This window comes from Trachypithecus francoisi, unplaced genomic scaffold (assembly GCF_009764315.1).
Source record: "Trachypithecus francoisi isolate TF-2019V2 unplaced genomic scaffold, Tfra_2.0 Lachesis_group19, whole genome shotgun sequence".
NCBI classification, from domain to species: Eukaryota; Metazoa; Chordata; class Mammalia; order Primates; family Cercopithecidae; genus Trachypithecus; species Trachypithecus francoisi.
In genome coordinates, this window is record NW_022681464.1 from 24,892,473 (window position 1) to 25,036,651 (window position 144,179).

Genomic DNA, 144,179 nt, shown 5'->3' on the forward strand with positions numbered 1-144,179 from the left:
ACCATTTTAATAGCCTCTATCCATTAATGTGAAGAGGAAAATAAATATCTAAGATGAATTCTGGTCAAATTGCGCTTCCACCCTTTCCTGGAATGAGGAAAAACATGAGCTGCCCTTAAGGCATCAGAGGTTAAAGAGTAGGCAAGAGTTTGGAAATGTCCTGTAGTCAAAGCCTATGATGATAGTCTGAGTAGAACTCCAGAACCTGAAACTAGCTTTCTTTCTGTCCTCTGAAAAAGCTTCGTGCTAGAGATCATGATGTCATCATTAATAGGATGAGGTGTGCTTATGGTATCATTGATGGAAAACCATGAGTGTTAAAACATATGGAAATGGAAGGATGTCAACTATAGTCTCATGCCTCATGCTGATGAGGCTTATTTTACTAGCAAAGGGTCAATGATAATTTTATGGATATGGAGACAGAACAGCTGATTCGTGGCATTCATTAATAAAATAGAGCATGGGACAGACACACAGAATGTAAGGCATGTGCTGTTTGACATTAATTTTTAATTTAAATATACGCTCAGTATTGCAATAATTCTGGCTCGGCATATAATGGTATTAAGATGGTGAACGTTTTCAAGAATTGAAATGGTGTGAGTGTCACAGTTGGCTTTGCAAATAGGATTCTCAGGACATCCCTGAGGAAACTTAAACCAAACAAAAGGGAAGAGACAAGTTTCTCCTTTTGCGGTCAGGCTTACCTGGTTTAAGTCAGTAACTGAAAAGAGGTGCAGGAGGATGAGTCAGATGCCTTGTCATTGCTTTCTGAAGAGCCAAAAGAACACAGCATTTATATCTTAATCTTCCAGATTATGTTCTGCAATAATTCGTTTAGTTTAAGTGCACTTCAAATAAAAATGTAAATTATCCCATTCTTATTCATTTCTCACCATGAACTCTGGTTTTCATGGTAGTAAAGAAGGTGAGAACTCTCCACTAGATGTTCAGGAGTCCGGTACAGGAAATAAGTTATAACTTTATTTGTGATCAGGGATGTTCTTGGAGAAAATCAGTAACACAGGTGTAGCGCATGCCTAGGACCTCAATGGATGCATTTCCCATAGTAATTCGCCCTCGATTTTATTATTTTGCAGTCGCCTTGATTCCCTAACTTTACGTATGTATGTATGTATATATGTATTTTTGTCTCTAAATTATGGCGATTGTCTTGTATCATTGTCATACCAGTAAATTCCTAAAAACACAAGACCCCAAAGAATGGTGCCTCAGATTATGATGTCTGAACTGCTTGTGGGTGTGTGTAGGAAATTCACTCCAGTAGAGTGTGTAACAGTCTCCTTGGAGTCAACTTTCTATCAAGTGGGCCTCAGGCAGCTGTGACCTAAAACCCAGCCTCTGCGGCTCAGACCTCGCGCTGTAATTGACCCCAGGGCAGGGACCACGGCCCGCGCGAAGGGCAGCGGGCAGGGCGGAGCCGGGGCGGAGCGCGCGCTCAGGAGTGAGTCTTTGTGCAGTCAGGGCTTCTGCTGGGCAGGGCAGGCGGTTAATCTCGCCTGGCGGACACCGGGGCGTGGGGAGGGTTGGGGGATGGCCCTTATAGGTGGCGTCCGCTGGTGAGAAACACCTTGCGCAGGTAAAAGGGTGGCGGCGAGAGGGAGTTCCCACCCATGGCTTTCTTAGAGAAATGAAGTCTTAAGTCTTAAACAGACAACAAGGAGGGGCCGATCGGTGTCTTTTGGACGCGCCAGGAGCCCCACCCTCCGCCAAAGGAAAAGCCCCTTGAATGAGAGGCAGGCGCTTCAGAGAAGCTGAGAAAAGCGCCTCTCCGCGCGCGCCACTTGCTCCGCCTCGCGCTCCTCCTGAGCAGCGGGCCCAGGCTGTGCCCCGGCCGCGGTCCTCGCCCCGCGGAGCCCTCCTACCCCGGCCCGACGCTCGGCCGGCGTTCTGTCCCGAGCCCTCTCCATGGCGGCAGCCCGCTCCTCCGGCTCCTGGAGCCGAGCCCTCTGCCGGCTGCTCCTGCTGACCCTCGCGGTGAGTGCAGCAGCGGTCACCGCTCCGGGGAAGGGGGCGATCGCCTGGGGTACGGAGGAAAACCCGGGGAACGGGAATAGGTGGGGATGGCAGGGAAAAGCTGGGGTGAAGGGGCCTCTGGGTGGCTAGAAAATGGAGTTGGCGGGGATGGGGGAGGGCAGATAGGAAGAGGATCGCGACCTGGGAGTTGGATCCGCAAGGGGAGGGAAGGTGTCTCCAGTAGATGTAATCAGTGCACTCAGGCGGGAGCGGGCCGCCTTCGCCCAGGCAAAACCATGGCCCCTGGGTACGCGCCGGGGAGCTGGGTGCGCCGGGGAGCTGGGTGCGCCGGGGCGGGGGTGCGCCTGGGCGGGGGTGCGCCGGGGCCGAAGTGCGCCGGAGCGGTCCAGCTGTGCCTCTGGCACCTTCCCCGGGAATGTGCGGCCCCCTCTGCCTCAGCGCCTGCCCAGGCCACGGAAAGGGGAATCGCTGGGCGGCCGGGACGGAGCGCGAGTGTCCTTGGGTGAAAAAGGGAACTGCTTGCCTTTCTGGGAATTACTTACTCTGGGAGAAGGGCGGGGGGGAAGTGGCGGGTGGGGGAGGGGATCTTGACCCTCTTCTCCTGAAGACTGTGGACGGGCGGGTTGTAGGTGAACATTTGTACAGTTTCAGTGGTTTCTTAACGTGCGAGGCTTCAGTTCCCTAAATCTTTGGAGGAAGGAAGGGTCTTTCTGATTTCTTGTCCCCAGAGGCGACTCGATTTTTCTGCTCACCACTGGCTTCCCGCGCCACCACCCCTTGCCCCAGATTCTTTCCCTCTTTAAAGAGCACTACAGCAATGACCCTACCCCTTCCCAGAGCTGGGAGCCTAAGTGGTTGGCCTTATTTGGAGCCGGGCAGCCCCACTCCCAGCCTGGACAGATAGGATCTCCTTGGAGGCCTGAGGACACAGAAAGCCAATGCCGGGAGCAGCCTCTGGGGAATGTGGGATATAAAAAGTCTGATTGGACTTTTCCTGGCTTCCTGGAAGACGAAGCAATTCGACAGGTGTGAAAAAGTGCTCCTTGCCTTGAGCAAAAGGCATTGGGAGCCAATCAACCTTGAAGGACAAAGGGAGGAACCCGGAAGGCTAATTCCCTCTGGGAAAAGGGAACTGGGGGCTGAAATATTCGTATACTTTCCCCTTCTCTTCGGCTCTCATTTCGCAGTAGAGTTCCACATTTTAAAACCATGAATTGGTAATTGTTACGATGATTAGAATGTCTTTCTCGAGGAGCTGAATGGACTTCAAACCCTTAACTAAATTCCCAGGGCATATTAATAATATAGAAAAGGCCAAGTACACAGCAGTTAACATTTTACAGATGAGGAAACTAAGAATGGAATAAATAACGGTAAGAACATATGTTGATGAGTAAGGAATAAAGTTTCATTAGACTCCTAATAAAATTGCAATTTCTTTTAAAACCACTGGCCATTAGTCTTTAAAGGAAAAGGCATGCACAGACACTGGCAATGCGTAGTAGCATTGCTCTGCATATACCTGCAGATAGAGCTTTCTGTGTGTCATCTCAGATTCTGTTTAGGAGAAGGTGGGGTATCAGTGAGTGGGATAGGAAGTGTGCTGGCCCTGGCTGCACTCTCATTCTGCTGGTTTTTGCTCTGTGCACGTCTGTGCAAACCCCTGCCAACCTCAACGTGGCTGTTGTGGTTGTGAGTCTCAAGTGTGAGAAATGTGTAAATACTGAGTGTAAGAAATTATTAAGTAAGAATGATTTTAGCTGGGCATGGGGTGTGCACCTGTGGTCCAAGCCACTGGAGAGAGGCTAAGGTGGGAGGATCGCTTGAGCTTGGGAGGTCCAGGCTGCAGTGAGCCCTGGTCATGCCACTGCATCCCAGCCTTGGTGACAGAGTGAAGTCCTGTCTCAAAAACTGGGGAGAAATGACTTTGGGAGGGGAGGAGGATCCTTTACATTACCTCCTTCCCATATACCCAAGTAATCCTTCACCATTCTACAAATCAGCTTCCCCTCACTTCCTAATGTTTCTTCAAACCACACCTGGCTTAGCCACTTGAACTGTGTCTTTTGCTAAACACATAATAAAGCTTCTCTCTGCCTCTGAGATCACTGGCTCTCCTGTGCTAAATCCGAACGACTCATTCTTTATATGGTTCCACCTTGTAGCTTTTGCCCTTATTCTTGACACTCACTCTCTTTTTCTTTAATCTTTCTGACCACTCAGGGTCTGACTCTCTACCTAGTGTCTTGTCTTTTTCTTCTTTTTGTCTTGTCTATTTTTTTTTCTTTTTTTGGTTTGGTAAAAATGATATAACATGAGATCTACCCTCCTAACACATTTCTTTTTTTTTTTTTTTTTAGACGGAGTCTCGCTCTGTCGCCCGGGCTGGAGTGCAGGGGCCGGATCTCGGCTCACTGCAAGCTCCGCCTCCCGGGTTCAGGCCATTCTCCTGCCTCAGCCTCCCGAGTAGCTGGGACTACAGGCGCCCGCCACCTTGCCCGGCTAGTTTTTTGTATTTTTTAGTGGAGACGGGGTTTCACCGTGTTCGCCAGGATGGTCTCGATCTCCTGACCTCGTGATCCGCCCGTCCCGGCCTCCCAAAGTGCTGGGATTACAGGCTTGAGCCACCGCGCCCAGCCCCTCCTAACACATTTCTAAGTGTATTGTATTGTTAAGTATAAGCACAATGTCACATAGCAGATCTCTAGAACTTTTTCATTTTCCATAACCAAACTTTTATATCCATTGAACAGCAAATCCCTGTTTCCCCTACCCTACATCACCTGGCAACCACCATTCTGTTTTCTGCTTCTATGAATTTGACTGCTTTTTCCTCCACTCTTAAATGATGGTGTCTCTTGATGCTCTGTTCTAGGTCTTGTCCTTTGGAATCTACCCTGTTTCCCTAGGGCATTTAATCCACTTTTATAGCTTAAAATATCACACAGTTGCCAACATACACTAAATTAATATTGCTAGTTCAGATGTCTTCATTGAACAATAGTCCTTTGTGTCACTCTACTGACTGTGATGTGTGACACAACATTTATTATCTTCCCAAACAATGTTGTTTTTCTTTGAGTGTCCTGTATTTCAATATGTGTCAGTACCATATGCCTGTTCCTCAAGTAGGAAGTCTGAAAGCTGTTTGTTTTTTCTTTCTCACTGCTCCCCTTTCTTAATCCATCGAGTTCCATTAAATCTACATTCAAAGACAACTCATGGGTCTCTTCACTTGTATCTGTCACTTCTGCTATTACAAATAATGTCACAATGAATAAACTTGAATGTATGTCATTTCATATATGGGCAGGTGTATCAGTAGGACAGATTACCAATAATGGGATTTACAAATAAAAGTGTAAATTAGGCCAGGTGCAGTGGCTCACGTCTGTAAATCTCAGCACTTTGGGAGCCTGAGGTGGGAGGATCACTTGAGCTCAGGAGTTCAAGACCAGACTGGGCAACATGGCAAAAACCCCTCTCTACAAAAAATACAAAAATTAGCCAGGCATGGTGGTGCATGCCTATAATCCCATCTACTTGGGAGGCTGAGGTGGGAGGATCACTTGAACCCAGGAGGTGGAGGTTTCAGTGAGATCACACCACTGCACTCTGTCCAAAAAAAAAGTGCCTAATTTTGTTAGATTTTGTTCTTCCCTCCATAAATATTGTATATTACTAGACAGAAAACTATTTTATGATAGATATCACATGATCGAGGATATATATATATATATATATGTAGGTGTAAAGATGAATCTATGCTTCATTCAGAACACCACAGAAAATTCCAGAGATGAAAGATTTAAATGTAAAATATGATTCCCTACAGGTAATAGAGGAAAACATAATAAATTGTTATATAAATTTGGAGCCCACGAGGCCTAGTTATGACTTAGATTTCGAAAGCCAATTTATTACAATTGAGAAAATTATATGAGAGTACATATATACATACTTCTTCATGGTGAAAAAACAACTCTAACCAACCAAAAACACCACAAGCAAAGTCAAAAGGTGATTGATAAACTGGAAAAAATATTCACAAGTCATATTTAAAAGGTTAATCTAATACATAAAGAGCTCTTGTAACTCAAGAAGAAAAAGTGCAACATGGATGTAACAGTATCCATAAAGTAGTAAAATGGCTCTTAAGTTATAAAAATATGTCAACCTCACTCATAATAAACTATGAATAAAAATTACATTGAAATGCCATTTCACACTTGGCAAACACCCAAAAGTTCAACAACATGCTATGTAGGCAAGAATGTGGTTGACTCATAAATTATTGGTGGGTGTAATAAAAGGTTACAACTTTTCGGGACTTTATGCAGTCATACATAGTGCAAATACAAATTGTTTTACCTCTTTTCTAATACCTGTGCTTTAAATATCATTCTATTCATATGCCAGTACCATATTCATTTAATTGTTGAGATTTTATGATTTATAATATCTGCTAGGGTTGATAGCCTTTCATTGCTTTTCAAAAAATAATTTTCCTATCTTAATTTTTTATTTTTTCCTTATGGCTTTTTAAATCAGCTTGTTTAGTTCCAGAGAAAATTTTATTGAGGTTTTTATTGCTATCAAAAGTTTGTAATTTAACTTAGTAAGAATTGATATAGATATGCTATTGATTTTTGTCTTTCTTTTTTTGCAAGTGTACTTTTCTGCCCTGCAGAAATGTTTTCAGGTTTCCTTCAAATAGGCTTTACATGTTTCTTGTTAAATTTACTACTTGGCATTTCAACTTTTAATTGCTTTTGAAAATGATTTCTTTTTTTTTGAGACTGAGTCTTGCTCTGTTGCCCAGGCTAGAGTGCAGTGGCACGATCTCTGTTCACTGCAAGCTCCACCTTCCAGGTTCACACTGTTCTTCTGCTTCAGCCTCCCGAGTAGCTGGGACTACAGGTGCCCGCCACCATGCCTGGCTAATTTTTTTTTTTTTTTTGTATAGGGATTTTTAGTAGAGACAGGGTTTTACCATGTTAGCCAGGATGGTCTCTATCTCCTGACCTCGTGATCCTCCCACCTCGGCCTCCCAAAGTGGAAAATGATTTCTTATATTATCTGACTGGTTTTGTTTATAGGTATGAAGACTAATGATTGCCATATTTTCATGGTTATTTCTGCTTCCTTACTTAAGTCTCTTCTTGTTTTATAGTAATGTATTGGTTGATTTGCTTGGGTTTTCCAGGTAAACAGTCATATCAAATGCAGAGATTTTTTTTTTTTTTTTTTACATCTTCCTATCTAATATCCTTCTCTTGCAAATATACCTTTAATATAATGAAACTACATATGGTGACCTTGGAAAGCCTATGTTGTTTCTGAGTTTAATTGGATTGCTTCTAGTGCTTTCCCATTTGTATTGTGTTATAATTTATAAAGATCACATTGCAAAAGTACTTATCAATTCTTATTTTTTGAGACTAAAAAAATTAAAATGGTTATTGAATTTGGTCAAGTGCCTTTCTGCATCTATGATGGTGATCACATGTCAAGCCTTCTTTAAATTCACGGCTTGAAGTTTCTGGACCAAGCAAAAGATGTGAGTGTGGATCACAGATCCACGCAAGGGCCAGTTTACTTCTGGCTCAAATTTGTAATGAGGATTTAGCATTAGGGTCCCAGATTAATGTGGAGTGGATCCTCTTAGATCTTTGGTGGGCCCTGTGCTTTGATTTCATTCTCCTCTCCAGAGGCCAACAAAGCAGAGTCAAATCTTTGCAGATCAGAAGTTGTTCCTGAGTTCCTCTTACCACTTTGTGTTCCAGCTTCATCTTCAGTTTTGGCCTAGCAGTTGCTTGCTATTTTAGTAGCTCTTTGATGCTTTAGGATGTTCGAAAAATGCTATGCATCATTTTTAATTAGTTTTGGCATAGATTTTTCTTAATTACCTAACCTGTTATTGTTGGAAATGACAGTTATTTCCATTCTCCACATTGGACAGATCTATCACATTCAAATGTAAAGCTGCTTACTTAATTTGTTTGCTTAAAGTAAGTCTTTGTTTCTTATTATCATTGGGAAAAAAGATCCATGTGCTTTGCTAATGCCATTCAAAATTTGGCCCACACCCACTTCTTTGAGCCCATGTTAAACTTCTGCCCCCGCTCTGGTACACATATTAACCATTCCAGATTTCTTCTTCAGGTCTGTGCCATCTCTGGGCCTTCACATATGCCATTCTTTTGTTTGCAACATTTAAACTCTGTCTCCTCTTAGCCTGTCTCACTTGTAGCCACTCTTCAGGTGACCTCACCTGGCTTTTAGACATCACTATTCCCTCTGCTCTCCTGTAGCTCGCTGTACTTCCTTATCATTACATTCGTCTTACTTTGTTGAAATTGCAAATATGTCTTACTCTTAGACTGAGTGTTTCATGAGGACCATGTTTACTGCTCTGTATGTGGTACATAATACACATTCAATAAGCATTTGTTGAATTCATGCATGAATGGATGGATGTCCAAGATACTGTTATTCAAAGAATTGTCGTAATCCAACCATTTCTCATCTTCTCCATCATTATTACCTTAGCCCAAGTAATCATTACCCCAGTCTTAGATTCCTGCTGTAGTCTCCCCATCAGTCTCCTGGCTTCCACTCTTACTCTTCTATAACCTATTTTCCACATAACTAGTAGAGTTATTCTGTATAAATATCAGTTTACGCCACTCCACAGCTTCATCATGCTGTTGCCTCTCTTTGCACTCAGAACAAAATCTGTACTCCTTACCATGACCTTTTAGACCCTACATCATATGCCCTTGACTGTCCTTTTGTTTTCTTCTCCTATCACTCTTCCCTCACTGTGCTCTGCTACTGTGACCACCTTGTTCCTGCAATACACAAGTCTCCTTCCAGGATCTTTACTCTGGTTCTTGCCCCACCTGGAAGACTCTTTCCTAGTTCCTCACTTCATATACACTCAGGTATTCTTGTTGTCACCCTCTCTCCCTGCTTTATTTTTGTCATGACATTTATCTCTTGCTGCCTTGGCATTGTGTGACATTTGTGCATTTGTGTATTTCTTTTGCTTATTATCATGTAATCTTTGTGAGGCAAGGACTTGGCTTTGTTCACTGCTCTCGCCATTGAATGTGTTTAGCACTTAGTAAGCAACCAGTAAATGCTGGTTGAATGAATAAGTGAATGTATTCTTCCAATCACCTTTAGCTGGAATCTTCAGAATCATCTGATTCTACTCCTATTCTCTCTTGGCTATGCAGCCAGTGAAAATTCTTCATATCATTTAATTTCCAGTTCAAAATGAATGTCTTTACTGTGTCTATCCCAACACTTCAAATGAAACCCAACCTCTGCTTTATTCAATCCTTCAAGTGTAATTAAAACTGGATAATTAAAGGGTCTTTAATATATATTAAAAATAAACATTTCCATCCAAATTTTGATGATTTTAGTTAATGTTTATAAACTTTGTAAGTAACAGTGTAAATGCTAGTTAACTGTCTTGCTTTTGGTCAAAGATGTTTGTAAAACTAGAAAAAAAGAATGTGAATCTTTGAGAAACATCCATTGTAAAGTTTCAGCCAGAACAAAATTAAATTTCAGTGTGTTTATGTATATGTTGCATTGGACTTGGTTCACCATGAATCACTAAATCATTAAAAAAATTTAAGTAAATTATTTTGTAAAATGAACTTAACTTTTATTTATGAGAAGATACACCTTCAAAATAATTGTATATTTCAAAGTTATGTGCCTATCGTGTGGAGTAACACATAAATACTCTCCATGGCAATAAGTTAATGTTTGTCTTTAAAAGCATTGACTTTTTATTTGGTATATTATTGATTTGGTATTATATCTCATAGGCAATTAAAAATGTATTGAAACAGTTTGCTGCCTCAGTAAATTTGGTTTTCTCTTTCCTATGGATATACCTATGCTGCCTTCCTGATAGTTTTCAGCACTCTCTCACATAGGCTGTTGTTGGACCGTCACTGTATGCACTGAACTAATCAGTGAAGTTATTATGACATCCGTTTTACAGTATAGGAAACAAAGCTGAAGAGCATACATAACTGTTTGAGTTTACAAGCTTTTTGCAGGAGGAAGCTAGAACTCAGTATGTTGTTTTATTCTTCCCCTTGATATACTTTTGTCCTGAGTTCTTTCTCCAAAATGTTTTTATTTTGATAATTATATAAAATGATTGATAATTATATAAAGTGATTTATAATTATAGAAATCACATATAATTATAGAACTAGAAATACCATATGACCCAGCCATCCCATTACTGGGTATATACCCAAAGGATTATAAATCATGCTGCTATAAAGACACAGGCACACGTATGTTTATTGCAGCACTATTCACAATAGCAAGGACTTGGAATCAACCCAAATGTCCATCAGTGACAGACTGGATTAAGAAAATGTGGCACATATACACCATGGAATACTATGCAGCCATGAAAAGGGATGAGTTTGTGTCCTTTGTAGGGACATGGATGCAGCTGGAAACCATCATTCTCAGCAAACTATCGCAAGAACAGAAAACCAAACACCACATGTTCTCATTCATAGCTGGGAATTGAACAATGAGATCACTTGGACACGGGAAGGGGAACATCACACACCGGGGCCTATTGTGAGGAGGGGGGAGGGGGGAGGGATGGCATTAGGAGTTATACCTGATGTAAATGACGAGTGGATGGGTGCTGACAAGTTGATGGGTGCAGCACACCAACATGGCATATGTATACATATGTAACAAACCTGCACGTTGTGCACATGTACCCTAGAACTTAAAGTATAATGAAAAAAAGACCACAAAAAAAATAAATTCATGTATTTCTATTTAATTAATTAAATATTTTAAAATTAATATTTAGTGTAGTCAATCAATATGTAATGTAATTAATATTTATGTAAGTATTACATCCTTTTTATATGTATATAATATATAAATTTATAATTTATATAAATGATATACACATTAAAGGTTTCTTTTTATGCATAATATTTGATTTTTTTCATTTTTTAGATTTTAATATTTGCCAGTGATGCCTGCAAAAATGTGACATTATATGTTCCCTCCAAACTAGATGCTGAGAAACTTATTGGTAGAGGTAAGGAAGCCCTAAAATTTGTAATAAATCCTGACTTGCTCTGGTAAATATACACCATGGAATACTATGCAGCCATACAAAGGAACGAGATCTTGTCCTTTGCAGGGATGTGGATGGAGCTAGAAGCAATGATCCTCAGCAAACTAACACAGGATCAGAAAATCAAACACTGCATGTTCTCACTTATAAGTGGCAGCTGAGCAATGTGAACATGTAGACACAGGGTGGGGAAGAACACACACTGGGGCTTGTTTGGGGTTCTGGGAGAGTGAGAGCATCAGGAAAAATAGCTAATGCATGCTGGGTTTAATACCTAGATGATGGGTTCATAGGTGCAGCAAACCAACGTGGCACGTGTTTACCTATGTAACAAACCTGCACATCCTGCACATGTACCCTGGAACTCAAAATAAAATAAAAACACTCACACACAAAATAAATCCTGATTTGCTGTGATATTTTAAAATTAGTGTAATTTTTAGAATGATAACTCCGCTGGAACTAGTAGATAAAACTAACGTAGTATATTATCATTTGTAATACATGTGGTGTCATTCTAATGGAAGGAATATTGTTATTTTTGGAAAACATGATTATATGAAGTTGATAAAAATATTTCACTTGAGTAATAATTATTGACATTTACATTAGAGGAAAGATAAAGACATTTAACATGCCTCTAAAAAATTGGCAAATAGTATTGAAAGTATTTTTTTTAGTTTAAAGGTATTGTTTTTGGATTTTTATTCTTAAATATTTCACTCTGTATTGTACTTACTTCCACATATTATTTTTTATCAGTTAAATTATTTCACATAACTGTGAGAAAAGATCAAACCAATGATCAAACCAAATGTGATGACTGCTTAGCAATAGATGTAAAGAATTTAGTAATAGTTCTGTTTAGTAAATGCGATTTTAGGTTGCTAGATTCTGTGTAACTTCAGGTGTACTTAGGTATTACTCTATGGCTCATTTCTGTTGATAAAGAAAACACTTTTTTTGGTTTTGGTTTAAATATTCAAACACTGGACTTCACATATGTTTACTTCAGAGCAAATGTCTCTTCTTTAAGAGAATGTTAAGTAGAAGTGATGTAAACGTTTAAGCACAACTTAATACACCATACAGTTTTATGTGTCCTTGCAAAAATTTACAAGTGCCAGTATAATTAATTTTAAGTTTTTGGCCCTCCCCACATGCATACATTACTGTTAAAACTGTGTCCTATGTTTTACTTTAAAAATGATTGCTGTGCATGTTTTCTACAGTTAACCTGAAAGAGTGCTTTACAGCTGCAAATCTAATTCATTCAAGTGATCCTGACTTCCAAATTTTGGAAGATGGTTCAGTCTATACAACAAATACTGTTCTATTGTCCTCGGAGAAGAGAAGTTTTACCATATTACTTTCCAACACTGAGAACCAAGAAAAGAAGAAAATATTTGTCTTTTTGGAGCATCAAACAAAGGTATACAAGGCTACATAAATGAAGAAATGATGTCTTTTCTTCAGATATAATCGACATTACCGGGGAAGATATGAAATCAGAAAGGATATGGTATAGTTTGGCTTCAAAAAGAATGAAAACCATGAGGCAGCTTCACAGTGTTTAAAAGGAAAAGGGCTGTGCAACATGGTTCATTCGGGTTGTCATTCCTTTTCTTTTGGGACATAAAATGAGAAATTGGGATAAGGTACAGCATGGGAACATGAGATTAGACACAAAGCAGCATTTTTTTTAGCTTTACCATAGAATGGATTTCTAACAACAAGTTTTGAAACTCTGGATAAAGAAAGAAAAGGTTTTTGTTTTTTTTTTTTTTTTGCATTCATTTTAGCATAATCTGTGGTCTTAAAACATGATGATTATTTTAGGAGGAGTTTTGGACCACATGCATGCTATTGTGTTGTGACACCCAAGATCAAAAGAACTTTTATCCAACCATTAGCCATTCCTCACTGCAGCAGTTTGAGAGTTGTCACCGTGTTTCTCTCCTCATTCTGACACAGATCTCTCTGTTGGTTCCCTGGCTCTGCCTAGTTGCTGGTGAGTGGAAGTTGCTTGTGCTAAATTTAGAAGGGCACATACACACTTATATATTTTCTTTGCGTATCTCTCTCCCCTACTTTTGCATGGCAGTGTGGCAACAGTACTTTTTTTTCAGTTTTGCTTCTAGGCTTCCAGTTCCATCTCTCTTTCTTCCATATTTCCACCAAATCATTTTCCCAAGAGGATTGTTGTGATAACAGTTAGGACAGTTACTTCTTCATTATCTTTTCGCAGTGTTGATGTTTAGTTTGGTTTTCAAACACTCCCATGGTCTCACCCCTCCCCAGCTAATCCTCATGAGAGGAGAAAGATGTGTCATTGTTTAATGTTTGAGAATAAAGTAGTCATTGACTTTATTGTTTTTTCCTGTCTTATGAATTGAGGTCCTAAAGAAAAGACAAACTAAAGAAACAGTTCTAAGGCGCGCCAAGAGAAGATGGGCTCCCATTCCCTGTTCAATGCTAGAAAACTCCTTGGGTCCTTTTCCACTTTTCCTTCAACAGGTACAGTTTTCTTTCTTTCTGCTGTGGAAGTCTGTAGTTTCCATCTCTTACCATTATGACACTGAGTATGAAGTTATTTATAATAGTTGTGTATAAATATATGAGTGAATGAGTACATGTATAATATGTTTCCATATAAGGGTATAAATATATCTCTTTATACTTGCATATACTTTTGTTCAGCTTGCAAAGGCCATCATAAAACTGTAGCACTCAAACACATGGTTCCTTAATGAATTATCATATCAGCAAGGGTATCGCCAAGCCTAGGAATAGCCTAGAAAACCCAAAACTCTCTTTCATAACGAAGGAGAAAATTGGATGAAAGTCCAAATGCCACGAAGGAGGAAGACACATAGGCCCTTCTATCTTTCTATTTCTTGTTCTTGAATCTACATCTGAAATCACACTGGATCCACATTTCTTTCTTTCTCTCTCTCTCTTTTTTTTTTGTAGTGATGAGATCTCACTATATTGCTTAGGCTGGTTTTGAACTTCTAGGCTGAAATGATTTTCCTGTCTCAACCTCCCAAAATGCCAGGATTACAGGCATGAGCCAAACATGCCTGGCTCTTTTTCTCTGTCTTTTTAAAATTTTCAGTAGAAACTCCAGCAAGCCTTCTTGTCTTCTTCCACTACTAGTGGCTACTACATTCAGTCTATGACTTTGGTTTATTTTCCCTCAGTTCTTGACATAGCAAGGGAGAATCCTTTTTATACCCCACCAGCAAGTTTAATACAGCTGAGAGAAGAGCATATTAAAATTGAGAAATTGTTAGAAAACAGTTGTGTCTGTTATCCTGATATAAAGATAGTCAGGATGTTACTGAGTGGATGAACACAGCTTGGAGGAAATTTGCTTTTTGAATCAAAGATCAGAATATTACACATTCCAAAATATTATTTCATTTCTATTCTCACTCATATATATTTTTTTTCACTCAGTTCCTATAAGGAAGATGTTGGCAAAGAACAAAAAACTCATTAAGGAAGTTATTGTCCACATTTTTGCCCTGCAGACAGTACACTTTAAACTCTGTTCTTAAATGTTATGTTACATATAATAAAAACTCAGTTTTTTAAAACATTGGCAACAGAATAATTTTCCATGCTCAGAATACTTTGTTTTCTAAGACAGTAAAAGTCTCAAGTGTTTTTTCCATGTATAGACACCATCTATCCTGTCAAATATTCCCTTAGTTATTCTGGAGAACTAAGATGCACTACATTATTTTACTGATGCCTTGCTCTTAAAATTTCTCAACTGGACTTTCTTACTCTGTTTTTGTTTGTTTGTTTGTTTGTTTATACATAATAATAATAAGGGCAGTTATTTAAACTAATAAAATGGCAATGAGATTTCGTAAATATATAGATGAAAGTTCTTCTGAAGTAAAGATTTGTCTCATGTATATATTATCTACTTTCTAGGTTCAATCTGACACAGCCCAAAACTATACCATATACTACTCCATAAGAGGTCCTGGAGTTGACCAAGAACCTCGGAATTTATTTTATGTGGAGAGAGACACTGGAAACTTGTTTTGTACTCGTCCTGTAGATCGTGAGCAGTATGAATCTTTTGAGGTAAAGTCTAAAATGTGTGTACTGTATTTTTTTTTTTTTTTTTTTGAGACAGAGTCTTGCTCTGTCCCCTAGGCTGGAGTGCAGTGGCGCGATCTCGGCTCACTGCAAGCTCTGCCTCCTGGGTTCATGCCATTCTCCTGCCTCAGCCTCCCAAGTAGCTGGGACTACAGGTGCCTGCGTGTGTATTGTATTAGTAATGATGATGCTTGGCCATTTTGTCTCTCATTTGCAATTCATTTAACCTTTTCTGTTTTCTGAGTTTGTCACCAATGCTCTGGCTACTCCCTAATAGCACAGAATTGACTTGAAACAAAAAATATTTTCACAGAATAAATAATATTACATTCCATTAGATTGTTCCTGGTATTATGGTTTTACTGTTTATTTTTTCCCCCACAAAAGTACCACTTTGAAGGACTTTTTTTTTTTTTTTTTTTTTGAGACAGAGTCTGGTTTAGTCGCCCAGGCTGAAGTGCAGTAGTATAATCTCTGCTCACTGCAATCTCTGGCTCCTGGGTTCAAGTGATCCTCCCACCTTAGCCTCTTGAGTAGCTGGGATCACAGGCGTGCGCGATGATGCCCAGCTAACTGTTTGTATTTTTAGTAGAGATGGGGTTTCACCTTGTTGGCCAGGCTGGTCTCAAACTCTTGACCTCAGGTGATCTGCCCATGTCGGCCTCCCAAAATGCTGGGGTTACAGGCCTGAGCCACCGTGCCCAGCCAAGAACAGTTACTTAGTTGGCATACAAAGATCTGTGAACCTCTTTATAGTATGGTGATACCATAGGAGGTAAATGAGGTTCAGTCATTAAGTAAACCTCAGTACCTTGGCAAAGGGAGAACGTTAGTTTATGGGGAGCAGGTAGGGAGTGTGACAGTGCTTACCTAAGCTTATTCAGTCCTTTAATCATCTGGTTAACTTCCTTTGCTGGAAAGCAAGTTAATATGAAAGAATTTAACCTAATGCTGGTTTGATTTCCCAACAGGACTTGGTCATTTTGCTTAAGTCGGTTTTAATTATTTTATTTCTATTTTGGATGAATTAATTATTCATTAGAAGAACAAATTAATCAAATAAGATAGGCAAACTTTGAATAAAATATTTAGGTTTAGAATTGCCATGGCCTGGCCTTCTGAGTACCTAGGATGTTCTGGCCTTTTTATGATAGCTGTTATGAGAAAATTGGTATTGAAATTCATATTGTAAAAACAAAAAAATTAAACTGTATTCCACCACAATTTACCATCATTCATTTGCTTCATTTCTGATTCACACTTTTTAAATTAAAAATTCTTTTGAAAAGACTTACCCAAATGTAACCATTGATATGCCTAAAGTCCTCATTAGTAGAAAATAGGATAATATCCCAGTTAACTGTACCTGGAGAATTTGTAATCCTACAGGATCCCAAGTTCAGAAGGACCCAGAAAGCTGTATTTAAAATCCATGCACCTCAACCTTTCAAACAAAGCAAAACAAAAAAGTCTTCAAGGCTGTTTGGGAAAATAACAGTAAAAATTGTGACACTCATGAACAACAGCATAGTAATAATGAAGAAACTAAAATTATCTTTGATAAATTTAAACATAAAATGCTATATTAAATCATGAAATTAGGCACCTCTTTGGCATTAAAATTATATCCATATCCCAAAACAATAACAAATGGTGAGACTCACACTGTAATTCTGAACAGTTTCCAAATTAAAGCCAAAGTGAATTTGAAGCACACCTCATTTTAAAAGATTATTTTCATTTTTCTCCTTATTTTACTCTTTTCACAGATAATTGCTTTTGCAACAACTCCAGATGGGTATACTCCAGAACTTCCATTGCCCCTAATAATCAAAATAGAGGATGAAAATGATAACTACCCAATTTTTACAGAAGAAACTTATACTTTTACAATTTTTGAAAATTGCAGAGTGGGTGAGTATCTCCTTAAATGATATATGGCAAATTAACTGTGTTTCAATTCATACATTTAGTTTCACTATGTCCATTGGGAAGCAGCATATCCCAGTGGCAAGAATAATGGACTCTGGGTGGAATTTTACTCTGCGTTTCACTAGCTGTGTGACCCTGGGCAAATTTCCTAATCTTGGCAAGTCTAATTTCTTCATCTGTAAAATGGGTTATCAGTATGCCGGATTGTTATGAAGATTAAGTGAAGCTCAATACACAGCCAATGCCAAGCACAGTGTCTATCAAATAGGAGTTAATAAATGTTATGCTATTGTCCCGTGGAAGGATGGATGTAAGAGAACATAGCCCAAAAAGAATAAGTCTTTCACTAACTGGAGATGTAGTCTTAAAGATATGTATGGATGTTCTCTAGGATTAAATGATTGCCAGTGTTCTGGGCATGATTATTAAAGTCACTGAGAATAATACAAGCGTTTTCTCAGTCCTGTGAAAATGGTCCGTTTTAGCTAAAAGTCAGAATGCAGTTTTGGAGACCTTCTCTAGAAAGATCTAAGTGAACCATGCAGTTTTAAAGAAAACTGACTCCTATGATCAGGCTAAGCACAGGCTTACTAACAGAGAAAGGTTATAGAATAATCAGAATTGTTTAGTCTGAAAATACATGGAGGGATAGTATCAACATTTATAAAATCATACATTAAATACAGTAAATATGAATATGATCACCCAATTCAAAAATGCTAGTATGCCAGAATATTTGAAAGGAAGTGATACCGGATGGAGAGGTCTGCAAATTTATAAAAGCGACGACTTTGCTATGTAATAATGTGGTCCAGAGCTTTTTTGAGGTGGGTGAAGAGGAATGAAATAAAGGGATCATAGAACATGCGAATGTTTTGGAGATTAAAAAGGACTTTTCTTCTGTAGGCACTACTGTGGGACAAGTGTGTGCAACCGACAAAGATGAGCCTGACACGATGCACACACGCCTGAAGTACTCCATCATTGGGCAGGTGCCACCATCACCCACCCTATTTTCTATGCATCCAACTACAGGTGTGATCACCACAACATCATCTCAGCTAGACAGAGAGGTAACGTAAACATTAATAAAACCTGATTATGACGTGGCTATTCAATAGTACCTGTATAACTCCTGTAGATGTGTTTTTGAAAAGTATGTTGTGAATCTTGTTTTAGAAACATTATTATTTTATGTATGTTAATAGAGATCACTAAATAACCTTGGAGTATGCTGGTTTTGAACTGCTAATTCATTCTTTTCTGAATTATATGTTTCATACCATCAAATTTCCTAATATAAATGTATTTACAGTATTAAAACAAAATGTCAAATATGAAAAGTGAATCTTTTAAATATATGTAGAAATGTGTTATCATCTTTCAACAATCTCATCTACATTCTACCACTTACATAAATGAAAAGACAGTTTATGGCCCTCTAATCTCTGGTTTCCCATTTTCAATCAGCTGCTAGAAATCTTGATTTGGATGTCTGACAGGTACCTAAGATGTAATAAATCTAAAATTTAACCTGCCTTCTTTCTTCTAAACATATTTTCCTTTCTATGTTTTCTAGTTAAAAAGACATTTATATATTTTTTCTCTATGAATCATTTTCTATTGTCACCTTGGAGTCATGATCTCCAAATTGTATTTGATGTCTCTTGGCCCCCCTGACTCACATCACTTCCCAAAGCATGTTTTTACCTCCTAGATTGTTTTATATCTATATTCTGTCTCTTTCTACTGCAATACCCTAGTTTAGTAATTCATTCACTTAGTTATTCAACTATTACCTCCTCCATGAAGCATTATTCATCTAAATTCTTATAGTAATTTCTGTATCCTTATTTACTATATTTATAATCCTTAATCTTAAAATACAGTAATAGATGTTTATCAGGTATTTTATTTGATTCTTAAATCTTAAATCTTCAGATTAATTTTCTCTTCCTTCCTCTATCCCTCATGGATTAGAGTAGTGGTTCTCAAAAGCTTTGGTCTCCAGATCCCTTAACAATATTGAATATTGTTGAAAATCCCAAAGATCTTTTATTTATCTAGTTGTATTTATCTACATTACCTGATTAATGCTTAAAACTAAGGAAAGTCTAAATTATACATTAAGTTAAATATTAAAAATAGCAATAAATTAATTACATGTTAACAGTTAAAATTCTTATAACAGTAAAAATTGTTACAATTGTTTTTCTTTTTGCACCTACAAAATAAGTACATTTTCCAAAATAGTACAATTTAGTGGGAAGAGTGGTATTGTTATGCATTTTCCCAAATGTTTTTAATATTTTGCTGAAGACAGGTGGATTCTCATATCTCCTTCTGCATTTAGTCTGTTACAATATGTAGTTTTAGCTGAAGCATACATAAAGGCAATCTGACATGATATAAAATTAGAAAAGAGAGGAGTATTTTAATGGTAATTACAGATCATTGTGGACATTATTCTTTGATACTACATGAAAACTTGTCAAGGAGTAGCTAGTTTCCTAAATGTTTTTGGTAATGTGTACTCTGAAGCCTCACCAATGGCCTTTTGTACTTTATTACATTAAAATCCATTGCTCTATCTTACGCTGTGAGTGACCATTTTACCAATATATCATCCTATATTGTGCATGGGTCATTTGGAAAATATTGGTTCATTAAGTAATGCAGAGCTTCCAAATATTGACACATTCCATTAAATAATATGAAAAAGATTACCTCTTTACTTCCATTGATATCACATTGGTTGATAAAGGTTTTCCAAGGTTCTCGTTTTTGTTTGAAAACTCCAATTTATCATTGGCAACAAATAGTTGTTTTCCCTGAAGTGACAGATTAACTTTATGTTTCACAAAATGCCTTCATAAAACTATAGTCTGAATAGCCATAGATGTCTATGTGAAAACAGTGTTCTATGTGGGGAGCCGGGGAACAACTCAACAGCTTGTTCGGCTCCCAAACCAAACAACCACAGAAGTGCTTTTCTTTGAATAGATTCTTCTGAAAGAATCAGTTGCAAACACTTGTCCAGTGAAGGAGTTTACCCAGTGGTGCTCTCTGGTAACTTTTTGACCTCAGGATGCCGGTTTTCTTCAGTTGCCTACAACCTTTTAGTCCCTTTAAACATCAGAATTTCTCTTCCATCTGAAGATAGCACAAGTTAATACTTAGGGTATCAAGCTTCATTTCCTTGTTTCATTAGCCAGTTAATTATTTCCAATAAATTTTAGTTCACTAAAAACAAAATATGTATTCCTTCTTGAAAGTACAGTAGCATGATGTTTTAAAATTTTTCAGTTGAAATAAGGCCATTATTTTTCAAGTCTACACATGTGATTGGTTGTGAGGGAGGAGTAAATTTGGAAAATTATGTGTGTAAAAAGCAGGAAGATCAAGAGAAAATTTGGTTTTATTTTAGATAATGCCCGAGGAAAAGAAAGTTTCAGAGGTGATGGAATTAAGTGAAGAATCTTTGTAAGAGAAGGGTGAACATTCTAGGTAGGTGAGGATAGATTTTCACATACTATTTTGTCTTATGAAAAGAGATAAACTAGGTAGGAAAGGTAAGCATTACCATCTTATAGAAGAAGAAACCTAGACAAAGTGAATTTTCCATTTGCCCAAGATTGTGTCTCTTATTTTTGGAGTTGGAAATAGAACCCAGGTCTCCTAATGCTCAGTCCGGAAAGCATTATTACTGTATTGTTTTTAATCCTCTGATATCTCAATCACTTATGATAAATGAAAGTTATAAGGAGAAACACTTCAAAATATTTAAATGCTTTAGATGTTTAAAAATATTTTTTAAGGTAGTGATGAGTTTTCAACAATATCTGATAAATTGAAAGCCTTAAGAGCCAGACTCTATTTTCCACAGAAAGAAAAAAACTACATAGCCCTAGACCTTTATCTTCATATCAATTTAAATGATCTCTTAATAAATGTAGCATAAACCTGTAAAATCTACATTTTTTGCAGGAAGAAATTTCATTTTATTGTTTTATTAAAAGACATTATTATAAGAGTCATTGCTATCTATTTTTTTGAACATAAGGCTGTACTTTGGCTAGGAGATAAAGGTTTTGATTAATTACCAGGCAGTTTTAAATGCACTTATGGCAAAATAGCTCTTCTTTTTCTGTTGAATAAATACAGAACCAACTGATTCTATATTCTGTAAGTTAATAGCACTAGAAATTTGAGAAACTATTCAATTTTCTTAAGTTGATTAAAAATTCCTAGTGTAATTCTCCTGCCTCACTTGAACCCAGGAGGCAGAGGTTGCAGTGAGCCAAGATTGCACCACTGCACACCAGCCTGGGCAACAGAGTGAGACTTCGTCTCAGAAAAAAAAAAAAAAAAAAGAAAGAAAAGAAAAAGAAAAATTACTAGTGAGAGAAAATTCTTCTAATACATGAATGCTGTGAAATGTAATAATGTACTTCTTAAATTCTTAGTGCAAAAAAATTATGGAGTGTAAAGTAAGATTTCAATTATAATGTTAGTGCTTTCACCCAATAATTACATTCTTTTTTTGCTTTCAGTTAATTGACAAATACCAGTTGAAAATAAAAGTACAAGACATGGATGGTCAATATTTTGGTCTACAGACAACTTCAACTTGTATCATTAATATTGATGATGTAAATGACAACTTGCCAACATTTACTCGTACTTCTGTAAGTGTATGATATTAATTAAAGAAAAATATATAGACCAGTTTTAGTTGTTTAATATGCACATCTCTGGCCTGGCGCAGTGGCTCACGCTTGTAATCCCAGCACTTTGGGAGGCCAAGGCGGGTGGATCACCTGAGGTCAGGAATTTGAGACCAGCCTAGCCAACATGGTGAAATCCTCTCTCTACAGAAAATACAAAAATTAGCTGGGCATGGTGACAGGCACCTGTAATCCCAGCTACTCTGGAGGCTGAGGCTGGAGAATCGGCTGAATGCGAAAGGCGGAGGTTGCAGTGAACTGAGATTGAGCCATTGCACTCCGGCCTGGGCGACACAGTGAGGCTCCATCTCAAAAAAAAAAAAAAAGAAAAAGAAAAAGAAAAAAAATGCACATTGCCAACCAGCCCTCGTGATTTCAAGTGAAGTGCCCCAATGACATTAAAAGTTGTATAGTGCTAGGGTGTTAAATCATGTAAATATAGTACTTTGGAAATTAGAAGAATAGGATTTACTTCACATGGTGTTCTATTTTTGTGAGAGTTACTAATGAAATTTTTTGTTTGTTTTTATTATTTTAGTATGTGACATCAGTGGAAGAAAATACAGTTGATATGGAAATTTTACGAGTTACTGTTGAGGATAAGGACTTAGTGAATACTGCTAATTGGAGAGCTAATTATACCATTTTAAAGGGCAATGAAAATGGAAATTTTAAAATTGTAACAGATGCCAAAACCAATGAAGGAATTCTCTGTGTAGTTAAGGTAAGAATAAATTAGAACATTATTTGTAGTTTATAATATTATAGAATAACATGCTAGAATTTAATGGAAAGAAAGGAATTCTGACAAATGTAGGAATAAAATAGGTATATAAGTAAATGCAAATGCTCTGTTCTTCATATATAATGGAAAGAATATATTAGTTTTTGATAATCTTTTGTTCAGGCATGATTTTTTTTTAAAGTCCATATAATACAATATCTATTTTGTAACTAATATCTTTAAACAGTTCAAAAACTAGCACAGCTTTGCTGCCACTGGGACAGTTCTGGACTTTTCCTAGCCTGGTTTTTCTGTGTTTGGGCCAAGGAGGCTTCACTTACTGAATTTCCCAAACGAAGAGTTACTCTTGGTCAGCCCCATGGAGAGGTTATTCGTAGGTTTGTTCATCATGTTCAGTTTATATTACATCCTTAGCATACAGGTTCAGAATGAAAATCCTCAATCATTCAAAGATGAAAGCACTTCTAAAACTTCTTTCTAATACTATTCCAGGAGCCAGAGTTAGTGCATAAAGCAATCTGAGCTCCTTTGGCCTTGGACAAATTTATAAACTTATTTCTGCTGCATCTTCAACTAGAACATGGTTTTACAGTGGGTCTATGCCATTTTCCTTTTGTATATATTCACAAGAGGCATGGATTAAAAAATGATGAATCCATTTTCCTTACGATGATGAAAATCAGCTGATGTTTTTATTGTATTTTCTCTGTTTTAAAATAGCAAAGAAATTTCCTTTACATCTTGCCTCTTTCTTCACCTAACCCCTCCTCTAATCCTTGGTATTCTCAGAAGGAAATTTATCTGTGTGAAGTCCAAGACCTGAAAAAATTTCTGTCTTCTGGGACATGGTTACACTAATTCTCATTACAACTACGTATCAGGCAAGATAAAATAAAACCTTTTATTAAATGTGTTCCTGTCTTTAAGACAGGAACTGGAATGGAAGACACACATAAAAAAAGAAAATATGATGCCCATAAGCTTTGTATTTTCTTGCCTCTCTCCTCTTAAAAACATTTTTAAAAAATTTACCCATTTTTTTTCTCTTCCTCAAACCAGGTACAAATAATTTTATTCATCTTTGGAGGGTGGGACAAGCTGTCCTAAAATGTATGGTGTAGCAAATAACTATTGGTTATAGTATGAATCCCCTAAAGAAGTATCTCATGTATTAACATCCAGGAACCCTCATTAAATACTCTCTGAAATGCCAGGCGTGGTGGCTCATGCCTGTAATCCCAGCACTTTGGGAGGCCGAGGTGGGTGGATCACGAGGTCAGGAGATTGAGACCAGCTAACACGATGAAACCCTCTCTCTACTAAAGATACAAAAAATTAGCCGGGCATGGTGGTGGGCACCTGTAATCCCAGCTACTCAGGAGGCTGAGGCAGGAGAATGGCGTGAACCCGGGAGGCAGTGCTTGCAGTGAGCCGAGATGGCGCCACTGCACTCCAGCCTGGGAGACAGAGCTAGACTCCATCTCAAAAAAAAAAAAATACTCTCTGAAATCTTCATCAATACCTGTTATACTACTTATCTTAAATTTGCCATTGAAGAACAATATTCTGTCCTTTTTTTTTGCCAGCTTTACCCAAGTACTGAATCAGTGGGAGGACTCCTCTCTTTCCACCGCCACTGGATTTCTGGGTGTATTAGTCTGTTCTCACATTGTTATAAAGAACTACGTGAGACTGGATAGTTTATAAGGAAAACAGGTTTAATTGACTCACAATTCCACAGGCTGTATAGGAGGCATGGCTAGGTAGGCCTCAGGAAACTTATAGTCATGGCAGAAGGCAAAGGGGAAGCAAGCACATCTTCACATGGCAACAGGAGAGAGATAACAAAGGGGAATGTGCTACACACTTCTGAAAAACCAGATCGTGTGAGAACTCACTCACTATCATGAGAACAGCAATGGGGAAATCCACTCCCATGATCCAATCACCTTCCATCAGGTCCCTTCTCCAACACTGGGAATTACAATTCGACATGAGATGTGGGTGGGGACACAGAGCCAAACCATATCACTGGATATATGTTTCATATTCTTGTGGTTATTCCCAACACAGCACTTACATATTTCCAAATGTAACATTATATATACTTGTTAGCATTGCCAAATATTAAATGAGTTCATCTGATTTTTCAATACATTTGCTTTTGTAGCCATTGAATTATGAAGAAAAGCAACAGGTGATCCTGCAAATTGGTGTAGTTAATGAAGCTCCATTTTCCAGAGATGCTAGTTCAAGATCAGCCATGAGCACAGCAACAGTTACTGTTAATGTACAGGATCAGGATGAGGGCCCTGAGTGTAACCCTCCAATACAGACTATTCGCATGAATGAAAATGCAGCAGTGGGAACAACAAGCAATGGATATAAAGCATATGACCCAGACACAAGAAGTAGCAGTGGCATAAGGTACTTGCCATTCTATTTGAGTTTTAAAATTTATAGCTTATTTTGTTACATTGTTATAATTTAGCATATGATAAATTTTATTATTTTAATTCATCATTACCAACAGGTATAAGAAATTAACTGATCCAACAGGGTGGGTCACCGTTGATGAAAATACAGGATCAATCAAAGTTTTCAGAAGCCTGGATAGAGAGGCAGAGACCATCAGAAATGGCATATATAATATTACAGTCCTTGCATCAGACCAAGGTAAGAATTTATCTTTAAGCCAGCTACACACTTCCTCAGCTACAGACATCTTCAGTGTTTAAGCCAACAGTATACGTTTTAAAGCTGGGTACATGCACTCAATTTTCATATCTCTCAATGATAATATAAAGTAAGAAGTTTACTATAATTTGTTAACTCATGTCTGCTTTCTAATAGCCTTCTCAGTTTTAGATGTAATTATAAAATAATTTACTCATAGAAACACTTGAGACCATAATTTATTAAAGTTAAAATTATTAAAAATTGAGAAAATTATTTTAGTAAAACTTGGTTCTGCCGAGTGTGGTGGCTCACACCTGTAATCCCAGCACTTTGGGAGGCCAAGGCTGGGGATACTTGAGGTCAGGAGTTCGAGACCAGTCTGGCCAACATGGTGAAATTCCATCTCTACCAAAAATATTAAAAATTATCTGAGTATGGTTGCACACACCTGTAATCCCAGCTACTTGGGAGGCTGAGGCAGGAGAATCGCTTGAACCCGGGAGGTGGAGGTTGCAGTGAGCCGAGATCACGCTACTGCACTCTAGCCTGTATGACAGGGTGAGACTCTGTCTCAAAAAAAAAAAAATTGTTTCAATGTATCTACTTATTTTGCTTAAAGTGTTCACTTTGGTAGGAAAGTTCATTACAGGGAGAACATACTTACATAGTGCAGTCCTGGAAAATAGCTATAACTTTTTACAGGAAGTTGACAATTTACTTGGGGGTTAGAATTCTGATTAAAGACATTATATTAAAACAATTCATGATATATTTATGATGATGGTAAATAAATAGTATATTATAAAATTAGAGAGACAAACACTATGAATTCATATAATCATGTAAAATGTAAAATTATGTTCTGTGCATTCAATAAAATTGAGAGAAATATGAGTATGATGATTATATATGAGATGTGCTTGGTGCATAAAATATAATTTCTATAACATGAATTTGGACTTTGTGTCTTTGTAAAATAAATATGCGAACTATAACAAACATAAGTTATTATACTATAACTTGCAAAATTAGAATTTAGAAGTGATTTTGGAAGATGATTTACATATTCCAGTTCTCTGTAAATTAATGATAAATGACTCAGTTTGCTAAATTGCTAAAGTTGTAATCATTATTGATTTATCTTTAACTAATTAAAGACTGTCCTTTAAGGCCTCAGATTCTCATGTCTTTTTGCCAAGAAATACTTGTTGGTCAAAGGCAAATGAAAAGGAAAACAAAATAACATGAAACTCAAATCCATTTTTTTTTAACGGCACTTTGGAAATAGTTTATTGACAGTTGAGATAAAAATTGCTGTCTGAAATTAGAAATTTTGCCTATAATTTTATTCTACCTTCTCCTCTGTTGCAGAGGAGTTCAAATGATTGAGAAATCAAATATTTGTTAGGGAATGGAGATGGGGCACTGCTCATCATCACTGTGATCTAGAATAAATGTGTAATGAGGCCGTTGCTCTTCATTTCTTTTGAGGAGGGTGGGAGTCACTGTGTTACTGTCTGTGAGGGAATTGTGAATCAGTAATTCCACATCTTTTTACTTTGAGAATTGAATGAGCTGAGATCATACAAAAGTGTGTCATTTTTTGAAAAACCTTTTTCTAAAATCTATACTGGCTAATTTCCTTTGAGTTCTCCCTGCCACTCCCTAATGGAAACCTCTCCTCATGGATACTGCACTCTTGGGCTGGTGCTCACTTCCTGCCCACCTACATCTCCACAGCAATTGCTTCCTCTTTTTAAAACTCTCTCAAGGCTTCTATGTCTAAACTTGCCCAAACATTCCTGCATGCTTTCTGGTCTTAACTGCCTTCTCCTCTCCTAAACATATATATTTCTTAAGCTTTAAATTCAATTTATCTTTCCTTCTTAACTTCTTAATCTAAATTCTCTTGGCAGTTTCACCCAGGAATCACCTCTATCTAGTTGAGCTTGAGATTAATGTTTCTATTGTATTATTCCAGCTGTTAGAATGGGGTTACTTGCAACTGTTTTAAAACATTTGACCGAAGAGTGTCATGCACATAAAGTGTGAAACCATGGATAGTGCACCTCATGTGACTTCATATTTGGAATTAGCATTTGCCCATATAGAATTATGTTACTACTAGAAGATGAGCATTTTATGCTGACATTCCAACGAATAAAACAGTATGTAACTCATCAACAGATGAAAAACAGCTATGAAAAAAAAAAATTAAAAAAAAAAAAAGAAAAACAGCTATGAAACACAGTGGATTAGATATCTGAGGTCTTAAATGTTCTTCTACGTCAGTATTAATCACAATGTGCAAAAAAAAAAATGGAGTTTAATCAGTGAGCAGCTGTAAACATCTACTGGAAGGGAATTGAAGCATTTATCCCAGTTGTAGAAGAGCAAGCACTATAGAGTTCAATTTTTAAAGATAGCACAATTAACCAGATTCAGTAGGTAAGGCACGTGCTCTCGATTGTGTGTGTGGACTCAAAGGGAAAGAAATGTTCAAGACACCAGAAGTCCCAGTTTTCAGAGAGAGCAAGGTAGCACCACATAACGTGAGAACAGGAGAAGCTGAGAGACAGAAATTATTCTGCTCTAGTAAATAGAAACATATGCCAGATAGATGAACTATATATCTACCTGCTTCCTTTTTCTAATGTAAATACTCTTTTTCGAAGTTGTCCAAAAATGGAAGGTAGTTGCATTGTTTCCTGCTTCTCATTGTTTTCTCTCCTAGTTCTTTTTTCTTCTTGCTGAAGTACATCCTTTACTATTTTTTTTTTCAATTGTGGAATGTGAATTTTAAACGCTCTCAGTTTTGTTGTTCTGAAAAATATTTTAATGTTGGCCTCATACTTAAGTGATACTTTGACTTGGTTTAAGATTCTGAGTCAACAGCTTCTTTCCCGTGGCACTGTGCAGCTATTAACCCATTATCTTCTGGCATCTCTTCTTGCTGATGCTTCTTGTTCTGTCAATTAGCGATTGTCCTTTTGTAGGTAATATATTTAGGTAGCTCTTATAGTACTATAAGTTGAGTTCTACAGTGTTAGTACAAAGTGTATGCCATGGATTTATTTATATTTGTCTAGTTCTGCAGTCAGAAAATACTTTCACTCTGAAGAGCCATGTTTTTCGTTAATTTTGGAGTATTCTCAGCTATTCATCTCTTTAAATATTGCTTCTCTGCCATCCTGTCTATTCTCTTTTCTAGAATCCCTGGTAGGTGAATGTTGCTGTTTATTTTCTTCTGGAATTTGAGCTGTAATTTCATTCTTGTTTAATTGGTTACCCCTCTTTATGTCTTGGAAGAGTCTAAACATACCTGTTTCAGAGATGTCTTGCATAGAATGAATTAATCTTTTGACTGGTGCTTTTGTTGGCTTTCCTTCTTAGTGTTAGTCTTGATTATCTGGGAATTTTAGTTTGCAGACTTATATTAAATGAGAAGTGTTTGCTTTGCTTTCTGTTTTTATTTTTTCCCTCTCTCCCACTTTGCCCATATTAACTACTAGTCCTGTAGTTGCCTTCACCTGCTCTTTCTCTGTGGCCCATGGTTTAGAACCAATTCTTAACTTGGTGGCCTAGTGTTCCTGACCCGTGATGACGCTGGATGTATCATGAATCTAATTGCTGTGCTGCAGGTGCTCTGGCTGAGGTTGTGACTTCAGGGCTGTGCTCATATCTCCGAGCTTCTCGAGGTTAGCAGCTTCATATAAGACACAGCCCAGGCAGTGGGTGGCGCGGGGTTTTTAAATTCTCTTTTCCACCTGTAGTGTTGAAAGCCTTCTTTTGAAACAGAAAGAATGAGTGATTTAGAGACAGAACTCCTGGGCTTGTGTTCAGCTTCAGACTTCATAACTGCATTAATAATTAGTGGCATGGGTCCATGGCTCTTTCATCTTTGAATTCCCCAGATTTTCCAATGCAGTTCTTTATATAAAGTAGTTATCCTGTAAGTTTCTTTCTTTCCTTTCTCTTTTCTTTTCTTTTCTTTTTTGTTTTGAGATGGAGTTTCACTTTTGTTGCCCAGGCTGGAGTGCAATGTCATGATCTCTGCTCACTGCAAACTCCACCTCCCGGTTCAAGCGATTCTCCTGCCTCAACCTCCCGAGTAGCTGAGATTATAGGCATGTGCCACCATGCCTGGCTAATTTTGTATTTTTAGTAGAGATGGTGGTTTCTCCATGTTGGTCAGGCTGGTTTCGAACTCCCGACCTCAGGTGATCTGCCCGCCTCAGCTTCCCAAAGTGCTGGGATTACAGGCGTGAGCCACCACGCCCCACCTATCCTGTAAGTTTCTATTGAATATACAGATAGATGAATTACTTAGACTACACCCCACAGTGATTATTTCAGTTTTCAAGTAATTTTCTTCTCCTGGAGTCTTCCGCCCTTCGAATATTCCCATCTACTATTTTTGTTACAATCTTTCAAATATATAACTTTAATTTCTTTGCTCCAAAACCTCAGTGCTACCTATTTATCCAACAAACTCTAAGCTCCCTAGTCTGACTTTCAAAGACCCCTAGCTCCTGCTTCCGTGTCAGCTTTCACCTGTCTACCTTTCCTGTCATTGTCTCCAGATCATGGGTGTGTATAACGTGCGTTTCCATCTCCTTGAATTTCCTTGTGCTTTTAAATATGCCAGAAGTGTCCTCATTCATACTCTCTTCCTTCCTCTTCTCACAAATCAGCCAAAACTTGCCTCTAATAAAATGCAGTAATAATTTAGCGAATGAATAAACACATCTTAATAGCAGTCATTGTACAACCCATATGAAAGTAATAATATTTTTCTTTTAACATTCCCTGAGGACCTAGCTTGTGACTGCTTATCATTGTAACTTATACATCATAGGTGCTTAATAAATATTTTTCAATGTTTTCAGTGCATAATTTTGTGGTGAAAACTCAAAACATTAAAAAAGTATTTTTATTTTCATTTATCTAGCAGGGAGAACATGTACAGGGACACTGGGCATTATACTTCAAGACGTGAATGATAACGGCCCATTCATACCTAAGAAGACAGTGATCATCTGCAAACCCACCATGTCATCTGCGGAGATTGTTGCGGTTGATCCTGATGAGCCCATCAATGGCCCACCCTTTGACTTTAGTCTGGAGAGTTCTACTTCAGACGTACAGAGAATGTGGAGACTGAATGAAATTAATGGTATATATTTTTGAACATTGCTTTGTCCTTTTCAACATCAGGATGTCTGCAATACTTTTTTTTTTTTTTTGTATGAAATAGGAGAAAATTCACCATGTGGGAACCACCAATGAAAGTTTCTCAGTTTTTGTATGTTGGGAGTAGGTCTCTCTAGTGTGTCTCTAATCCTATGCCGAGATTCCCTTAGGTGTGTTGTGAATTCTCACTCCCACTCCAAACACACACAGATGCACACACATACTCACACTCTCTCTCTCTCTCTCAGACTGGGTCTAATGCAATCACTTCCTAACTCGTGTACCTCCCGTTGGCATAGGTTTCTTTATGGTTTCCTAGCTCATAAGGGAGTCCTCAGTTGTTACTGGTTGGCTCTCCAGAAAGCAGACCCTGAGACAGGGCATCTCAAGCAGAATGATGACTAAGGAATTTGCTTGGGATCAGTAGCTTTGAAAGGAGGAGAAGTAGGATTAGACAAAAAGAGAAGTCGAGCTGCAGCATAAGCCAAATGACAACCTCGGTGAACCCCAGGGGATGTCTGAGCTAAATGGGCCTTCAGAGTGGTGCTGAATCAGTCCCCTATTCTCTCTTATTGCTCCATCACTGTATGTGGGCTGCCCATGGCAAAAAGGCACAATCACGGAAGGTGCTGATGGCCTCCCAAGCAGCTGGGATGTAAGTCCTTCACTGAAAAGGGATCTGGTATACCCCACAGTGTCCACCACATTCTCTCTCCTCTTTGCCACTGTATTGACTTCTGACTATTTCGTGTCTATTGTATTCTCCTTGGGATTCTCCCCTAACTTGGTTCCCCATCTTGGTTCCCCATCTGTACTTTTGTCTTTAGCCCAGAAGGATCTACAGTGATAAGTATGGCAAAAATGAAGGCAACCTGTCTACATTATCACCACTGCCTCACTCCCTAGTCGGCCCGTAACTCTTCAGCATGCTCCCCGTCTCCCGCTCACACTGCCTATGGACCGTGGCGTCGTGGTCTACCAGCTTTCGTGACTCTAGAACCACTGAATGGGGCTTGCTTTTCAAATGCCCTTGAATGTTTTTCAGCCCCATGCTTTGAGTGAATATCCCTCAATTTCCTGTTATGACAAATTAGAAAAGAAAGGTTGTGAGGGAACGTAAAGGGAGAACAGGATGAGGAAAGAAAAATGAAGACTTATAGAAATAAGCTAAGCTACTATGTCTTGGATCCTGCTCTGTGAACTAACAAGATTTCAGCTTTTTAAACAATATTCTGGGGTGTATGTGTGTGTGTCTCAGGGGGTTATCAGTTTATTTTGGGGTTGGGAGGATGAATTAACTTTATTCTTGATTTTTTTTCTTTTCTACTTATTTGGTGTCATGATATTCATTTTTAAATAGTGTTGATAGAAGGTGGACATTTTTTTCCCAATAGTCTTACTTAGCAAAATAAAACTTTGGCAGCTGTATGTTTGTCAAAATCTTTCTTATTTTAAAGATTTACTTGTCTGGGTAATCATTTACAAGCTTGGGAAACACCCAACTTTTAAGAAGAACATACCCCAGAGAGGCCTTGAATTCAGATAAGCTTAGTGTCAAATGCTGGCTCTCCACTGTTTGTTAGTTATGTAAATCTGACCATGCTAACTCTGTCTATCTTTTGTCTTTGAGCATCAATTTACTCAAAAGGGATTATTTGGAGGAGTAAATGAGATAATGCATGTAATACATCATGACACATTAGGAATTATAAGTTTTGGTTTTGCTAGTCTCATTATAATTTCTTACATAATAGACTTAATGGGTTAACTGTGGCTTCTCTTAAAATTGACTTAATTCAATGTGCTTTTACCCAGGCACTCAAATTTGTATTTAGAGCTTCAAATACTATGCAGAAAATAAGAATGTCATGCTGGGAAGTTATGTGAGAGAGGTATTATTCTATGGCACCAGGTATCTGCATTTAGAGTAGTAGTATATCTAGTCTCCGAAACCAAGATTGTGTTGACTTCTAAATTTTTTTTTAGTTTTTTATTATTTTTTGCTTATTCTAAATTCATGTCATACAGCTAATGTACTGATGCTGTAATAAGGTTTGAGAGAGGTGCGTCTAACACATGAGCGTAAAAACCCTATCATCATGCTTATGCACCATAAAAGCCATAAAATAATCGGTATGAGCTTTTGGTTCTAGATATTTTCTAGCCTTTATCTAAGAAAACTACATCAAAACTAAGACATGTGCAGTTGGTCCCTTCATCCTTTAGGACCAGGAGATGCAGCTCCAGCTGTGTGACTCATGACCTGCTAATGTAGTCACTGTCAGGGGTGTTCTAAGTTGTCAGAATCAGTCTCTGACAGTAAGTCACAAGGATTTATGTTTATTTGGCACAATTTTTGAAAACAAAGTAAAGAATTCAGAATTTCAGATTATTACTTCAGTGAAGCATGTGTAAAAGAAAATGTACACTCACTGCTTTAATTAAATGTATTCAAGATATGGTAGAAACTATTAACAAGTCTATTAGTTACGAAAGGAAGGATTTGTTTACCGACAAATAAAATATATTATTACAAGAGCCAAAAGACTTTAAGAGGCAGCATAGACAAACTTTTATATGCAATATATTTGCAATGGGTATAGATTGGAACTACTCTATCCATTCACATTTAGCATATTCTAGTAGCTGTGCCATCCCATCAGGAATATCTGTTTCTAGGAAAATATGATAACTATCAGATAATGAGTTATTTATGCTCAGAAGAAATCAGTGACATTGTATAATGCTTGGTTTTATTTATTTATGTTTTCAGATACAGCAGCACGTCTTTCCTATCAGAATGACCCTGCATTTGGCTCATATGTAGTACCTATAACAGTGAGAGATAGACTTGGCATGTCTAGTGTCTCTTCATTGGATGTTATACTGTGTGACTGCATTACCGAAAATGACTGCACACCTCGTGCAGTTCCAAGGGTTGGTGGTGGAGGAGTACAACTTGGAAAGTGGGCCATCCTTGCAATATTGTTGGGCATAGCATTGCTCTTTTGTAAGTCTTAAGTCTTTTCTTAAATTCAAATAATACCCTTTAAAGTAACTTTGAAGACACTTTTTGTTTTTGGAAACAGAGTCCAGGCTGGAGTGCAGTGGTGTGATCTCGACTCACTGCACCCTCCGCCTCCGGATTCCAGTGATTCTCATGCCTCAGCTCCCTGAGTAGCTGGGATTACAGGTGTGCGCCACCATGCCCAGCTCATTTTTTCTACTTTTAGTAGAGATGGATTTCACTGTGTTGGCCAGGCCAGTTTCTAACTCCTGGCCTCAAGTGATCCGCCCACCTCGGCCTCTCAAAGTGCTGGGATTACAGGCTTGAACCAGCACGCCTGGCAACTTGCAAGACACATTCTAAGAATCAGTGCTATTTCCTATAGCTGATCATTTGCATGTAGCTGTATTTTTATTTAATATATAAATATATTTAATTTACATATTTTAAGTGCATCTATGTATAGTTCTAGTGTCTTCCCAGTTATCATAGACATAAAATTCAATGCAGAAACAGAACATGTAACATAATTATAGCATATCTGTTTAAAAGTTTAAATAGTATATCTATTTAAACTTTTCTATTGTATACTGCTTTGACATAAGCAATCCCAGGAAAGCTGTCTCCTTTTAATACGCACTTTTTAATTCATGATTTATCTGTGTATTAACCATTGTACATAACTTCACGTTATTTTATGATAAACTCAAGTATATTTCTTTCTTCCTTCAGGCATCCTGTTTACGCTAGTCTGTGGGGCTTCTGGGGTATCTAAACAAGCGAAAGTAATTCCTGATGATTTAGCCCAGCAGAACCTAATTGTATCCAACACAGAAGCTCCTGGAGATGACAAAGTGGTAAGTAATCTGGGTTTTTAAATAAATACAAAGGATGAATTTGCTTATAATGCGTATTCCTTCTAAACTCATCTTTTCTCAGAAAAGTTCTTTTGGTATCAGGCAATTTACCATAGAATGTCATGGGTCCCCTGAAACAGATAAAATGACTTTGATTTACATGGCCATATATGGTATTTAAATTTGACCATAGTGTGTTACTAAATGGTGAAAATGCTTTAATATGTCATTGTTATTTCTACTTCAAATGATTCATGGTTTCAACTTTAAGCCTTGTCTTTTGTATGTATTTCAACTGCTGTTTGTGCTGTAAAAATGCTGCTTCTAATTATTCGCGGTTTACCAACATGGTTTTACACTTTTTCTGGCAACAATAAAATCACTACAAGCTTTGATCATCGTGGGAAGAACTTTAATAGATTCTTTCTGGCTCTAATATGGGTTAGGAAAGAGCCTGGGGCCAAATATATGAAATAGCAATGCTAGCAAGTAGCCATTTCTCCAACTTTGCTTTCTAGCTCAATATGTGGAAGAGGAACAAGTAAATACCCTATAAGAAGTATAATTGATGACTAGGGCAAGAAATATTTAGAAAACAAAAGCATCACAGTATCCAGGAAGGTACTGAAAAACAAAAATTTAAATAATGTTAGAGTTTCCAAAAACGCAATGTAAATAACTAGTGGCCAAAGCTTTAGCGTTCTCGTTATTTTCCCTGCCTAGTTTATTCATATATATTTAGATGGCAAGGGTTTATTATTGCAGTCAAGATTTTTATGGCAATTATAGTTTTATTCTTTTTGATGTAGTTGAAGTGTAACTGAACTAGATACTAAATGGAAATATTGATCATCACTTCTGTTTCTGCTTTAGTCAGGTAAAAAGGAATTAATTTAAACTAAGCAGAGTAAGTATATGTGAGACAACAGTGTTTATTTTGAGGTGTGAGATGTAGAAGGATTGAAGAATTGAAGTTGTACAGTGTTCTAAGAGGCTTTTTTTTTGTTTTTTTGAGACAAGGTCTGATTCTGTCGCCAAGGCTGGAGTGCAGTGGCACAATCACAGCTCACTGCAAACTCTGCCTTCCAGGTTTGAGCGATTCTTGTGCCTTAGCGTCCCGAGTAGCTGGGATTACAGGTGCCTCCTGCCATGCCCAGCTGATTTTTGTATTTTTAGTAGAGACAGTGTTCCACCATGTTGGCGAGGCTGGTCTTGAATTCCTGATTTCAAGTGATCTACCTGCCTCGGCCTCCCAAAGTGCTGGAATTACAGGCATAAGCCAGCACACTGGGCAGGTATTCTAAGAGATTTTTAAAGAAGGAATATACATCAAGCTTCCTAATTTATCTCCAGGTACCAACCACTTGACAGTTTGCTTGTGTGGCTACTACATTAAATTATGGGATTTCCATAGTTGGCTACACAGGATTGACAAAATAGATTTAGTTCCTGCTCTCAGGGAGCTTATCTTCTAGCACACACACACAAAAATGGCATCATCCGCTTGATGTTGTTCTTTTTCATAATTTTTTGTTTCTCTCTGTAATTATTCCTAATGCAAATTGTTTTCATTTCAGTATTCTGCGAATGGCTTCACAACGCAAACTGTGGGTGCTTCTGCTCAGGGAGTTTGTGGCACCATGGGATCAGGAGTCAAAAATGGCGGTCAGGAGACCATCGAAATGGTGAAAGGAGGACATCAGACCTTGGAATCCTGCCGGGGGGCTGGGCACCATCACACCCTGGACTCCTGCAGGGGAGGACACACGGAGGTGGACAACTGCAGATACACGTACTCAGAGTGGCACAGTTTCACTCAGCCCCGTCTCGGCGAAGTGAGTTTTCCTAAGTGGCCTACAAATCTATTTTAATTTCCTTTAAACTTTATAAATAACTAACTGGATTCTGACCATAATTTTCAATTAATTATGCATCTACGAATTCTACTAATTGAAAGCTATTATTTTTCCTCAATTTTGATTTAGTTATGTTCAGATTTAAGTGGTTATTTACTTGCCCTAGTATTTTTTTAATTGAAAGAATTACTTAAATAGTGTGTGATGATATTAAATTACTGTCTCATGGCTTTGTCCTAATATTTCCCATCTGACAACTTGTGCCTTAGAAACCAAAAATGTGGTACCAGCAAGACCAGCATGTACCATCACTGTGTCTGTCTGGGAAGATCTGAGCCCACATCAATTTGTCTTCAGTTTAATGGATGCATGTCACTTTCAGCTAAAATGTTGAAAGGGAAAATAATGACTATGTAAAATGAACACCTGTATACTTGCTGCCACATGCGTGACTTTTAGAAACATGTTATACTGAATTTATAGTGTGATGTATGAAACAGACCAATCATGTGCATTTTTTATGTGTAGGAATCCGTTAGAGGACACACTCTGATTAAAAATTAAACAGTGAAAGGTAAATCAAAGCAATTACTTTTATGTTAGTAAGTTTTGGTGTTTAAAATAATAATAATAAAAACGTTGTGTTTTTCTCCTTGGCAGAAAGTGTATCTGTGTAATCAAGATGAAAATCACAAGCATGCCCAAGACTATGTCCTGACATACAACTATGAAGGAAGAGGATCGGTGGCTGGGTCTGTAGGGTGTTGCAGTGAACGACAAGAAGAAGATGGGCTTGAATTTTTGGATAATTTGGAGCCCAAATTTAGGACACTAGCAGAAGCATGCATGAAGAGATGAGTGTGTCCTAACAAGTCTATGAAAGCCAATGGCTTTATGACTTTTTAAAAAATTACAAACCAAGAATTTTTTAAAACGGAAGATGCTATTTGTGGGGTTTTTTCTCTCATTATTTGGATAGAATCTCTTTGGTCAAATGCACATTTACAGAGAGACACTATAAACAAGTACACAAATTTTTCAATTTTTACATATTTTTAAATTATTTTTTATCCAAGGAGATCTACAGATAAATTAAAGTCTGCCTTATTTGTTACATTTGGGTATAATGACAACAGCCAATTTATAGTGCAATAAAATGTAATTAGTTCAAGTCCATATTATAGACTATTTGAAGCACAACCTAATGGAAAATTGTAGAGACCTTGTTTTAACATTATCTCCGGTTAATTATGTGTTCATGCGGTGCTTGGAAACTGTTGTTTTCCTAAACATCTAAAGTGTGTAGACTGCATTCTTGCTATTATTTAATTCTTGTACTGTGGCCTTTTTCATAGTGCAAAGGGAGATTTCTAGCCAGGCATTGACTATTATTGCAATTTCATTTTGGTGGAGTTTAGTTTTAGGTTTTATTGTATATAAAATCCTGCACTGAATCTATGTCTCCTCGTTACCTACTTTTGCCAGTGAAATGTAAGTTTTAAAATGCTTTCAGAGTGTATTCTTACTACTGCAAGTTTTTGGTCTTTAAAATGTCAAGTAGCATCTCTCTCTTTCTCTCTTTCTGTTTCTCTCTCCTTTTTTTTTTTAACTTCCTTATGGGCTAAAGAATCCAAATATTTAAAAAATCTATCTGTCTTCTCTCATAAAGTGAATTATTCATTTTTTTTGTTGTTTTATGTAAGTGTATATATTCTTGGTTTTTCTTGAAATCATTGTAATGTTAACTTTGTTGTTTCAAATATCTTGGTGATGCTTCATTATCTCCTCAACAAAGAACGTTTAATTTTGCCATTGAAACTAGAACTACGTCATGCTTTTATTAGAAGCAGTGCTCTATGTTAACAGCAGGAATGGTGTAATTAGAATTGGGATGTGGATATTTACTGTTTGACAACACATTTACAGTTCTTTAATGCGAGGATGCAATTTAAAAATGCAAAGTAGTGATGGTTTTTGAAATAAGCTTTTAAAATACAGGGATCTTGAAAACTCCCTGGGGTAACTATTTTATAACTTAGATAAAATGGCTAGTCGTATCTATGTGTTTGAAAAGTTATTTTTTTAATGTTTTAAGATTACAATTTTAACAAACATAGAAATGAGCCAAACTGTTTAAATTTTAAAACAGTAAGACAAAATGAAACTTAATAGTCCACAAAATTCCAGTCCAGGTTTCATGACTGACTTTAGTCAATGAATTTTCTAGGTATGCTAAACATACGGACATTTTAAATGTGTTTCTAATATTTGTGATTATCTATAATGTGCCTGTCTTGAATTCACAAGATTGGGTTATAACAATTATTTGGAAGATTAACATTGGGTAATTATTTGATAACCAGCTTATCTTATCAGTAGTTGTATTGCTGATCAGGCAAAAATAGTTTCCCAAAGTTATTTTTAATAAACTATTTACAAAATTCTTATATATTGCTAGTCATGATAAAGTAAATTAAGCAGTTTTTAAAACTTAGTGTGAGTTTGTTAATCACAGGTCTGTAATGAGTTTAAGGGATTTTGCACTTTCTGATTTAAAGAAGTAAGACCCCTTCCTTAGATTTCTGTTATACATTTTTTAGAATGTAGAGTTTGTTTTGGAGACATTTTCAGTGCATTGTTATTGCCATATTTATATAATATGACTATTCTAAAGACTGTGATGCCATGGGGTATTGGTTAAGTTGCCTGCTTTCTCTTTGTCCATTTTCATCATTTTAAAATGGGGGATAATAGCGGAACTTGTTTCCTAGGGCCATTGTAAGTCACTTGAATAAAAAATAGTTTTGAAGCATGAGAGTCATACAGAGTGGTCCACCTAAAAGGCACTCCTGATAATAATAAATGATTTTAAACAAGTCACATGTACAACTCATTTCATGTTAACAAAAGGTCAATTAAGAAAATAAGATACGGCCGGGCGCGGTGGCTCAAGCCTGTAATCCCAGCACTTTGGGAGGCCGAGACGGGCGGATCACGAGGTCAGGAGATCGAGACCATCCTGGCTAACACGGTGAAACCCCGTCTCTACTAAAAAAATACAAAATTAGCCGGGCGAGATGGCGGGCGCCTGTAGTCCCAGCTACTCGGGAGGCTGAGGCGAGAGAATGGCGTAAACCCGGGAGGCGGAGCTTGCAGTGAGCTGAGATCTGGCCACTGCACTCCAGCCTGGGCGACAGAGCGAGACTCCGTCTCAAAAAAAAAAAAAAAAAAAAGAAAATAAGATACTGAAAAGATTTTTCTTTTCACAGTAGAACATGTCTCTTCATAATGATCGCCTGATGACTGGGTCTTTTATGTTCAGTTTTCCAGAATACGTAGTGCAAAGATTGCTGAGGCATTCGCATGGGATTGGCTAGTCTGAAACACTGTGAAACTATTAGGTGCAAATTGGATGAAAAGCAGAACATCTGCTTCTTAAAATGGGCACTGAGTCTAACACCCTATGAAAATTATGTGTATTTTAGAGTCTCCCTGTCAATCCCTTCCTCGGCTTCTTCCCTAGCTGTCCAGCTAAACATTAGCAGTCACTTGCCTGGGAGGTCATGGCTGTTTGGCAGTCGTCATAGTAACCCTAAGTGCTAAGACTTCCGAGTAAGCGTCTTGATGCAAATCCCAGCTCTATCGTTACCAGCTGTGGGATTTGAGAAGTCACTTAAGCTTTCTGTGCTTAGTTTCCTTACTTCTAGGACCTGTACTGAGGAGGGTAGAGGTGTCTACTTGACAGGGCTTGGTCAGAGTTAATTCATGAAAAGGATTGGCATAGAGTTAGCACTCAATCACGTACCTTAGCCACTGCTATTGTTCTATGAGAAGAGAATGCCTGAGTTGGGAATAATTGTAGCTTCAGTTTCCACTCTGCTTTACTGCTGACATCTTGCCACGATGCTCTTATTCATCTTTCCCAGAAGCCCGAGCAGTATTTCACTAGTGATGGCCTTTGGGAATTTCATGGCTCATCGTAGCTTCCGGGTCTCTCATTTGTGATATTCAGGAAGTTACATAGCCAGAAGTCAGTGTGATAAATCTTGGTGCTTAACTGAAAAGGCAGGTAAAATGCTCAAGGAGGCAAAATCATAAAGAGTTTCCCGAAGAAATGGCTGGTGCTTCTTCAGCACATGGAAAGCAACAAGATCTTCTGTTCCGTGCAGTGTGTGTTTGGGGGGTCCTGGTAATCACCACTTTTTCTCTCTTCCTATCTGAAGACTGTTTTTATCTTGGATCCCAATTCTGTTTTGCCAAATGTGACTTTGACTACAGGCTTCCCTTTTGTCTCCATCTCCATTCCTGGCCTCCAGATTGAAGTCTTGACCACTGACTTTGCTCTGGTCAGCCCCTTTATTACCTTCCCCAAATAAAATGCTTTCCCTTCTTTGTGCCTAGAATCATCATTTTTCTACCTCCTTGAATACTCAAAGCCCTAAGAAGTTACCTGATACCTATATAAACCTACAGCTCTTATATCAGCTCTCCTGCGAGCCCCTTGTTAACCTAGCACTTTAAACTCATGCAAAAAGACAAACACATACTACCAAATCAAATCAGGTTCTCCTGCGTTACTTAAACAATGGTGCCTTTCTTCTACTTACTTGGGCTTGAAACAGAGAATCTTTGATTTCTCTCTCTTCTTTGCATGGCATCCTCTATTTGTTTCCAAAAACTGCCATATTTTTGAGAATTGTAAACACAATTTCATTCATTAAATACTTTGTTTGTACTGTAGTCATTTGATGCCTTCCCAGTGCAGTCATATGTAGCCTTTTAAAACAGAGACTAGAAGGACTGTGCTTCTATGACAAAGTGCAAGATGAATCAGCTACTCTCCCCACCCACACCCTTGAATGCAAGTCAAGACACGGTGGACATAAGGAGTGGGCTAATGCCTATAAAACACATCACACGATGCTCGGCACATAGGAAATGCATAATGCATGTTTTTTTTTGTTTTTGTTTTTGTTTTTTTTGAGGCGAAGTCTTGCCCTGTCACCCAGGCTGGAGTGCAGTGGCGCGATCTCAGCTCACTGCAAGCCTCGCCTCCCGGGTTGTCCCGACCCGCAGGACAGTCGACCGGGCCCTGGAAGGCGGAGTGGGAATGGAGGAGACAAGAAAACACGAGAAATGGAGACAAGACAAATAGCCTGATCAAGTCTCGTTTATTGAATGCTGCATATCTTCCTGGGCGGGAAAATGTTTGCGCGCGCGCGGGAAAGGTTGGCGCGCGCGGGAACAGTTTAGGCGCGCCCGGGAAAAACGTAGGCGCGCGCGGGAAAAGCTTTGGGCGCGAGCGGGAACAGTTTTGGGCGCGGGAAGGGTTTATAATAAAGAACCCGGAAATGTGCTGTCTTGTCTCCGCTTTGCGGAGATCAAGCAACAGAGGTCGGCTAATTCCGGGCCTCATGGCTCCGGACACCGGGTTTACGCCATTCTCCTGCCTCAGCCTCCCGAGTAGCTGGGACTACAGGCGCTCGCCACCACGCCCGGCTAATTTTTTGTGTATTTTTAGTAGAGGCGGGGTTTCACCGTGTTAGTCAGGATGGTTTCAATCTCCTGACCTTGTAATCTTCCCGCCTCGGCCTCCCAAAGTGCTGGGATTACAGGCTTGAACCACCGTGCCCGGCCCATAATGCGTGTTTTTAAAAAGCTTCAGATGACGTGAAAGAACTGCAGGACACTGGTGAGTGTACTTCTGCTTCTGCTACTCCCAATCCAAGTGTTCATGAGGTTGAGATGTACCCTATGTCAGCTGTTCTCACTCTTCACTTCATCCCTGATCAATATTCCCCCCACCAGTACCCCAGATTAAATCTTCAGCATCACTCAGCTCCAGTGGTGTTTGTGCTTCCAATTTCTTCTCTCTTCTCTTTTTTCAAGGGCCACCAAAGAGCAGATGTGATCATGCCATTCTCCTGCCTAAGAGCTTTCTATGGTTTTAGAGGATAAATTCTAAACACAAAATCACATTTAAATACAGATGCTTCTTGACTTATGATGGGGTTACATCCTGATAAACCCATGGTAAATTGAAAATACTATAAATCAAAAGAACATTTTCCATTTGCTATATTTTCAACTTAAAATAAGCTTATTGGGATGTAATCTCATAAGTGTAGGAGCACACTGAATGCATATTTCTTTGACACCATCATAAAGTTGAAATATCGTAAATCAAACCATCTTAAGTTGGGGGCCTTCTGTACTAATTTCCCCAATCTCCTTGTATCCCTCATTTCTCAATTTGTGCCTTGCTCATGATTAGTTCTCTTTTTACGATGTCTTTACTCATTATCTCTTTCTTTGTAAAAATATGACTTTTTGAGGATCTAGTACAAATACTACCTCCTAGACATTTGTGTGTCTAGAGCGTATTGCTGTAAAGTTTTCATCTATAGGTTTATGTGTGTGTGTTTCTTTTCTGTCATGTAGGACAGTAAGGACCAAGAAAGGTATTCACAATTGCATGCCTATACAACTCTGGCCATTAATTTTTTTTTTTTTGAGATGGAATCTCACTCTGTCACCTAGGCTGGAGTGCAGTGGCACGATCAAGGCTCACTGCAACCTCTGCCTCCCAGGCTCAAGCGATTCTTCTGCCTCAGCCTCCTGAGTAGCTGGGATTACAGGCTCCTGGTTAACCACCATGCCTGGTTAATTTTTGTACTTTTAGCAGAGACAGGGTTTCACTATGTTGGCCAGGCTGGTCTTGAACTCCTGACCTCAAGTGATCTGTCTGCCTCCCAAAGTGCTGGGTTTACAGGCATAAGCCACTGTGCCCAGCCAAATTTTGATTCATCAAATTGTATTGCCCAGGTCATAAAGGAAAAAAGAAAGAATAAAAGTTAGGTTTTTTTAATTCTCAGTACATACTAGTTTTCTGTGGCATAAATTTTACATTATAGACATGATGTATGTTAGATTCTGCACTGAATTCTTTTTTTTCTCATGAGACATTGAGTGGCTAGAACATCAATCATTTGCATTCACAACTTAATACAGGAAAATGAAGTGTTGAGGTTTTGGAATCCCTTCTTCTCCCTTGGGATAGTGAGAGTGGCAGACAGAAGGGGTAGTGTCTGAGTATTGTGCTTCAGGCCAGCTCAAATCCCACCACCAATAATTGCATGAACCCACTTGTAGCGACCAATAATTGCCCCATATTGAAATGTAACCCCCAAGGGTTCTCATCTGTCTTCTTGACCACTGTGTGCCTAACATATAGAGTAGTAGACAATATATTTGGTGTGTGATGAATAAATGAATGAATGAATAAATGCACATGTGTATTAGATACCTGAATCAGATCAGACTGCATTGTTGCCTAAAGAATTCTTTTTTCTCAACTTGAAACTTTTCAACCAATGTGAAAATTATATTTGTGACTGTCACTTCATCACTGCCAAGTTCAAACACTGTAATGAATTTTTTTTTAACCAAAAGGCCCCTCTCTAACCACCTGAGGAAAAGCAATTAAAAACCACTTATGTTTAGAAATTCGAGAAATACTTCTTATGAGTTTGCTAAAATTCCCATTAGTTATTTATAAAATGTTATAAGTCAGGCCTTCCCTCAAAAAAATATCTTGAGAAACCACAAAGCAAAGAGAGTGGCACGCATCTACGAGCTTCTTCCATGTTAGGCTGGGAGAACGTTCTGTAACAGGAAACCATCGTGATCATGTGTGCCCTGAGAGAGAAGAAAATCTTCACACAAGAAGTAGAGAATAGGGAACGAAATGCATAGCAATGAACCTCAGAGGCAACACCTATATTTGCTGTGAGCTGATAATGTCACTTGGAAGGTAACACATAAGAGGTAGTTCCCAGCCCTGCTCGTCTCATGTAGGACATGTAGGACAAACCTGTGTGTTTTGCTTTCTGGGGAGAGGGTATCAGTTGTATGCCTCCCTTTATTATTTCCTCTTCACCAGTTCTGGTTTTCTAGGTTTGAGGACTGAAATCCTGAGAATTAAGCAAATAAATACATTATGAGGCTGCATTTTAAACTTTAGATTTTCAAATAAGACATGCAATATAGAGTCTTAAGGTAAAACAAAAGAGCATAATGCTAAAAAACAGGCAACAAAAAGGAAGCTAGAGCTTTGAACTTGCTAGTTAGGTAAACAGAGCACTTTGATCTTATTGAAAAAAAACACACATCCTAAATCTTGTTTTATAGAGGAATTTTACTGTATCATGGATTTGGAGCATATTCTTCACTTCTCAAGCCACTTGGTATATCCTAAATTCTAGATATTTGTGAGACTAAAGAAGAGATTACCCACTGATGTACCTCCATATGGAGTGACAGTTGGTGCATGGGAAATGACAAGGGCTGTTTTGTTTCATTCTCTATTCCCTTTGTGACTGTACCTTTGTATCCCTACAGAAAATCTGGGCATAGCTGAGAGGTTAGAATTGTGGAGTTTCTGCTAGCGACCTCTCTTCTGTTTACTTATTTTGTTAGGATTCAAGGGAGAGGACAGACTGGAACACTCAATGCTTTTCGGTTAACAAATATTAAGGCAAACTTGCTGACATATTTGCTTGTATAATTTTTAGAGTATGTTTCACTGACCATCAGCATCAGAATCACCCCTGATGTTGCTGAAAATAGAGATCCCCTCATGAATCAGAGTGACAGGAGTAACAGGCTAGTAGGGGAAAAGTATAGAAGCCTTCACTTTTTAATGCATTTCCTAGGTCATTTTTTCATACTCTAAAGTTTGACAATCATTGATAGGGTTTTAATAACTGGGTTTATTGATTATTTGGTGGTTTATGAAACTTAAGTATTTTAAGCTTGCTTTTTTATATAAAACATTAAGCAAAATGCTAGAAATGTACCAAAGAGTTGAAATACATTGATTAGTAAAACTCCACAATGTCTGTAAACTAAGCATTTCAGAAAGTACGTTGCTTCCTGTGGTTTCTATTTTCTAAATAGATGTGAACTAGAGAAATACTCTTAAGGTAGGAATGCAGGACCAAGCCACATAGAAAACATTTAATAAAAAGTAACAAATTTTGCCACATAAATGCTGCTAGTCAAGAAGATGTATGCAAAGTAAGTTGCATATATTTTTAAAAGTCAGAATTGTCAAATCTCCATGGATAAATAGAGCTAGAAAGGTCAACAGCAGGTGAAACAGGTGACTGTCCAGAAGGCAGCAACTGTTTGGCATCACTGTGCTGTTGTGTGGGACCTGTGTTGGGTTGGGTAACAGATAATGCTCACTGACTGTGGTGGCCAGGAGCTTCAGAGGGGCCTGTGAATCAGGGATGGGGGATGAGGGTAGAGATGACACTTTTCAGCTTAAGGAGTGTTCCCCTGGGAACAGGGCCAATTGGAAAACTCCTAGGCACCAAGGACATGAGATAACTCATAGGGAATGAGAGGCTCAGAAAGCCAGAGATGAAAGGAGTGGAGGGTGTCAATATACACAGATGTGATGCAGAGTTACCAATGAAATCAGGTAAAAGGGATTTATCCAAAAGAAGTAAGAGAACAGTATAAAGATTCTACTCACATGCAAGGATGTTTGTCTCAGTGGCATTAAATATGTGAATAATTGAAAATAAACTAAATGTCCCATGACAGGGATGTAATTAAATGATGTATGTTACATTACTGTGACACAATGTACCATAATTGAGGACAACGGAAACAACGCTCACACACAGACTTCGTAGTCAGAAAGACGTGGATCCAAATCTCAGCTTTGCTTTTGCTGTGTTACCTTGGGACATCACAGAAACCTCAAATTTCTAGCATATAAAATAAAGGCAAATTAGGAATAAATTATATAATTCACATAAAGATCTTAGCTTACTGCTTGACTCATCAGTATATCAGTAAGCAGCAGCTATCACTATTGTGATATAATGATGGAATATCATGCAATCATTTTATTTTGAACACTTTAATTAAATGGGAAAAGACATAAAATATAGTAGTATTTTAAAACTAGGATAGGTTTTCAAATTATTATAATCTCACATTTAATTAAATATGAGACTATCTGTAATACACTAAGATACTGAGTGATAAATCCTTGAAGGAAATATGTATTATTTGTGTGTTTCCAAGTTTTCATTTTACCACAAGTATTTGTTATTTATAAAACTGAGAGAAAAGTTCATATAAATGAAATACAGGGCAAGAAAAAACTCGTAGGCTTTAGGATTTGGGGAGCTTACAGACCTGTGAAGAAAAGACTTTTCATCTTAGCTTTAATAAGTAAAGTTTACACTGAACATATTATATTCGCAGTAAATGATTAAATTGAAAGCAAAAAGAAAATACTATATCATCTCACATTATCAAAATTGAGTACATTCATGTTCTTTTGGTCTTAAAATTTTACTTTAACACACTTAGGATTTGTCATCAGTAATTTGTTATGCACTGTCTACACTAAAAATAGGTATTAATTTATTAGAATTGTCAAATGAAATATTTCAAGCAAAGTTTGCTTAATGGAAACAACTTTAAGCCAATTAAATGTGTTCACTTTTTAGCAAGCTAAAGCTGCTCCCTATTTCTCCTGTAGTAGACACAATTAAAGTTAATCTTTGCACAGTGAATTGCATTCTCTATGCAATATAACATAGCAGTCTGGGATGGAACCTGAATTTTGGATCCCTTGGGGCCCAACAGGCAAGGTTCAGATCTGGGCTCTACCACAAACCATCTGTGTATCCCGAACTTCCCTAGTCTTCAGTTTTCTCATTTGCTTTACAAAATTGCTAGAACATAGTTTTATGTAAATGTTAGGTGTTAAAATTTATTTGGTATCTACTATTTGTTAGATACGGCCTCTGCTTTCAAAAATATGTAGTCCCAGAAATGATATAAAATGTTCCCAGAGATGTATTAATAAGTGCCACAAGAAATCTGTAATGGAATGTTCTTACAAATATTAAGTGTGCACACACACACACGTGTGTGTGTGTGTGTGTATGTGATCTTTTTTTAGCAAGAGAAGTCTCAGTCCTTTCACATTTTGATCACTACAGCATTCCTTTGGAATCAACAGCAAGTGTCCTCTTGCGGGGAGGCAGGTATACTGTGAGTTTCTCTCATCATTCAGGAGAGAAAGCTGTTAAAAGCTTACTCATTTTAAAATTTTAAACAGGTTAGTGCTAGACATTGGGAATTTACCTTATGATAATAAACACAATCCATTTCCTTTCTTGGTGAACATTGTTCTGGCAGGCAGTTTAAGTTATTTATTAAATAAATACATTGTGTCCTTTTGAGGCTTCTTAAGTTTTCTTAGGGCAGGTTTGGTGGAGACTTTGGAACTAACTTATGTCCTATGCTGAGGGGTGGCTCCACCAAGTGTCCAGAGTTTTCAGAGGAAAATCTTTCCTTTCCACTGCCTCAAACTTCAATAAGCTTGCTACCCGCTGAGATACCTTATGTGCATGGGACTTTCTGTGGAAAACAAGAAATGGAGGCTGTATTTCACACTTGGGGTGATGCAGTGTGCTACAGTGCTCTCTAGGAACACGTAGCAGAAAACTGAGCTAATCAAGAGCAAGGAAGAGATCAGAGTGGTGTGTAGGCAGAAAACTACAACAGGCTGTCTAGAATACCTAGACAGTCTCGGAGCACTCTAATATCCTTCCACACAAGGAATGGGACACAGCTTATTTCATTCGAATCTGAATTACAGGATTAACACAAGCGAGCACTTGGGAAAGGAACTTCAGGCCATACTTCTAGTAGTTAATAACCATCTTTACCATACTAGTAATACTGCAGCAGATGGAGTTAACATTTTAAAGGCAATAAGGTGTTTTTTTTTTTTTCACTATAACTCTCCCTTTCTGTAAAAATTTCGTATTAGAAGAGCTGATTCAGGTTTAGTGAATGAAGTTCAAAGTCCTACTCATTCCAGTTTGAAGGTCAATCTCAGTGTGGTGTGATATCTGAAAGAAATACAAACCTAAACCCAAAAGTTTTAAAAACACGATGCCGTTACCAGATGTCTTCTAGTAAGAAAACTAGCAGAAAAACACAGAGTTAATAATGTGTTTCTAGCAGGAAAACACAAAGTTAATACACTTATGTCATAGCAAAGCTTCTGAAAGGCAACAGAAGGCAAATTTGGTTATCTTGGGAGTGTGAGAGAATGTATTGGAAGGATATCAGAAGTTTACAGATTCGATAGGTGTACAGTGAAATAGGAAGCAGAAACAATAGATATTGTCTTATAATGAGGGCAATACAGATAATCTCCTATTTTAGTTGTCCTCATTATAGCGGTTGAAGTTTCTTTGCAAAAATGAAAGAAACAAAAATCCCAAATACCAGTCATTTTCAGTTATGTTAATGCAATTCTTATCTCACACAAAATTTTTATACAATCGTCAGTTAATTTAAATTCCTCTTTGTTGCCTAACACATAGAAATCTTATGAGGATATATATGATTATAAGAACACTTCTACATAATAAAAATAATCCTGAAACCCTCTATATGGTTGATGGATTCATAGTCTCACAAGGCTGTAAAAAATAAGGTCAAAGCAATGAAATAATTTGGATGCTTTCCTGGAGACCAGATACAACTTCATTTTCTACAATTATAATTAGATATGCTATTTCTTCCAAGAATAACATTAATAATTTAAACCCTCCCAATACATTCTAGGTTTAAGCAGAAAAGAAAAAGAAAAGGCAACACTTTCAGTTTTAATCATTTTTTAAATTAAAATATTAACATTTCTAAACATTTTATTTAAGAGAAAGGGATTGGGGATTAGGCATTTGTGCCCTCTGCATTGAAATATCTTTCATCTTGGAACAGCATATTTAAATAATGTTCTAAAGCTTGTGAAAAAGCAGACTGGAAAACTAGATTCATTATGTTGCACCTAATTGTCTTCTTAGCATTCTAAAACAATGCTAAGATAAAACTTAACACTATAGATGGACTTTCATATTTTCTTTTATTGAACAATGAAAAAGATGTTGCTCTAAAACTAAAAGTATGTTACTTTGGCTGAATAGCCAAGAAATAATAAGCAAAATTCAAGACTCAATGATAGCAATTAATGTATCTCAGTTGCCTTACTGATACCTTATTATTTTTATCTACTTCATGTTTTTAAATTTCCTAAACCTTCTTTTTCAAAAGTAGGCGGGGCATGAACATTGATTAAATACACAAAATGCTTGTCTACTCCCTTCTATTACGTTAATGTCAATGAGCAAAGACCAAGATCAGGGAGCACATATCTCCCATCACCACTTCACAGCTGCCTAAGAGACCAACCCCAAGAAAAGGGCTGGCATTAGAACACATTACTCTCAAACTTTCTAAGAGCTCTTCAGGATTACTCATGTCATGACTTGTACCACCAAAAATCTAAACTTCTCAGGTTATCCATTGTCTCTGAAATCCTTATTCTCTCAGGTATGGTAGTTACATAATTTAACTTCCAAGCAGAACACTTTTTAGAATGAAATAGGGTGCTATTAAGAAACAGATACCTTGGAATGACATTAATAAGCCACGACTGTGTAGGACAAACTGAAATTTATGATCTAATCTTTCATCCATTTCTGTGCCCTCATATGCTTCCTTCTGCCTTCTGAAATTAATAGTCTGAATCCAAAGAAGTCACCCTAGACCCTTAATCTCTTTTCTGACCATTTTCTTCGCCTTGTTACCGTTATTCTTGAGTGAAAAAACCTTCAGGCTACCCTCTGAGTATGACTTTTGCCAGAGACCTATCAAGTGTTGGCCAATTTTTCCTTCCCACATTCCTGGGACAGGTAGGTATCTTCCTCCCTCATCATTGTCACTGGCAATGAAGACCATTCCTCCTCCCTTCTCTCCAAAAAGGGAGTCACACATTCTTTGGTGTGAGTGCCACTAGACCACAACACCCATCACACCTTCTTGCAGACACCTATTGGTGTCTAGAAATTAATAGACATTTAGATACTCCTCCTCATTCATTAAATATTTCAGCACCTAGTGCACTATTTTTTTTATTTAATTCACCAATCTACTCTGTTTTCTTCAAAACATAACCATCCAAATTCTCTGGTAGCTCAACTACAAAGACCTTTTTGCACCATCTCCCTTCATTTATCTATTCTCATGCCTATATTTTTGATTTCCCAATAACCTCTAACTGTGCCACATCCAAAATTGAAATTTCAAGCATCATTATCTCTAAAAACTTCCTGTTAGCTTTCTAGTTCTCTTACTCTAGCACTTCTATTCCAAATATTTATCAAAACTGGAAAGCTCTATCACTTCATAGGCTCATTGGTCTCATTTTCTTCCTTTCTCAGCTTAAATTTACTTATTCATTGCTTTCATCCATTGCCCCATAACTCTCAATTCCCCCCCCTTTCTCCCCTCCTTTGTAATCACTTGGCAAGACCCCATTACTCGATAAACGCCATTTTCTACCTACTTTGTGATTTTTACTTGAGCCCTGGAACATGGGGCCCTGGAACTCTCATTCCTGACCCACAATTGTACCCTGTTACCTAAGTTCAGGGATTTTGCAAACAGTGAGACACAACCCAGTGGAGGGACATAAGATTAACTTCACAGGTGACAACATGCATTATCAATGAATTAGAAGACAAGAACAGAAATTGTCAGAGTATATTAGACATAGGAATGGTAAGTATTATTCACAAAACGTTTGTTCCAGATTGCATATCTGAATGGCAGAAGAGTTCACAATATTAGAAATATTTCTTATAATGGATTAGAGTCAACAATTCAAAACACTGACCTAGTCAATTTTCTATTTTACAACTACTCTTTTCTCAAATCTCTAACCTGCCTTCCTCACTTCACACCTGATTTCACATACAAAATAGGAGAAGGAAACTCCCTTAACTTTCCACCACCAACAATACTAGACTATCAACATCTGTACCATATACACTGACATATCCTTTTTGAATGAACTTCTCTTCCTATTTAAGGCAGCCACTCTTATTACTACATTGGTTCCTATGAACTTTTGCTTCCTCGAGACCTTTGTTCATGAAATGAAACCTCTGTCTCCTACATTGTTAATTATTCACTTTTGCCTGGATCATTCTCATTAACAAACAGAAATGTCTAATAAAGATGATAGGTATCATGTACATAGCAGTTATGATGCGCCACATCCTGTTGTAAAATTTTACACGTTACTTATTTTTATTCTCACTCAAATTAGGAATTCTTTTTCTTACTCTTTTATGGACTGAGGCACAGAGGGTTAGGTAACTAGCTCAGAGTGACAGTACTCTGATGTGACAGAATCAATATTTGAACTAGACAGTCTGGCTCCTGAGTCTGAATTCTTAACCGCTATGCAATTTGCTTCTTTCATATGAATAAAACTTCTTTACTAAGTTGCCCTTCCGCTATTTTTAAATTTTCTCCAGTTCCCTTTATGACACTGTCACAAATGCCTTTTGTGCAGCACACCACAACCCCTCTTCACCAGGTTGTGGCATAGCTGAGGCTGATGGTTCCTTTTATGCTGCCAGCATTCACCCACAGCACCTGTGAAGTGTCTCTTGGTCTGTGTGTAGGTACGGCCCTGGAGATCAGAAGAGTTATTGTTCCTCAGGCCCCATTCTCAAACAAAGGGGAACAAGGGTCAATGAATACATGTCCTAGGTTCCAGTTTGTTGAGCAGACCCCCCAGTGGTTTCCTGCTTTCTAGTATCCATGCTTTTGTGTAATTTTCTTTCCCTGGAACATGGGTACGACTTATGAGTTGCTTTTCATCAATAGAACATGGCAAAGGTAATAAGATGTCATTCCTGTGGCTGTGTTTTATAAGACTCTATTTTAGAAGACTAAAGAAGAAGTTTTCCTTGCTAGCTTGGAAGTAATAGCCATGTTAAGGAAGCCCATGTGATAAAATCCTCTAGAAACTCCAGGTGGCCTGTAGAGTTAAACAGTGGCCTCCAGCCAATAGCCAGCAGAAAGCAGGCCTTTGGTTATACAGCAAGAGGAAATCTGCCAAGAACATGACTGGGCTTGAAAGTGAGTCCTTCACCAGTTGAGCCTCTTGATGAAAACACAGCCAATGCCTGGTGAGATTCTCAAGCAGAAGACCCAGCTCCGCCATGCCTAGACTTCTGATACACAAAAACTGTGGACAATAAATATGTGCTGTTTGACACATAGAAGATTTTGGCAGCTTAGGGTTACTTAGTAAAAAATTTTTGTTTCAGAATATAACTCTGAGGTGCATTCTACATCATATCTTAGAGGGTATAACCCACAGGATTATACTGCATAAATCAGCTCAATAACACACCTTTTATTGATTTTTATATTTTCCCATTCTCTGCCTCTGCCTCTGGGTTTATATCCCAATAGAATAGCATCACTCACATTTGTGTTTCAGGTTCTGCTTTCAGGGGAACCAAGATGTGACAGGCATGAGGGAACAAGGATCTGAGAAACATCTGGCTCTGCCTTGTTTTCTTTGTTCTTTTACCTAGTCTATCTTTGGCTCTCCACAGTCATATTTTTCTCATCACCACTCCAGTAAAACTTAATTTCTTGTTATCACCGATGACTTTATTCATGTCAAATCAATAGTCAGTGTTTAGCCCTAATCTCACTTGACTCCTCAAAAGACGGTGCCAGAGTTAATTACTTCCTCTTTTTATTTTTATTTTTATTATTATTATACTTTAAGTTCTAGGGTACATGTGCATAACATGCAGGTTTGTTACATATGTATACTTGTGCCATGTTGGTGTGCTGCACCCATCAACTCGTCAGCACCCATCAACTCGTCATTTACATCAGGTATAACTGCCAATGTAATCCCACCCTCCTCCCCCCTCCCCATAATAGGTCCCGTGTGTGATGTTCCCCTTCCCGATTCCAAGTGATCTCATTGCTCAGTTCCCACCTATGAGTGAGAACATGCGGTGTTTGGTTTTCTGTTTATGCGATAGTTTGCTGAGAATGATGGTTTCCAGCTGCATCCATGTCCATACAAAGGCCATGAACTCATCCTTTTTTATGGCTGCATAGTATTCCATGGTGTATATGTGCCACATTTTCTTAATCCAATCTGTCACTGATGGACATTTGGGTTGATTCCAAGTCTTTGCTATTGTGAATAGTGCCGCAATGAACATACGTGTGCACGTGTCTTTATAGCAGCATGATTTATAATCCTTTGGGTATATACCCAGTAATGGGATGGCTGGGTCATATGGTACCTCTAGTTCTAGATCCTTGAGGAATCGCCATACTGTTTGCCACAATGGTTGAACTAGTTTACAATCCCACCAACAGTGTAAAAGTGTTCCTATTTCTCCATATCCTCTCCAGTACCTGTTGCTTCCTGACTTTTTATGATTGCCATTCTGACTGGTGTGAGATGGTATCTCATTGTGGTTTTGATTTGCATTTCTCTAATGGCCAGTGATGATGAGCATTTTTTCATGTGTCTGTTGGCTGTATGAATGTCTTCTTTTGAGAAATGTCTGTTCATATCCCTTGCCCACTTTTTGATAGGGTTGTTTGTTTTTTTCTCGTAAATTTGTTTGAGTTCTTTGTAGATTGTGGATATTAGCCCTTTGTCAGATGAACAGATTGCAAAAATTTTCTCCCATTCTGTAGGTTGCCTGTTCACTCTGATGGTAGTTTCTTTTGCTGTGCAGAAGCTCTTTAGTTTAATTATATCCCATTTGTCAATTTTGGCTTTTGTTGCCATTGCTTTTGGTGTTTTAGACATGAAGTCCTTGCCCATGCCTATGTCCTGAATGGTATTACCTAGATTTTCTTCTAACATTAGAAGAAAATATTAGGAAGTATTAGGAAGAAAATATTAGGAAATATTAGAAAGTATTAGGTCTAACATTTAAGTATCTAATCCATGTTGAATTAATTTTCATATAAGGAGTAAGGAAAGGATCCAGTTTCAGCTTTCTACGTATGGCTAGCCAATTTTCCCAGCATCATTTATTAAACAGGGAATCCTTTCCCCATTTCTTGTTTTTCTCAGGTTTGTCAAAGATCAGATGGCTGTAGATGTGTGGTATTATTTCTGAGGGCTCTGTTCTGTTCCATTGGTCTATATCTCTGTTTTGGTACCAGTACCATGCTGTTTTGGTTACTGTAGCCTTGTAGTATAGTTTGAAGTCAGTTAATTACTTCCTCTTGTTGACCAACTGTCCTCTGGCTTATGGGACACCACGTTCATAGGATGCTCCTCCTCAATCACTGGTTGCTCCTCCTTAGTCTAGATGGAGCTGGTTCCTCTTGCCCTCCTGACTCTAGGAGTTGGAGTACCCATGACCTCTATCTGCGTTCACTCCCTAGCTTTTCTCTTTTTCTCACAATGCATCTCCAATCTATAAGCCAGTCCTGTGAGGTCTAACTTCACGTTGTATTACAAATCCAAGTTTTACTTCATCTGCCATTTGTTGCCCTCTACAACCTGTGTTCTTGCAACAACCATAAGTGATTTTAGAAATGTATAAATCAGATCATACCACCCTCTGAATCCTTCAGTGGCTTTTAAGAACACATGAGATTAAAACAAAACCTAACCTCTTTAGGCCATTGAGTTGTTTTTTATCTTTCTTTTTTTTTCTTCTTCTTGTTCTAGTACCCCTCATTACCTCATTCTGCTCCAGCACCTGTGGGCTTCTCTGTGTTCTCTGAATGCACCCAGCTATTTGGACAGGGCTTTTACATTTGCAGTTCTTCTAGGCTAGAATACTTTTACTCCAGATCATCAATCTCTTCTATCATTCAAGTCTCCAACCAAAGTTCACATCTCAGTAAACCTTTCCCAGGAATCTTCTCTAAAATACCCATTTCTCAGGCTATTTAAACTAGCTCAGTTGTCAGGGCTGTTTGGACTTCCTAAAAGAGGTGTGTCAGAAAATTGTTGTTTCAGGCATTATGCGGTCATCATTGTTAATTACATGTGGCCTGAGAACATTATTAATGTTCCAGTTGAGAGTGTGAGCTAGAAAGACAAAAAAGTCATTAAAGCTTGAGCTAAAGAAATAAATGAGGACAAATCAAAACAAAAACAAAACCCCATAACCTCTAAGTAAACATGAATAGAACTATTTCAAAGAGAAGTAAGGTTTGATTTCAAGACTGGCATAAACCCTTTACTAATAAGGTATTGTATTGCCCCATTTAGTATGAAGACAGTCAAAACACCTATCTTTGTTCCATGTTTACTCAAGTCTTAGATAATCATTTTGGCTATCCAAGTAAGAAAAGAATACCAAAATAATGTGGGGATTTTTCTTCTTGCTAATGACTGTGGACATCAAAGTAAATTGTGAGAGTTTTGTCTACTGCAAGCAGAGGAAAATCTTAATGGCAAGTACAGTCTATCTGGAAGTCATATAAAACATCAAGATTCAGGGATTAGAATAAATACTCTTTTCCTTCACATGGGGAAGAGAACCATTAGAAGCTTTCTAGCCATAAATATTTCACTAAAGATAGAAAAAGATCTGGACATGGATGGTTATGTGGGAGAAATACTTTCTTGATATAGGCTTCTACTGAAACTTGCTTGAATCAAAGGAGAGATGTTGCAAGTAAGAATAATGGAGTACAGATAACAACAGTTCAGGCAGTACAAGGGGTAGAACTGCAGTACATTTTGTTATGCCTACCATGAAAGGACCTAATGAAATATGCAAAAGCAGATCTAAGCCTTTCTCGTTAAAACACAGATTAGACAGATTATATAAGTGCTGCAAAGAAGGCTAAGAAATGGTGAATGGAGATGTTACTTCTAAGTCAAAATAAAACAGGTTTCTTTAAAGGGTTATTTAAGAAACTGCCTCTTACAAAAACCCAGAGACCTGAATTCTTCCAAAATTGGTCTCATCATTTCATGGGTTTTATATCTCTGTCATCACATTTCAGAGTAAGTGAAGAACCTTCAGGTTCCCAGTGGTGCACATGCCAATGGTTATGAACCACATTTTGAGAATAATTTATCTAGAGCAAGAATTGCCTCCCTGACCTGTACATTAGAGTATCCAGGGAAGCTTTTAAATAATATAAAACATACAATATAGAGCCCCCATCCCCAAAGATTCTGAGGTGGATTCTGAGGTGGGGCCTGGTGGTTGGTGTTTATTAAAAGCTCTAGAGACACCAACATGCGGCCAGAGTTAAAAAATGTTCCTCTTGATGATAATGCTCCTAAACGTGTAGCTTCACTTGTGGACGTAACAGGCCTTAGTCAGTTCCCACGCAGGTGCAGCTGAAACTTCCCACACCTCTGAGTCATTTACAGAGCTGGGCCTTTGTCTTTCATGACAATAAATCTTATCTTGGCATCCACAACAAAACTTTAAAGGGTCTTTTGGTTTAAAAGTTTAGATAATAATGCTCTAGAGAAGATAATTTTGCCTTCTTCTTTCTACCTACATATTCACCCTGTGAAGCAAGAACTTTCAGACTTTCACAGTTCTTATGAAAAGGAGGAATAGAAATGAAAATTCAAGTTGTGTTTTTAACAAATAAAAGATAATTCCATTCAAAGCGCACAAAACTTAATTTTTTTTTTTTTTTTTTTGAGACAGAGTTTTGCTCTTGTTGCCCAGGCTGGAGTGCAATGGCTCATTCTCAACTCACTGCAACCTCTGTCCCCCCAGGTTCAAGTGATTCTCCTGCTTCAGCCTCCTAAGTAGCTGGGATTACAGGTGCCCACCACCACGCCCAGCTAATTTTTTTATTTTTAGTACAGATGGGGTTTCATCATGTTGGCCAGGCTGAAATTTCTTTTAATAAACATTTAAATAATGTATATATTATACATAAAAAATAAATTTTCATTAACATTTAGTAAACATTTTTGTTACAAAACAATAAAGAACAAACAATCCAATTGTACTTACAAATGGCAAATAAGCATAGGAAATATTACTCAACATCAATAGCCATCAGAGAAAATTCCAAACACAATGAAACATAATGTCACCAGGGAAATGCAAATTTAAACCACAATGAGATACCCACAATGGCTAAAATTATAAGACTGACAAAAATATGCTGGCAAGTATGCAGAACAACTGAAATTCACATATATTACTAAGGAAGAAGTGAGAAATTGGTCTGGTAGTTTCTAATAAAGTTGAGTACAGCATCTATCCTATGACTGGGTAATTCTACAAGTAGATATAAATATAAAAGAAATGAAAACTGATGTCTTACTAATATATTCAAACATATTGTATAAATTTAAAATACATTGAATGAAAGAAAGCAGACACAAAAGCATCGATACCATGTGGCATTCAGCCTTGAAGATGGGGTCCAATGATCTCTGCCTCCTGGATGTCATTTCCCTGTGTAATGCCCTTTCCTTAACTGTGGACTGTTCCTGGTGATTTACTTTTACCAATCGAATTCAGCAGAGGTGATAGGTATCATTTCTGATACTGAGTTACAAAAAGACTGTGACTTCCATTTTTGAAACTCTAGTTTTCTCACATGTTCTTAGGGAAGCCAGGTATCCATGTTGTTTGATCCCCTAGAGAGGCCCTTGTGACAAGCAACTGATGTCTCTGGTCAACAATCATCAAGAACTGGAGGTCTGCCAACTGCTACATGAGTGAGCTTAGAAACAGATTCTCTCTCATCCAGCCTTGAGATGAGTGCAGCCCCAGCTAACCACTTTGATTGCAGCCTGTATGACAGCCTTTGAGCCAGATATGATTCGCTAAGCCATGCCTGGATTCCACAGAAACTGTGAGATGAGTCCTTCCTCTAAGCCACTAAGTTTTGGAGTAATGCACAAGTGATGTCTAGTAGATAAAAACCGAGGCAGCAATAGGTAACTAATTCAATGTGTGATTCCATTTATGTGAAATTCTAGAGAAGTCCAAACTATTCTTTTGTGACAGAAAGCAGAACACTGCTTGCCCCAGGGTAGGGATGAATATGAACTGGGGTGAAAGAAATATTTTAACCCGAATGATGGTAACATAGGTATATATGTTTGTCAAAACTCATTGAACTGTACATTTATGGCCTATGGATTTTACTATATATAAATTGTTACTCAAGAAAGAAGGAAAGGTCAGGAATATTATTCTTTGGCCAACTGACTGGGAATAGGTGTATGGATCACCATAATTGGATGAAATGGAGAAGGAAAAATAATTTTCAAAATTATCCAGTTTTACAAGATTAAGAGGCCAGAGATTGGAAAAACATGTGGACCTACACCAAGGCAACTACATCAGATAAGTCAACAAATAATTCAAAACTTCAGTTAGTCTCTAAGCAGGAGATTTTATGGAACTTGTCAAGAACACTGTAATCTTACTAGGAGGGGGAACAAAATAGCTTTTTTGATACATGCCTACAAACCTACTCGAACTATTACTAGCTCCTCGGTTTTTAAATGTTCAGGCAGGACCTCTGTATTAGAGTTGTTTAGAGAAACAGAGATCTGGTAAAACCCGCCATAGATGTATGTAAGTCAAGACTAGTGTTTATCAGTTAGGGAGGGGTGTAGCTTATAACATTTGAAAGACAGATGCAGATATGAGCCTTGAAAGCAACGCAAGAAAAGAAGTGGTTATTGTCCTGGGATTGCGCCTACTCGGTGAACACTAAATAGCGAATTTGTAGAAAGCTACCCCTCATCTAGAGACAAAAGACTTGGGATACTCGGTAGGCTGAAAAGAAAAGACAAATCAAGATGAACAAATCTTGAGGTAAATAGCATTAATTAATATGTAATTATGAACTAACAAAATAATAAATAATTCTTGAGTTAAATAATTTGCTAGCCCATGGGGAGCTGGTGGCAAAAGCTGCCTCTCTGCTCCTGAGCTAGTTAATAGGCATCTAAACTGGGGAATACACTCCTTCTCTGGCCTGATGTTAAGGAATGATCATTCTGAACTTCTGAGAAAGAAGAAGGCTGATGGGGCAGTGAATCAGGGAATGACGCCGGGATCAATGACACATGAGGTCTGGCAGTCAGCCCACTCACACCTGTAACCTTCACTCTTGAGCAATGCCTTCTGAACAGCTAGATGCACACAATGAGTTCCTGGAGACATGTGAATGTGCAGGAGAAACTGCAGTCTCACCTAGTGGAGAGAGATTTTTGACTCTAGAGGAAATCAAAGTGAAGAATTATGTGATGATTCTTAGATGAGGTGGACAAAAAATTCACCCTGTATCAGGGCTTTGTTATATGGCTTTAGTTTAGTTGCTATAAGAAGTTATCTCTCACACAATAGGGTTTTGTCTTTTGTGTGGAAATTACCATTCCTTCCAGCCAGTGGGAAGTTACTGGAAGATTGCTCCTCCCTCCTTAAAAGGACTGGTTGAAGAAGAGGATATTTGTAAAGGAGTCTGAAGATTTTAGTGGAGGAAGAGTAACCCCATTGTAACAGATCTTGACTCATTAATTAACAAGGAGAGACTGGAAGGGAACCTTTCTGAGCTTGGCACGCCCTATCTGGATTAAACTATTGTAATAGTGTTACTTAGACTGGATAATGCTGAATTTGAGAAATGTACAAATGTCCGACTTTTGAATGATTGTTGCCAAGGTTATAGTGAAAGGTCACATTTCTGTGGACGGGAGTGAGCTTTCTCCTGAGAGGAAGGGATAGTCCTAGTGTCAATCATTCTGGGGAGATATGAATCCTAGGATGAGAAGTGAGGACATGAGACCCACAGCAGAATAGGGGGAAGGGGAAATGTCCCTGGAGGCCAAGGGTCATTTGGATCTAGAGTTGAGGTTCTCATTGCTGTGTGGAGTAGCATTCCCATGGGATTGAAATTAGCACCAAGTGCAAATTAGGTGCTTTCCATGGGTGAATAGGTGAGAAGGAGGCACACAGGGATTCTGGGATAGCTCTGCTAGTGGGCAGCAATGCATTATTTCGAATTGACTTTTGACTTAAACTTTCTATTATCCTCAAGGCCCCAGCAGTCTTTTGAAATGACCAAAAAGTCATGGTTGTTCTCACTAGTGCTCTGGGAAATCTGCAGAGTCTCTAGTCACACTGCGGCTATTGATCCTAAATAATATTCCAGACATGCTTCTGAGTTCATGTCCCATGGCAGAATTCATTTTTGTGCCACAAGATCTAAACAAATCTTTTACTTGTTTTTAATTCAAGCTTTTTTTTTTTCATAAATTCCTCTGCTTTTTCTTGTAAGTTTGTCTCAAACATCATACAGTTGACCTGGCAGTACTTTGTAGCTGTGTTTGAGGAAACCTACAGTTACCATGTCACCGTCCATGTAAGCCACCGAGATGAGTAGGTGTGTTAGACTAGCACCTGTTGGTGCTGAATTGTGCAAGGCAGCCTGGCTCAGGGGCCAGAGGTCAGGTCCCACCTCCTAAGATTAGTTAGCTCTTCCATAGCCAGAGATTTCTCACAGGTCCAGAGTGAAAATACTCTTCTTCATTATCTTGTTTGCTTTCTGCTGGATATGTTGCAATTCACCTGAATTCCTGAAGTTTTGTTCTTTAGTCTAAAGTCACGTCCCATTTTTGATCCTTTGTTATTGCTGCTCTTACCCTTCAAACTAAGAACATTAACAAGGGAAAATGATAAATTGTTTTCCCATTTTGGGTCATTATCGTTTTAGCAGTGACTTTCAGTTGACTTTGCAGTTTGAGGGATAGGGTATTAAGATAAAGACAGTTCAGAAAACTCTATGCTTTATGATACCTCGTGATGATTTAAAATTAATTTTATAATAGAAAGCATCCAGTTCTAACTATATCTAAACTGAAGCTCATATTTTTAAAAAAATCAATAAACTATTTTAAATCATAATTTATATGGGAAAAATATAAGCAAAAAATATAAGCAATTTAATTTATCCTCAAGTCATATTTATGTTGTAATCTGTAAAGATTCTTCTTTATATGATAAAAATGCATTGCTTTTTATTGGGACTTAGATTAATATGCTCATGATGGACAAACAGGAAATTTCAAAATCATTACTAATACTACCTTCAGTTACTAATGTTCATATTGCACCTAGAATATTGCAATACAAGTTAAAAATATCCATAATATGTTTTCTTCCAGTTTTTCTAAAGTAGATTCTTACAACTTTTATTTTGCAGAAGCTAAAAATGGAAGCTCACAGCAATTGTCATATTAGTCATTAGGCTTAACAATATCCTCTATTACACAGCACAGTCAAAACAACCAGAGGATAGCAATTTTAGAGTCTGAGTCTGTCAGAGGACAGTCCTAACCAGGCCAGACTCTCATAAATCTGAAGATAAAGTTGAAATCATAGAAAGACTGAGAATAGTTAGAATAAAGAAAAACACTTCAAAGTCTTTTATTCCCTAGGTGTTAAAGCCATATTACAGCACAAACGGGTTCATATGTGCAAATTCACCAAAAGTGACAATTCTGTAGCAGTAGTTACCCTTTTCACACATTGAATAGATAGTTCTCCACTTCTGTCAGGATGAAATTAAATTCCTCAGCATGGTTTGTCATGAGCCATCTTTCCAACCTAATTCCCAGCCACGGGAGTTCTTCATCTAACCAATCTGAACCAACCCCTTTCTGCTTTCTTAGCCTGGGGCACTCTCACAGGTCTCTCCAGAGCTTCTCATGTCCTGTTGATGTTGTGTTATCTTGAAGCATTCTCCTACCTTTTCCTTTTTCTTTGCTGGGCCTGTCTCAACATTTTGCTTCTTCAAAGCTTTCTCCAGCTAAGTTAGATCATCTCCTCTAAAATGCCTTAACACCTCAACCCTTCACTTTAACAGTGAATTCAAAGTGGTGAGGGAGGGAGATTGGTGCTAGGGTCTCCTTTACTCATCTAAGTTCAAGAAAACCATTCTGCTTGGATTTCTGAGGGCTAGCTGGGGCTGGGCTGGAAGCTTTCCCTGAGGTCGTGCTGGAGGCACATGGAGGATGGGAGGTGAAAACGCTGGAGTAGAGAGAAGTTTGGAGAACTTTCTCTGAGACTGGAAGGGCTCTTCCATACAGAGACCTCCACTGATGGCTGCCTGGGAGATTGGCACTGGGAAGCTCAACTTAGAGTGTCTGAGCCCTTAAAACTGAGCCTCATGAATTTCAGGGAAGCCCCAGACTTCAGGGAGTACATGGCTTAGACGATGAGGAGTCTATTAGACTTGAACCAGAGTGAGATGAATGAAGCTTATACCACCCTTTCATGATTACTTGGCTGTCTGAAATTCCTGACCTTGAAACTTTTGAACGGACTTCGAGGAGTAGCATCACATGTCTGAGAGAGATTTCCTCCTGAATTCAGTAGGTGAGAGCTCTGGGAACATAAAAGTAAGTTTAGAGAGAAATAAGAGAATATCCCTAGTGTTACAAACGACATCTCTATGAAAAAGTGTAGCCTAGTAGGCTAGGAATGATTGCCTTTCGTCCCTTTCTGATTTGGAATTGTTTCCGACAGGAACTGGATTTTATGCATTTCCTTTCTTCCAGTCCCTCACACAAAGCTTGGCCGACTTTGGGCCCTGATAAATAGTCGTTGCATGATGTAGAATCTGTAAGCCTCATTTTAGAAGGTTTTGTGTGGTAGATATTCCTTTGACCACCTGAAAAATTTCATTTTGGTACCAGTAAGTAGTAAACCAATAATTTACATCTAAGGACAAAGTCGTTTTTAGAAGGTTCATATAAGTCCCCCAAACTGTCAGTTAATAGAGCGCTGAGTGTAATCACTCGTATTTTGGTTGCGTAAAAATGGTTAGATTCGAATTTCTTATATTTGGTTTTAATTTCTGACATGCCAAAACCTGTTTATTCACGCCATTTGGCATAAATTCCTTCTGTCGTGTGTTTTGTCATGTTAGTCAAATCTGGAGAGAATACTGTACATATATTTTGCTTTAATCTGAAAACACTGCCAGAATTTGTTCAGACGTCGAAGGGCAGATCCGCTGATCCAATGACAAGGGTGTTCCTGGCATCCAGCAGGGCCCCTGTCGAGGCAGGGATCCCTGCGGGCGGATTGGGGTTCTGCATTGAGATGCACCGCGCAGCGCCGGCGATGGTGCCGCCCTGGGAAGATCTGGCCTGCCAGGGCCTCTCTGCGGGCCGGGCGGGGCGGCAGCGCCGCGGGGCAGACGAGGGGCGTGGGAGAGCTGGCAGAGGGTGCGCCAGAGACCGCTTTCCCGAGCGCAGACGCCCCGGTGGCTGCTGGGGAGCAGAGGGGCAGGCTCGGGCAGCTCCTCAGCTGTGCCGGCGATGATAAAACTTGAGAAATAACAAGGAGTGGCCTCACCGCGTCCTCTGGGTCCAATCTGGTTTCAGGAGTGAGGTTGCTCCCGGGCAGGCAAGCCTGAGAGAGGCCAAAGACACTTAAAGACAAGCAGCGGCGAGAAAAGCACCTCCCGCGCCCCACACCTCAGCAGATCTCGCTCTCGGCACCCTCCTGGCGCCCGCGTTCTCCTGGCCCTGCCCTGCATCCCAATGGCAGCCGCTGGGCCCCGGCGCTCCGTGCGCGGAGCTGCCTGCCGGCAGCTGCTGCTGACCCTCGTGGTGAGCCAGACCTCGCCGGATAGGGCTGGGATGGGGACCGGGGTGGATCCGCTCTGGACGCTGCGCGGAGCTGGGGACAAAGCGGGCCGAAACGTGACCACCGGGGCTCAGATCAATGCTGCGGGTCTGGTAGCAGCCCCAAGTTCGGGCCTGCAGGAGTGAGGAGAGAAAACGCGTGCTTGCCGGTCGACTCTGGACTCAGCTTTTTGTTTTGAGACACCGCGTTCGATTGTTGGAATTCTGAGTCGCGCTCAGGCTTTGCTGCGCTCTGGCGGGCGCCGTCGCGGGTTGGGCAGGGGGTTGGGATTCACGTTCCTCCCCAGGTGGTGGAGCTGCTGGTGGTGGTGGTTGGACGGCGCCTTTGGGTGGAGAGGGAGGAAGAGAGCTTGTTGGTCAGTATTTTAGGATCCCTGAGAGCTCAAAGCACAGACGTGAAATGGGATTTAGGGGCTGCCCCCTACCCCGCTCTGGGTCCCAGTTGACCTGGATGGGTTCGTTAGTGTGTGCACCTGGGGCTGTGTCCCTGGGTCCCTTTGTGGGGCTGCCTCTGAGAAGCGAGTTTCTCGGTATCTCCCCTAAAGGGTATTCAGAAGCTCACGCAAGCGGTCCACCCCTGCCAGCCTCCCAGCCGGGGGCGGGATGTGCCCGGGGCGCGAAGGTGTGGGAAGCCTGGGCCAGAATGGGGGTTGGGGTCGTGTTGTGTTTGGGGAATGCGGCCGAGGTGGGGAGACGGGTAGAGGGTGACAGTGGTGCGGGATGATGGATGCGGTGGGGTTGGGTCGTACTTGGAGGAGTGCGCGATCAGAGCACAGTCTGGGGTTTCGAGTCTCCGGGAACCTGCCGCCCAGGACGAAATCCTCTAGGAGAGGAAGTTAGAGACAATGCTCTGAGAACACGGGAGACTTGAAGTGTTCGGAACTCTGGCGGCGCGGTTGCACGCGAAGCTTCAGGCTTCAACAGAGTTTCATTCCGCACGCTCAGAAAGGATCCGCGGACCCGCGACTTCCCCGCCTCCACTGTTGTGCATGGGGTCCGATGGGAGCGAGGTGTATAGTATCCGCGTCGGCAGTGAGTCGAATCTGGTCTCGTGGATTCTTAGTGCTTCCCGGCCCTCCACCCTGGCAAGTGGGAGTGAGTCTAAGGGTTGTGCTCCCTTTAGGTCAGCGACATATGAATATGGGATTGGTAGTTATGATCTACGGTATGTTTATGCAGAAGGAATTGGACAAATAAGCGCATCTATTTGCCCGGGAACTGTTCCAACAAAGTATCTGAGCTTATGAAATGACTACAAATGCAAACTGCTTGCAAAATGTGTTCTTTTGTAACGTATTTAAAAGCTTTTTCAGCTTTTCAGTTTACAAGCATGCATTTGGGGTTTTGTGTTTCCTTTACGAGGGAATTGAGGATGGGGAACGAAATTGCGGGTGCTGCTCTCAGATTTTCTCGCATTCGCTCATGGCTTCTGGAGGCCATAGAAGACCAGGAGATGTCCTGGCAAGGCATGGGTGGGGGTGTCGGGCTGTGGCAAGGAAGAAGGTGCGCGTAAATCTAAATGGAGGAAGCTCCAGCTTTGATCTAGGACATACTGGTTTAAGATTTTTTTAAAAAAATAATTCCATTGAGTTTAGATTAAATATCTGGAAACTTAAATATCCGAAAGTGTACATAAAATGACAATTGCTTTCATCTGCAACTGTCAATTTACAAACACTTGCAATTTCGGACCGAATGGGTAAATTAACACTTCTCTTGACCATCTCATGTCTGTATTTCCTTCCTTTTGACTCATGCGACTCTCAACTTTTCACTATAATATTAATGACATAGCATTTTAGAAACACTTTTCATTTTATAGAGACTTTAATGGGTATCTTTAAACCATTATTTATCTTTAAAACATTGTTTGTTCTAAGGAGACAGCTTTTCAAAGCAAGTCTTTAACAAGAATCTGAGACTTGTTAAATTTTAGTCTTCCCAGTAAGCAGCCCAACAGGTTGAGGAATTTTCCCACTCTGCACTTTTCCTGTATCTCCTTCCCACCCTGTGCCCCACCACACTCTAAAGTGCAAATACAATTTCTAATAATCACACGCAGAAAGAAAAAAATGAGAGGGGAATACTTAAAAAAGAAGTATATCAGAGCATCTCACTATTGTTAAGTTTTTGATTGCCTCAGAAAGTGTATTTTCTTCTTAATGTAACCAGAATTGTTAGAGATGGTGGAAACTAATTTTCATGAGATCAGTTGTCTTCTGCCTGTTACAAATAATACGATTCTTTTAAAAACATGTGTTGATACTGTTACCAAATCCACTTTAAGAATTATGTTATCTATTATACATTATAAATGGCACATACTTGGACACAGCTAATCCATCATTTTGTTTAATGGGCTCCTTTCCTAAAGGAGCTAAAATAGTTGAAACATTTGAAATAACTCCCCTCAAATCTGTACTTTTCCTCTTTGGAGGATATGAACTCTGGCTGCAGCCTATGTTGATAAATAGGCATCCAAATTTTTATATTTTATAGGGTTAATGTGAATAATGTGAGTCTGTACCAGAAAAACTTGCGTGATTGTTTTGCTCTGATAATAGTTGCTATATTCATCATTTTAAAATAAAAGGTAGTATAGTAATTTCTAAAGACTTTTCCATTCATTAAAAGAAGATTATGGCAAATAGAGGAAGTAGATGAAAACTAGTTTTAAAACTGCAAGCTTAAAAAAGTCAAAATTGTAGTATACATATATTTAGATTGATGCATTATCAGCTACCTTATTAAAAGGAGATTGTTGATGTTCCTATTGAGACACAGCTAGATACGGAAGCACGTTCTGAATAAATAAATGTAAACTCATGCACATTCTTTGGTCCTGTTGTAATTCTCATGTGGCAGTCCTGCTCCATAGATGGTATCTGTGGTGACCTGCAGTTAATCATACTTTCCATTGAAAGTATGATAGCTGGAATTCCCATCTTACAATGAGTTTGGGTAGAAACAACTTTATTATACTCATCTAAGTACTGAGAATGCAGAGCAGTAAATCTTGCAATTTACTTTTGAAGTGGTAAGAATTGGAAAGGTAATATTTCCATTCTGAAGAAGATTTATGGCCACAGGAGAGATGAAGAGTTAAAATTCTGTAATTATTGTGTTCAATCCAGAAGATCCTCTTCACATTTAAGACATGCCATAAATTTCCATTCTTTTTCTTCTTTCTCTACTGAAGCAGGGTGTCATTTTAGAAAGCCTACTTTGTGTATTTACTGAAAAATTAAACACTAGCATAAAAGTGAAACAACTGTAGATAACACCTTTAATTTTCATTCTCTCTTTGGCATTAAATTTTTCAATCAGGATTTAGTGATTTGTCTGATAAGCTTTCTATCATGCAATTAATACAATTTGCTTAGTACTGTAAAATGCAGCAAACCAATTTATTTTGCTTAGGCTGCAGTAAGTAATACTTTACATTATCATTTTTAAGCTTAGTTTTTTATATTTTAATTTAAAATATGGGCACTCTTGTATACAGAAGTTATTTTTATTATAAAATAACTTTAAAGGTCATTAGTTCATCATCGTTAATATACTAGTGTCTTTACATTTTTTTACTTTATTTTATTTTCAATAATGCAGCCAAACCTCACAAAAACATAATCTCAATTGAATTCATAGTTTCAAGAAATATACTATAACTGAAGTCTATATTGAATATTATCCCTTTCAAAAGTTGTATTAATGAATTAACTGTACATTCTTTCTAATAATGTCCTATGTGGCAATGAAAATGAATGAACTACTGCTATGTAGTTAGGAACTTTGAAAATATTAGTGATGTTCCATTTCTTAACCTTGAATGTGAATACCCTAATGTTCATTTTATTATTTATTAAAACACACACGTACGCTATATGTAATCTTTGGTATTTATAATATATTTTAGGAAGAACATTTTTAAAAAAGGAAAGAAATGAGCAGTAGAGGGTATCAACTAAACCAAACCTCTTGAGTATAGAGAAACTCTGCTCAAATTGAGCAAGTAAAAACACAAAAGGCATAGATAAAACAATATTAGGAATGAAAAGGAAGTACAGTTTTGGAGAGAACAAATGTTAAAAAGTAAAATAATATTAATAGATAATTCCAATTAATTTGAAAATACAGACAAAACAGACAACTTCTTACAAAATACACATAACCAACATTGACTTGAGTAGGTATACAAAATCTAAATAGATCTGTAACCATTAAATAAACTGAATTAGAAGCCAGATAGCTCCACACACACTTCTTTAGATCCACCAGGCCGGGGCTTATGACAAGTTAATTCTTTCAAAATTATATGGAACAGAGAGTCTGTACTTTATGTAAATTATTTCAAACAACAGAAAAATACAATACTCTTCTTAAATCATTTTATGAGGATTGTATGATGTTGAAAAATAGTAGCCTGATCTTACAAATATGTGAAATGTTGAGATAAATTGAAAGCAAACCAATATATTTGTAAGCATAAATATATGATGTTCCTATAAGGCTTATCTCAGGAAAGGAAACATGGTTTCACATTAGAACATCTATTATTGTATTTTAACATAGTATCAACAGAGAAAATGTATCAACAGAGAAAAAGTAATTATTTCAGAAATAGTGGAAACAGTTCGTTTTAAAAGAATTCATATAATTCATAGTACACTCAGAATATAGAGAATGAGCTTTTTTTTCGTGAGATGGAGTATCACTCTGTCACCCAGGCTGGAGTGCAATGGCATGATCTTGACTCACTGCAACCTCTGCCTCCCAGGTTCAAGTGATTCTCCTGCCTCAGCTTCCTGAGTAGCTGGGATTACAGGCTCGCGCCACCACGCCCAGCTAATTTTTGTATTTTTAGTAGAGATGGGGTTTCACCATGTTAGTCAAGCTGGTCTCGAACTCCTGACCTCATGATCTGCCTGCCTCGGCCTTCCAGCATGCTGGGATTACAGGTGTGAGCCACTGCACCTGGCCAAGCGTGAACTCTCTTAATGTAATGAAACGTATCTAAGAAAAATGAATGAATGAATGAATGTTATAAGGAAAAAAGAAAAAGACTCATAATTAATGGCAAAATTATAAAAAATATTCTCTTTAAGTTAGAAACAAATCCATAATGGTCAGTATAGGTGTTTCTATTCAGCATTCCAGAAGAGGTCCTAACAAGCATATCAGATAAAAATTAGCAATAATGAAAGACTTGTAGGATTAAAAGAAAATAAACCTAATTGTCATTTTGCCAGCGACAGGATTAACTACATAGAAAATCCAACACTATCTATTGACAGATACTAGAACTAATAAAAGTAAGCAAGTTTCATGAATATAAGCTTAACATGTTTACATGATTGTATATATTATCAAGGGACAACTCAAAAATATGTTAAGAGGAATCCCATTCATACAACAACAAATCAATGTGTCTAAGATAAATGTAACAAAAAATGTGAAAGACCTTTATAGCAAAAATTACGAAGCTTTATTGAAAAGCAAACATAATTCGACTGAGTGCAGTGGCTCATGCCTGTAATCCCAGCACTTTGGGAGGCTAAGGCAGGCGGATCATGAGGTCAGGAGTTCGAGACCAGCCTGGCCAACATGATGAAACCCCATCTCTACTAAAAATGCAAAAATTAGCCGGGCATGGTGGTGCACGCCTGTAATCCCAACTACTCAGGAGGCTGAGGCAGGAGAACTGCTGGAACCCCGGGGCAGATATTGTAGTGAGCCGAGATCATGCCACTGCACTTCAGCCTGGGCGACAGAGTGAGACTCCGTCTCAAAGGGGGGGTGGGGAGGGAAACAGCAAAAAGGAAACATAATTCATAAGTAATTGAGAATGAATCATGTTGATGGATGGAAAGTCTCAAGAGCCCTAAATGTCAAATCCTCTTTAAATTAATATTTAAATGAAATGGAATGTCATCAACATCCTAAAAGAAATTTTTACAGAACTTGGGCAGCTGATCATAAAATTGTTTTGAAAGTCAAAGTCTAAAAAGAGCAAAAATACTACTTTAAAAAAGAAGATTGAGCAATGGGGACTTTGAAGTTTTTGAGTATCTGGTATACATAACATTTTAATAACGATGTGTCAAATAAAAAAACAAAATTGAAGCACTCTGTTTATCAAAAGATTTCATAATAAAAGGTAAAAAGCAAACTATGTAAAGCTATAAGAAAAAAATAAATTTAAAAAATGCAAACTTAAGTGATTAAAGGAGAAGAATAGACAATTTACAGAAAATAAATGGCAGATAAACACAAGAAAATACAGTCAATCTCACTAAAAATTAATAAAATGCAAATTAAAACAGCCGTTAGGTTGGCAACATGGAAGAAGTCATAAAATTATTTGTAAGGGAGGATATGGGAAATAGAGAGATTTAATATGCTGAGGGCATTAATAGAAATTGATATTAGTACTTTGGAGAGCAACTTGGCAATAGCTAATAAAATGGAAGATGTTCATGTATGGCACAGTAATTTCTGCTGTAGGCAGTGCTGCTCACATAGCATCATTTGTAATAGAAGAAATGAAAAACAACCTAAATAACCATCAACAGAAGAATGACTAATAATAAACTGTGGTACATTTATGGAAAAATCTCAAATATACCGTTGGGTGAAAAAAGCAAATGGCAAAGGGATGCATATAAACACATACTCCCCAATACCAGCTTATATTTTAGAGGCCCAAGCATATACTATATAATAAAAGTATAAAATCCTACTGAGGAAGTATAAATTCTAACTTCTGAAAAAAACTATTCCCTGGAGAAGAGTTGGAAATATAATAGAGCATAAGACTTTAGCCACATCTGTAAATTTTAATTAAAAAATGGAGCAAAAATGGCAAAATATTTAGTTTTTTTAAAGATCTAGATGGACACAGAGCATTTATTATGTTCTAATTGATTTAAATATTTCAGTTAGCTGAAATATTTTGAAAAGAGAAGTGAATAAGTGTATATTGGGGGTAACATTTTTTTGGGATTCCAAAATAGCGACTATAGAGTTACAATATATTTCAACCAATGGGTAGTTTCTTGAAGGAAACCATTTTTCATCCCAAGGTGGCAACTATATGCTTAAGGAAAATATTAAATTAAGCATATGTATGATTTTTTTTAAAGGGCAAACAACTTATTACTTCATTGTCCCAGTTTGCAATCTGGTTAGGATTTTCTGAAAATGACTTCTTGGCTTATTATATCTAAATTAAACAGCATTGTTACATGTTGGCCCTATTTGTCCATATTTTTGAGATATTTTATTTATTCTGACTAATTCAAGTGAGGGTAAGGTGAATCTTTGAGAAGTACAATAATTTTAGATCACATATTAGAATCATTTTGATAATGTATATATTTGTATATAGATATATTTACAGTTATGTTGTGTTACTATGAGTTAAAATCTTTTAATTTGTGCAGAAATCCGTTTTATATTTGATTATATCAGAAATAAAATACTTCTTTGTGGTTATTATTCCATTTTATTGTGCTGAAATTAATTCTGTGAATTTATAAATTTGACAAGGCCTTTCACTACCAATTTGTAGAAGTAACTGGAAAGAGTCATTTTTTGATCAACGTCAGTGCCCTTTTTTGTTTTAAACTGCATTGAGATATAATTTACATTTGTAAAATTCACCTTTGTTAAGTGTACAATTCAGCGAATTTTAGTAAATTTGAAGAATGTGCAATCATTACTACAATCTGATTTTAGAAGTTTTTCATCATTTTAAAAATAAGCCTCATGCCCATTTACAAGCACTTCCCATGGAAATTTACTTTGTTCCTGCATATTTACCTATTGTGGACATTTTATGCAAATGAAATCATACAGTATGTGTTGTTTTGTGTCTAGTTTCTTTGACTGAGTATGTTTTGTAGGTTTATCCTTGTTGTAGCATGCATAGTACTTAAAAAAGTAAATTTTGTTGTATGGATTGTTTTCACTTTTTGCCTGTTGTGAATAATGGTATGTACTGTGAATATTCATGACAAGTTTTTGTGTGGACATAGGTTTTTATTTCATTTAGGAAGAGTGGAATTGATGGATCATTTAAGTTTATGTTTAACTTTTTGAGAAATTGCAAAACTATTTTCCAAAGTGTCTGCATCACTTTACGTTTCCTCCAGCAACGTGTAGAGGTTTCAGTTTCTTGACATCCTCACCAATACTTGTTATTTTCTGTCTTATTTATTTTAGTTATCCTAGCAAGTAGGTATTGCATTGTAATTTAGATAACCATTTCCCTAAAACCTAATGATGTTGGGCATCTTTTCATCTACTTTTTGGCCATTTTAATATCTTTTTTGGGATAATACCTATTCCAATTCTTTGCCCATTTTTCTGTATTATTTGTCTTTTTATTATTGAGTTGCAGGAATTCTTTAAATATTTTTGATACCAGTCCTTTATTGGTTTGAAACTATTTTCTTCTATCCCATGAGTTATATTTTTCACTTTTGTAAAGAAAGTGGTATTTTTCTGGAGAGCAGAAGTTTTTACTTTGAATAAGTATTATTTAACAACTTTTCTTTATCACTGTGTTTTTAGTGTTGTATATAATAAATCATTTCCTAACCCAACATCATAAAGATTTGCTCTCAAGTTTACCTCTAAATAATTTATTTCTTACATTTGTGTCTGTGGTTCATTTTGAGCTAATTTTCATGTATGATATGAGGTAGGGGTTCAAATTCACTGTTTTTTTCAGGAAGAGATCAAATCATCCCAACACCATTTGTTGAAAAGACTATTTATTTCTCTTGAAATTTCTGGAAGCTAACCATAAATGTAAGGCCTTATTTCTGGCATTTAAGTTCTATTCCATTCATCTATATATTTATTGTATTGCCAGTACCACTCTGTTTTGATTATTGTAGCTTTGTAGCAAGTTTTGAAATTGGTAAATATGTCTTTCCATTTTTTTTTTGTTTTTCAGTTTTATTTGGGTACCTTGTATTTCTATAAAGACTAATTTTCAATGTATTCAAAAAAGTTATCTGGGATTTTTATAGAGATTGTACTGAATCTCTAAATTAATTTTGGGAATGTGTATTCTGATCCATGAAGATGGGCTATCTCTCTATTTATCTAGGTCTTTAAAAATTTCCTTCAGCAATGTTTTACGGTTTTCAGTGTGTACTGTTTTATTTCTTTGATGACATTTATTCCTAAGTATTTTATTCTTCTTAAAACTCTACAAATCAATTTTCTGGCTTAGTTTTCAAAATTTTCAATGCTAGTGTACAGGAATGCAGTCACATGTTCATCTTGTATCCAGTAGCCTTGCTGAACTCATTTATTTAGACAGGTTTTAGTGGATTCCTAGGATTTTCTGTCTACAAATTTATGTCATCTGTGAATAGAAACAATTTTACCTTTTCCTTTCCAATTTGGATGCCTTTGATTTTATTTTCTTGTATAATTTTCCTGGCTAGAAGCTCCAGTATAATGTTAAATAGAAGTATGGTGAAACCCCATCCCTACTAAAACTATAAAAATTAGCTGCTCATGGTGGTGGGCGCCTGTAATCCCAGCTACTTGGGAGGCTGAGGCAGGAGAATTGCTTGAAGCTGGGAGGTGGAGGGTGCCGTGAGCTGAGAGTATGCCGTTGCACTCCAGCCTAGGTGATAGAGCGAGACTCAGTCACAAAAATAAATAAACAAATAAATAAAAATAAAAAAAGAAGTAGTTAGAGCAGAGCAGTCATCATTGTCTTGTTCCTGATGCTAGAAGAAATAATTCAATCTTTCTCTTTTAAATATGAAGTTAGTTGTTGTTTGTCATAAATGAACTTTATCATATTGAGCAAGTTCCTTTCTATTCCTAGTTTGCTGGGGGTTTATTATAAATGGGTGTTGGACTTTGTCAGTTGCTTCTTTAATCACATCTATTTATATGATTATGTTTTTCTAATATTTATTTTCTACTGTATTAATGTGACCTTTTAAATTCTAGATCTTCAGTCTTGCTGGTGAAGCCTGCAAAAAGGTGATACTTAATGTACCTTCTAAACTAGAGGCAGACAAAATAATTGGCAGAGGTGAGAAATTTTAAAAGTCTGTTTAAAGCCGAAATTTAGTTTACATAGGCTGGAAAGAGCATGATATAATACCTTTGGCTTTTGGAGGTAGCCTGAATCTACTAACAAGGGATGTCCCTCCAGGGAGTAAACCAGAAGTTATCATTCTGCTAAAAATGTGAAGATGAGAGAAATATGTCATCAGCCCTAAATATGTTTATTTTATTTTTTTGCTAAATGTTTCCACCTGTGACAGATTTGAATTAATGTGAAAACATGACTCGTGGACTGAGCAAATGAATCCTTTGAGAGGTTGTTACTTATAGGAGTAGTAATTTATCCATTTGCTTTCTGTTAAGACAAATAGTTGAAGAATGGGATGAATGACATGTACATTTCAATGTTTATATGCATTTTATTACCCGTTACTAGAGGCCAGAAATCCCAGGGAAGAAAGACTTAATGTAGAGTTTCAGTGTGGGGCCTTGGAAAGCTTGGAACACACAGAGTATCGTGGGCCTGCAGGGGAAATTGTGTACAGAAAAGTGCCAGTGGGAAGAAAAATTCGGAGATCAGATTTTTCTTATGTGACTCTTTACCAAACTCATGCACTCCATCACTCATTGGCTCATGACTTCTCACTAAATATAGGTGTATCTTAAACCCTCAGATTGTATTGTTAGGGCAACTCTTCTATATGTTTATTCAGGTGTGTTGGGGGCATGTAGCTAAGTTTTGTCATGATTATAACATGCCCAAATCTTTAACTGGAAGACTTATTTTCATAAGTCTATTAGAAGCATATAAAGGTTTAAAACTTTATTTAATAAAAGGTTTACTTAATAGAAATATACACTCGATAATTATTTTTTAACTGAAAGAAAATGATTATTTTTTAAGTAATGTAAAAAACAGGTTTAGATATCTGGTAAATGCAAAGCGGTTGGCTGATTTCATCCCACTTCATGGTTTTAAAAAAGATTATATAAATTATTTCAACACATTTTTTCTTCTCATGTGTTTCTACCTTATAACTTGGAAATTTTTACTTGCAGTTAATTTGGAAGAGTGCTTCAGATCTGCAGACCTCATCCAGTCAAGTGATCCTGATTTCAGAGTTCTAAGTGATGGGTCAGTGTACACAGCCAGGGCTGTTGTACTGTCTGATGAGAAAAGATCATTTACCATATGGCTTTCTGACAAAAGGAAGCAGAAACAGAAAGAGGTTACCGTGCTGCTAGAACATCAGAGGAAGGTATTTAAAGTACATTAAATATTTTCAGGCATTTTTTTTCATTAAAATACTCATTAAAAATTGCAAAGAGAAACAAAGATAAATAGGGTATTTTCCCCTTTTGTTTTCATTTTGTTTCCTTTCTTTTCACTTTGCTTCCATTTTCTTACCCTTTTCCTTCCCTTCCACTTTTTTACCCTGTCCCTTTCATTCCTTCCCTTTTCCTTCTCCTTTCCTTCCCCTTCTCTTTCCCCTTCCCTTTCTTCCCTCCCTGTCACCTTTCCTCTCTCCCTTTTTCTATCTTTCTCTCTACCTCTCACTCTCTTTGTCTCTCCCTCTCTCTCTTTCTTAACACTTGTTGAACTCTGGTTTTGGTTTTACTTTATTCAACCTAAATTATTTCTCCTCTGTGAGGGCTTCTTCCACCTCTAAATTCTAACTATTGTCTTTTGTGCACTGGTGTCGGTTTGATTATCCCTCTATTATAGAATTCAGAATTTTTTTAATGCAAAGCCTTTACAGTGAGGAATGCCATTATGAAAGTAGTCACAAAATGATGAAAGGTTTAGACTGGTTTATTCCTAATCTGTGTTAACTGTATCAACACTAAAGCTAATTTAAGTTACAGCTTAGCACTTTGCTAAATGTTTAATGCAATTATTTATTCATTAATTTTCATGAAATAAAATATCTCCCTTGCTGCATCATGAAATGAGATGAACATCACTAAAAAGTCTAACAGAACTTTCTCCCGTGATAGAGACGCGCACTGTCCGCACTGTTTGATATGGTAGCTCAATATTAATGGCTACTCTGTACTTGGCATGTGGCTAGTGCAACTGAAGGATAGAGCTTCTTATGTTATTTAATGCCAGTTAATTTAAATTTAAATAATCACATGACTTATGGTGGCCAAGGGCTACCATGTCGGACAGTGTAGATAGAGCACTGTGGCAGTGAAGGACATACATTTTCTTTCTCTGACCTAAGGGCATGAGGTTTTAACTAAAAGAACAGGTAAGTGCTATCTGGAGACTGTTGTAGAGAGAATGTGTTCTATATCTCTATTTGGGACAAAGCAGGAAGACCTAAGAATATAATGGTGATTTTCCTAACATGAAAGTATAGTCAGTGTTAGAATGGTGTACAAAAAGAAATTCTGTTTCTTGAAACCTATAAAATCTGGATATATTCTTTCTTACCCTTCTAATGCAGAAAGACTTTACTAACTGGTTTAGCTTCAGCATGGAATTGCCTGACACTGAACCTCTAAAGAAGGATTAGCTTTATGAGCTGTCTACTATTTTACACAAAATAGACTGTGATGCTTTTGTTTATTTATGTATTTGTTTTTCTCTAAATTCAGGTATTGAAGACAAGACACACTAGAGAAACTGTTCTCAGGCGTGCCAAGAGGAGATGGGCACCTATTCCTTGCTCTATGCAAGAGAATTCCTTGGGCCCTTTCCCTTTGTTTCTTCAACAAGTAGGTTTACATCTTTTCTGGTTAGGATTGCTTTAATTCTAAGAGTCTGTTTCACTGAGATTTAATACCTCTTTAAACATATAAAAATAAACAGATCTGATTAAAGATGTTCATGAGGTGTAACAAAAGTAAAATGAGAAATAAAATCACTAAAAACCTAATAATAGGTTTCCACTGAGAAAGGCTCTAAAGCCGTTGAATGATCTTTGTTTGTTTATTCATTCATTTAGCAGAGAGTTACTGAGCACTTACTATATCCTGTGGGAGGTACTGCTCTAGGTCCTAAAGATAGAAGTAAATTTAGTCATGGCCCTTGCTCTCATGTGGTTTACTGGCCTCATGAAGGCGACAAAAGTAGGATAATAATTACAACTTTTAGTGATGAGTGCTATGATTCTAGTATAGAGCTGTTTGGTGATTTGGTAACAAATGAGATGAACATTAAACCCTGAGGTAAGGTGGTAAAAAACAAGAGAAGGCTTAGAGAAGGAGACAACTGAGTTGAGTCCTGAAGAATGGAAAATTTTTCTGCAGGTGAATAACTGTAGAAGAAGAGGGAAGTACAGAAGTGAGAGCTCCTTAGAGGAGCTCTGGGTGGCTTAGGCTTCCAAGTTGTGATGGAATTGAGCAGGTAGATGAGGCTGAAGAAGGAGGTAGGGGTCAAACCACTATGGACTATGTGCATTCTACTAGTAAGTTTAACTTTATCTTAATAACAAGGAGAAATTCTTAAGCAGATTACTGACATGGTCAGGTTTACTTTTCTCAGTAAGATCCAAATGGAACATGCACAACTGAAACCATTACTGAAGTAGGGCTATGGCCTTCTGCTTGCCTTTTTCCCCTTAAATTTCCAATAGTGTACTTGATATTTAATACTAATGGTGTAACCTCTGTACTAATTGTTATAGTTTTTAACTATCCTTCCACAGTCATTCACACTTACTTTTTATTCTACCCTAGTGCTAGACATTTGTTTATTCTCCATGAATATTATAACTTGAACACTGATGAAGCATATTAAGAAATGATTTCTAATTGCCAAAGCTGTGCCAATCATAGCTAGTTTTACCCTTTGCTTTGCAAAACCAGTCACCATCTTAGTCCTCATTTCCTTGACATATTTACATTTGACATAGCTGACCTTTCCCTTCTTTTGGAAATGTTTCTTTATTTGGCTCCTAAGACACCATTCATCTAGTTTTCCACTTACTTCGTTGATCACTCCTTAGTAGGTTTGGTTGGATCTTCCTCATCCATCCTCCCAGCCTGCTGTCTCAGTCTCTAAACTTTGGAGAGCTCCAGGGCTCAGTCAATGAATCTTATCTCTTGTTTCTTGATATTTACTCTCTCAGTGATCTCATCAGATCTCCTAACTCTAAGTAGTATTTATACACTGAATACTTAAAACTTTGCATTTCCAGTCCAAACTATCTAACTGATATTAACATTTGGAAGTTTAATAGGGTTTCAAACTAAACTTATGGAAATAAAATGCTTGTTATTTCTCCTAAAAACAGCCATCTCAATTAGCAGAGTTCAATCCTTCTAACTCTCTGGGCATTGGAGTCTGATTCATAAGATTTAAGCTGCAGAAAACATAGTTCTGTCTAAGTTCTTAACAGATAAGGATTTATTACCATTTATTAAAGAGTTTACAGAATTGTCCAGAGGGCTGAAGAAACAAACTTTAGGTTGAACTTTCAGGAACAAATCCTCAAGCTAGCTACACCACAGAATCTACAACCAAGGGACATATTGCCTTCTCCATGATAGAGAAGACATTATTTCAAGAACCAAAGGGCCACTGGCACAGTGAGGAAAACACCATAGCCATATTCCTCTTCATGCAACTTCAGAACAGTCTCTGAACTGTGCCAACCAGCATCAGTGAAAAGATTGATCTGTATCTTATTTTGTAACACAAAGTTGGTGAATATCTAGTAGTACATATGCTATTGCGGAAAAGGAAGGAAAGAAGGGAGGAAGGGAGGGAGTGAGGGAGGGAGGGATGGAGGAAAAGAGGGAGGAGGGAAGGAAGGAAAGAAGGAAGGAAGGAAAACAAACGCATCTGAACTGAGATGTTAGAAAAAAATAGCAGAAGTAGCAAAAATGAGACACCTGCCTACCTGAAAGAAGGAAAGAAAGAAAGAAAGAGAAAGAAAGAAAGAAAGAAAGGGCAATTGGGATGCCCTTCTTCATATGAGAATCCCTGTTTGCCTTACCCTTGCCAACAATGGTTATTATTGTTCTTTTCTACCTTTTCTATTGAAAGAAAGAAATATAAACTGTGATGCCAGCAAAAATAACAGAAGCAGCAAAAATGAGACACCTGCCTACCTCACTTTCGGCTTTCTAATCTTGTTCAAGCACATCTGACCATCCATGTTTAAATCCATAACTCTGGTTTCAAGAGATTCTGCAAAATTTGGGGATTTTGGTTTATTTTTGTTTGAACATTTCTAGCATCTGCACTATGAGAAGACACTGTAGAAGGAAGATGAAACAGATATTGAGCTTCAATTTAGCCTATAGGTCTATTCTTCTCATAGTTATTTGATTTCTGTATTGTACATTATTGGCATAGGTACATTTTACTGAGATCCCAAATAATAGTGGCTTAAGCAAGACAGAAGTGTATTCCTTTCTTGTAAAAGTGTGATCTGGTAAAAAGGCTCTAATTTGAGAAAACACCAAGGACCCAGGTTTTTTTTACTTTTTAGCTTGGCTGTCCCTGCAGATTCCAGATGACTCACCTCTGTGTCCAACAGGGAGAAGACACTCTCTCGCCTTCTAGAGCACAACTGGATTTTGCACATACCATTTTTGTTCGTATTCCCTTGACCCGACCTTTGCATGTGGCTCTAACTAATTGCAAGGGTGACTGAGAAATCCTTTCTTCTGGGCAACCCTGTGATCACTACAAATTCAAATACTAAGGAAGATGGGAAGAACAGATATTAAGAGATACTAGCACCCTCTGACATAGCGTCCTTAAATTCCATCTTTATACCACACATCCAACCCATCAGCAAATTCTGATGGCTGTACCTTTAAATTATGTCCAGAATCTAACCACTTCTCACCACCCCTATGGCTATCATGTTAGTCTAACTAACTACAGTCTCTTCTCTGGGTTTTTGCAGTAACTTCCTCAGTGGTCTACCTGCTTTTTCCCTTACCCATCCAACCACATCTAGTCATGCTTGACAAAACAGCAGGTATTACCTGTAAGGATATAAATCAGATGATGTTACTCTTGTCTAAATTCTCCAGTGGTTTTCCATTTGACTCCAAGGATAAGCCAGCATCCTCGAATTCTCCAATGTGATGTGGCCCCTATTACCTCACTACTTCTTTATCTGCTACTTCTTTTTTCCATGCTCTTTCTATTCCAATCACAGTGACTTTCTTGCTACTCCTTGAGCATGCTAGGCAAAACCCCGGCCTGTTCCCTTGCACTTCCTATTTTCTCTGCCAGAAAGATCCTTCCCTGTTTATCTTCGTAGCTTATTCTTTTAATTTTTGTCAGTTTTCTTCCTAAGGTACATTCCAATTGGGATGCCCTTCTTCATATGAGAATCCCTGTTTGCCTTACCCTTGCCAACAATGGTTATTATTGTTCTTTTCTACCTTTTCTATTGAAATTATCTCTTTAAAATGAAAAGATAAATCAGCTGCATTTAAAAAAATTGTAACTGAATTTAGTTTTAATTGTTTTCATACTTTTTTTCCACTTTTAGGTTGAATCTGATGCAGCACAGAACTATACTGTCTTCTACTCAATAAGTGGACGTGGAGTTGATCAAGAACCTTTAAATTTGTTTTATATAGAAAGAGACACTGGAAATCTATTTTGCACTCAGCCTGTGGATCGTGAAGAATATGATGTTTTTGATGTAGGACTTTTATTGATATGCCTGACTTTAAATTATTAAACTATGTTTCTTCTGATGCTTACTCCAGCTACTCTTTCCTGTCTCCTTGCACTCCCTTCTTAGAGGGTATCTTAGAATCAAGGGGAAATAGAATGTGCAACATTTTGGAATACTTGGTCAGCTCTTTGTCTCAACTGCTGTTAGGTAAGCCTGAAATGAAGCAAAGAGGGTCAATACTGGAACGTAAATTTCAATGTATTTAGATGCAAATGTTAGTAAATTTCCAAACAGTTGATTTTGCTTATGAGATAATCTCTCTCTCTTTCTCGCTGGTTACTGGCACCTTTTCCTCACTTCAAGGCATGTCTACAATACTGCTCTTACTTCCATTTTTGTCTTTCTTCCACACAGATGATTATTTGATCACATCTGAGAACTACATAAGAAAGTGAAAGTGGGAGACCAAACTCAAATAAGGATTAATAAGCCATTATTCTGATATAGATGAGCTTATAGTCAATGGGAAATAACTCAGATAATTTTCAGTATAATATAGTATGTGCTGGGAGGTCATGTGTCATTCCTGTGATTCTGATGGAATGATTATTAGAAAGACAGATTCTGTTCCTACAAAAAAGAGAAGAGATGCTGTGTAAACAAACATGACTGATGTCCCCCACGTGACATGCTTTGCATTTGCTTAGAAAACTTCAATTCAGTGTTGTAATCACATGTTGAGTAGAAATATATTCTATTTGACATTACATTGCCTTTAATCAGCAATGGGGAAATTAGTACATGTATTTCGTCAGAAAACTTCTTACAAATATGTGGTCTATTGGGTAAAATAATAACAGCTCAGTAGTTACAAATTGGGCATTGCTGCTTTATTTAGATAATGTAGTAGGAATTTTTCCCATTGCAGTGAGTTTAATTGTTCTCTCCAGCATAATTTTCTGATTATAGAGAGAATTTATATTCACATTTAATTCCTCAGTCTAATGGACAGAGTCAGCCCCGACTTCACTGTACTCTGACCTCGGTTTTATTTGCAGTAGCCATTTCCACCACATACTGGATGATCTTTGCAGTAGAGTGTTTCTCCATTTGGTGCTTTGATAATTAAAAACATAGTGAATACAAAAACTTCAAAGTAGTTTATTATTGAAAAGATTTGCAAAGCAGGTAGTAGAGAAACCATCTTATTCTGTCTTGCCAGAATCTGATATTAATGGAACTTTCTTCTTGCTATTTTGCAGTTGATTGCTTATGCGTCAACTGCAGATGGATATTCAGCAGATCTGCCTCTCCCACTACCCATCAGAGTAGAGGATGAAAATGACAACCACCCTGTTTTCACAGAAGCAATTTATAATTTTGAAGTTTCAGAAAGTAGTAGACTTGGTAAGTCTGCTTTTAAGAATAAAAAGAATCATTTTAAACATGTCTGTATATATTTTAAAAGACATTGAGCTTTTTATACTCAAGGCCAGATCAGCCTGAGATAACGTTGAACTAGTATCTACTTACCAGAAAACACTTAATCCCATCACTTTCAATCAATATGTGCCTTACCCAGATAGTACAGAAGTTTTTGTCATTGTCAATATGATACTAATTAACTGTAAAGGCAGCTAACAGTTATTCAAGCTTTGTATGATACTTAGTTTATATATTTTATTTCATTTCCTCATTATGTGAGTTTTTCACTATTCTTAACTCCAAGAGAGGACATGCAGGGTGGAATGAACAATAAAACTAAAATCGGTATGGTTTTTTTTGGGGGGGGGAGCTTTTATTTAGGAAGGTGTTAAATGGTTTCCACTGAGGGTACAATTATTTTTATGTTCTTATTCATATTCTCTTCTTTTAAAACTACTACCTCACTACTTCCAATTGAGAATGAATACCAGAATAACTTCAGAGAAACTTACATCAAATGTTCCCCATTCTAAACACTTGCTCTTACCTGTGGAAAACTGAAGTATTTTAGTTTACCTGGCCCTTAAAATGTGGCACTTATGATGGTTTCTAAGACTTGTAATATGGAGAATAACTACTCACAATAAAGTTAAAAGAAGGAGGATTCAGTTATAAAGGATGACTTTGCCAATTTGCTTTTTAAAGTTTCCAGTAGTTGCTTAGATCTTCACTGCAATATTATATCTGCTTTTTCCCTCCATGTTTTCCTTTGTTAACTTAATGTCATAGATGTTAACTTCTATGGTACAGTTTAAAAATTTTTAAAGAATTATTGGTTTGGAGTTTAGGAAACCTAGTTTTGTTTCTTTTTAAATAAATTTATTGTGTATACGCTATTGTGTATAGTGAAGGTTTACAACATGATGTTATGGAATACACACAGATAATAAAATGGCCACTATAGCATAGAAAACATAGTTTTTGATGTAGGGTCTGTTACTAACTCACTGTGGAAACTCATGGAAGTCCCTCTGAGTTTTCTTACGTGTAAAAGGAGCTCATTGCATTAGATGACCTATAATGTTTTTAGCCTCACAATTCTATGACATTACATTGACATTATATTGCCTTTAATTAATTAGCAATGGGGTATGCTTTCCCTTTTTCAAAAAGGGGTAATTGGTTTCAGGCTTTCTTGAGGATTCTATTCTCTTCCATAGTAACAGAGAAAAATAAAGGACAAACACTTTGATGCTCAGCTTAACCCAAGGTACTTTAAGCACATTTTATCAGTAGGTTCAGATCAGTTGAGGCTGTGATACTAAACTGGTTTATTAGAACAAATCGAATCAGGAAGTAGCAAAAAGATTACAGAAAGGAGAGGCTGGACTACTAAAGGTAAATCGATCATCTATGTTATTACTGCATACCCCTAATCAATCTTGATTTAGCTATCAATCAAAAGTCCACTTTTTAAAAAATCTGATTATTAAGGACACATGGTTTATTCTTCCAGCTGGGTTTGTTATTGAAATATGTGCAAATATGTATTCAAATTATTTTTGATTTCCATTTAACTAATTTCTTTAGTAATTTATGATCAAATGTGTTAAACTGTGAGCAAAACAAAAGTATACCTTCATTTTCAGCATCAGAGTGTTTTGTGTGATAAATTTGAAGTTATCTTCATCAGTCCTATCTAAAGATGAAATAATACGCTGGTAATAAATACATTTTAAATTAGGTTTCCACCATCATTGTTAGCATTTTAAGAATTTTGAAAGTATATTTAGCAATTCTGAAAATTAAAGGCTCTTTTATTTTTTAATGTGTAGGTACTACAGTGGGGGTGGTTTGTGCCACAGACAGAGATGAACCGGACACAATGCATACGCGCCTGAAATACAGCATTTTGCAGCAGACACCAAGATCGCCTGGGCTGTTTTCTGTGCATCCCAGCACAGGTGTAATCACCACAGTCTCTCACTATTTGGACAGAGAGGTAGCTCACACACTCCGCAGAATTTCATTTCGCTGAGGATTAAGCTTCCCTCCCCCATTTATTATAACTTGCTATCCTGTGGATTAATAGTTTAATTTTATTTTAGGCATAAGACAGTAAGAATTCCTAACATTTTTTCTGTTTTTTAAAAAATATTATTTCTATTTCCTTATGTTAGAGTATCCATAAGGACTAGAAATGCAGATCTATTGGCATTTAGAAGGGATGAGAAAAGAAAAAATTTCATTATAAATTATTTTTTCTTATGTGTGGCTAGTTGGTTCCAATTCAGCAAAGGTCTCAATTTTCTTATAGGACAATCAGTTTTGCTTGTTCTATGAGTGTAGATCATGCCCTGATTTCTACTTTAATTATTATATATATATAATATTTATATATTATAATATATATTATTATATATATATTTAGTGGGAAAAGGATTAGTTGAAATAAAATTGACAGATTATTAAAAATATGTAACACTTTTTTGGATGATAGTAATAGCATATTGTCATGTATCTAGCACTTTATATATTGAACTTCTTAATGCATACTTTTATTTGCCCTTTAGAATATTTTTGTTTGACTAGATAGGTGTTATATCCAATCTATAAAGGAAAAATGTGACAGAAACCTTGATGGACTTACTCAAGTCAGATTATTGCACTGAATCTTATCTTTAGTTTTTATTGTTCTATTTTGTCAGCAATCATGCATTGTTGACTAAGGCAGATGAATCCATTTTATATGCACAAAATAGCTTTATTGGAATAGTTCAATGTTTCTCACTACAACTAGAATACCTTATACAGAAGAGTCAATATCACTGGAAAATATAAGGAAGAAATCAATGGGGTTTGATGACAAAGAAACAGGAAGGGATGGTGGGAATCCCTGAGAAGTAGTACGAATGTTTTAATTATCGTTCTTTTTATTTTTTATGGGGCTGGAGCATTTTATGTTATAGATAAAATACATAAAGATAATAATAAGTGGGAAAGTTTTAAGGAGAAAATCCAAATGTGCTTTTGTGTCTGTGGAGTATGTAGAGATGATGTGGTAATCAAGTGAATAATTGAAACTTTGCAAGTTAACAGATTTTAGTCATCACATTTTTAAAAATGAAGTTTAGAAAAATTAAATTTAGGGATCTACAACTTGTAAGATACAGTTTTAGGATTAAACCCATGTCTGCTACTTTCCTGATGAAGAAAAAATCTACGAGGATTTTGTGGGCAATAACCATGGAGAGTTGAGGGGAACAACATGATAAGTAAAAATCATGGGAGATTAAAAAAAATGAATTTAGAGGAAGATAAACAGAATATCAGGGATTCTTAAAGCATATGGGAATAGCGTTTTAAGTTGGGAATATTGGTTTCCTTTCTCTGTTTGTATTTTTATTTTTTTTTGAGAGGGGTCTCGCTCTGTTGCCCAGGCTGAAGTGCAATGGCACAATCATGGTGCACTGCAATCTCTACCTCCTGGGCTCAAACAATCCTCCCACCTCAGCCTCCTGTGTAGCTGGGATTACAGGACACACCACCATGCTTGGCTTATTTTTTTATTGTTTGTGGAGACAGGATTTTGCCATGCTGCCCACGCTGGTCTAGACTCCTGTGCTCAAGCAATAAGCCTGGCTCAGCCTCCCAAAGTGTTGGAATTTACAGGCGTGAGCCATGGCCAGAATATTGATTTTCAGTGTGGAAGGGAGTTCAAGTAAAATAAAGACTGGGGAAGAGATAGAAGGAAACAAAAAATGAAGAAAAATAAAAGAATAAAAACGTGACTAAAGAATGAATAGTAAGATAAAAGAAGGCCATAAAGATGATTGTACCACAAATTAATGACTTCAATTCACTATCACCACACTATCTGCAAAATTTCATTGCCAAATCTAACAGCAACCTTCAGTCCCTGTCTGTTGAAACTCTCTCTCTTCCCTTAGATTTCTGGTCTTCCCCCTGCTTCTCTGATCTTTCCTTTTTAGTGGACTTTGCATAGTCTTCTTATTCCCTCCATGGTAGAAATGCTGTAGGTCCTTACATCCTAGGCTCTTCTCATCTGCAACCTCTCCTGAATTGAATAATCTGATTCCTGCCATAATTTCAACCATAATCTACATACTGATGACTTCTGGATAGACATTTCTGGCCATGATCTCTTTGGTACATATGAGGCCATATATCCAGGTGTCTTTTGGACTTTACTCCTTAGATTTCATTTTGGCACATAAGATTCAACATAGGCAAAACAAAACTCAGTATTTCTACCCCTTTGCCAACCTCAGTAGTGTTTACATCCTCGGAGAATTGTTCTCCTGAATTTCCTATACTGTTTGGTGGTGCCCCTGTCTTCCCAATTCTCCAAATGGGACACCTGAAAATCATTTTCGATCCCTTCTTTCTCTCTTGATTTGTATGTAGAATTTACTGTTAAGTCCTACTCCATTTTAACTCCCAAGTAACTTTCCTGCCATCCTTTCTCTTTGTCCTCATTTGCTACTGCCTCAGATATGGGACACCTGCCCTATTTATTTATTTGTTTGTTGTTTAGAGAAGAGATCTTGCTCTGTCGCTCAGGCTTTAATGCTGTGGCATGATCATAACTCACTGTTACCTCAAACTCCCACTCAAGGGTCCATCCACTTCAGCCTCTCAAGTGGCTTGGGAGTACAGACACACATCACCGTGCCCAGCTAAACTTTTATTTTTTTTGTGGAGATGAGGTATTGCTATATTGCCCAGGCCTGAGTCAAATTCGTGGCCTCAAGCGATCCTTCTACGTTGGCCTCCCAAAGTGCTGGGATTACAGGCGTGAGCCACTGTGCTGGCCCAAGCCATCTGTTTTAGATGATTGCTGCAGGGGAGTTTCAACTAATTGCTTAGATTTTTCAGCTTACTCCAAATTATGCCAAAACTTCCTTAAGAATATATTTTTTAAACACTCAAATGTTCTGGCCGGGCATGGTGTCTCATGCCTGTAATCCCAGCACTTTGGGAGGCCGAGGGGGGTGAATCATGAGGTCAAGAGTTTGAGACCAGCCTGGCCAACATGGTGAAACCCCTACTCTATAAAAATACAAAAAATTAGCCGGGTGTTGTGGTGGGCGCCTGTAATCTTAGATACTAGGGAGGCTGAGGCAGGAGAATCATTTGAACTCAGGAGGCGGAGGTTGCAGTGAGCCGAGATCAAGCCATTGTACTCCAGCCTGGGTGACAGTGTGAGACTGTCTCAAAACAAAACAAAACTAAACTAAACTAAACTAAAATGTTCTTATTTTGTGTTGCCCCTATGACTTCCAAAAACCTTTTCGCTATTACCTGTTACTTAAGGCATAAGTACTATTTCTGAGTACGGGTCTTTATAATTTAATCTCTGCCTGCCTCTTCAGTTTTATCCTTGTCTACCACATTCCTAGAGTCTGTGCAAATATGGAAAGCACAGACACACACAGATGTGTGTGCATGTAGGTGCAATTGAGGTTTCACTCATAAATCTAACAAAAATTTTTCAAGACTAGTTAAATATTTGCTTTGTTTTCAGGTTGTAGACAAGTACTCATTGATAATGAAAGTACAAGATATGGATGGCCAGTTTTTTGGATTGATAGGCACATCAACTTGTATCATAACAGTAACAGATTCAAATGATAATGCACCCACTTTCAGACAAAATGCTGTAAGTATATAACATCAAAATCTGCCTCTGTCTTATCTGCTGTCATTTTTCATTTAAACTGAATTAATAAAATTAATACTTCATAAAGTATCATACTTTGAAGTATATATATTTTATGAATAAAATTAAAGTTTAAACAAATGATATGTAAATTTATTTTATTTATTCATATTAGTGCTCTTATTATCTCTCTTCTGTTAAAGGGCCATAACATCAGTCTTCATTTGTAATGAAACTTCTTTTATTTACAAGATAACCCTTAATGAAACAATAGTGTTTATGATTCATAGTTTTAAAATAATCTATATAAAATTATAATGGAAAGTATTTTTGGAATGGAAGAAATTTTATTTTTTTCTGTAAAAGTTGTCTATAAAGTAAAATTTCAATTTTCAATGACTTTTTTCTGTTTCAGTATGAGGCATTTGTAGAGGAAAATGCATTCAATGTGGAAATCTTACGAATACCTGTAGAAGATAAAGATTTAATTAATACCGCCAATTGGAGAGTCAATTTTGCCATTTTAAAGGGAAATGAAAACGGACATTTCAAAATCAGCACAGACAAAGAAACTAATGAAGGTGTTCTTTGTGTTGTAAAGGTACAGTAACGTGTAATTGATGACCTAGCAAATTAACAGATTTTAGTTAACTAATAATTTAGTCAACTAGTTTCAGATCATAGACTCTGCAAGTTGGAAGAGAATTTAAAATCTATTCAAACCACTATTCCAATCTCAGGCCTGTCTGTCTTCTGTAATTTTATTGCCGATTGCTAGTCACCTAGCTTTTACTTGAACATTCTCATTTATAAGGATCTCCATAGATCCACTGACCACTTATTCCACATTTGAAATGCTTTGGTTCTCAGAAGTTCTCACTTCTACTGTGCTCAGGTTATTTTTCTTATAACTCATGTATTTGGTTCTGATTCTTCCTCTAATGCTATTCAGAACAGGTATGATTCTTTTGAAAAGACTGCTATGTTCATTTGAGACTTACCTTCTGTAAGATAAATATTCTCAATTTCTTAATTCTTACATGATGTGACATACAAGCCCATATTCTTCTCGTTTTCTATATAATATATGCCTGGTTGTATTTGATCCTTTTAAAGGTGATATTGACAATGAAATTTAGTGTTATCTCAGACAGCAATGAACGAACTTACTTTTTATTTAATATGTTGTATATTTGGTTGTGCTGGTACATTCTAGGGTCCAGAGTAGGAAGAGGGTAGGAAGGGATCTGTTTGAAAAGGATTATTGGTTTTATACTTCCTGTCCAGAGCAAAAAAAAAAATTAATATTGTCCTGTGGACAAGAATAGGGGTCATTCATTGAGTGAAAGAGGCTTATCTGCCAAAAATAGTATAGTGGCGTCTTTGGTACATAAACACCTCTATTTGCAGTTATTCCTCCATAAAAATTTCCAAGGCTCATATACTAAGACTTGGTAAGTTCTGTGCACATGTGAAGAGTCAAATATCGACTCTTAACATCAAACCTCCCTATTTCATTTTTCTAGAATATGATCTGCTCAAATTGAATACTAAAAACCAAGTACTTAAAAAAACCACTATGCTTTACAGTTGACAGTAATAGGAAAGGAAATAAGAAAATACCACTTATTGCTTTTGTTTTTTATAGTCCAAATCAATCTAGTCTTTATTTGAACTCTCCAGAAAGCAGAATGCAAGGCAAAGACCTGAACATGGGTAGATATTTACGAAGTGGGTCCCAGGAAGCCAATGTTAAAATGGGGAAATAAGACAGGAAAGTAGGAAAAGCCAATCCAGTCTGCATTATTGAGCTCGTCACCTTTGGTGTTCATCCATTCAGGAAACCATGTAGAACTTGCCTCATAATTATCCCCTCAAAGATGGATACTTGGGGCATTTACCCCTCACATCCCTTTTCGGTACCCAGACCCCACTGGTTGAAGGTTTCCCCCAGAGATCCTTAAATTCACCGCACTTCTGGATTGGGCTGTGCCTGCTGTCTGCTGAGGGAGTCCTCTGGTTTTAGGGGGACCCTGAATGTGAAGAGCCAAATCTTTCAGTGCTTGAGATGTAAATCTGTCAGCACTCATGGGAACTGGCTGAGGGGCTGTGGTGTATCATTGTTCTGAAAAGGGCTACTGTGTATCTCATACAGTTTTCAAGGCTGAACACTTAGGTAGTACAGGCATTTGTTTCGAATTGATGTGATTGCAACAGATGTTTTGTTAAGTGTTCTCCTGGACACCCTTCTCCCCTCTTCCTCCTGATGCAGGTGAATCCCAAAATTGGGCCTCAGCCCATTCCTGGCTTCACCCAGAAAAGAATTTAAGAGCAAGACAACAGTAAAGTGAAAGCAAATCAAACTTATTAGAGCAACAGACAAAGGAAAATGGTTACTCCACAGACAGAGCAGGGCTACTCCCTAGGCAGAGTAGCAATTGTGGATTGCTGACTAGCTCTATTTATAGCTACTCCTTAATTATATGCTAAATAAGGGGTGGGTTATTGATGAATTTTCTAGAAAACGGGCAGGAGTTCCTGGAACTGAGGGTTTCTTCCCTTTTAGATCATATAAGGTAACTTCTGGACATTATCATGGCATCTGTAAACCTTCATGGCACTGGTGGGAATGTCTTTTAGCATGCTAATGCATTATTATGAGCATATAATGAGGATTGAGCCAACTAGAGGTCTCATTCATCATCTTCTTGGTTTAACTGATTGTGGCTGGTTTCTTGACTGCATACTGTTTTGATGAGATTCTGTTTTAATCAGCAGGGTCATGACTGGTGCTCAGAAAACAAGTCCTTCTGATCGCCAACCTCACCCCCACCAAGCCTGGGCTTCTCCTGTAAATAAGTGAAAGTAATAGTTTAAGATTTGGGAAGGGTGGATGATGCTAACTACAGTAGCTTCTGTCAGAGATCCAAGCTCAGACCTGTCTATCTGTTCCTTGGTCAGAAGGCAGCTCCTCCAGTCTCTCTCAAGGCCGTTACTCAAGAGCCATATGCAGAAACTCTATTATTATCATTATTATTTAATATCAATGGTTTTGTCTTGCTTAGAGGAGATAAAATTTAAATACTATTAGGAATTAAATTTGTATTTGTAAGTTTTTTTGACCAATACAACATGAGCTCTAGTAAACTTTTTCAAAAGAGTACACTCTAATTTTTAAAAAGGCCTAATCAATGAGTATATGTACTCAATGGTCTTTTGTATGTTTTTCTGTCAACGGAGTTCTGACCATAGAGGTATTAAGAAAATATTTCCAAAGATGGTTGGAAATTATAACCTATATCACGGAATATTTCTCATTCCATGTGACTGATATGCATTTGTTTCATTTCTGGGTAGCACTCCAGGATTCTCCAGAATGGGGAGCAGTTAGATAAATAATACTTTGCTTTGTTTCTGGTTCAGATTAACCTAATTTCACATCTGGAGAAAATCAAAAATTTCCCTAATACATTTGTATACGTTTGTTTCCATTATTTTAAAACATAAGATAGTTGCCTTTATATTTGATATTACATCTTAATTTCTGCATCAGGGAAATACTTTTAATATTTTTAGAATTTTAAAAGAAGTTACCATGAATCAAGTTCCTTTTATGTCACAGAAAATGCTAGGCACTTTACATAAGTTGTATGTAGTTTTCACATTCCCAATATGACAAGGTGTTATTACCCTATTTTACATTGACTTAAAAAAAAAAAGCAAACCACAAAAACACAACTACCACCTAAGGCTGATGAAGGTAAATAACTTCCTCAAAGTCAAGCATATATTAACTGTCCACCCTGGAGTACAAACCTGGTCTGTTTTGTTCCCAAATTAATTATCTTTCCATTACCGTGTGCCATACCTCATTAAGCCCACATGGCAGTTTGTATTCAGTATGTCACAGAATCTATTATATCTGCAGCCCCTTATCATGAAATCCAATTATGTTCTCAGATTCATACTTCATATTAAATGCAAATTAACAATAATGGCTAACTTTTATTATTTACTAAATGCCAGACACTATGCCAAGTGCTTAACCTGTAGTATCTCATTTAATTGTTTTAAATGTCAATAGATTATTTATTACATTTATTCAATAATAAAGCCAGTAATTTTAAATTTTTCAGTAAGCAGTTCATTAGTTCAAAGTTCAAAAGAAACAAAATTTCAAGGTTCAAAAGAAACAAAAAGCATGGTGTAAAACGTCTCACTTTTACTTGGTCTGTCAGCCACTCAGCTCTCCTTGGAAGAATGAATACATGCCACCTGTTTCCTGTATATTATTCAAAAGGTATTATCTATACACACAAACATGTTTAGGTAATCTTATCATGTTTCTTTTTTAAAAACAAATACATTTTACTTCAATTAGCATATCTCTTGAGTTCATTACATATACATTGGTAATATTTCATGGTATGGTATGGATATATCATATTTTTTTAACCAGTTTCATATCTATGGAAGTTTAGACCACACCCATGGATATTCTGTATTCCTTATTCTGTGCTTTTCTTCATTCAACAACCTTTCTCTCAAGTCATTACATATTGGTATGTAAATAGCTTTGATTTTTTTTACTGCTATCTATTTTAGACATTACAGTAAAATATCTATCATATGAATGTAAATTATTATTTAACTAGTTCATTATAAATGGAAATTTAGACCATATCAATTGAAATTCTAATTTATTTTCATTATTTCAAAATATACTACAATGAATATACTACAATTTAAATGCAGGATAATTTTCTAGAAATGGAATGGCTTAGTCAAGGACATGGCTATTTTTTCTGTGGTGGATTTATTGCCTGATTGTCCTCCCAAGAGGTGGTGCATGTTGACATGCTCACCAGAAATGTACACACACGCCTGTTGTAAAATAATTGCCAATGATATTTTCAAGTTTTGGTATTTATCAGTCAAATAGCAAAAAAAAAAGGTGTTTCAGTGTAGCTGAGCATTCCTTTTATATGAAGACACCATTGAATATATTTCATATCTTCAAGCTCACTAGTCCTGTCTTTTAGCCACTTTCTATGTTTTGCTCTTCTCATCTATTAACTATTCATTTATAAGAGTTTTATGGTAGGAAATATTTTTGCAAACATTTTTACCCATTTTTATTGTTGTGTAAGTTTGCTTGTGTTGGTTTTTGACCTCTAGGATTTGTTTTGTTGGCAGGGTTTGCTTGTTCAAGGTCACGATTTATCAGAGGCTTCTATGGTTATGAGATTTGTGTCATTATGATGGTATTGACATTATGAAAGTATTTTATCTGAAATTCTTCTAATTTATTATTGTTTAATTATCTATCCAGTTAAATTTTTGATCTGTATGAAATCTATCCTAGAACAAATGTGATATGAATCCAATTTTAGTCTTTCTATCTGTTCCAACACAATTCATGTTTTGACATATTTTCATTGTCATAAAATAAGATACACGTATATTTGAGTTTGTTTTTGACTTTCTCTTTTGTACCATTAATTCATTGTTTATTAATTAGCATCTATATGCTGCTGTCTTATTGCTAGCTATTTAAGAATATCAAATGTATAATATGCATTTTAGTATTTGCAGTGTTCCATGCCATTCTTACCTAGTGATCTTCCTTTGTGGATTTTGTTCTTATGAATATCTTGCTTGTTTGTTCTTCCATGTGAACTTTCAGATCAGCTCCCAAGTTTAAAAATATTCCTTTTGATGTTTTTACAATTATATTAATTTTGTAGAAAGAGTTGGGGAGAATTAGCATTTTTCTCATAAGTCATACCCAAGATCGTAATTTCATTTTTTCAGCTGTTGTATCTAATATCTGTCTAGGATTTACATCCATATCCACAAAAATGATTTATCCATTGTTTTTCCTTTTGTATAATTGCTATTAAGTTTTTACTATCAAGTTTTTGCTTGCTTCATAAAAATAATTTATTTTCCTTATTTTTTTCCATGCTCTGAAACAGTGTCCCACAAAACCCCCCAAAAACATTGAATTAAAAGATTTATTCATCCTTCCAAAACAAGCCCATGTGGTTATTACTCTCATTCTTCTCATTTGCAGATGAGTAGACTGAATCAAAGAGAAATAACATGCTGCAGCCCATACAGCTAGGATAGGTGATTTGTACCCCACAATCAGGTGATGAATGTCCAAACTATCTAGGAGAGAGAACTCTGTTTGTACATCCAAGATACAAATCCAGATCTGTCTGATGCAGAGCTCTTACTCATAATTCCTGGGCTATTCTCCTTCTGGCTGGGTATCCTTGCTTCCCTTATGTCGCTCTTTTCCATACCTGAGTTACTTAGCTTGATAAAGCCATTACTTCATTTGCACAAGAGGATCTTCTCTTTTGGGGACCTTAATTCATTTCTACTTTTGGGTGTTTCCTTTTTAAATTATATTCTTCTTCTGACATTACTAGCTCCTTTGCTAATCGTACCTTCTCTTTTCCTTTGAGTCATTCATATTATTTGCTAACATTTTGATTAATAAAATTTGCTTTTGCCATGTTATGTTATCCTTTTCATATTTTATCCAAACCCTTAGAAAAGCTGAATTGTCACAAGGCTCCTTTGATAGCCATGCAAGTCTTTGAAAGTATCTTATTCTTTTCCTTGGGAAAGAGTTGTGATTGTGTGGTTAAATCATGTCTTTAAGTACTTTTTTTTTTTTGGAGATGGAGTCTCACTCTGTCTCCCAGGCTGGAATGCAGTAGTGTGATCTTGGCTCACTGCAACCTCCGCCTCTCCACCTCCCAGGTTCAAGCAATTCTGTCTCAGCCTCCCGAGCAGCTGGGACTACAGGCGCACACCTCCATGCCCGGCTAATTTTTTGTATTTTAGTAGAAATGGGGTTTCACCGCGTTGTCCAGGCTGGTCTTGAACTCCTGAGCTTCGGCAATCTGCTCGCCTTGGCCTCCCAAAGTGCTAGGATTACAGGCGTGAGCCACCGTGCCTGGCATCTTTAAGTACTTTTTAATCTCAGTGAGTCACCTTTTATTTGAAAATCAAACCCTATATAATCAGGGTGTTCAAAACCCATCTTTCTGTCAGGTAGGCTATGTACCTAATGATGAGTAACCTCTTGTGTACTGATTAAGGAATGACATCACTATGTTGTTAACTCGAAAGGAATCTTCCTCTTCCAATGCCCTGGTTCTTTTTTGCTAGTGAGAATTGTATTCAGAAAAGAGTGCACCTTATTCATTCCTTTATGCCTCAAAGAATTAAGTAATCAGTAGGCCAAACCAAGAATTGCTCTGGCATACTTCTTTTAGCTGAATAAAGCTTGCAAACATTTTCTTGTTAGTTAGCATCTCTTTTTATCGCATTACATTGGCTGTTAACAAAAACATACATCATTTACTCCCTTCATTTGCCTCTGCGACAGCTTGAGAGATTACTCAGAATTTAGTGTAAAGCACTTATTTTATGCTGTAGTGTTAAATGTCATTCTTACAACAATTTCATAGAAGAGAAAAGTTAAAGAGACTAAATAACTTTCCCAGTGCCACACAGCTAGGATGTAGTGTAGGCAGAATTTGAACCTAGCTCTTTGACTCTAAGTATACTCTGTCAAGCACTATGTTAAATTGTTTTCCACAGCTGTGTGATCTTGGAAAGTTAGCCTCCGTGTTATCTGTGAAATGGGAACAATACTTCTCTCTGCCTCCCTAATAGCTTTTCAAATATAGTATTGAATGTAAAAGCACTTGGTAAACTGTAGGATATTATTATTTATTTTAAAAAGTTATACTATGTCCTTGAGACTAGTGTTATACTGTTCCATAATGGATAACTTTTCTGTAACCACAAAGCATGAGTGATACGGCCTTTTGCTGAGTTCTGGGTAAACTCATTCCATCTCAGTGGCTTCTGTCCATTTGAGCAGCAGCAGTGATGCATATGGGCTTGAGTGAGGATGATATTATTCTTGGTCATTCTTAACATGGAGAGTCCTCAGCTCCATTTCCACAGCTATACATTTTCTAGGGAGTTGTCGTCTCAGCGCAGATGTGGGATATTTTTTAAACACTTTTTTAAAATGGCGAAACAAAAACGTACCCTGAGGTGGAAAAGAATTTACATGCTTTCCTATTAATTAATGGGATTAACTAATCTCATTAATCTTTGGGATTTCATCTCACCAGATTTTTAATTTTGGAGAGTTTTAAGCTACTAAGACAATATCCATCTTAAGCGTTGAAAAATGGGACAAAGACACTCCAAGGCTTCAGTGAGTGTTTTTGGATTGAATAGTTGCACCTCCTCCAGTGCAGCCGCTGTTCTCTACATTTCCATCCATTTCTCATTGCCAGCAGTTGCTCTTACTCTCCGTGTGATCACACCAGCGCATGAAATTTGTGAAGCAGTGTTCATCAGCATCAAATGAACAGATATTAATATTTTTTTCCTTGACTCTCCAGTTTCTGGGATACTCAAACAAAATAAAAAAGATTTTACATACATTTTGTAGATTCTAAGATTCAGAAACTTTCCTGACTTTTTAGTGGACTCGTGATATTAGTGTCTTACTCCGTTAATACCTAGGTGTGGAGAAAGATTTAAAATAATTTTATTCACCAATTTTGATTATGTTCAATGTTTAGCCAGTGATTGTTCTGATAAGCAGAAAGAGAAATTGAAGAAAAAGTGCTTCAACTTTATAGTACAGTGTAACATAATGTTTTATGGGTTTAACTTGATTTGTTATCTAAAACTGAATTTAATCAAAGATTGATTTGGAAATCTTTTAGAGACCAGTGAGCCAATTAAGCAGCACACGATAGCATAGGGATTATAGCGTGGGCTAAGGAAATGGGCTCAAGTCAGCCTACCTGGCTTCAAACTCAAGCTCAAATGATTATCCTTTGGCCTTAAAAAAAAATAAGTTTATCTCCTTTTCCCATTTTCTGCTCTGTAAAATGAGGATGAGGCCAATAATACTTAGTTCATAATGTCATGAGGATTTAGTGAGTTTATTTTCACTGTTAGAGCAGTGCCTGAGATTCAATGTCATTGAAATTAATCACATTGTATTTCCCTTACTCCTCTGTGTATCCACTGTGAAAATTTCATCGGATGAATTATAGACAAAAGCAAAGTATAATTCTCAAATTTTTAAAAATTTAATTTTCATAAAAATAGGTAGTGGGCATGGATGGATAAAGGTTTTAACTTATTCATGAAGGAACTAGAAAAAAGACAAGTTTATTCCTAAGAAGAAATGAGACTCTGGATGGATTTTGATAAAAGCAAAAGCAGAAATTAGATGGCTCAGTTAGATGCCTTAGAGGGCAATTAAAACAGATATCTGGGCCCCGGCATGGTGGCTCACACCTGTAATCCCAGCATTTTGGGATGCCAGGGGAGGTAGATCACCTGAGTTCAGGAGTTCGAGACCAGCCTGACTAAGATGGCAGAACCCCATCTCTACTAAAGAAAAAAATACAAAAATTAGCTGAGTATAGTGGCATGTGCCCGTAGTCCCAGCTACATGGGAGGCTGAGGCAGGAGAATTGCTTGAACCAAAGAAGTGGAGGTTGCAGTGAGCCAAGATTGTGCCACTGCTCTTCAGCCTGGGTGACAAAACAAGGCAAGACTCTGTCTCAAAAATGAAATGAAATAAAATAAAATAAAATAAAAAACACCCAGACATTGGGGATATCTTTTCTATGAGACAGAAAATGCACCTTTTGGTTTTGTGAAAGTCAACATCAAACTTTACAAGAGTTATAAAATGCCTGGGCCATAGTCAGTAGTAACTGATAAGCCAAATAAAGGCACCTTCCCATACTCAGATGACCCTTAGCCCAACCTGTTAGACAGTGCTCCAAGGAGGGCCATAGGAATACTGTTATCTGTTTGCATTATTTTTTGAATCAGAATCATTTTCCTTAGTAAGACTGAAATTTTTATATTTCACTCTTACTATATATAAAAATTCAGGAATTTCTTTTGTCCAACTCTATAAAACCACCTGCAGAAGCTTTTGGAACATTCTTGGTAAAGGCTTAGTACAGGATCCACTCTCTTTCTAGCAAGGGATAAAAGTCAGTATTAACAAAATGTGAACATAGAATTTATGCAACACTGGTCAGAATGACAAATGTTCACTCGCCATTTGAAATACCAAATGTATTTTACACTGATAATGACATGCATGGACTTTATTTTAAAGCCACTGAATTATGAAGAAAACCATCAAGTGAACTTGGAAATTGGAGTAAACAATGAAGCGCCATTTACTAGAGACATACCCAGAGTGACAGCCTTGAACAGAGCCTTGGTTACAGTTCATGTGAGGGATCTGGATGAGGGGCCTGAATGCACCCCTGCAGCCCAATATGTGCGGATTAAAGAAAACTTAGCAGTGGGGTCAAAGATCAATGGCTATAAGGCATATGACCCCGAAACTAGAAATGGCAATGGTTTAAGGTAAAAATAAATCTATAATCACATACTAATAATGTATTTGTAATCATTGAGATAGTAACTTATTTGAAAACATTTTCTAATGCTAAAGATATTTTTTTTTATTAACAGGTACAAAAAATTGCATGATCCTAAAGGTTGGATCACCATTGATGAAATTTCAGGGTCAATCATAACTTCCAAAATCCTGGATAGGGAGGTCGAAACTCCCAAAAATGAGTTGTATAATATTACAGTCCTGGCAATAGACAAAGGTAAAAAAAGAAGTTTTAATCTGGTATTTTATAAAGGAATTAGAGAATAAAATATAATTATTCTTATGCAGTTTTTTTGGTGGTAAGTGTATGGAATTCTTTGAAATTAAAGACTCTTTCTGTCTCTCTTAATTATGTAACAAGGTGAAACTGTTTGGTGACAAGAAGCCATGTTTTATTTATCTTTATATCCCCAATAGGGCAGGACCTTAAATTCTTATATATTTCTGTGCTAGAGGACAAAAATAAAACTGAAATCTAAAACTAGATAAAATGGTCTCATCAGACTTCCACATCTGTTTGTGTCACTTTAAGTTGAGCTTTAAGTTGAACTATATGTTCAGCCGAATATTAGGTCAAAGTGATCCTTTTCTTGAATTCTGTTCCTTAAAGTAACTCAGAGTTTTTCAACCTTGTCTTCACATTAAAATAAAAATAATACTCTGTAGATACTTTGTTAAAATAACTAAATCAGAATCTCTGGTTGTGGAGCCTGGGGATCTTATATTTTAAAAAATCTTCCTAGTGGTTTGAATATATCCTGGGATTAGAAATCTTATCTGTAACCACTTTACTGCTCATTAACACCTGGCACCTGGAACTCCCAAAAATAGAGATTGAAATTGAGACATTTATTTTTATTTGGTAGTAATTCTGGTAAAAGATTTATTGGCAGTTGTATCTGATATTATCAGTAGCAATAGTCATTTCAGACTAGCTGCAGATTCTATTTATCCATCTATGTTCTTATTTATTTATCATTTCCTTTAATAATCACTTTATTTAAAAACAGATATCCTATATAGAATGAACCTGGGCGGCGGAGTTTGCAGTGAGCCGGGATTGTGCCACTGCACTCCAGCCTGGGCAACAGAGTGAGACTCCGTCTCAAAAAAAAAAAAAAAAAAAAAAAGAATATAATTGAATTTACTTTGAATTTTATTATTTAAGAAACTGTAAAAGAATTTTAAAATAACGCTAAACCTTATTCCTCTGTCCTTAGATAATAGGTCATGTACTGGAACACTTGCTGTGGACATTGAAGATGTAAATGATAATCCACCAGAAATACTTCAAGAATATGTAGTCATTTGTAAACCAAAAATGGGGTATACCGACATTTTAGCTGTTGATCCTGATGAACCTGTCCATGGAGCTCCATTTTATTTCAGTTTGCCAAATACTTCTCCAGAAATCAGTAGACTGTGGAGCCTCACCAAAGTTAATGGTATTTAATAAAAAATAATGATTTATAAACTCTGAAATAACTGAGAATAACTGGAGGCTAGATTGACTTGCTTACTTACACGAAGCATGAAGTAAAACGGAGTCTCATTAATATATTTTAGAAGGATAAACTAACCTTTTGTAAATATTGTATGGGGCTCTGTTATATATAAAATGAGACAAGTTGTAATTTTTATGAAGGCAAAATTTACATTTACAACAAAGAAAAGCTTTGTTAAAATGTTGGGCAGCTTATCATTAAGACAAACTGTGTGTGTATGTGTGTGTGTGGTTTTAAAAATAATACCGGTGGCTGGGCACGGTGACTCATGCCTCTAATCCCAGCACTTTGGGAACCCTAGGTGGGTGGATCACTTGAGGTCAGGAGTTCAAGACCAGGCTGGCCAACATGGTGAAACCTCCTTTCTGTTAAAAATACATAAATTATCTGGGCGTGGTGGCGGGCACCTGTAATCCAAGCTACTGGGGAGGCTGAGGTAGGAGAGTCGCTTAAACCCAGTAGGCAGAAGTTGCAGTGAGTTGAGAGATGGTGCCACTGCATTCCAGCCTGGGGCACAGAGGGAGACTCCGTCTGCTCTCTCCTCACCTCATTGGTGTGTAGTTTAAATTGTATTGTAAGCTGACTCTGGAAGTGACGAACTCAGGTATATAGACTAAGCACTCTAGGGTATCCTGGAAGTGAACTTGGCAGGATACGGAAAGGGATATGAGAAGGACTGTCGAGGGGCTGCTGCCTATTGTAGCAGTTTATGGGGGGTGTCATGTTCTGTACTTCATCCATACTTCACTCTGTTGTTACTGCCGTGTTCTTTCATGCAACTGGACTTTTGTGTGTATAGCTCTATATACATAGAATACCTCCTTTTCCGATTCTTAGCTTGATATTTATGAGCATGATATTTTTTTCATGATATTTATGAACACCTACTATCTATTAAGCACTAGTCCAGATCCTGAGGATTTATATAGAGATGAACAAGACAGACACAATCCCAGCTGAGATGCTCCACCTCTGAAGTTTGTCTTGAATTGGAAGGAGTGGCACCATGACCCTTTGCTACCTGCATTGCAGTGCCTTTCCTGTTGTATTAACATCTGATTACCTCTCCCTTCCAATACATGAGTTTCCTAGAGCGTTTGCAATTCATCTTTGTACTTCCAGCACCTAGCCTAATGCTTAGTAGATACTAACTGCTTCATAAATGTTTGCTTGTTCAATAATTGATTAGTAATGTGCATAAAAGAAGAAACATACCAGAAGAATTAGTACATCCATGTCATTAGAGTTTAGAAGGTTTTAGTAAGAATGCCAAGAGGTTGGGTGGAAGAAAGGATGGAATCTGGTGGTGAAGGGCCTTGTGTGCCAGGCTGAGAGGACTAACCTTGGTACAGTAGGCAACAGCAGTTATACATTGGGAATGTGCAAGTAAGGCAATGCCATCCCAGGATTTACATCTTTTAAAGGTGACACTGGTGACAGGAGGACAATATGAAGGGAGCGTAGGTGAGTGAAGGAAAATCAGAGGCAAATACACTACTGTGAATAAGACATTACTATGGCTCCACTTGTTGTCTTGAGGGATTGGAGGGATTTCAAGGATCTTACCTTAGACACAGTGTGGTATTGAGTGGTCCTAAGTAAACCCAAGTGGTAATTCATATTCCTCTAGGGAGCCTTCAGGTACGAGGTGCAGCCAAAATCTTTGAAATTCTTACAGCTACAGCAGAGCATTTAATCAAGGCTTAGGAATTCCAGATGACTTCCAGGGTATGTTTTATGCTACTTTTTCGTTTTACTTATTCTATTATAAAAACTCAGGGAGGTTGTAACTGCCATTGAAATTCTGTGGAGCTTTTGGTTAGTTGATAATATGGTCATTAAAGTAATAGACCAAGACTATTGGGGAAAATTGACTATCACAGTTGATAAAAGTGAATTGTTATATAGACATTTCTGTTTTGTGTAAGTCTTATAAGTAGCCTGAGTGACATTAATTAGCTTCTGGTACTAAGATTACTTCCAGATACAACACGTTAATCGTAAACAATCTATTGTGCTTTGAAAAAATTACCTTATCCATATGAATAATGTGCAAATACTAGAAGGTCAGTGGATAAGAGAATGTGAACTTCAGAAACTATTTGTGTGTACCTGTAGATACATTGGTACTAAAGAAAAATGCTTGAAGCGTATGTTAACAGCCAACCTAACATTATTAGTTTGTATAGATAAACATTACTAGAACACTACTGGGCCACTCCAATGCCAAATTATTTCTTAAGGGCTCCTTTCTAAGGAATTACAAGGGACAACACATATAAGATAATATTAGAGTTTGAAAGGGTTGAAGATAGTCCTCCATTTTTATTTATTTTCATGTGGCAGACAGTTCCTTGAGAATGATGCCTTCAAAAACAAACGTGATGAAACAAATGCTAAATGATAAATGATCATTAAAAAATAAACTTCTTTTATTTTCTTTCAGACACAGCTGCCCGTCTTTCATATCAGAAAAATGCTGGATTTCAAGAATATACCATTCCTATTACTGTAAAAGACAGGGCCGGCCAAGCTGCAACAAAATTATTGAGAGTTAATCTATGTGAGTGTACTCATCCAGCTCAGTGTCGTGTGACTTCAAGGAGTGCAGGAGTAGTACTTGGAAAATGGGCAATCCTCGCAATACTACTGGGTATAGCACTGCTCTTTTGTAAGTATTTTCACTTTCTTGAACTTAAAATATATAATAACAAATCTAGGTGCGGGAAAAGATCTTTAAAAAATAATCTTGTCCAAGCATCCGTCAGGTGTGAGTCTCTTTCCAAGTTCCTTTTGTGTTATTACCTGAGTTCTGTTTGAATATTTTCTGTGAAGGGAACATGATCCTTCTTGAGATAAAAGACTTTATGCTTAGACATAATTTTTGAAAATTCCTTAGATTTCACAGAATCTGACAAACAAATAGCCTTTATTTCTTGGTTCCAATGCCATTCCTTTTAGGGCTAAATAGAACAATCTAAAATTTCTGCCTTAGGAAAGTCCAGTAAAAACCACTTTCATTCCGTATCTTTTTACCATTCAGCCACAGAGTTATGGGAGATGTTCTGTTCTCAGCAGTATCTCTTCTTGGGTATATCTTGCCAATTTTAAATTCTGTTAACCTCCTCCAGCCTAGATTAGCTTTGTTTTGTGGTAAGAGTAGAAGTTAAGAGCAAAAAACTCAGGAATCAGACTGCCTGGGTTTGTACCCCGGCTTCATCGCTTGTAAGCCATGTGACCTGGGACAAATTACTTAACTGTGCTTCAATTTTCTCATCTGTAAAAGGAATAATTGTAGTAGCCTACCATATGGTGTAGCACTGAGTATTAAATAAGGTAATGCATGTGAAGTGCTTAGAACAGTACATGGTAAATTTCTAATGTGTTCATTATTTTTCATCAAGTCAAAAAATAAACATATATCAAATACCTACTGTAGGCGGGAAACTGTTCTAGGTGCTTAGGAAAAATAGGGAAGGTCAAACAAACAAACAAACAAGCAAAAACAATCAATCTGCCTTGTGACAGTTAATGAATAAATTAAATGCTATGGAGGAAAAAAAAAGAGAAGCAAATAATTAGGATCTGTAGTGCCATGGAATGTGTTGGTGAGGGGGGTATTGGTGCCAGTGATTGCAATTTTCAATAGAGAGGTCAGGCCTGAGAAGATTATTTTTAATGATTTTTGGAAGAGGTGAAAGAGTTAGCCAGGTGGAATGCCTGGGGCAAGAACTTTCAGTCAGAGAGGGAAGTCAATGGAAAGGCCCTCATTTGTGATTATGTCTGGAGAAACCAAGGAGTGGCAGGGAAACCAGTGTGGTGAGAGTGGACAAAGGGAAGAGGATTAGGAAATGGAGCCAGAAAGGTAGTGTGGGGCCATGTAGGGTAGGCAAGAGTTGTCACACTTTTTCTGTAAAGGACTAGATAGTATATATGTCAAGCTTTGCAGGCCATGTGTTTTCCATTGTATCCAATCAAATCTGTCCTTGAAACAATAACACTGCTATAAAAATATATAAATTATGGGCATTACTGTGTTCCAATAGAACAGTACATATGGACTGTAAATTTTGAATTTCATGTAATTTTCACATTATAAACTCTTATTCTTCTGAATTTTTTCAGCCATTTAAAAATACAAAGTCTTAGCTCATAGGCCATACAAAAATATGTAGTGGTCTGAGTTTGGGGATTTTGCCAATGCACTATAGGATCTTTTAGACTGAAAGAATTGTTGTTGTTATTATTCTTAGTTTAATTATCATGTATTTTCAATCTCCCACAATTATGATTTAGAATAAGAATTCTTAATAGGCAAGATGCAAAGTAGGTTCAATTAAGATAAGTCTTTTCTAGGAAAGCAGTCTGTCTTTTTCATGTTTTTTTGTACACAATTCTTTTTTTACATTTTCATGTGGCGAAATTACTTTGGAGGGAATCAATAAATTTTTTCAAAGTCTTTGTCTTCAATGTCGATGATTTCTTTTCTTTATGTACTGTTGAACTCATAATTCTAAGTACTTTCTTTCGATGGGCAGAATTCAAACAATTAGAGAGAATAAAAAGATACAGATGATTGCTTCTGATTCTAAAATCTATGCTAGCTGGTGGCATGTTAACTTAGAACAGTCAAGATAATTCATGGGAAGCCATGCTTAGTGGCTTTATCTTCTACTTTGATCCTTAGGTCATAAGAAATAAATGATGATGATTTTATTCTATGTATGCTAAAATAAGTTATTTTATTTTTATTTTTAAATTCAGCTGTATTGTTAACTTTAGTATGTGGAGTTTTTGGTGCAACTAAAGGGAAACGTTTTCCTGAAGATTTAGCACAGCAAAACTTAATTATATCAAACACAGAAGCACCTGGAGATGATAGAGTGGTAAGTAATTTTTAAATAAATATGTATTTGTATCTCTGATAATTTATTTAATTCATCTTCATAAACTCATTTCAGAATTTAGGAGTTAATTTATATTTTTAATTGAATCAGATTTAGTAGGCATAAATATTATCTGTCAATATGCAAATATTTATATAGTGGTAATTTATTAAACTTCTTGATCCAGATGTATTGTTTTAGTTATCTTTTTTGCACTCTAGCGTTATAGTTTCAACTTGTTCTTTGATGGTGAGAATTTATTATAACAATAATTTGTTTTGCCTGCACTCTACAATGTGTATTTCCAGATATAATTTGTTTATGTAACTTGTTAACCATTTATAATGGGGAAAAAAGCTTGCTAAAAGTTCTCAAGTTAACTAGGAAAATATCAATGAGCTATTTCTAAAAGAAAGGGAGAGGGGTCTGGAAGACTACTGCCACTCTTTCCTTATATATTTCTTGGGACTTCTGAGGTGCTTTTATGCTTCTTGTTTTGTGTGAAGTATATATATATATATATACACAAAAGTACTTACAAGGCATGTTCTGTCCTCAAAAATATGTCAGCTTATTTATGAGAAATAGATCCCACTTTTATGGAAAAGCAAAATAGGAACATGACCATAAACCAATATGAGAAAGCACTGTCAGCGTTCAAAAATTCCTATGATACCTATGTGTACTCATGTAGTTTGGATCAACCAGATAGGCTAGTGACAAGAGGCACAGCTTATTTGGTAACTTAAAGAATAAGAAGGGTTTGAAAGTGAAGAGATGGTGAGAATAGCTAAAGGAGAGGAAAACAGCATAACCTATAAGACTTTTACTTAGTATTTGTTCTTTGCCATTTAATGTTAGAGCTGATTATATTGAGTGGCCACTTCACAATATTTACCTGTTCTGTGTTAGGAACACTTCTAAAAGGGGCTTGGAAATATTAATTTATACAAAAACATAAAATGTCATCTTGAATCTATAAACTTGCTTTAATACAATGAGTAAAAGTGATCATTTTAGCTTTGGATCTGAATTTCATTTGAAGGCATGCACATGGGGTTAGGAGTTGGGTGAATAATCAGGACTGGAAAAGTAAACTTGGAAATTATTGACATAGATAAGGAGTTGTTGATACCCTGTGAGAATGAACTTTGGGAAATGCGACTGTAGGAGGACAGAAAGGAGCAGAGAATAGAAAATATGAAAGCTAGTTCTGTAGGCTCAGCATTGCTTTAGTTTGTTTTAAATTCCTCTTTTATCCACTTAGAAATATGATCTTTGAACTTGTGTTTATTACAACAAAACTGTACCATCAAGAAGATTTAATAATGAGGAGAGCTTTTTTTCCTTTTTTGTAATTGAATTTTATTGTAACAGCAACCTAAGTAAAAAAATATAGGGTAGCACTGCCACCAAATGGCACTTTTCAATTCTGTTTTTCTGGTATTTTTTTCTAAGGCAATATAAATATGACTTTGTAGATATATTTCAGGTGCATTAAATCATCTGTACTTGAAAAATCTTTCAATTTAGTTAAAGACTGCATTTTAAGTAGAAAAGTATTTAAATTGATAAGAAGGTGGCACGAAGGAACCTGAATGTAATGGAGGTTCTTGCCCTGAAAGTAATGTAACTGTTTGGAATGAAAACTGACATGTTGAGGTTACCACTGTAACTAAACTTCTGTCCTATAGCTCAGAGGGTTGGAGTAAAGTTCCAGTATTAAGTTAATGTTTAATGAAGACTTTTTCATTTTAAAGCATTTCCTTGACTCTTTGTCATCCTCTAGTTCCCTCCACATCTCTCTTTTTCTTTCAAACTGAACTTTTGGAAAGAAAAAGGTATATTTGATTTCTCTATGATACTACTTCCTGCTTACCCAGAACTCCTTGGAAATTCTTTTGACAAAGGTGATCAATGGCTGTTCTTTCACTTAAATCCAATGGACACTTATACTTTAATTTAACCCATTCTTACCTGGCTGTGATTTTTCTGTTGTTGTTAACATCATTGGCTGCTCCCACTCCTTATCATATTCTCTCTTCATGGCTTCAGAATCCTGCCTCTTTGGTTTTCTCTGTTGTCTCAGTGGCTACTCAGATCTGGCCTGTCACAGCTGTCTCTTATCCACCCCTTAAAATGTGATTTTTCTTGTGGTTCTATCCTTAGCCCTTTTTTCTTTTGGTTGACAATTTTCTCGGGATAGGTCTTCTATTCCCATGGCCTCAACTATCACTTATTTGGGAGTGACTCCCAGAATTATATCTCCAGCTCAAAGCTCTCATCTGAGTTCCAAATCCAAATATTCATATATTCATCTTGGACATCCCACATGTTTCTAAAGTTTACCGTATCTAAACTTTAGTTGCTCACTCTCCTCTTGCCCATAAGCACATCTTTCCTCCCTGTTTCAGTGAGTTGTACCATCTACCTATTTGCTTTCATGGAACACAAAAGAATAATTTCTGACTCTGTCCTTGATTGCCTCATCAATCTAGATACTTGTAGACTCTCTATGGAGTCCACCTACTTCTTTCAATCATGACTGCTTCTACCTTGGCTTAGGTCCTTATCATTTTCACCTGGAATATCAGATCAGATCAGATGCAGTGACCGCCATCTGACCTCCATGACACTAAATTTGTCTTATTTTTCTTCCACATTATTGCCTAGAATGATATTTTTGAAATGTGTTTCCCTCTGTAATGAGTTAAAATTCTTCACAGTCCCTATAATCTTCATAATAAAGTGTTTTTTTTTAGCATGGCATATAGATCTTTATATATTATGGCCTTTTATAACCTCTCCAGCCTCCCCCCAACGCCAATCTTATGTGGTAGCTGTTCTCAACTGATTGAAGTTGGGGACCCCTGAAGGACATTGTTTGCCTTTTGCCTCCAGACCCTTCTGCAGTGGTTGCCTTGTTTGTCCCACTCCTCCTAGTCCCTAGTCTCTTAGCTTAGAGTTTTTCCAGTCTATTTCACTTACCCTGTTTGGATTTGAATTTTAATGCTCTACTTCTGTGCTCCTGTAACATTTTGTGCTCACCTACATCGTAGAGTAATCACATTCTTAAAGTATTTGTTTTTCTCTCTCCTTGGAATAAGAGCTTCTTGGAGCCATCGAGAGACTATGCCTATCTTTATATCTCTAGGCTTTTGCATTTGCTATGGGTGAAATTTGTCCCTAAAAGCTGATGTGTTGGAAACTTAATCCCCAATGCAACAGTGTTGAGAGGTGAGACCTTTAGCAGGTGATTAGATCATGAAGGCTCTGCTCTTATGAATGGATTACTGTCCTTATCATGGGAATGGGTTTATTATCATGAAAGCTTATTGTAAAACAAGTTCAGTCCCCTGTTGCTCCTCTCTTTCTCTCTACCTCTCCCTCTCACTCTTACTCTTTTGCCCTTCCACATTCTGCCATGGGATGGGCCCTCGCCTAATGTGAACTCCTTGATCTTGGACTTCCCAGACTTCATAACTGTAAGAAATAAACCTCTGTTCTTTAAAACTTACCCAGTCTCAGGTATTCTGTTATAGCAGCACAAAATGAATGAAGACAGCATCTGGGCACATAATTAGAAACTGATAAATGTCTGTTGAATGAATGAATGAATAAAAAGGTTGAATAAATGTCCTCTCTCCTTTGCCTTCTCATGACAACTTAGAATCCATTTCCTCTCAACATGAATTATTTTATTTTATTATTTTAGTGCTCTGCCAATGGATTTATGACCCAGACTGCCAACAACTCTAGCCAAGGTTTTTGTGGCACCGTGGGATCAGGAATGAAAAATGGCGGTCAGGAAACCATTGAAATGGTGAAAGGAGGAAACCAGACCTTGGAATCCTGCCGGGGGGCTGGGCACCATCACACCCTGGACTCCTGCAGGGGAGGACACACGGAGGTGGACAACTGCAGATACACCCACTCGGAGTGGCACAGTTTCACTCAGCCCCGTCTCGGCGAAGTGAGTTTCCTTACGTGTTTTGACTCTAAAATTTAAACTTCTGAATGGAGAAAAGTAGAAAATTCAAATTAACATATATTTTCAGAAACTGCTTTTCCATATTTTTCTCTATGATACTCCTTCCTGCCCTTTTCTGTGGGCCCTCTCTTGCTTGCTCTGTTCGTTTTCCTGTGCTCTTTGATTTTGTTACATTATTTAATTTAAAAGAGATTTTATTTCACTTGTCATATTTCACTTAATTTATAAAATCCCATAAATATTGGAGGTTTTTAATATTCTTCACTAACATCTCACTTTTAGTTGTGTATTTACCTGATGAACCCTTTTGATGTAGAAGAATGTGAAAGCAATTCTACTTCCTCACAATTACAAACTTTTCAAATGAAATCTGTGTTTCTCTGTGAAAACACAAACATTTGAATGCAGTTTTAGGATAAAGATTAAATAGCATGATTTATATATTTTTTATTTTATTGCAAATTGACAAAATATAATTGAATGTGTTTATGGAGCACAAAGTGATATTATGATTTATGTCTGCAATGTAGAATGACTAAATCACGCTTAACATACGCATCACCTCAAATACTTATTTTTTTGTGGTGAGAACATTTGAAATGTACTTTCTTTGCAATTTTGAAATATACAATATACTATTATTAACTATCATCACCATTGCAGGACATGTTTTAAATATACAAAGCACCATGCAAATGTAAAGTGCTTTTATTCTAAGGAAAGCAAGAATGTGAAAGAAAGAAGAAATTAAAATAAGGAATTCTCTGTTCATACCAAAATCCCCTATGAAGCAGAAGCTTTTTTCTTTCTTTTCTTTCTTTTTTTTTTAAAAGAGAGGGTCTTGCTCTGTCGCTGAGGCTGGAGTTCAGTGGTGCAATCTCCGCTCACTGCAGCCTTGACTTCCTGGGCTCAGGTGATCCTCCTATGTTAGCCCCCTGAATAGGTTGGACTACAGGTGTACACCACCACATCTGGCTAAATTTTGCATGTTTTGTGGAGAGGGGGTTTTGCCATGCTGCCCAGTTTGGTCTCCAATTCCCAATCTCAAGTGATCCACCCACCTTGGCCTCCCAAAGTGCTGGGATTATAGGCATGAGCCACTGGGTCTGGCAAAATCCGCTATGAAGCTTTTAAAATATACTGATGTCTGTGTTCTACTCTAAAAGATTCCTATTTAATGAATTTGGGCTTTCTTGTTTGTTTTGTTTTTGTTTTACATTTCTGAGATGATTCAAATGTGCAGCTAGATAGAAAGCCACTGGATTAGACACTCTTCGGAACTAAAGTTTTACCTCTTTTATCAGAGGACACCAGTGCCATTGCAGGACAAACAGTGGACTTTTCATCCTTGGATGGAATGCAAATGGGTGATACTCTGGTATAGGGCTGTAGGTTATGTATTCATAGCATTTTGGAGGGTCAAATTCAAGTGTTAATTCTTTTTCTACTTCTAGACAGTCAATATTCATGTAAGATCAGGTTGAGATGGAGTGAAGCTTAAGACATAGTCTTAGGAAGGTTCCTCAATTGCATACCAGGTAATGGGAGGTAAGGCTAACAATGTCATGAAGAAAGAACGTAAGTCATGCCAATGAGCTCCACATAGGCAAGGAGTGGGCACCCAGGTGAGGAAAAGGAGGAGACATGGCAGTTGATGAGTTGGCAGACAGGCCAGTGGCAGACAGGGTAGATGTGGCTGAATGCATGGCGTCTTTATTACAAAAGCCCCATTTTTGCAATATGGGTTCTGTTCATTCTTTTTAATTTCATTGAACTTTTCGGGCATATATATATTTTGCCATGTTTTGGGTATCTTGGAAACTTGATTCTGAAGTTAAATTGGTAAATCCTACCTACTTTATAACTGCATATAATAGTGATTCTAGTTAAAATGTATTGTACATTTAATGTGTGCTGGGCATAATATGTGTATTATGCATTATGATTTTGTCATTAATTTCTAAAATAATCTCGTTAGGTGGTCACTGAGATTAAAGGATATTTGGTTACTTGTCCAAAATCATATAGCTAGTTGGTAAAGCCAGAGCTTTGACTCACAACCAAGACTGTTTGACATCCAATCTCAAACTCCCAACAGTATGACTATTGTCTCTATTTTTTGGACTAACCTGACCTCTATGTGTAAAATTTAGGGATAAGCATTTAATGATAACTTGAATGTACTTAAATATAACACTTGTATACATAATTTTTTACTTATATGGATTATTAGAAATGTAAACTATACTGACTTTATGGTATGGTTGTGATATAGACCAATCATGTGCATTTTTTGTGTGTAGGAATCCATTAGAGGACACACTGGTTAAAAATTAAACATAAAAGGTAAATAAAAATAAATTTTACGTTCATATATTTAAGTTGTTTAAAACTATAATACAATTCATTTTTTAAAAAATTTTACAGAAATTGCATCGATGTAATCAGAATGAAGACCACATGCCATCCCAAGATTATGTCCTTACTTACAACTACGAGGGAAGAGGATCTCCAGCTGGTTCTGTGGGCTGCTGCAGTGAAAAACAGGAAGAAGATGGCCTTGACTTTTTAAATAATTTGGAACCCAAATTTATTACATTAGCAGAAGCATGCACAAAGAGATAATGTCACAGTGCTACAATTAGGTCTTTGCCAGACATTCTGGAGGTTTCCAAAAATAATATTGTAAAGTTCAATTTCAACATGTATGTATATGATGACTTTTTTCCCTCAATTTTGAATTATGCTACTCACCAATTTATATTTTTTAACCAAGTTGTTGCTTATCTTTTCCAAAAAGTGAAAAATGTTAAAACAGACAACTAGTAAATCTCAAGCTGCAGCACTGGAATTAAGGAATTAAGCATCTGCTCTGTTTTTTTTTTTTTTTTTTTACAGATATTTTAGTAATAAATATGTTGGATAAATATTAGTCCAACAACAGCTAAGTTATGTTAATATCACATTATTTTATATTCACTTTGAGTGATAGTTTAAAAAATAAACAAGAAATATTGAGTATTACTATGTGAAGAAAAATTTGGAAAAGAAACACTGAAGACTGAATTCACTTTAAAATGTTGCAGCTCATAAAGAATAGGGACTCACCCCTACTGCACTACCAAATTCATTTGACTCTGGAGGCAAAATTTGTTGAAGTGCCCCATGAAGTAACAATTTTCCATAGGAATATAGTTGGAAAAAATGTGTGTACATGTATTATTATTAATCAATGCAAGATTTAACATGAAATTAAAACAAAGAGGAAAATTGTAAAAACTTGACATGAGGCTGGGGTATAGTTTGTCCTACAATAGAAAAAAGAGAGAGCTTCCTTGGCCTAGCTCTTAAATGCTGCATTATAACTGAGTCTATCAGGAAATAGTTCCTGTCCAATTTGTGTAATTTGTTTAAAACTGTAAACAAATTAAACTTTTCTGGTTTCTGTGGAAAGGAAAGAGAGAACCTGATGGAACAGTAGGTTTGCTTTGCAGTCTGTTTCAAGATTTCTGTATCCACAAGTTAGTAGCAAACTTGGGAATACTCGCTGTAGCTAGGGTTCCCTGTTTTTTGGTAGCAAGGGTCCAGAGATGAGGTGTTTTTTTGGGGAGCTAATAACAAAAACATTTTAAAACTTACCTTTACTGAAGTTAAATCCTCTATTGCTGTTTCTGTTCTCTCTTATATTGACCAACATTTTTAAATTTAGAACCAAATAACCATGTCCTCCCAGAGTATAGAGGCTAGAGGGAGCTGAGGGGCGGATCTCACTGAAAGCACCCCGGGGAGATTGAGTGTCCTTAGGCTAAGCCCCACAAACTTGACACCTGATCAGGGCCTGAGAGCTACAAAATTTCATTTTTCTCCTTACTGCCCTTCTTCTTAGTGGTATTGGCGGGAATCAAGGAAAGCCAGGCCTCGTGGGCCCCCTTCTTTCAGCTTTCTGCTAACATTGTCAGCAACACCTCCAGCAGAGATTCCCTTAAGTGACAAATACTCCAGGTTTTCCACCATCCTTCAGTGTGAATTAATTTTTAATCAGTTTGCTTTCTCCAGAGAAATTTTAAAATAATAGAGGAAATAGAAACTCTGAATGTATAAAAGAAAAAGATCAAGTTGTCATTTTAGAACAGAGGGAACTTTAGGAGAAAGCAGCCTAAGTAAGGCATTTGGAAGTCAGAGGGCAACATGAAGACGCAGGCCTTCTAGGGCAAGGAGAGGACACGAGGACTATGGGTGAGAGGAAAGGCAACGTCATCTGCTCCATACTTTTTCCTAGGCTTGCCACTGCCTTTTCCTTTCTCAGGCCAATGGCAACTGCCATTTGAGCCTGCTGAGGGATCAGCCAACCTCTTCTCTACGGCTCACCTTATTTGGAGTGAGAAATCCAGGAGACAGAGCTGACTGAATGATGAGTCTGAAGGTATTTGCAGGATGAGCCTGAACTGGTTGTGCCGAACAAACAAGGCATTCATGGGAATTGCTGTATTCCTTCTGTAGCCCTCCCTCTGGGCACTAAGAAGGTCTATGAATTAAATGGGTATCTAAAATTCTGATTTATTCCTACATCTTTTGTTTTCTAATTTGACCCTGAAATATAAGTGTTTTCGATTTACACTTTTTATTTTCCTTTTTTTTTTTTTTTTTTTTTGAGACAAGAGTCTCGCTCTGTCGCCCAGGCTGGAGTGCAGTGGCGCTATCTCGGCTCACTGCAAACTCCGCCTCCGGGTTCACGCCATTCTCCTGCCTCAGTCTCCCGAGTAGCTGGGACTACAGGCTCCAGCCACCACACCCGGCTAATTTTTTGTATTTTTAGTACAGACGGGGTTCCACCGTGTTAGCCAGGATGGTCTCGATCTCCTGAGCTCGTGATCCGCCCGCCTCGGCCTCCCAAAGTGCTGGGATTACAGGCGTGAGCCGCCGCGCTTGGCCTTATTTTCCGTTTAAAGTCTTCTTATTTTAATGTAATCATTTTGAACATGTGTGAAAGTTGATCATACGAATTGGATCAATCTTGAAATACTCAACCAAAAGACAGTAGAGAAGCCAGGGGGAGAAAACTCAGGGCACAAAATATTGCTCTGAGAATGAAATTCTCTGCAAGCCTCGTTGATGAAATTGTCTACTGTAACCAGAGCCAGTTATATTATCTAATGGCTACTGAAACACCCGCTGTGGTTTGCGCACTTCCTCACTCGCCAATCAAAACGTGCCACCTCCCCAAGACCTTACTAGTGCCGACAAACTTTCTCAAAGAGCAACCAGTATAACTTCCCTGTTTATAAAACCGCTAACCTTCTCTTTGTTCTTTGAACATGCTGAAAACCACCTGGTCTGCATGTATGCCCTAATTTGCAATTCTTTCATCTCAAATGAAAATTTAATTCAGGGATTCATTTCTATGTTTTATTTGACTTTCCCATATGTAGTATTATTATTTTCTTATATGTGTAAGGTGAAATTTATGGTATTTGAGTGTGCAAGAAAATGTATTTTTAAAGCTTTCATTTCTCCTCCAGGGAATGATTTGGAATCTTTATGTAAATGTACAGATTGTTTTTTTCTTATTTTTATAAGGAAGCAGCTGTCTAAAATGCAGTGGGGTTTGTTTTGCAATGTTTTAAACAGAGCTTTAATATTGCCATTAAAAGAAGTTCCTTTGCTTTTAAAGAAACTTGGCTGCTTAAAATAAGCAGAAATTGGATGTGTAAAGTAATATTTACAGATATGGGGGGATGTAATAAAACAACATTAACTTGGTTTCTTGTTTTTGCTGTATTTAGAGATTAAATAATTCTAAGATGATCACATTGCAAAATTGTGCTTATGGCTGGCATGGAAATAGAAATTCTCAATTATGTCTTTGTTGTACTAATGGGGAATATTTTGGACAATGGGTCATTATCAAATTGTCGGCATCATTAATATATATTGTAATGTTGGGAAGAGATCACTATTTTGAAGCACAACTTTACAAATGAGTATCTATGTATACATATGTATAATACGTTTTGATTGGGTATTAAAAGTATTAGAAGGTGGTTATAATTGCAGAGTATTCCATGAATTCCAGAGCATTCCATGAATATAATTGCAGAGAATTCCATGTCGGTACTCTGACACAGGGGTTTTACTTAGAGGAGCAGTGTAGTCAAGGGAAAACATGAGTTAAAAAGAAAAGCAGGCAATATTGCAGTCTTGATTCTGCCACTTACAGGATAGATAACGCCTGAACTTTAATCACAAGATGATCCAACCAAAAAGGTGCTCTGTGCTTCACAGTGAATCTTTTCCCAGTGCAGGAGTGTGCTCCCCCACAAGCGTAAGACTGATCATTTCAAAAATGTATTAGTTATATCAAAAGCCTTACATTTTAATATAGGTTGAACCAAAATTTCAATTCCAGTAACTTCTATTATAACCATTATTTTTGTGTATGGCTTCAAGAATGCTCATTGGATTTTTGTTTGTAATAGCAAAATACTGGATAAATTTCACGTGTCCCTCAGTATTGATTTGGTTGAATATTGGGTCATAATGGTTGAGAAGCATGGACGCTAGAGCCAGAATGCTTGGATATGAATCCTGGATCTGTCACTTACTTTCTGTGTGACCTCTGAAAGGCTACTCATTTCTTCTCTTAGCTTTCTCATTAAAATCAATGAACAATGCCAGCCTCATGGGGTCGTTGGATGATTAAATTAGTTAATATACTTAAAGTACATAGAACCCTGCCTGCACATAGTAAAATAATTACAAGTGTGAGGTAGGTGGTAAAATTATGTAGTTGGATATACTACCAAACAATATCTAATCTCTTTTTAGGGAAATAAAGTTTGTGCATATATATACATATATATATACACACACATATATACACATATATATGTGTGTGTATGTGTGTGTGTATATATATATATAAAATCCCAAAACATGATTTCCAGACAATGGAATTGATCATTTATTCTTTCTGTATTGATTTTTTCACAATGAACACTGATAACACTTATTTTGTTTTAAGTTCCAGGATACAAGTGCAGGATGTGCAGGTTTGTTAGATAGGTAAACGTGTCCCATGGTGGTTTGCTGCACCTATCAACCCAATAGCATTTTTAATTTAAGAAAAAGGTTAATACCAGACTAGACAGTTTCTTTTGGCTCTTATACTGTTTAGAATTAGGCTCAGTTTCATGGACAGAAACATTAAATGGTATTCAGAATATGTTTACAGGCTTCTCTATCTTTTTTTTTTTTTTTTTTTTTTTTTTTTTTTTTGAGAGGGAGTCTCGTTCTGCCGCCCAGGCTGGAGTGCAGTGGCCGGATCTCAGCTCACTGCAAGCTCTGCCTCCCGGGTTTAAGCCATTCTCCTGCCTCAGCCTCCCGAGTAGCTGGGACTACAGGCGCCCGCCACTTCGCCCGGCTAGTTTTTTGTATTTTTTTAGTAGAGACGGGGTTTCACCGTGTTAGCCAGGATGGTCTCGATCTCCTGACCTCGTGATCCGCCCGTCTCGGCCTCCCAAAGTGCTGGGATTACAGGCTTGAGCCACCGCGCCCGGACCAGGCTTCTCTATCTGACAGATTATTTTGATTGCAAAGGTTTAAATCTCAGAACCTTCTTTTCCCTTTACTTAAAAAAAGTGATAAAATTAATAAAACATGGTTATGAGTGGTTAAAATTCATCATTTTCACCATTTTAAAGTGTATAATTCAGTGACATTTGAAATGTTGTGCAACTGTTACCACTATCTAGTTCTGGAACATTTTCATCACCCCAAGAGGAAACCTTTTAAGCCGTCATTCCCCTCTTCCCCTCCCTGTATTATTCCCCGGCAGTCACTAATATCTTTTGTGTCTCTATGGATTTGCCTATTCTGGACATTCATATAAATGAAATCATACATATGTGGCTTTGTGTGTCTGGCTTCTTTCACTGAAATGGGGACGTTTCATGCATCTCTTTACTTGAGAATGAAATCCTAGAATATCTTAAAGGACTTGTTCAGGCTTTCCTCAGGGACAAATATGATTATCAGTCTTCTCTCAAATTCAAAATGCATATTTTTAAAAGGAACGTCAAATGAGATAAAGCAAAAATCGATCTGACAATAAGTATAACAGCATGTACAAATACTTGTTATTTGTGCAAGTATCATATCTTCTTGGCAAAAATTTTCAGCTATAAAAATTGGTTAGCATCAATGGTCACAAAGAAAACTGACAATGCAAATACTGTAAATGGTTTAATTTTATATAAGGGGCCAATCAATCAAATGATTCAATTTTTATTGTAAAATATAAGCAGAAAATAATTCCTATTCAAATAATTTTAATGAAATAATTTAAAAATTAGTTTAACTTTGCTTTGGAAAAATTAAAATTGTTAATTTTATTTAAGCTTAAAATACCTTATGGATAAAAATTTATAAATCCAGGCATAATTCTAATTATGGTATCTATACTCAAAAGGGTAAAACCTTCTAAAAAGTTGAAACTTGAGTTGAAAATCTGCTGTTGTTCAGATCTGAACTATCTAAATGGATCCATCTTTCTGTCAACCTGCTCTATACGTTAGTCAGCATGCTGTCTAAAATAGAATCCATTCTGGAGGGTAATGTCTGCTGAAAATAACATGCTACATTCCTGTGCCAGAACGCGTTCTGTGTAACACCACTGAACATCTTTAGGGAGTCCTTGCCTAGACTTTCTACATTCATGACTGAGAGTGGCTTGCACTAAAATACTAGCCTCTGCTCTAAAATAAATTCACCAAAAAAGTAGCAGCATCAAATCTACTTAGAAATGATCACATTTGCCGCTATGTAAGATCATCTTTCTCCCAGACTGTGCTTTACTGAGTCTCAAGAGCTCCCCCCCAGCCCCCCCGCCCCAGCAGCTTCTGTCCCTGTCTGTTGGCTGCCCAACATTTTACCTTCCAGAGAACAGAGAGACCAGAGGATTTAGTATGGGCAATGGGGTAGACCTGGGAAGATGGGAAAGAAATTAGTTTTTTCCTGAAAAGCATGAGATTGTAATACACACAAATATTCTGTAATACTTTTTCTTTTCCTTTTCTGGTGTTTGATTTGTTCTTATTGCCCAGCTCCCATCCCATTTAAGCAACTTTTCCTCTCAGTGTTTGTTAGCTACTATGTAAGTAAACCACAAAATTAACGTGGAAATTCCTGGTCTGAAGCTCCCAGGTGACCCTGACCAGAGTAAGTGCTGCCTCAGTGACCACCTGTGTAAGTTTATGACCAAACACCAGATGCTGTCCTTACCCAGAACCCTTATTACCGCATAAGAGTAGGCAAAATTTACACTCAGTCTCAGAAACATCGGGGTGAAAATAAAATCCCAAAAGACTGAGATTTATCTCTACTACTTTGATTCAATTAGGACTCTAAATAGAAATCAACCAATAGAAAAATTAAAGAAGCTAAATTTCTGGAACGTAGGAGAAGTGAACTGAGATTCTTACCTACTAGTCAAACGAGAACAACTGGAAATTAATGACAAGAGGCAGAAACATTTCCTTTCAAGATAAACTGGTTTGCACTTTTCGTTTTTTTTTTTTTGGATAGGGGTGGGTTACGTAAGTTCCACGTGAGTCCTCCAGGTGGGAGAGCCTTGTTGTTCTGCCTTTGCCTCTGGGCACCAGTGTGCATGGCTCCTTTTCAAGTTTCTACAGGAAAGTGGGGGACACACCCTTCAGTGACTCAGACCTCTCCCATGCCCATGAACAAACAGGAGTAGACACATGGGGCTGGACAGACACATTGACAGTGCCAGGACCACTGTTACTAAAGACGACTTCAAAGAGAAAAGGATCTTCAGAAACCAATTTGAAGAAAGCTACAGCTGCAACTTACCCGTTCAAGAATATGTCTCTGCCTCCCATGCACAATGCAACCATAGTGGGAGGAACATACACGCTGTGAACACTATAATCCAGTGTTTTTTTTATTGGTTCAAACTAATAGATGCAATATGATTCCACAAGGAATCTGAGTATTTTGCTACTGAATTCTCATGTAATTTATATTGATTGTATTGTTTTATTTTCCAGATACCTTAAGGTAAATGTGTGTTGTGCAATACAAATGTATAATTTATTTTATTAAAAGATAGATTTTAGTTTTAGCCTTAATAGATTCACTCCCTGTACATATGTAATCTGATTCTACATAAATTGCATTACCCATTATAGAATTGTGTTGTGACATTAAAATTATGGCTCATAGACTTTTCAAGTTTCTGTGACATAATGTGATGTGTTCCAAGCTAAAGAAGAATTTCACAGAAATTTCTAATACGTTGAGATCTCTCAGTTTTTTTTTTTCTTAATGTGAATCATCACAGACACCTTAAAGCAGATATATATATTATATAAGTTTATTTGGGGAAAGATAAAAAAAGGTCTTAAGCATATAAGGCATAGAAAGAGAAAACAAAAGTAGAGAAGAAAGAAGTGACATGAATTTTCTTAGAATCATATTGGTTTAGTCACATTTTTATTCTGTGGTTCTACCTTAGTGAAGCAGGATATCTCTGATCCACAAAGCGATGTCTCAGAGGAGTGTAACATGAATACCTTTCTCAGTGTAACCTTGAAATGCTGTACTCTTCAAAAGAAAGCCAGTCACCTCATGCTCTTGATCCAGAAAGATCACATATAATTTAGAAGGAATTAGATTTTATTTATGTATTAACTTAGACTACAAATCACATTATCAATCACAAATTCCGATGTAGAAAATATGCCTTTATTTTTTCATAACTTTTGTCTTTATCTTGACATCCTCCTCATTTAGGCAGGTGGCAAGAGTGAAATAGAAACACAATTTTATTAGGTTAAAATTAGGATTCTCCTCATTCTTCTATCCACAGATTGTGTCTGAATTTCAAGGATTATATGCCCCTTCAACTAATTGGAAATCAGAGTGAAGGATTTCTGCTCTTGAGATCTTCAGATGGAGGACTTATCACAGTTTTTTTAATACTATTTTATACTAGTACTTCAAAAAGTTGTAATTTTTGAATCTAACCAATCTTTCTCACCAGATTTTCCTGGTAATCTAACTAAACAAATTATGTCAGCGATCTAGAGTAATTTCCTGTCTCCAGTCTATACATCAACATGCATACCAAACATATTAACAACAGAATCAGATTATTGTCTTGATAGATGAGGACAAGGCAACAAAAGAACAATGATCCAAAGAGAACAACACATAAACACACAGGCGCACACACACACTCACACACACGCACACACAGAGACACATGCATACATGTGCACACACACGCACACACAGACACAGACACACACACACACACAGATGCACACATACAGATGCACACACAGACACACACACACACACAGATGCACACATACAGATGCACACACGCACACAGACATGCACACACACACAGACACACGCACACATGCACACACACACACACGCACATGCGCACACACACACAAAATATAAACTTCAAGTTTGCGTGCAAGTTATGTTTTAAACAGATACAATAACTGTTTGGCTCATCATGAGAAAAATGTTTAGCTTTCCAAGTGACCTGGGTAAGCGACTTAGTTTCTCTGAGTTTCAGTTGGTTGTCTAAAACAGGGCTCTTCGTTCAATTGCTCAGTTATTCAGTTATTCAGGCATTCAAACTTTGACAAATATTTCTTGGTGAACTATCACATGACAAGCACACACAGTTCTAGAGGCTAAAGATGTAGCAGTGAATAAAATGATCAAAATCTGTGTTCTCTTGTCGAATGCATCCCAGAAACAAAGGGGAGACAGGTAATAAACAAATATACAAATACATGTATAATATATCATGTAGCAATAAATAACATGAAGAAAAATAAAGCAGAGTGAGGGGCATAGAGAACAATGGCAGGTATTTATTTTATTAAGAATGGTTGAAGGATGCCCTTATGAAAAGGTGGCATTTGAGTAGAGACCTGAAGGAAGTGAAAGGAAGTGAGGGAGCAAGCCTCGTGGGCATGGGGTAAAAATGGGCAGAGAACTTCTGGGGAAAGGAATCAGCTAACTCAAGGGCCCTGAGGTGCTATTTTGCTTGATATGTTCAATAAAGTGGATGCAGCTGAACTTGATTGAGAGCGAGGAAGAGTGAGAGGAGATGACAAGGAGGCAATAGGGGAAGCCAGGGTCTGTAGGGTCATTGACTATGAGAGCAGATGGGAGGCCAGGCATGGTGGCTCACATATAATCCTAGCGCTTTGGAAGGCTGAGATGATAGGATTGCTTGAGATCAGGAGTTCAAGACCAGTCTGGGCAACATAGTGAGACCTCATCTCTACAAAAAATTGAATACATTAGCTGGTGTGGTGGCACATGCCTGTAGGCCCAGTTACTTGGGAGGCTGAGGCAGGAGGATCACTTGAGTTGGAGTTGGAGGCTGCAGTGAGCTATGATTGTGTTACTGCACTCCAGCCTGGGTGACAGAGTGAGATCTTGTCTCAAAACAGACAAATAAAATTTAAAAAGTAATAATGATATGGAATCTCACTTCAAGTAAGATGTATTGGATGGTTTTGAGCAGAGGAGAGACATGAGCTATAATAGTTTCTGTACCATAGGTTAAATGTTAGTACACATGTTTTCTTGTTTTTTCCTTTCTCTTCCTTTTCATCTTCTTTTTTTGCCTTCTCTTCTTTTTAAAACATTCTTTTTTTGTTTGAGATGGAGTCTCATTCTGTCGCCCAATCTGGAGTGAAGCGGTGTGATCTCGGCTCACTGTAACCTCCATCTCCCAGGTTCACGTGATTCTCCTGCCTCAGCCTCCCAAGCAGGTGGGATTACAGGCGCACACCACACCTGGTAATTTTCGTATTTGTATTTTTAGTAGAGACAGGATTTCACCGTGTTGACCAGGCTGGTCTCAAACTCCAGTCTGTTATTGGGATTACAGGCGTGAACCACCATGCCCGTCCCATTCTTCAATTTATATGAAATGTTTCACAAAGTTTGCATGTTATCCCTGTGCAGGGGTCATGCTAATCTCTGTGTCATTGATGTAAAATTTTAGTATACGTGTTGCAGAAGCCAACACTCTTTTTATTTTCTTCCCCCGCCATCCACCTCCCTCCACCTTCTCGTTCCTCCTTCTTTTGTGTTATTTTTTCCGCTTCATTGTTCTAACCTACAGTTAGAACTGAGTTTGCATCCTGGCTTTGCCACTTGCCAGATGCCTATTTGCATGTCATAGTGGAGGCCCTATGTGAGTGACTCTGGAATATCACAGGGAATATATAAAAAGACATGAACCAGCCAGTGTTCTTGAGAACCTAAGCTGCCAGGATCAACATTTGGCATCTTGTTCTAACAATGGGACTCTAACTTGCCTTCTAACATATCTTCACAGCAATGAGCCTGATCTGATTTCAGATCTGATGTCTTCCCTCCAGCCAACTTACATTACCTTTGAATGTTTTGACTCCACCTCAAGTCAATCCGCTCTTGTTACAATGCTTGGAAAATACCCCCTTCATACAGAGCCCACATAGTCCTTCCAAACCTTATGCCATCTTTTAGTCCCTCAGTCTAGGTTTCCTTTTGATCTTTGCACCAACAGTTCTACAATTGTTACACGGTGGTAAGAAAGGCAAAAGGTATAAATATTTAGGCTCCAAGGAGCCTGTGAAACAAATATATGGATCAATCTTCCTTATGATTAAGCAGATTAAAACAAAGTTTTCAAGGTGATTAAATTTGGAAATTTGTGTAACTTTTATAATAAAAATCATATCAATTGTGTCTACTGACATTCTCTATAAATAGACGTAAGGTCACTTGTCAAATTGTTTTACTAGGGAGTTAATTCTACCCCTGAGTTTATGTATGTGTCTAAGTAACATATTTTAGATACTTTTTGGAAGGAGTCAAACATGACTAATGTATGATATGGTAATTATTGATCCATGTATTATTATTTACTTCAGCTGTACCTTAATTCATAGTTAATACACGGTTTTATTTTCTTTGCTTTTCCCTTCTTCATTTAAAACCAGATGCTTTATTTTACACACCATAAAAGCTCAGTGCAATTTAGGTGTGGTGGGTAGATAATTGTAAGTGCTTTCTTCCTGCTGCTTTTACATGAATTGGCCAGGTGTGGTGGCTCACGTCTGTAATCCCAGCACTTTGGGAGGCAGAGGTGGGTGGATCAGTTGAGGTCAGGAGTTCGAGACCAGGCTGTCCAGCATGGTGAAACCCCATCTCTACTAAAAATACAAAAACATTAGCCGGGCGTGGTGGCGCACGCCGGTAGTCCCAGCTACGTGGGAGGCTGAGCCAAGAGAATGGCTTGAAACTGGGAGGTGTAGGTTGCAGTGAGCCAAGATCACACTATTACGCTCCAGCCTGGGTGACAGCAAGGATCCATCTCAAAAAAATAAATAAATAAAATATAAATAAATAAATAAATAAATGTACTTGAGATAATTTCCGTGATAAAATTTATTTATTTTCCATACCTTGTCAACACTAGGCGAAAAATCCCAGTTTGGGATTATGGCCTTTTTTTTTTTTTTAATTCTGTTAAAAATTCTGTAAAGTTGATGAGGTTAAGATTTCAGGATAGAGACTGATCTAAACGACTTTTTGAAAAATACATAATATTGTTAAAATGGCAATAAACCCTAGACTGATTTCAGATTCAACACAATTCCTATCAGAATCCTAGCTGGTTTCTTTGTAGAATTTGACAAACTGATGCTAAAACTGATAAGGAAACTCAAGGGACTTACAATAGCCAAACCAAACAAAAAAGAAGAACAAATTTGGAAGATCACACTTTCTGACTGCGAAACTTACTCTAATGCTTTTTTCACTTGTGGATATTCAAGTAATGTTAGGTGGTGGTAAAATTAGCCTATTACCTCTTCTCTCTCTCTCGTTTTTTACATCTCTTCACTACACAATTTTAGTCAATAGTATTGTCTTTCATAGTGTTTACCTATGTACTTTTAAATATGCTGAGACTTCTGTTACTTGAATTGCCCTCTTTACACGATATATTAAATATTTTGAGTCTCAGCTACTATAAATAAGGGAATTGGAATGTATGTTTTATTTTCCTCCTATTTCCCTTTTTCACTTCCATGTTTTAAAACAGATTTGTAATTTTCCTTTAGCTCTTTGGGCACATTTAAGACAGTTGTTTTAAATTTTTTTGTCTGGTAAGTGTGCTGTCTAGGCTTCCTCCCAGCCAGTTTACGTCAATTTATTTTGTTCCTTTGAATGAGTCATGTTTTCCTGTTCCTTATTTACCCTGTGATTATTTTGTTGTTGTTGCAAATTGGGCATTTCGTTATTATAATGTAGTAACTCTGAAAATCAGATTTTCCTCATTCTTCAAGACTTTCTATTTTTTTAATTGTTAAAAGCTTCAGTAATCCATCTGTTTTGAGACATTTTTAAACTATGCAGCAATTATTCTTGTTATATGGACTCATTGAAGCCTCTGTTCCTTTAGCTCATGTTCAGCAAGTGCTTTGAAAGAGATTTCCTTGAATGCCAGGAGTTGAAATAGACAAATAAACAAAAACGTCCCCCTGCCACACACACACACACACACATACAGACACACACACACAGGACTGAAAAGAAAGAACAACTACCTCTCCCAGTCTACGCAAACTTACTTCACGCAGGCGCAGCCATTCATCGGTTAGCTAGGCTCGCTCAGAGCCTAGGCCTCACCTTGAGGTGAAAGCTTAAGGTCTTCTCAGGACATTTCTGAGCATGAATCTTGGCTGGACATGCACTTGTGACTCTCTAAAATCCCCTATGTATGTAAGCAGTTGCTTTTCAATGTCCTAGTTTCCCAGAGTCTTACCCCAGCTTCTCCTCTGGGCCTTAGATGGTCTATTGTGCGTGATCTCTTATCCCAGGCATGTGTGGGTTTGTAGTTCCTTATAGCTTTTATGAGGATCTCTTTCTTTGCCTGTATTCCAAATTATGACAGAGACTAGTGCATCAGTTGTTCAAATAACCTCCAACCAGATTAGAACAGATATGCCCAGTAATTTGCAAATAAGGCATGTGCTGCTCCCTTCAATTTGAGGATGAGAGGAACTAGAAACTGAGTTGCTTTTTCCATGACCAAGATTACCACTGGGCCAGGGACGGAGTGGAGAAAGTAAAATCACCACAACAGGTCTCCTACTGTTTTGGAGATGTCTTATTGATTTGGTGTTTGCTTGGTTGCTATAAACCTTTGTTTTCCGAGCTCATTCAAAGTTGTTTAAGATCATTTCAGGGTGTTTTGTTGTTGTTGTTGTTATTCAACGTTTCTTTGGAGGAAAAGCATTTGGAACTTTTTAGTCTGCCGTTCTGCTGATGTTGGATTCTACAGAATTCTTAACTTTCCAAATAATTCCATTTGTTTTCATGTCTATATGCATTTTCTGGTATTTTATGTGTAAAAAGATGTGATCGGAATAAAATAATCAAAGAATGCATTGTTCATTGTCTAGAAGTTTAGCTTTATTCCCCCACTGAGCCATGCGTAGAATGTTAAATCCTAATGACTCAGGCTCAATGATAACATTTGTCTGTGGAAATCATTTATAAAGTATTTCCTGATTTTGGTAATAGTTATATAAAACAGCTTACATTGCTGTGCTTGATTTCCCTGTAGAGTTGGTAAATATACTTCAAATATTTTATATATACTTCAAATATCACTTATATTTATTTCAAGTCATAAAATTATTTGCTTTCATTTACAAATATATATATATCTGTTGGCTTTTAAAAATATATTTTAAAATACCTAGTAGTGTTGACTTTGTGTTTAAAATCCTTTTTTATGTTTTAAAGGAATTCTTGTATTTTTTCTTTTAGAAGAAATGACACTCTTTTTCTGAGAAACTATAATGTGTGGACATAGGAACTGTCTTTGTGAAGGTAATTTTCAAAATCATGCTGGCTTAATCAACTCAATTAATGTTGTAATTATGAAATATCCTTACAAGTAGGCTTTAAAGTTGGTTTTGCTTCCAACTACATTTTCAATTAACTAAGAAGTGCTTTATGGATAAAAATGTGTCCAAATAAGACCTTTGAGAATAAAGGGGTCATTTTGGAGAATGTCAACCAAGCACTTTCAAAGGATTATTTTAATAATGACACAAGGGTAAACATTAGAGAGAGGTGAGCCGCTCTATGGTGTTGACTGCCCGTAGGAGTATGCTAGAATGTCAACGCCCAACTGAGTCAATAACCACTTAATATCATGATAAATCTTTCTACATGTATCTTTTATAAAAAACAGGAACATAAAAATGTATAACAAGATAATCATAATGTTCCTGTTTTTTAAAAGGTATAAGGAGATAATCATTACATTTCTGTTTTTTTAAAAAAGATATTATTATAATAAAAATGATATATACTTACTATTAAAAATGTAAACATTGAAAACAAGTGTAAATAACAAAACATGTATCATCCCCAAGTTCCACCAATCTGAACTATCCCAGTTGGGGATCCTTTGCATTCTTGTGGTAGCAAAGTTTCATCCTCTACTCAGCCTAGTGCCTTGAAAGATGAAAAGCTATGTATGATCTTCCTACCTAAGCTGAGGTCTCAAGGTGAACCTTGAAAACTTCTGCTTCCAGCAGTTTCCTACTCTCGGTGGTTTTATCTTTGTAATTTTCCTCACAGCAGCTGTCAGCTTATCTCAGAATTGAAGGCTATTGGTAGGAATATTCACGATTTAAAAAATAATTTCTATTCTTTCCTCAGTACTCTCTCTTTGAGGTGGGATGGAGGTCAGAAGCTGTGCTACATATAAAACCACAAGACTTTGTTTATTTATTTTGGTGTTTGTTTCTTTTCAAAGTTTGGGGGGAAGGTTGCACACGACCAGGCTTCATTTCTTGTTTGATTGCAACTGGTAAATTTATTTTAACTGGTTTTATTCTACATTATGATGAATTCAGCTTGAGATAAAACCATTATAGATTTATCTAGATGCATACATATTAGGCTGTTATACTCTAGCTTTGTGTATCAACATCAAAAATCTGGGTGATAAAAGTAAAAGCTAATCTTTTAACTCTTACCTTAACCACATATATTTTATTGATATCATGTCAATAATTCATATGTTTTCAATACTAGACATTAAGAATTATCTGTCTTCAGTTCATAAAAACAATGGTAGTATTAAAAAAATTACCCCAGATAATTTTTAAAATATATCAAGGATGAATTATACACTTATTTAGCACCTACTTAGTCTTTTATTTCTTTTTCTTCTTACTTACTGTCTGTAATTTATATACAGATATTCTAGCTGGAGAAAATAATGACAAAAATCTTAATGTTACAACAACATTTCTATATAATAAGTATTTTCTTCCAAAATTAATTGCAAATTTAGACAGGACTTGTTTCCATTAGAGAATACCAAAGAAAATGTTTAAAAAACATTAATACACATAATTGTAAATATTTTAAAACTGAACTTAAGATTTTTTTGTGTAATGCAGGAGTTTTCTTTTCCATGAAATTATGGATTTTTAATTTCTGTGTGAGAATAGTGAAGAGGGAAAGAATGTCTAGACATTCTTTCCATATTAATGAGTAGTGAATCATTATATGACTTGGATTTTTTTTTTTTTTTTTGATGTGAGGATGTGGCCAAGATCTTCACGAGAAAAAAAAAAAAAAAAAGAAAAGGCGCCATACCTGAAGGCAAGGGAAATGGCAGACAAATATCCTAAAAAATGATTCTGTAAACCAAAACTGTAGTAAAAAATTTATTAAGTAACCTAATACAGATAGAAATCAAAATAAACTAGGCAAAATTCTTACCTAGAAAGAAAAAAGTCTGTGTCAGAATTTGGAGAAAGGAAAGAAAAACCAGAGCTCTAGAAGCAAAAGCATTCAAGCGGACAGCATTCAAACTAAGGATTTAGATGATTGTGTATCATGGTGGAATTTACTGGAGAAAAGGAAGGTTTTACTGAGACACCAAGGAAAGACATTTATCAAGAGAGGCAAAATGACAAAAATATGAGAAAACGAGAGGTAATACTAACTATAATTTAAAATAGGATGATTATCCGGAACCTCAAAATAGTAACTGTGTACTTATTTGTTGATGTGATTGTGTCTACTTGAATCAGAAAACAAGGTGAGGAGGAACAGGTGCAGTGGTCATAAAATGCAAGTTTGGAAAAAGTATGGAATCCAGTGGCAAGACCTTATTCAGTGTGGATAAGAAAAGGAAGCAAATTAATCTAGTTGACAAATCAGATGAGGATGCTGCATCCTATTTGTGATACTGATTGCAAGTGCTTCTTCAATTTGTGTCTCAGCTGCTGAAGGACAAGATATGTATCTCTATATTGGACCAGTTCCCTCTTCTCCAGGTCACATTGATTTTCTCTTCTTCTGTAAATTTGCTGAAGGCAAAAGTAACAATTGCAACCACCTGTAATTTAAGCAAAATGTGACTTTTAAAAAGACTTAACCTAAAGTTAGCAGGAATGGATCTCTGTGTGTCATCACAGTCACATTTTACACTCCTTTGTCTTGCTATTTGCTATATGGAAATTCATGATCCAGCATCTTCTCTAGGACTGCAACTAGAAAAAGGAGGCGAGAAGCTGGTACAGTGATGGTGAAGGGACGCGTGGCCACACAGTTCTTCGTCTGGTCATGCCAAGAGTTACTTTGAGTCAAATTCAAAGGTCTGAAAAACTGTCACTCAAATTGATTCAGCACTGAAAACATCAATTCCCTATTCCTTCTCATGGACCTTCCTGTAGTTTATAAGCCAGAAATGTAATATCTAAATTTCTCAGCCTCATTCGCATTTAGGGTTTTGGCCGCAATTTAGTTTCCATCCATCAGGTGCCTTTGTACATGCCCTAGAAGTCAGAAGTGAGGCAGACATCTGGTTTGTGTTTCTCATGTGCTTTTCTTCTGAAAAGAACTGTTTTGGAGGTGCCTTATTTTTCTGCAATTGTTTCCCGCTAATTTATGCTTCTTGGTTGTGACTTTGTCCTGATGGGGGTGGTTTACTCCTGGAGCCAGTTGCTGTAGAACTATTCCCATGGTGACATTGTTCTGCAGTGTGACTCTGTTACTTCCTACATATTCAACTTAGAATGTGTTTCCTCAGACTTCTCAACAAGTCTATAAACAATGAATACTCTTAATTAATATTTTTGCTAAAACTACTTGAAGTATAGTCTGTTCTCCTTGAACCCTGACCCATACTGTCTCCTATTCATTGGTGAGTTCAAATATCTAACACTGATTCAAACAGCACAGTTAAATATTGATGGTATTAAATACTGGCTAAAATATTCATAGCATTGAAAAGCTGGCTGCTGAAATGTGTGCATTGGCAGGTATTACTAGTGTGCATGGCTGGCAGCGAGATAACAGTGTCCACTGCTAAACCGTTTCCCAGCTACTGCTTTGGATTGAGACATAGGACAATTTCTCAGGTTTCAAAGACATGGTTGATGTGTCATTCCAGTTCACATGTCAGATTGCAAGCTCTCTTGTGTGTATGAATGTATGCAGTAGGCGGTTAAAATAGGCATTTAGGATAACTACAAGTCTCATCAAGAAACCTATTCCTTTTGTGACAGGAAGACCTCTAAGATGGTCCTCAGTGATCCCAATATCCTAGAATTTATACTCCTATGTAATCTCTCTTTGAACGCAGTCTGGACATTGGGACTCTATTCTAACCAACAAAGCATGGCAAAGTTAAGGAGGTGTGACTTCTGTAATTTGGTTACAAAATATTGCAATTTCCATGTTGTTTGTTGACTTTACTGCTTTTTCAACTTCTACTATTTGATGAAGCAAGTTTCCATGTTGAGGATGCCCATACAACAAAAATCTGAGGACTCCCTCCAGCCAACAAGTTAGAGAAACTGAGGCCCTACCCCGAGAACCCATGAAGAACTGAGTCCTACCCGCAACCATGCTAGCTTGGGAGCAGTTCCTTACCTGGTTGATCCTTGCAATGATTATAGGCCACTGGCACCATTATTATAGCCCGTGAGAGACCCTGAAATAGAACAGATTTCTAACTGAAAGGAACTGTGAGATAATAAATATGTCTTCTTTGAAGCCCTAAGTTTTGCCATAATTCGTTACTCGGTAATGGATATTTGTGGCTTAGTTTTATGTAGCTGTACTAAATTGGTAGTTTGTTCATTGGAAAAGCACCTGATGTCTCTGCTGGCAAGCAGGGAGTGTGATCACTTCCAACTGTCTTAGTTTAGAATTGCAAAGATTAAAAATATTTGAAACAAGATGGAGAGGCTTCTGTCATTTTAGTGAAGCATTTGAAAACTGTAAGCTCTATTGGTTAAGGATTGGTTAAGAATATTCACTTTGAAAAAGACCATTCTCTTTCTCATTTCCGCTAGTCTCTCAGGTCAGCTATCTCAAAATTGTCAATGGTATGTTAGCATTATTTTTTATCATTATTTTCCGAAACATCTTTTCTGCTTTCACATGATAACTGTGCTTATATTTCCCCAGCTGCTTTTTAACTTCTTTCCAACTGAACAAGTTATGAAAACTCTACTTTTCTACCCCACCTGCTGCTTTCTGTCTCCCCCTCTCTCTGGCTCTTGCACTCTGTGCCCATTTCTCCCATCTCTGGCTGCAAGGAAAGAAGATATCTTAGTCCTTGAAGGGAGAGTCACTCTAAGCCAGGCCAGCATCATTTTGAGCGGGACCATTGTGAGACTGAAGAGCTGACCTCAGGTGTTTGGGATTTATGAGGAGAGACTTCCAGGTGCCAGTTGTGCATAGTGTCAGCATAGGGAGGTCATGTAATTATATCCAGAGTCCCCACCTGTCTGCTGTCTAGTTCCCATTTAAGAAGAAATGTCGCACTGCTTGCTCCAAAAGCACCTGCATTCCAGTTCCAACGTGTGAGGGGGAGCTACAAATGTCTTAAGTTTTCTTGACAGTTTTTGGTTATCTTATGAAGATTTCTGCTCCATAATGGTTGCAACATCTGAATCTCTTAGAAGATTTCTGGACACCTGGTGAAGTGGGTATGTGGTTGAAAATTGACTCTCATCTGTACTTTTGGGGTTGAACTGGGTAGTTTAACATCCTCAGCCTAGGGAAAAGAGAAAGTAGGCTGGAAGATAACCAAGCCTGAATTCCATTTAACACAATTGACTGGAAAGAAATACATATCCCAAAGTGTTCTCACTGAAATAGTCCCAATGGACTGCTAAGGAATGATGATATTAGTGTTCCACTAACCTAGCCTTATGAGGTCAAGCTCCTTTCTGCACAGACGGCTTTGCCTACAGTTTTTCTTCTACTTGGAATTCTTCCCATTCTCTTTACCGGCCTTTTATTCAAGCCAATTTATATGAATTATTGAAGAATCATCTTAACTTTATTGTCTTCCAAACCTTTAATACTGGGTTTTATTTTCCTGTGAGCAGTTACTCAAACTGTGTAAGTGGAGAAAATTCACCATTGTTTCCTTCAATACCATCACCATCACTACCTATCGCTCACTTCCAGGTGTGTTGCTTGGTTAGAAGAAAAAGTAGAAGAATAAAAAACTTATTCTGACTCCCTTTTATGTAAGAAAAAAATCAAAAATTCCATGTTCACAAACCTAACCTCACATCCAAAGGGAAGATCTCCCAGTAATTTTAATTTCAGAATGTCTGCTGTGTCTTTATGTAACTAAGACAGTCATCAAAGGGTGTATGGCTCTGTAATGTACCCAATTTATTATTTGTTTTATATGTGTCAGGAAGCCTTGGAACACAGGCTTATAAAAAAGAAAATGTGGCCAGGCATGGTGGCTCACACCTGTAATCCCAACACTTTGGGAGACTCAGGCAGAAGGATCCCTTGAGGCCAGGGGTTTGAGAGTAGCCTGGCAACATAGCGGGTCCCTGTTTCTACAAAAAACAAAATAATAATAATAAATAAAAAACCAGCTGGGCCTGGTGGTGAGCACCTCAGCTGCTTGGGAGACTCAGGTGGCAGGATCCCTTGACCCCAGAAGGTAGAAGCTGCAGTGAGCTATGATCCTGCCACTGCCCCCCAACCTGGGCAGCAGAGCAAGACCCTGTCTAAAAAAATAAAGAAAAAGAGGCTGGGCATGGTGGCTCACGCCTGTAATCCCAGCACTTTGGGAGGCTGCGGTGGACGGATCACAAGGTCAGGAGTTTGAAACCACCCTGGCCAACATGGTGAAACCCCGTCTCTACTAAAAACACAAAAATTAACTGGGTGTGGTGGTGGGCACCTGTAATCCCAGCTACTCAGGAGGCTGAGGCAGGAGATCGTTTGAACCCGGGAGGTGGAGGTTGCAGTGAGCTGAGATCGCACCATTGCACTCCAGCCTGGGCGACAGGACAAGACTTCATCTCAAAAAGAAAAAAAAGAAAAACGAAAAGTAACAAACAGAAACCACCACTATTCTTTGGGAGACAAAGAATGCTGCCTTTATGAACAGTGGAAGGGGTTGTTTTAGGAAAATATGTCTTTTTCTTATTGTCAATTTAAGCTTTATGCCCCTGAAAATTATGTGTGTGTGTGCGTGTGTGTGCGTATGTATGTGTGATGCACCTGCTTGTTGGGTTTAATAGTTACCAGCTGGATGAATAACTAGGAAGAATGAAGCATCTTTGAATACCTCCCAGGTGGACAGTCTTGACTGCTATGGGAAGATTTGAAAAGTCAGGAGTTTTCTTAGAGAAACATGGATCCAAGGACAGGGAGGAACTGCTAGGAATTGAGGTGCATCCAGAGGTGTCTGCTCTGAAGGATGTAACTCTTGGCAAAAATTTTTTATTACTATGGTAATGATCATGGTTAACATGCAGTTTTCTCCTCTAGGTTGTAACTCCTTTTTCTTTATCCCCCAGACACTTGGTACTATCTTACGTGCCCTTGTGGTCTTTTGGTTTGGAATTTTGAGACACAAAGGAGGAAGGCAGTAAAGTGGGTCCTCCCACATTTACTGAGTTCTTCGTGGAGCAGCAACACCATATTGGGTGGTGGTGGGTGATTCGTGCAGTGACCAGCAGGAAATAGACTTGGAGAAGCAGCTGCTGGTGTAGAAGTGTGTAGACATGTGAAAACTTCTCTTCCCTAGTATGTGAAAGGAGGGTGGTTTTTGAATGAGTAGAACTGATTCTCATACTCCAGTGAAAAATTTTTTTTGCATATAATTATGTGTTTACCATTTTTTTCCCCATAGATGTCCCATGAAGCAGAAGTTAGATATATCTTGTTTACCATTTATTTCTACTTACTAGCATAAAAGACACCAAATAGCTTTTTAAAAAAGTATTTGTTAAATTAATGAAACAGTAACTACATTTAGGGCTTAACGTTGGAACATTTTATCACTTTTGGAGCTGACCACGAGCTTAATTCTAGTTAATTAACATAATTAATTAATAATCTAGTTAATTGCAATTAGCCAATATTGCACCTATTATTTCTTGTAAAAGGCAGTGTGACTATCATCAAATTGAAACGATTAGAACATTTATAAATTAAATTGCATGTAAACAGCCAAGTGGGAACGTGCATGGGTAGGCAGTTAGAAGGCAGTCTGACATTAGACCTCTTAGAAGTAGTGATTAATTATTATTTACTCTTAAGATGTAGGCAGTAAATTTTGAAAAGATGGATAAAGGAAATGAAAACTAAATAGGTTTCCTAAAGAAAGTGGTCCCAACAAATTGAACTGTTATCTTAATGGAATTGTAATAAGTTGGTTTGAATTCAGAGATTATCTACTCTACAATTATCTTTCTGGATGTAATCACTCCAGTGTGGCTCTTTTGAGGCAAAAGTCCACTCCATTTTCATATCCAAAGTGTGATTTAAGAAATGGCCACTAGATGGCAATATATATTGCCACATTCAATCATTTTCATGGGTCAAAGTTACGCAATGCACAATCTTCACAAAAATCATTTAAAAGTAAATAGAAGGACTCACATTAGTTAAAATGTATGAGAGACTTTAAAAATAGAGTTAAAAATTCTTTCAGGAATTTTGGAATTTTTGAGGAGTTTTTTGATTAACAAATATTATGAGTGGACAGCAAAGTAGATTGAAAATTCAGTATTTGTGATGGTCAGCATGTCTGTTGTATGTGAGATATTATGGATCTTGAAAAGTAATAGTAACATTTTGGCTTATATGTACTAAATTAGTATTTATTAGTGTATGTTAATAGCAGGGTTTAAAAGGCTGATATTAATGTCTATATCCCTTCTCTTCAAAAGGAAGAGCATGCAAAACTTCGCAAATGGAACTCTTTATAAAACATTTCCATACAGAACATTTTTTAGGTCAAGTGCTGTTCTAAGTGAGGATTTTTAAGCATGACAGCTAATATCATTTGAAGTATTTGTAGCCACATGAAGAAACAGGAAATATATATAAAGTTAAAAATGTATATGGAATACGGATATTTCAAATCCAAAGTAATTTTTGAAATATAGTAATTTTTAAACTTTGAAAAGTACCTAGAATTAATTGGATAGTTCATCCAGCTTTGAAATAAATTATATTCTGTTCTGCAGTGAATAATGGGGAAATAAAAAAGCCTGTATTAATGAGCCGAAATAACTTGATATAATCAGAATGAAGGTTTGCACATTTTAATTTTATCATTATAAATGAAGGAAATGGGAACAGAGACAAGAAACTGGGTATTGCTTCCTAAAAAAGAAGCTCTAAGGCTGTCATGGATAGATCTTTTACATCTTCTCTAAAGCTATAATATTTCTCACTACAAATCATGTTCAGATTGATAAAACCGCGATGCTACAGGATACTACAGCATGAAAGGGAGATTCTGTTATGCCCGTTTTACTGGACTAAATTGAGAAATTTCTTGGTGAGGTGTCATTGCAACCACACGCACGAGGAGAACTAAATATCACACACACTTTCCCCGTGAATGAATTTGCCACCACTTCCATGTGGTAGGCAGGAAAGGATTGAAGTCTGATTGATAACTGCTGGTGGATGTTTTTGAATGTAGCAATCAATTTTGATTTATCGTCCTATGCTGCCATCCTGTGGTTACCTGAGAAATGAATAAAGTGGAGAAATCCAATGTTTAAAAAAATGGTTTGAGCCATCTGCTTCTGTGGCATAATAGAAAAAGGAGACTCAAGCAGACATGTGCCTTCTGTCTCTAGAAAGAATGACATTCGCTGGCATTCCTTCATTTATTTTTCTCTATCTTCCACCCCTCAGAGATAGGCTGAGTTTGAAACAGTTGCTGCATAATGTATGAAGGAGAAAAATCCTGAGAGGACTTAACCGCTCTGAGAAATAATTGTCTCTTATTCTTACATATTTCCATGGGGGGGGGAGGGAGGAAGGACATTTATTTTCACCTTAATTTTCGTTTCATCAGGAGAACTCATTCCTTTCTGAACAGTTTGTCTAAACTAAGCTTTGAAAAATATCCATCATATCCACATAGTAATGAAAAAGCGAATGCTCATCAGCGCAGAGCTGGGCTGATTTATTTTGGAATGCCACTACTGCAGGTTTTATCTTTTTTTATCTTAATGAAACATGCTGCTATTATGCAAGTGTTCTTGCTATTACCTGCAGAATCATCTACCCTGTAATGGAATGAAAGTCTCTTTTAGGCAATCCAATGCAGAAATACTTTCCCTTATTCACAGCAGATAATGAATTATCTTCTAAAAGAAGGAGAGCTTCTCATCACCTATTTATAATTTAAAACAAATGACTCGCTCTTTCACAGTTGCATTTAATGGAAAAGTAATTTTAAAACACTATGTTAACAATTAAATAATATTAATATTGTCACCATATTAATTGTTAAACCAATTAAAGTCATTAGTATATACCAGGAAGTTTTCTGTTGATAGGTCTATTTTACATAGCTATGATGAGGTTTAGTATGTAGCTCAAAGTCATAAAGGAAATAAGTGGAAAGAAAGGTAGCATTCTGAGCTATCGATTCAGTTTTATGTTTAATTACTCATTCATACGACCCTGGATATTACATTTGAGAAAACATTAATTATTGTAATTTTCATAGTAAATATTTATTCCTGGCACTTTTATGTTAAAATAATAACAAACCGTGACTTTGCCTGATTGAAAGGAAAGCTGTGATACAAACCTGCTCAAGTTTATTTTCCCTCATTTATGCCTTCTAGTTACCTACTAAATGAGGACATTATTTGTTAAATACTACTGTGTTGAAAATCTGGCTGGGAAGAATATTGCCACTAAATAAGCCTTCTATCTTTGGAATATAGGTTGAGTTTAGTAAACATCATATTAAAATGCAGTCACCTTATCAATTATAAGTACATAGTTACAATCATGACTTCAAGTTATATTTAATTTCCCTTAGGAGGAAAAAGTTATATACATAACAAATGAAAGAGGTAAACAACGACTTGCTAAGTAAATAACATAAAGCAATTCTCCATCAAAGCCTCAGTAATTACTTGGTGGAGCAGGCTGCCCTTAATAAAACAATGAATTCATTTTTCCAAATGAATTATGCAAGCCAATATTTTTTCTTCATTAATGTTTTGTTGAAGTAATTAAGTTTTATTAATGAATAACAAGGAATTGGGTCTTTATTCTAATGGATAGATATTAATGTGCTTAACTTGAACTAAATGTGTTTCCAGTATGTAATCAAATTTGAATCAATCAAGTCAATTTACCAGTCAAATGTCCTTTTGGAGCTCCAGCTGCTTCCTGTGAAGGCTCTTCACAGAGAACAAGCACAAAGTGACCCAGAAGACTGTGGTTCTGCCAAGTATCACATCAATTCTTAATTACAATCCGCTTGATTTTCTAAAGGACGCTACTGGTACCTCAAACAGAACTCTATTATCTGATTTGAATTATGATGAATTTGGATAAAAGCTTAAAATTCATCAGTGTAAAATAAATGACTATTAGCTGAGATGTCAGTTTCCTCTCCAAAGAAGTAAGAGGACAGCAAAAGTCATGCTAGTCTTAGTTCTACAAGAGTATGAATGCAGGCAGGTATTACCATTCCATTTCCATGAGACGTAGGGCCTACAATTCTTAAAAGGGTATCTGAGGCTGGGTGCAGTGGCTGATGCTTGTAATTCCAGCATTTTGGGAGGCCAAGGCAGGCAGATCACCGATGTCCGGAGTTTGAGACTAGCCTGGCCAACAGGGTGAAAATCCATCTCTACCAAAAACAAACAAAAAAATAGCCAGGCATTGTGGTGCGCACTTGCAGTTCCAGTTACTCTGCTCGGGAGGCTGAGGCAGGAGAATTGCTTGAACGCGGGAGGCAGAGGTTGCAGTGAGCCAAGATTGTGCCACTGCAACTCCAGCCCGGGCAACAGAGTGAGACTCTGTATCAAAAAAAAAAAAAAAAAAAAAGGGTACGTGAAAAAGAGTGACACAACTCATTTTGTTTACATATCATTGCTGTCTACCTGGAAACGAAACATGTTGGTTACTGAGTAACTTTACACATGACATCATGAAATAGTCTTCCTCCTGAGACAAAGCCTGAGCATACCCTTATAGAATCTGTGGAGTATCTGAACAGGAACACATTCTCCAGATTCCTGTATTAGTTAGTGGGTGTGTGTTGCTTAAGTACCAGTATTTACTGATAACTGAAGTTGTTTTACTTGGCAGTTTTCAAATAAAATCAATGGATTTAATGCAATTCCTATCAAAATTCCAGCTCTCACATATGTATACATCTGTGTGTGTGTGTGTGTGTGTGTAGACATAGACAAATTTATTAATATAAGATTTTTATGGAAAGGCACAGGCACTAAAACAGCTAAAAATATCTTGTAGCTTTTCCATCTTGTGATTTACCTAGCGGACAGACTTCATTGCTACTGCTCCTATGAAGGTTACATTTTGCCATCACTGGGCTCTGCGTCTCTTTCCATCTTCCTCTCCTTAGAGCAGGCCAGCATTCTTTGAATTAACAAAAGCTCTACTCTACAGAGGTGACTGTAACACCAGTGATGTTTCTCACTTGTCTCCATTTTGTAGAAAGAAACTTCCACATTTCTCATCAATACAACTTTCTATTTTCCAGCTTGGTAGTCCTGAAACGAAGCATCAAAAGTTTGTAATTATGGGGCGCCACACAAAAGATGATGAGAGCATAGCAAAAGCAACATTATGCTTCTGAAAGAGCAATGAGTGCTTTGAGGTTCATTTAGGAAAGCTCGAGCAGTTCAAGTTTGGTTGTGTTTATGTTCTGACATTTATAATGACAAGCCATCTGGATGAAAAGTAGAAGTTCTGTGAATTAACCAGACGTGTCCAAATATCTGAATTTGCAGCATCAAAAGACTGACAGTTAATTAGCTTCTTGCCTGACTGTTAGATTAGAGGATTATTACACCGTCAATGGTGTGCATCTCTCAGGTGACATGTAGCCATCATTCCTTGATTGTCAAGAGTTGGTAGAGAGCCACTAAGAGTGGGGCCTTGGGAGTTAGACAACACCTGGCTTGACTCCCACTTCTCTCACCTGTTAGCTGGGTACCTTTGAGCAGGCTATGAAACTTCACTCTTCAAATTATGAAAAACATACAGTACAAAGATTTTAATCATGAATACCTTCTAGAGTGGATATGAGAGTTAATGCAATATAGGCATCATCTGGCATAAAGTATTAAATATGAGGTATAATTATTGTATGCATTGGTTTTTTTATGTGTATAGATTTAGGGGTATGAGTATAGCTGTGTATAGCTGTGTGACATGGATATATTTCACAGTGGTGATATTGGGGTTTTTAGTGTATCCATCACCCACATAGTGTACACTGCACCCAAGAGTGAATGCATTTTTTATTATCCACCTATATTAAGGTTTTTTTTTTTTGAGGCGGAGTCTCGCTCTGTCGCCCGGACTGGAGTGCAGTGGCCAGATCTCAGCTCACTGCAAGCTCCGCCTCCCGGGTTTACGCCATTCTCCTGCCTCAGCCTCCTGAGTAGCTGGGACTACAGGCGCCCGCCACCTCGCCCGGCTCGTTTTTGTATTTTTAGTAGAGATGGGGTTTCACCGTGTTAGCCAGGATGGTCTTGATCTCCTGACCTCGTGATCCGCCCATCTCGGCCTCCCAAAGTGCTGGGATTACAGGCTTGAGCCACCGCGCCCGGCCAATATATTAATGTTTTTAATGGCAAGGACTAATTTAATATCTTCCCCAGTACCTAATATGCAGAAAGTACTCAGTAAATATTTGTCATATTTGATAAACAAATGTAATACAATGCTATGTTACATCAGTTACTCCTTTCAATATAGATTAGGTTTTTAAGTCCTCCAAGTTCCACCCCTGATAGGTTCCATAAACTGATTAGTGGTGTCTTCTTTAGATAAGAAAGTCACAGCAGACACATCTTTTAGAAGAGTAGTTGAGAAAACTCAAGAATTTTCAGTCTCAAAATTAAAAACAATGTCAAAATAGTTCATTTTACTTTCTATTACTGTGGAGAAAAGTCTTTCCACTGTCGATGAGAACAGGGGGGTTTAGAAATTTGCTGAAAGTTGCCCTGATAAGAAATAGAAGTAGGACGTGAACTAGGTGTTGTCTAACTCCCGAAGGCTCTACTTTAACTCCTGGCCTCTATTAATACTTCACAATCAAGAAGTGACGGCTAAATGTCATCTGAGCGACACATGATTAATGGCATAATAATTCTTCAATCTTACAGTCAGGCGAGAAACTAATTATCTTAAGATAAAAATTTAGTCAGTCTTTTGATGAAAATTTTGATATTTATATATTATCACATTATATGGCAAAGGCACATCTTCTAGGTTATAGAACATATCATTTTAACCAAGTTTAAGAAAAATATATATGAATTTTACTTTATTCCTTCATGTATGCATTCCATATGTACTTATGGTCTCTGAAGCTCTGGAGATGCAGAAAGGAATTACATGCTTCTTGCTTCCAATTTGTAGACTGATAGAAAGAGGCAGGCATAATAACAAATAATTAGAATATAACTATAATGTGGTATTGTAGATAGGCACTAAATATAAAAGTGGCAAAGAGATGGAGTGATGAGGTCTACCACAGGGAGGTAAGGGTAAGGTCTGGACAGGCATAACAGAGAAGGTGATGCTTAAATTGAGTATGCAAAGAGTAGATCTTCAGCATCAGGACCAAGAAGGCCACTGTGGAGAGAGAGAGCATTAAAATCAAAGACGATGGCACAAAACCCCATGGTCCATTTGAAGAACTGCAAATAACTCAATTGACTGTGACACAGAAGAGTACAAGGGGAGTACAGGTTATGGAAAGAAATGGCCTTGGGTAAATAAGCAGGGGTCAGATGTTGAACTGTGCAGACTCAGTGCTGGAGACAACATCAGGCAGTGAAAGTTCTTACATACAGATTTTAAGCAAGATCACTCTATTGGAAATAAGGAGGGTTGGAAAGACTGAAGACAGAGGAACTAGTTTAAGGACTATTATAATCATGTAGTTAAAGGGTGATTTTGGCTTAGATAAATGGTTCTTTGTTCTGGCTACATAATGAAATGCCTTGGGGATCTTTTTAAAGTTACTGATTTCTGGACTCCACTCTGGATGAATTAAATCAGAATCTGCATGTGTAGAACCTGGCATTGGTATTTACAAAAAAAAAAAAAAAAAAAAATCCAAGGGATTGTAATATGCAGCAAGTTTTGAGAACCCACAGCTTGGCTTATGATAGTTACAGCAGAGATAAAGAGTGGGAGTTGAATTTGAGGCATTTTTAAGGTGTGAATTTCAGAGCAGTGTATATACATTACTATATATAAGAATACCCAGAAGATCTTGAAAACTACAGATTCTGAGTCAATAGGTCTGAAGTGAGGCCTGAGATTCTGCATTTCTAACAAGCTCCCAGGTGACGTCAAAGCTTCTGGTCCTTAGACCATACCTTATGGAGGAGGATTATGCATTTTGCATAGGGGAGAGAGGGAGTATAAACTTTAAGAATGATTTATTAATTCTGACTTTGGTGACTAAGGGAATCTGATCATAAGAATTTGGAGAAAGATCATGAACTCAGTTTTGAACATACTGAATGTAAATGTGCCCATGAAAAATCTGAGAGAATATGCAAGCTCTAGAGCTTGGAGGAGGTGTCTGTACAGGAGACAAAGATGTGTGCATCATCAGCCTTCTGAGAGTAGCTGAACCACAGGAGTTGATTAAAATGCCTAGGTATAGTGTGGAGTGTGAGGTGGGCTAAAAACAGATCCTGAGAAATGTAAGAAGTGAACACTAAGGTGAAAAAATAAGATTTTCCAGGATATAGGAGGATAACATGTCATAGAAGCCAAGGGAAGAGAGAGGAATTCAATAAGACAGCAATCAACTCAGATAAAGTCTTCTTGAGAGTCCCCATAAGATTACTGAAAGAGGCTCATGCAATATCTCAATAAAGAGGTCACAGATGAACCTGGTGAGAGCGGCTCCACAAAGCTGTTCTGGAAAGCTGACCACTGTGAGTGAACAAGTGGATGAGTATCTGGAGGCAAAGAAGTATTAAAAATGGGACAATATTTCTTAGCCAGGCTGCCTGGGCTGTGGAGGGAAGAGGAAGAGATAGATGGTAGAGGTAGTCTCGGGAGGCTAGGGCTAGGGAAGTTTTCTTTTTACTTTCTTGTTTTTTTTTTTTTTTTTTTTTTTCCTTTTACCAACTAGATTTGGCATTAATTTTGATCATCTCTCTTTCTAAGAGTAGGTTTATTATCTCTTTTTAACATATCAAAAATACATTTTTATTTGATTTTGGCCTGACTCATTATCTTAGTTTACACTCTGCTCCTAGCTGAAGTCATTAAATACATCCTTAACATCTTCCTGTTACTAATTCTGTCCTTAGTTCCGAGTATAAATTGTTCACAAGTGGCCTTTAAATTCTTTCAGCATTGACAGTCTACCCCATTCCCTGGTTCCCAGCTTCCCTATTTTTGATTTCTCTTCTCATGCAAGTCCACCTCACAACATCTGTTCTCAGTACCTTCTTGGTCTCTACTGAACATGAGCTGGTAGTAATTTCCTTACTCAGGACTGCTCCTTTTACCCAGAGTTCTATCATCTAACACATTAGAACAGATTTTTGTCCTTGATTGTACATCAGAATCACTTTAAAAATACAGATGACTCGGCTTTACCCGAAATCATTTAAATCTGAGTCTCTGTGGGCCCCAGCATGTATTTCTCATGTGTGGTTGATGTGGTGCAGAAAGTGCTACCCCAAAATAAGGCTCTTTGGCATTTGAGGAACCAGCAGAAGCAGGAAGGCCACTTTCACTCTTCCTCCTCCATTATCCCCTGAAGCAGGTCATAAGACCTAGGAAACTTCTCCCATCTACTCGGCTGCTTCTCCTCTGAACAGCCTCGTTTGAAAGGTGTCCCGCCCTAAAACCAGAGGAAAGGCATGTCACTCAGAAACACCGAGGAGGATCTAGACAAACAAACCTTGTCAACTTCCCTTCAATTTCTTACCATTCATACTTCTGCATGACTGTCCATCACAATACATGGTTTTCCCTGGGTCTTTCTGTCTTCATTTTTGAAGACTCCCATGACATGAACAACTGCCTTTTGCCATGAGGAGTCAGTCATGCACCTTATGATGGGTGAGAAATAAATCTGTTCTCCTCTACACAGTTAGGTTTGAGAAGCACTGCTTTATAGGCAGTGGAACGTTGTTTCTTCTACACAATTTGAAGAAAACCAAAATACCTATTTTAACCAAGTTAACAGATTTCTTCATCTATATCTAGATGAACATATTGATCTTAGGAATGTTATTTTTATAATGTCACAAAAACTTATTGAAGGAAGACAGAATGATTATAAACAGAAAGTGTATGGCTAGGATAATTCCTGGAAGGAAGTGTGAATCAAGACAGGAGGCGGAAATGAGGGAAACGTCTGGAAACAATGTCTGAAGATTGAAGAGACTAAACAGAAGCTTGGAAAGATACTAGTATCAAACCAGAAGGAGCTGGAAGAGTGACAGTGAAACTGTAGCTAGGATAGGGGTCCAGGGGAGACAGATGATTTTGTAGAATTCCCTATTTATAATAGCGAGAAGCAAGTTAGCTTAGGTGGCTGTTAGGAAAAAACAACTCTCTCCTCCAAACATGAAGTTATATCTGAATCACATACTGATATAATTTTGCTTTCATCAAGAACTCAAGAAATATTCAGGCTGGAGCTAAACCATGTTAGGAAGGAGAAAGCAAGGTTTTTCAAATCCCTGTCACCTGGTTCTTTTCTAATAATTTGCCAACATATATCTTTGTACCCTGAATGCCTACTTCATTGACAAAGATAAATCTTCCACTCCCTATGGTTAGTTGCTCCTAATGAAAGAGTAATGGGAAATGTTGAAATATTAAGCTGAAATCCAGGGTGAAACTAAATAGAACTTCCTGTATTTCTTTGGATAACCATGGTATCCATAGGCTAGGAAGAACCATTGTTTTGAAGACTTTGGAATATCCAATTTTTTTATTTTGTAGACAACATTTAGGATACTTGGAGATGAATGACAACCTCTCACTTTAGGGTGTAATGATTCATATTAATTTTATGATTGAGATATAGACAGTTTAAGCGAACTATGTTTAAACTTCTATTTCTGGCTGTGCTTGTGACCATTGATTAATTTGAAGAGTTTATTTCTACTATGGGCATAGATGACCCACCAGTCAGCTGCTAAATGATCAGTGCAATTTATACACAGACACTCAGAATTGTATTTAGTAAGTATAAATGACCATTTGAAATCACTAAATTTAAATGGTCTTTCATGACTGAACAATTGCTTAGTTCTCAATGATATAAAAGCTGTAAAAGTATAATCAACTGTATAAAAGTTAATTCAGGGCAGAACTAATGGAGTGTAGTTTTGCTCACAGTACAATCAATTTTAGTAGTTTTCAGTCTTTTAACATCACTGAAATTAAAAATTAGAAAGTTCTTAAGATATCTTTTGTTTCCTTAATAGCAATATTACAATGTATCAAGGATAGATGCTAGTAGCTCTTACAATTATATCACATTTATCACAGTAATTATGAACATGCTATTGTGTTTAGTGTTGATTAATTTGATTATAAATGCCAAAAATGGTTTTATGAAATACTTCTTTGTTGGTAAGGAAACATTTCATATGAGTATATTGAAACATCATAATTTGTCACAACGTTAATACATAATCATTATAAAAGTGAAAAGTTAATACTATGAAAATGAACAACAATTAAATCTAAGGTATTAGAATTTATTAGCTGGATAACTATAATTTACATTGACATAGAATAATTAAGCTTAGAAATTACTACTTATTCATTTGGAGAAAAGATTTTACTTCTCAGAATTTTTTTTTTTTTTACTCTAGAAAAAATGCTTTTTTGTTTGTGAAGGAAATAATGTATTATATCAGTGGTCCCCAACATTTTTTGGCACCAGGGGCCAGTTTTGTGGAAGACAGTTTTTCCATGGACCAGTGAAGGAGGATGGTTTCAGGATGACTCAAGCACATTGCCTTTATTATGCACTTTATTTCCATTATTATTACATGGCAACATATAATGAAGTAATTATACAACTCATCATAGTGTAGAGTCAGTGGGAGTCCTG

General features: G+C 37.2%; 2 protein-coding genes and 2 non-coding genes across 6 annotated transcripts; 2 read left to right on the forward strand and 2 right to left on the reverse strand.

Annotated features, from left to right (window-relative positions):
• The first annotated feature begins 1,452 nt into the window (after positions 1-1,452).
• DSC2 (desmocollin 2) lies at positions 1,453-39,144 on the forward strand. 2 transcript variants are annotated; one of them, XM_033178068.1, is made up of 17 exons: positions 1,453-2,001; positions 11,029-11,113; positions 12,385-12,584; positions 13,550-13,669; positions 15,101-15,256; positions 17,041-17,185; positions 18,110-18,276; positions 21,757-21,891; positions 22,469-22,654; positions 24,846-25,102; positions 25,209-25,351; positions 30,306-30,530; positions 33,321-33,557; positions 34,287-34,411; positions 35,989-36,246; positions 36,796-36,841; positions 36,928-39,144. In XM_033178068.1, exons 1-16 carry the CDS (start codon positions 1,933-1,935, stop codon positions 36,829-36,831), a joined length of 2,544 nt encoding a protein of 847 aa, XP_033033959.1. In that variant the 5' UTR covers positions 1,453-1,932; the 3' UTR covers positions 36,832-36,841; positions 36,928-39,144. The 2 variants fall into 2 exon arrangements, with proteins under 2 accessions (XP_033033959.1, XP_033033958.1); XM_033178067.1 differs by lacking the exon at positions 36,796-36,841 and having other exon boundaries at positions 1,454-2,001.
• Positions 32,566-32,670, reverse strand: LOC117064288. Its single transcript, XR_004429360.1, has one exon. It is a non-coding gene; the product is annotated as a small nucleolar RNA U13 (small nucleolar RNA).
• Positions 39,145-63,658: 24,514 nt separating the features above from the next.
• Positions 63,659-114,503, forward strand: DSC3 (desmocollin 3). 2 transcript variants are annotated; one of them, XM_033178070.1, is made up of 17 exons: positions 63,734-63,802; positions 73,820-73,904; positions 74,939-75,138; positions 76,484-76,603; positions 80,347-80,502; positions 81,741-81,885; positions 83,739-83,905; positions 87,452-87,586; positions 88,002-88,187; positions 97,785-98,041; positions 98,150-98,292; positions 99,296-99,520; positions 102,027-102,251; positions 104,345-104,466; positions 108,182-108,439; positions 110,761-110,803; positions 110,885-114,503. In XM_033178070.1, exons 1-16 carry the CDS (start codon positions 63,734-63,736, stop codon positions 110,785-110,787), a joined length of 2,520 nt encoding a protein of 839 aa, XP_033033961.1. In that variant the 3' UTR covers positions 110,788-110,803; positions 110,885-114,503. The 2 variants fall into 2 exon arrangements, with proteins under 2 accessions (XP_033033960.1, XP_033033961.1); XM_033178069.1 differs by lacking the exon at positions 110,761-110,803 and having other exon boundaries at positions 63,659-63,802.
• Positions 114,504-121,437: 6,934 nt separating this feature from the next.
• LOC117064333 lies at positions 121,438-121,547 on the reverse strand. Its single transcript, XR_004429391.1, has one exon. It is a non-coding gene; the product is annotated as a U6 spliceosomal RNA (small nuclear RNA).
• Between the last annotated feature and the right edge of the window lie 22,632 nt (positions 121,548-144,179).

What these genes read in the sequence shown, in the direction of transcription:
- DSC2 (XM_033178067.1), top strand. Translation starts at nt 1,933, where the DNA reads ATGGCGGCAGCCCGCTCCTCCGGCTCCTGGAGCCGAGCCCTCTGCCGG. An exon ending in TGCTCCTGCTGACCCTCGCG is followed by an intron (nt 2,002 to 11,028) that starts GTGAGTGCAGCA and finishes TTCATTTTTTAG; the next exon opens with ATTTTAATATTTGCCAGTGA. An exon ending in TTTTGAAAATTGCAGAGTGG is followed by an intron (nt 17,186 to 18,109) that starts GTGAGTATCTCC and finishes TTTCTTCTGTAG; the next exon opens with GCACTACTGTGGGACAAGTG.
- DSC3 (XM_033178069.1), top strand. Translation starts at nt 63,734, where the DNA reads ATGGCAGCCGCTGGGCCCCGGCGCTCCGTGCGCGGAGCTGCCTGCCGG. An exon ending in AGCTGCTGCTGACCCTCGTG is followed by an intron (nt 63,803 to 73,819) that starts GTGAGCCAGACC and finishes TTTAAATTCTAG; the next exon opens with ATCTTCAGTCTTGCTGGTGA. An exon ending in GAGCCTCACCAAAGTTAATG is followed by an intron (nt 99,521 to 102,026) that starts GTATTTAATAAA and finishes ATTTTCTTTCAG; the next exon opens with ACACAGCTGCCCGTCTTTCA.